Source organism: Malus domestica, chromosome 03 (genome assembly GCF_042453785.1).
Source record: "Malus domestica chromosome 03, GDT2T_hap1".
Classification (NCBI taxonomy): Eukaryota; Viridiplantae; Streptophyta; class Magnoliopsida; order Rosales; family Rosaceae; genus Malus; species Malus domestica.
This window is the reverse complement of record NC_091663.1, coordinates 29,711,791-29,855,969: the sequence shown is the minus strand read 5'-3', so window position 1 is coordinate 29,855,969 and position 144,179 is coordinate 29,711,791. Positions and strand designations below refer to the sequence as shown.

General features: G+C 38.5%; 7 protein-coding genes, 3 long non-coding RNA genes and 1 other non-coding gene across 18 annotated transcripts in view; 5 read left to right on the top strand and 6 right to left on the bottom strand.

Annotated features, from left to right (window-relative positions):
- LOC103430315 (trafficking protein particle complex II-specific subunit 130 homolog) overlaps positions 1-9,145 on the top strand; it is a 12,059-nt gene extending 2,914 nt beyond the window's left edge. For both annotated transcript variants that reach the window (XM_017331434.3, XM_008368456.4), the window contains 18 exons: positions 315-498; positions 788-878; positions 1,833-1,993; positions 2,460-2,549; positions 2,690-2,851; positions 3,061-3,122; positions 3,272-3,362; positions 4,303-4,466; positions 4,627-4,840; positions 4,969-5,514; positions 5,612-5,824; positions 6,005-6,398; positions 6,485-6,575; positions 6,686-6,770; positions 7,131-7,320; positions 7,506-7,804; positions 8,420-8,510; positions 8,634-9,145. In XM_017331434.3, the coding sequence (XP_017186923.1) occupies positions 315-498; positions 788-878; positions 1,833-1,993; positions 2,460-2,549; positions 2,690-2,851; positions 3,061-3,122; positions 3,272-3,362; positions 4,303-4,466; positions 4,627-4,840; positions 4,969-5,514; positions 5,612-5,824; positions 6,005-6,398; positions 6,485-6,575; positions 6,686-6,770; positions 7,131-7,320; positions 7,506-7,804; positions 8,420-8,510; positions 8,634-8,809 (3,304 nt within the window). In that variant the 3' untranslated portion in view covers positions 8,810-9,145. The remainder of the gene's footprint in view (positions 1-314; positions 499-787; positions 879-1,832; positions 1,994-2,459; positions 2,550-2,689; positions 2,852-3,060; positions 3,123-3,271; positions 3,363-4,302; positions 4,467-4,626; positions 4,841-4,968; positions 5,515-5,611; positions 5,825-6,004; positions 6,399-6,484; positions 6,576-6,685; positions 6,771-7,130; positions 7,321-7,505; positions 7,805-8,419; positions 8,511-8,633) is intronic.
- Positions 9,146-23,946: 14,801 nt separating this feature from the next.
- On the bottom strand, positions 23,947-25,270 carry LOC103430289 (uncharacterized). Of its 2 annotated transcripts, none has more exons than XR_011579453.1 (4): positions 25,013-25,270; positions 24,732-24,845; positions 24,451-24,560; positions 23,947-24,117 (listed from the first exon to the last, which is right to left on the bottom strand). It is a non-coding gene; the product is annotated as an uncharacterized lncRNA (long non-coding RNA). The 2 variants fall into 2 exon arrangements; XR_011579454.1 differs by having other exon boundaries at positions 24,467-24,560; positions 25,013-25,239.
- Positions 25,271-55,969: 30,699 nt separating this feature from the next.
- On the top strand, positions 55,970-57,812 carry LOC103430275 (uncharacterized). Its single transcript, XM_008368410.4, has 7 exons — positions 55,970-56,121; positions 56,260-56,341; positions 56,544-56,618; positions 56,741-56,957; positions 57,289-57,401; positions 57,506-57,612; positions 57,695-57,812. The coding sequence occupies exons 1-7, from the start codon at positions 56,092-56,094 to the stop codon at positions 57,785-57,787; spliced, it is 717 nt and encodes a 238-aa protein (XP_008366632.3). The 5' UTR covers positions 55,970-56,091; the 3' UTR covers positions 57,788-57,812.
- Positions 57,813-62,566: 4,754 nt separating this feature from the next.
- TRNAQ-CUG (transfer RNA glutamine (anticodon CUG)) lies at positions 62,567-62,638 on the bottom strand. Its single transcript has one exon. It is a non-coding gene; the product is annotated as a tRNA-Gln (tRNA).
- Positions 62,639-69,120: 6,482 nt separating this feature from the next.
- On the bottom strand, positions 69,121-70,697 carry LOC103430251 (uncharacterized). Its single transcript, XM_008368387.4, has one exon. It carries the CDS (start codon positions 70,347-70,349, stop codon positions 69,432-69,434), a length of 918 nt encoding a protein of 305 aa, XP_008366609.1. The 5' UTR covers positions 70,350-70,697; the 3' UTR covers positions 69,121-69,431.
- Positions 70,698-79,064: 8,367 nt separating this feature from the next.
- Positions 79,065-83,467, bottom strand: LOC103430260 (3',5'-bisphosphate nucleotidase AHL). 2 transcript variants are annotated; one of them, XM_008368398.4, is made up of 4 exons: positions 83,005-83,467; positions 81,182-81,869; positions 80,094-80,455; positions 79,065-79,435 (listed from the first exon to the last, which is right to left on the bottom strand). In XM_008368398.4, the coding sequence occupies exons 1-3, from the start codon at positions 83,156-83,158 to the stop codon at positions 80,152-80,154; spliced, it is 1,146 nt and encodes a 381-aa protein (XP_008366620.1). In that variant the 5' UTR covers positions 83,159-83,467; the 3' UTR covers positions 79,065-79,435; positions 80,094-80,151. The 2 variants fall into 2 exon arrangements, with proteins under 2 accessions (XP_008366620.1, XP_008366626.1); XM_008368404.4 differs by having other exon boundaries at positions 80,099-80,455; positions 83,005-83,441.
- An 8,001-nt stretch (positions 83,468-91,468) lies between these two features.
- LOC114824216 (uncharacterized) lies at positions 91,469-94,123 on the bottom strand. The gene is made up of 3 exons (XM_029100650.2): positions 92,956-94,123; positions 92,394-92,869; positions 91,469-92,313 (listed from the first exon to the last, which is right to left on the bottom strand). Exons 1-3 carry the CDS (start codon positions 93,944-93,946, stop codon positions 91,660-91,662), a joined length of 2,121 nt encoding a protein of 706 aa, XP_028956483.2. The 5' UTR covers positions 93,947-94,123; the 3' UTR covers positions 91,469-91,659.
- Positions 94,124-94,858: 735 nt separating this feature from the next.
- Positions 94,859-95,978, bottom strand: LOC139194517 (uncharacterized). Of its 2 annotated transcripts, none has more exons than XR_011579450.1 (4): positions 95,779-95,978; positions 95,597-95,694; positions 95,416-95,513; positions 94,859-95,240 (listed from the first exon to the last, which is right to left on the bottom strand). It is a non-coding gene; the product is annotated as an uncharacterized lncRNA (long non-coding RNA). The 2 variants fall into 2 exon arrangements; XR_011579451.1 differs by lacking the exon at positions 94,859-95,240 and adding an exon at positions 95,299-95,332 and having other exon boundaries at positions 95,779-95,918.
- Positions 95,979-106,350: 10,372 nt separating this feature from the next.
- Positions 106,351-108,316, top strand: LOC139194516 (uncharacterized). 2 transcript variants are annotated; one of them, XR_011579449.1, is made up of 3 exons: positions 106,351-107,374; positions 107,458-107,555; positions 107,639-108,316. It is a non-coding gene; the product is annotated as an uncharacterized lncRNA (long non-coding RNA). The 2 variants fall into 2 exon arrangements; XR_011579448.1 differs by having other exon boundaries at positions 107,458-108,316.
- Positions 108,317-115,956: 7,640 nt separating this feature from the next.
- LOC114824029 (uncharacterized) lies at positions 115,957-119,657 on the top strand. 3 transcript variants are annotated; one of them, XM_029100217.2, is made up of 6 exons: positions 115,957-116,316; positions 116,410-116,460; positions 117,222-117,273; positions 117,373-117,431; positions 117,578-117,623; positions 119,352-119,657. In XM_029100217.2, the coding sequence occupies exons 1-6, from the start codon at positions 116,191-116,193 to the stop codon at positions 119,492-119,494; spliced, it is 477 nt and encodes a 158-aa protein (XP_028956050.1). In that variant the 5' UTR covers positions 115,957-116,190; the 3' UTR covers positions 119,495-119,657. The 3 variants fall into 3 exon arrangements, with proteins under 3 accessions (XP_028956050.1, XP_028956049.1, XP_028956048.1); XM_029100216.2 differs by having other exon boundaries at positions 116,038-116,316; positions 117,357-117,431; XM_029100215.2 differs by having other exon boundaries at positions 116,038-116,316; positions 117,348-117,431.
- A 5,152-nt stretch (positions 119,658-124,809) lies between these two features.
- LOC114824028 (uncharacterized) lies at positions 124,810-125,424 on the top strand. The gene is made up of 2 exons (XM_029100214.2): positions 124,810-125,152; positions 125,244-125,424. The coding sequence occupies exon 1, from the start codon at positions 124,903-124,905 to the stop codon at positions 125,107-125,109; it is 207 nt and encodes a 68-aa protein (XP_028956047.1). The 5' UTR covers positions 124,810-124,902; the 3' UTR covers positions 125,110-125,152; positions 125,244-125,424.
- Positions 125,425-144,179: the final 18,755 nt, after the last annotated feature.

Below are 144,179 nucleotides of genomic sequence, written 5' to 3'. Positions count from 1 at the left end.
TTGTCGATTTCATCTGTTTCCTTCATGGTTGTTAAGATGGACTTGGCAAGCATCTTGTTTTCTTTCAGTATTGTAGACTGATCACATCACCAGCATATTTATAATTGGGTCTTTAAAAATACCTATAAGTATAATATTTTCTGTCATTTCTTTTCAGTAAGTTGCATCTGGTATCATGTCTACCATAAAACATGAGTTGACTATCAAATATAAGTGTCAGGTTATAATATAAAGTTGAATGATATTTTGATGTATTTGTTTAAAGTTTAGTTCACCTAATATCATGTTACTTTGTCAACATGTGCTTTGCTCAGGTGCTGCAAGTTCGATCTATATTCACCTGAAGCAAACTTTTGGGAAGACTTGGAATCCAAGATAATGGAGTGCATCAGAAATACATTAGATAGGCGTGTACAATTTTATGAGGACGAGATACGCAAGCTTAGTGAACAACGCTTCATGCCAGTTTGGAACTTCTGCAATTTTTTTATTCTGAAGGTAGTTCCATTTTTCTCAATTTTTGGATTTGAAGAATTTGATTTAAGGCTGCTTTGGGCAAAGAGGATTTAAAAGATTGTTGATTCAAATGTAGATTTCTTGCATACATCAATTGTATTCAAAGGCTTACTGAATAGTGAATACTTTTTGGTCTTATAAAAGTACATTTCAAATCCTACTTTTGGCAATTATGTGGCACAAGAACCGCAAACTTTTGTGTTTTTAGATCCATATAATTTATTTTACTAATCATCTTCTGGCGTCTTACCATAATTGATTCTCTTTTCAGGAAAGCTTGGCTTTTATGTTTGAGATGGCTCATCTTCATGAAGATTCTTTACGTGAATATGATGAACTAGAAATTTGTTATTTGGAAACAGGTGCGTTACACATATATCTGATTTCTCACTTTTGGTGTTGACATACATGTTATGGCTTCTACATATGTTTTCTAATGAGAATCCTATTTTGACGTGGAACTGCTTATGCCACCTTCAAGTACATGCATGGGGGATTTTTCAACTTTTATTTGTCTACATTTTTATAAGTCCTTAATACTTGATCAGCAAGTATAGTTAGTGTTACACACTCACTTTATTTTGAAACTTACTTTGTGAAGGTATAGCGATCCTCATGAATTGGGGGCCTTGTATCGTAGATATGAGTAACCATTGACTGCTGTACTAGTCAATGTACTTGTGATATTGAGGCAATTCATTATTTTCATTCTATGACTGCCAGATGTTCATAAAATATTTGTTTCCTGTAAAAGAAGAATTCCTTAACGAGTCTATCCTCTTTACACTAAACCTGTTTTTTTTTTTTTTTTTTTTTTTTTTTAATCTTCTCTTCATGTCTTAATTCTTGTGCAGTCAAATCGGGTAGAAATGATTCATTGAATTGCTTATTGCAATCCGGTAGTTGTTCATATCTCCTCAAAGGAAACAAGAATCTACATCATTAACGCACACACAAACATGCACGCTATTTTGATCCATATTCTATGGGAGCCATGCTCATAATTCATTTTTTAAAATTCCATCGCCTAATATACAAATCTCAATAAAGACCTTTTCTTCTTGAATAAGTGCCATCATTTTGATTTTGATCCAATGATTGGTGAGGATGATTGTCTGCTGAGCAGTGAGCGGGAGATCATGAATGTGAGCTTTTAAGTTCTCCCGCCACTTAATGAAACTAAAAATTGGAAAATCGTCATTCCATTATAAGCTTAGTGCTTTTAAATTATAAGATTTCGATCAATAATGGACATTTTCTCTTTGTTTTTTGCCCTAGATACAAGACCAATAATGAATCATTTTCATGTGATGCAGTTGAAATGAATGGAACACGGAAGGACTTCGGAGGAGTTGACCATGGTGATGATCAGGCAGCATTGCTCAATTCTGGAAACAAATCATTGACACAAATTGTTCAAGATGACTCATTTAGAGAATTTGAATTTAGACAGTATCTGTTTGCCTGCCAATCAAAGGTATGTGAGACATTCGTTCAATTCAAGCCTATGACTTTAAATCAGTTAAAAAAATGAATTAAAATTATCCTGTTATGTCACTAAAATGATTTCCATCTGTGTTTTTTTTTTTCAACATCAACAGCCTAATGTTGTACTTCATGGAATACTGTGGCTTTACTTTCATAAGATGTAAATTACTCCATGCTCAAACTTGTGCCTATTATATTGATAAAAATGAAGAATGAGAATTTAAGTATACAATTACATTGACTGCACGGTGGTTTAAGAGATGAATACAAGTTTACCGTGGACATAAAAGAAGGTTCCGTGACCATTTACTTAATATAGAAAAATAATATGACCATTCAGAAAAACAACTTTGAGAGAGAGGTCATGCCTTCTGATTCTAGTTTATGCAGAAATTGACGTCCTAATTTGCTGAAACAAAATTTGAACTGCATATCTAATAGATGGTTAACTGTAGCTTTTATTCAAGCTGAATCGCCCGTTTGAAGTAGCATCAAGGGGATACTCATTCATTATAAGCTTCTCAAAGTCTCTGGCTGTACATGAGGTATCTGGTATTCATTTTGTTTAAAGGTGTTTTTCATATCTTGAAGTTTGTATGATTCTGAATGATCATATCTGACTTTTCTAGTTTCTTTTTTTTTTATCCTCACCTTTCCTGTTTTCTCCTTTTGGAGTTGTTCTCAGAGTATTCTACCTTTTTGTATGCGTGAAGTTTGGGTGATAACGGCGTGCATGTCCTTAGTCAATGAAACTGATTCACATTATAAGGAAGGACTTGCAGCACCTGATATAGAAAAGGAATTCTACCGCCTTCAAGGTGACCTTTATTCACTATGCAGGGTTAAGGTAAAAGTACTTTGTGTTTCATATGCAATAGAGGAACTTAAAATATCATTTTGTTTTGTTCTTTAATCCATTGATATACCTTTATTGGAGTGCATCCATACAAGTGAATGTTATCCGTTGTTCAACCGGCAGTCAACATTGACTAGAAAATTCATTTTTAATATGCTTGCACTTTACTAATAAAAAGGCTGTAATGTATGTTTATGCAGTTCATGAGGCTTGCATATTTAATCGGATATGGGACGAATATAGAAAGGAGTCCTGGAAATAGGTACCAAATGAATCTTTGAAGATGAAAACAACTTATAGCATTCTAGATACAAGCTTGAACATGTAATCATTGCAATTAGCTTTAAAGTACCCAAAAGTTGCAGATGTTTTTCTAAACTAGTTGTCCTTTACTTTTAACTCAATTAACAGTGCTTCACTCAGCATGCTTCCCTGGCCCAAGCCTGCAGTTTGGCCCTCTGTTCCACCAGATGCTTCATCTGAGGTGCTGGCAAAAGAAAAGGTAAGTTCTTAATACAGTAAATGTTGGCATCGGACCAGCTGAAGTTTTTATTTTTGAATAGGACTAGCTATTGTTGAGAATAAATCCCACATTGATGAGAGGAGAGACCTTTCATGTGCTTATAAGTAGTTGGGCTACTCCACATATTGCCAATTGATTTTATGGTGGAACCCCAACTTCTTCAGTTAATGTTAAGCTAATATTTTAATTCAATTCCGGATAACATATGTAGATGTAAACTTATTAAATTGAGACTACATCAATTTATGTCCGTCTAGCGTACATTAGTATAAATCAGCATAAACTTTTAATCTTGGAAGGTTTATTTTGTATTGTTCTTTCATTTCCTCTTCCTATTTGACGTGTCTTGTGGTTGGAAGTTTTGGTCATGTTAAAAGGCTTTATGCAACCACTCCTTGTTACAGATTTGTGACATTCTTACTCCCTTATATTTTCCAGTAGGTTGATGTGCTTTTATACCAAAAAACGTCAGAGTTAACTTTCAAGTGATGATTATCTTTTTACACCTTCAAAAGAAGAAGATTTGACCCATTTTATGAAAATTTCATAATTGATCATGTAATCCCTCAAATTTCTCAATTTTGACATGGTTTAGGGTTTAGGGTTTAGTATATGTTTGTAATTGTGAGGTTATATAAATAGTTAGTGGATTTCATTATTTAGCACCTTTATCAAACTAATACAAGGGGGTATTAGTGTTGTCCCATCCTTATTACATGGGGTAAACGAAGGTGGTGTATAGGAAATTAGACCTTTAATTATTGATTAATGATGATTTTCTTCTAAAGTTGCCATTAGTATTGTTATTACTGTTCAGTTGGCTTTTGATTTTCATGCAAAAGCATTTTCCGCCACCTAAGTTATTCATTTCTTTTGCTTCTCTTTTTGATGAAAAAAGTTATTCGTTTATCTTTTGCAGATAATTCTACAGTCAACTCCATCAGTAAAGCACTTTGGTATTCAGAGAAAACCATTGCCTCTTGAACCTTCTCTACTATTACGCGAGGCTAATCGGAGGAGAGCTTCCCTTTCTGCTGGGAATATGGTTGAAATGTTTGATGGCCGCCAAAATTTTAGTGACGGGTAATGCAAATTCAAGAATTTTAGCAAATGTAGTGCCATCTGTTTCTAATCGTTCTTTGTTTTTTAATATTCTTACTAAATATTCTCATTTCATTTATTGTTTTTATGTATTAAAAATGGCATGTTTGAGTGGTAACGGAGTCACAATGTATGATGGCAGTTCAGGTTCAGATGCATCATTTAAGATGCCATCATTACAAAAAGTGCAAGCAAGTGTTATGTCACGTACTAACTCTTCACCAGGAATTTCTGAGAGCTCAATTGATCGACCCATGAGGCTTGCTGAAATTTATGTTGCTGCTGAATATGCTCTGCACAATACAGTTTCTAATCCTAATCTGTTGAAGTCTTTGTCATCTACAGAGGAGTTTGAGGTATGAACACTTGCTCATTTTTAGTTTACTATCCATGCAGGATTGTTCAAATTAGTAGTTCCTCTATACATGCTATATAATTTTTTGTTGATCTTTTTGTCTTGTTCACAAATGTCTTGTTTTGACAGCAAAAATATCTTGGACTAACTAAAGGCGCTGCCGACAATTATCATCGATCCTGGTGGAAAAGACATGGAGTTGTTCTTGATGGAGAAATAGCATCTGTCTTTTTTAAGCATGGAAACTTTGATCTGGCAGCAAAGTCATATGAAAAGGTTTGTGCACTTTACGCTGGTGAAGGATGGCAGGATTTATTGGCAGAAGTCCTCCCCAATTTAGCAGAGTGTCAGAAAATACTCAATGATCAAGCTGGCTATCTATCGTCTTGTGTGAGATTGCTTTCATTGGATAAAGGCTTGTTTTTGACAAAGGAACGCCAGGCTTTTCAGTCAGAGGTGGTTCGTCTTGCACATGGCGAAATGGAGCAACCGGTGCCCCTAGACGTGTCATCTTTAATTACATTTTCTGGCAATCCTGGGCCTCCATTAGAATTATGTGATGGAGATTCCGGTACTCTATCAGTAACATTTTGGAGTGGCTTTCCTGATGATATCACTCTTGATTCACTAAGTCTCACTTTGAATGCAATATTTAATACGGATGAGGTTGCTAAGGTAAGCTTTCTTGGACTTACAATGCATTTTCATCTCACTGTTTCAGGTCTAAATGTTGTATGAACATTATACATGATTATTTCATCTGATATTTCAGGCATTAATGAGCTCGACTGCAATTGTATTAAAGCCTGGTCGGAATACCATTACCCTGGATTTACCCCCACAGAAACCAGGTTCATATGTTTTTGGGGTTCTTACTGGGCAAATTGGGCAATTAAGATTCAGATCTCATAGCTTTTCCAAGGGTGGCCCTGAAGACAGCGTGGATTTCATGAGCTATGAAAAGCCTCCTAGACCTATCTTGAAGGTGCAACTTATGAACTTATAGCTTTTCATTATCCATCATATCCCAAATTATTAGTTTATCCCTGTTATTTTAATTCTATTGTAAATAAAAGCGGTACATAACTTCGAGATGAATTTTTTCAGTTGATTTCTAAGATTGAGTTATGGTATTGTACCTTCTAAATGACCTTTTCTTTTTCAGGTATACAAACCAAGACCTCTGGTTGATCTTGGTGCAGCTGTTTCCTCTGGTTTGCTGATAAATGAACCTCAGTGGGTAGGCATTATTGTAAGACCCATTAACTACTCTCTCAAAGGTGCTGTCTTGTATGTTGATACTGGACCTGGTCTTAAAATTGAAGATTCACATTTCATTGAGATGGAGAGCTATGCTGATGCATCAAAGAGTTCAGTTGGTGTGACTTACTGTAATGATGCTCTAAAGGATGGTTCTTTGGCTGTCGATAAAAGTTTTGAGAAGTTGACTCTGTGTGATGATGGAGTAGAGTTTCCACATTGGGCAAGCAATTCAACGTCTATTTTATGGATTCCAGTTCGTGCTATCAGTGAAAAGCTTACAGTAGGATCATCTTCAGGTTGTGGATATATGTGTTATACGTGTAAATACTCTTTATTGAGTCCAACTGCTTACCTGTACATAATGCATCATGTCTTACTGCAGTGGTTCCCCAGAGACAGAGCATTGTGGATGGAATGAGGATGATAGCACTCAAACTTGAATTTGGTGTATCTCACAATCAGATATTTGAGAGGTATTTCTTGTTGTACATCATCCTTGCTAATATTTCTTTGATTTTGGTCTACTTTTTGTTCTTAGCTTTCAAATTTGTAGATGTCTTTTATTGATTATTAATTTGTGCAGGACCCTAGCTGTGCATTTTACTGATCCTTTCCATTTGAGCACGCGAGTAACAGATAAATGCAATGATGGCACTTTGCTTCTGCAGGTATGTAAGTTTACTTATGCATCCCTGGCTAGGTGATTATATAATATGACGTGTCATGTGTGATATCCTATGTGTTGAAACATGTGTCTGTTTCCACAAACAGTTATTGTAACCACTATCTTAGCATGAATGATGCTTTTGTGCATTGGCTGGATATGATTTCACATTGCATTCTACCATGTTAGACAAAGATATTTCTTGCAATTACCAAAATAAATGCTTAAAAATAAACAGGAGAGTTTATTTGTATGAAATATCTGCAGAGTCCTTGGGGGTTCGCCGTTCATATTCTGGTGTGCTTGTGATAAATATCAATTCCTTCATGAGTATTTAGTTCCTCTTTGACTTGATTACTTCCAGGTCATTCTACACTCCGAAGTGAAAGCCACAGTGACCATCTTTGATGCTTGGCTTGATCTTCAAGATGGGTTTGTTAATACTGGACAAGGTGATGGGAGACCAACTTCAGCCTACTTTCCACTAGTAGTTTCTCCAAATTCTAAAGCAGGAATGCTATTTAGTATATGCTTAGGGAAGCCTAATGTTGAAGGTATTGTTCCTTTCTGTTATGCATATTTGCATGTTTCGAAGCTCCTATCTTTAAGTTAACAAGCGCTAATAAGTCACTGTCATGTCTTCATTGCTGCAAATATGGATTTGGTTGTGAATCTTTTCATACTTAAGATTTTCGTACATCTGACAGAACTGATGATGCGAATTTCATTTTTCCTGCAGATGAAGCTAAGGCTCTTCAGTCGGATAGTATACTAAATATTAGATATGGAATTTCTGGTGATAGAACCAGTGGAGCACACCCACCTGTGTCTGCAGAATCTTCTGGGTCTGAGGGTGCTAGACAGGACTTAATTTTCAGAAGCACTCTTGCTTTACAAAGGCCTGTGCTTGATCCAGTCCTGGCTGTTGGTTTTCTTACTCTCTCTTCTGGTGGCCTTAGGGTTGGCCAGCTAGTTACCATGAAATGGAGGGTTGAAAGATTGAAGGATTTTGAGGGAAATGAAGTTTCTCCTAACAATGTAAGTCACAGCCTGATCCTCTTGGACAAGTTGGATTGCCGTTGGCAAATCTTAGAAGGGGTGTGCTATCCACACACCCCTTTTCACTTCTCACACACCCCTTGTTAATTTATATCCGTCGATCTTCTTCAATTCATTTGATCCAACGGCCGAAAACTAAAAAAGTGTGGGAGAAGTAAAAAGGGGTGTGTGGATATCACACCCCATCTTAGAATGCTGATAATTTACGACTTTTCTGGTTCACTTTTATTTCTGAATGAGTAGTAATGTCAGTGTTCAACCGTTTGTAAGTGTACAAGAATTTCATGTAATTGCAGCGTACTTGGTTGTTTCACTCAAAACCTGACGTGGTAAGGTGTATGTCGTTGAGTTTCACTTGAAAGGAAATAATAAAATTTGTGTAGAGACTTATGAATCACCATCAGAATTGCTCATCACTGCATGAACCGACGTCTGTCTGTATCTTCAAGTGTAATTTTTAGTTTATCCCACTAACTTTGGTAGATGTGGAATTAGGGTTGTGTTTCAAGTTTCAACTGTCATTTGTTAAGGCGTTATATGAATTTGGTGATTACAACTTGAGCATATTAATAATTTTTAGTGATTGTGCACCAGGATGAAGTGTTATACGAAGTCGGTGCAAATGCTGAGAATTGGATGATTGCTGGGAGGAAAAGAGGGCATGTTTCTCTCTCCGCAAAGCAAGGTTTTGTGAACTAATTAAACTCCGCGTATTTGTTTTTATGTAGGAAAATATCTTCTGGCTCATGGCCATTGCCTCTTTGTTATTTGCAATTTTCATTTGAACAAATAATTCTTGTAATGGCAGGTTCAAGGATAGAAATCTCAATATTATGTGTGCCTCTAGTGGCGGGATACGTTCGCCCCCCTCAACTTGGTCTGCCAGATGTTGGTGAATCGAATATAAGTTGCAGTCCGGCTGGGCCTCATCTGGTTTGTATCTTGCCTCCGGTTCTGAGCTCCTCCTTTTGTATTCCGGCATGATTGTTGTCAACCCAATTTCCTCTCCTGGATTCAAGTCGTCTAGATCATTATAATTTCCGCTCTAATGGTTGGACATGCTTATAGAGAAAATTTTAGGTTTCCCCCTTCCATTTCCATGGAATTTGTAAATCTGTATTTGGTTTTTCCTTTTCTTTTTTATCTGATGGTTAAAAAATCAGCTTAGTTGGGATTAGTATGCAATAGGTAGGTTTTTCAAGTGTTCATGGTGTCCAATGTGTACAATTCGGCTTAGAGATCCACCGAGGACGTCCAATTTTTGCTTCATTGTCGTAAAATTCATTGTTTGTTGGAGTGGATAAAGTTTGTTTGGTTGAAGCCTGTCTTGTGCTGGCGTCTGATGATTCCTGAGTTGTAAACTTTTTCCGATCGGTTTCCATCATTTTGCTCTAATCATCAAAAGGCCATTACTTCCCGCCCCCAACTTCTCGTCGAAAAAATGCTGGCAATCCTCAAACTACGCACCAGTCTCGCCAGTCTCGTCTCTCTTTCTCAACCATTTTCTAAAAGCATCAGCTGCTCCCAATCAGAGGAGAAATTTATCCAGGAAACCTGGATATAAGCTGGTACTTTACGCGTTATAATACGAGTGGAAGGAGAGGGAAAATTTTCCAATAACAGAAACAGATATCATGGAGGAACAGACATCACCAGCAAGAGTTCCAACATCTAGAGAGTTTTGAAGTGATTCGGCCAGAAGAAGATATGACAATGAAACCTACAATAGTGTAATTGTGAGACCTGCCCATTGTTTGCTGAGAGATCCCAATCCCTCCCCAAGTATCAGTTTAGTACAGCTAAGCTGGAGTCTTTTAGTGCAACCAAATTACCCAACCAATTACCGTTCAGGAGATTAAGCTAAAGCAATTACTGCCTTAGTGAACAGTAATTTTCAGGTATATCTATACTTACAAACTGAAGGGAAATTTTATTTGAACTCATCTAGTCTCTTTGTACACTTAACTTACTCTCTTCACCCATATTTTTTTAATTAAAGAATTAATATCTCTTTAAATCCAAATTTATTACATAAACTACCCTCTCAAAACCAATTCAAAATGTAAAGTTATCATTACGCTCATTCTCTTTATAAAATAACATCTCTAACTGATTGTTTTTTACTTCAAAGAGGTGTCATTTGCCCCTGTATAATTGCATATGACTAGCATTTCCATGGCTTTTTTTTTTTTTTTTTTTTTTCTGCTACCATACCCATCCATAGACTTGAGGTCCAAGAGATCCTTCCATAGATTTGAATTTTCCAGAGAATGCAATGCAAGCTCTAGTTCAGTCCATCACTTTGCCAGAAAAAACATTTGACCTTGATGCTTTGGATTTGGATGGAGACATGCCACCCGCTAGTGAGTGGTCAAGGTTTATGAGGTTGGGCAATCGTTATTTGCACCAAGAATCAAGTTATATGTCTTTGCACTACTAATCAAAAGTCATTGCAATGGTGTTTTGGGGGCAGACATACGGCATAGAAAAACAAATACAATATAATATAATAAGTATGAAATTTAATCCAAAGAAGAAGCAAACAAACCAAATATCCATAAATCGAGTCATACTTTAGTTGGAGGATTCAAAACTTCAAAATCACTATCCATCAATAAAAAAAACTTGTTTTTCTCTATCAGAACCATTAGGGTTTTAGCCGGAATGGATGTAGGATAAACAAAGGGTGATGCTAAGGTTTAATTATAGTGTCTGGGTTTATTGAGAAATTTGAGTTTTATTATTAATTTCATTTTGTACTTAATAGTAATTATATAATAGGGTAAAATAGACAATTAACATTTAAAATTTAAGTTGGGTGTAGAAAGATGTTACATGGATTTAAATAAAATTTCCCTAAACTAAATTACCCATGCTCTTGGTATTAACATATATTTTTTTTATATAAAATAATAAATATACTTTTATGTTAATTTCGGATATGATTTTTAACCAATCTAGTCACGCCACTTGTCATTATCGGAAAGTACAATTTTTGTGAATAGATTTCGAGTATATTTTTAACTAACCCTGAAGCGCCACATGTCATGATTATGTAAGAACTTTGTGGATATATTTTTAACCAATCATGTCGAGCGCACGTGTCACTATTTGATTAGAATCATTTTGGATAGATTTCAATAAGATTTTTAACCAATCTTGTCGCGCCACGTGTCACTATATGTTCAGAATCCATGTGGATATATTTCGATAAGATTTTTAATTAATCACGGCGTGCTAATTGGCAATATCTACAACCTCATTCTTTTTTTTTTCCTCCATATAAACCCAACATGCATCATAAGGTCACACACCAAAATCAAAATCTCTCATAATCATTGTTCATAGTTTGTAAATATTGAATTCTTACACTGTCTTCTTCAAGAAGATTGTTAGAAGTCGATAAGATTGTTAGAATCAATAAGCCAGAGAAAAAATTATTCGATCTCGAGGAGCGACAAAATGATTCTCTGAGATGAGTTTCTCCTTATAAAATCGCGCCATGTTTATTATCATGTCTTCTGGGTTTACAACTTTTTCTCCGGCTTTTTATCTTTTTCACAAAAATGTCAAACTTTCTTAGGAAAACATTGCCGCATTTGAGGATTCCATCATTTCCGATATAGGTACGAATTTGCCCGACCTTTTGGCAAACCAGATTGCCAAAGTAGTTCAAAAACAAAACCCAAAAGCTGAAAGGTCGATCAAGTTCGTACCTATGTTGGAAATGATGGAATCTTCTGCAGCAATGTTTTGCCTGAGAAAGTTTGACATTTTTGTGAAAAAAAGGTAAAGAGCTTGAGAAAAAGTTGTAAACCCACAAGGGCATGATAGTAATCGTGGGCAGGTTTTCGGAAGGAGAGCCATCTTAGAGACTCATTTTCTCGCTCCTCGAGATCTAACAATTTTTTCCCTTGCTTATCGACTTCTAACAATCTCCGGGTGTAAGAAAGAAACGTACAAGCAAGTTACATGTTAGTGTGTTGGATACGGAGAAGTGAAATCAATGGTCTGCTAGCCTTGGAGAATATGGTGAAACAAGCGCTTCAGGAATTCACTGATTATGCTCTTCCGAAATTCTCCATACTCTCCAAGGCCGGCAATCCACTGATTTCGCCCTTCCGGAATTCAGATAGTAACACTTTGTCCGAGTTACACTTGCAAGTCTTTCATAGACTCGAAGATATTGTGCACCACTCCTATCCAACACAACTCGGCTCAATCCACTGCACGCTACTTCCCGAGGCAGGTTCAAATTTCCCACACCAATATTCTCTTCGAGTGCTCTATAGCATGTCCAATCGACGAATTAGCGCATATGTTTCAACTGTCATTTGTTAAGGTGTTATATGAATTCGATGACTACAACTTGAGCATATTAATAATTTTTAGTGATTGTGCACCAGGATGAGGAGTTATATGAAGTCGGTGCAAATACTGAGAATTGGATGATAACTGGGAGGGAAAGAGGGCATGAATCTCTTCTGCAAAACAAGGTTTAGTGTACTACTTAAACTCCAAGTATTTGTTTTTGTCGAGGAAAAATATCTTCGGTCTCATAGCTATTGCCTCTTTGTTATTTGCAAACATCAGTGAACCAAAAATCTTGCAATGGCAGGTACAAGGATAGAAATCTCAATATTATGTGTGCCCTCTAGTCGCAGGATACGTTTGGCCCCCTCAACTTGGTCTGCCGGATGTTGGTGAATCGAATATAAGTTGCAGTCCTGCAGGGCCTCATCTGGTTTGTATTCTGGCATGATTGTTTTCAAACCAATTTCCTCTCCTGGATTCAAGTCGTCTCAGATCATTATAATTTCCACTCTAGATGGTTGGACATGCTTACAGAGAAAAATTTACGTTTCCTTTTTTTATAAGGAAAACTAATGAAAAGGGCTTGAAAACTTTGAGTTTTAATGATAAGGACAAAATAAAGGGTAAAGTGAATAGTACCAGGATTGACTTTTTAGTGTAAAAATGTGGTTTTTCGTTAAAGTGAACAGTACCAGGTGCTTTTCGTTAAAGTTCCCTTTTTTTATATCCAGGGAATTTGTAAATCTGTATCTCGTTTTTCCTTTTCTTTTTTATCTGATGCTCAATATCGTCCAGTGTTAATAAATTGGCTGCTGGTGAGACTCCGTTGCCACTACCGCCTGCTGAAGGGACTCTGTCACCACCACCGTCACCCTTGGAAGAGGAAGAGGAGATGAGAATCTTGGCCTTGCCCTTGGAGTTGGAGCCCGGAATACCATTGGCCATCAAAATCTGACATACAAACCACATTCCAGGAAAATCAATGTACCCATGCCAATAATATAAGGCAATATGTTGAAACATCATACACATCAGAACAAGGTCGAAATAATATATGGCAGCATAAGGACGCATCAAGTATAAACATCAAACAAGGAAAAGCAAGTATGATTTGCACAATTTGCAGGAAAAAGTATACCTTTGAGGAGGAGGAGGTGGTGGGTACAAGTACAACCATGGCTCTCTCTCTTTCTTTCTCTCTATCTCTCTATCTCTCTCTCCCTAACTTCACCTCTAAGGAGAAGTGACATTTTAAAAATGATTTCCAAATGGCTTTTAGAATGACAGAGAAAATTGGAAAATACACAGAAGATAATGTTTTTAGATCATAATTTTTAAACAATGAGTTAATGATTAAATTATTTTTAATGATTAAAAAATTATAAAATGCCACTGCTTCACAAAATAGTATATAATTAATTATTATTATTATTGGCATATTGCAGCAGGCTCACTGCAACCTTTTGGAGCTTAACAATCTTCGAGCATGTCTCATTTGTGTGCTACAATTGGTATCTGAATTTCCAATCATAGCAACAAAACCTAAAGGAGTTGTTGTGCATTAGTTTTATTATTTTTTAGCACACAAATGAGGCATGCTCGAAGATTTTTAAGCTCAAAAATGCTGCACTGAGCCTGCTGCAATATGCCAAAAATAATAATTAATTATATAATATTTTGTGATGCAGTGACATTTAATAATTTAATTTTTTTTAAATCATTAAAAAAATTAATTTAATCATTAACTCATTGTTTAAAAATTATGATCTAAAAACATTGTCTTCACTGTATTTTCCAATTTTCTCTATCTTTCTAAAAGCCATTTGGAAATAATTTTTAAAATGTCACTTCTCCTCAGAGGTGAAGCCAGAGAAAGAAAAAGAGAGAAAGAAACAGAGAGACCCACGGTTGTACTTGTACCCACCACCTCCTCCTCCTCCTCAAAGGTATACTTCTTTCTTGCAAATTGTGCAAATCGTACTCGATTTTCCTTGTCTGATGTTTATGCTTGATGTGTCCTTATACTGCCATATATTATTTCAACTTTGTTCTGATGTGTATGATGTTTCACCATGTTGCCATATATTATTGGCCTGGGTATATTGATTTTCCTGGAATGTGGTTTGTATGTCAGATTTTGATGTCAGCTTTTGATGGCCAATGGTATTCTTGTGCTCCACCTTCAAGGGCAAGGCCAAGATTCCCATTTCCTCTTCCTCTTCCAAGGGTGACAGTGGTGGCGACGGAATCCCTCCAGCAGGCAGTGGTGGTGACGGAGTCTCTCCAGCAGGCAGTGGTGGCGATGGAATCCCACCAAGAAGAAGTGGTGGTGGCGGTGTTGAAGGCTGAGAACGAAGGATGGTCGACATTCTTCGAAGAGTGATGTTGACTTGTATAATATTTCCCATTAATTATAGGATTCTTATTATTGGGTTTCCTAGTTTAGGTTGTAGATTGATTGTAATTATTCTTTCCTTATTGTAGTAGGGTTGTACATGATTATATATACCTTAGAATGAGAAGAATAGAATTAACACATTCAAAGCATTCTCTTCTTGGCACCAGAGCCAGGTTTAAAAAAGGAAAGAAAGTTTCGAACGCTACTAGGGTTTGTTACTGTGTCGTGCCCAGCACCACCGTCGTGTCTCCGACGAACAGCGAACAACGTGAAGTTGTTGTTGTGTCCCAATCTTCTACCCCAAATTATGGTGAGCAACATGTGTTGTTGTTGCCCTGAGTACCTTTGTCGTTGCACATGTTTCCTATTCTTCGTGAAAGATGTTTGCCGAGTACAACCAAATCGTCTCTGCTACTGGTCCGGTCATGATTCAGCCGAATAATTCAAGCTTCAACATTGGGATGGTTTTGGATAAGAAGAACAATGATTTATGGGTTCCTCTGATTCAAATTCATATTGTTGGAAGGAAGAAGATGGGATATCTTCGTGGGTCTATTAAGGCCCCTGCAAAGGATGATCCCAAATATGATGATTGGTTCTCTGGAGATTAGAGAATTAAGAGTTGGCTCTTGTCGACAATGAAGTCAGAGATCATGAAACGTTATATTCGATTGTCAACTTCTAAAGAGATCTGGGATGCTCTTATGACTGCTTATTTTGATGAGAATGATGAGGCTAGAATTTATTCATTAAATCGGAAAGCTTCACATCTTAGGCAGAATGGGTGGCCTTTGGCTAGCTATTTTGGAGAATTGATAGAGATTTTTCAGGAATTAGACCACTTTAACAAATTGGCCATTTTTTTAACTATTGTGGATGATTTTTCCCGGTTTACGTGGGTCTTTCTCATGAAACATAAATATGATACTCAACAACTAATCAAAGATTTTTTTGCCTATGTCAATACCCAATTTCATACTAAAATCCAATGCATTCGTATTGATAATGGAGGAGAATTTTTATCTCTTCGCAATTTTTTTTTCTAACAAAGGGGTACTTTTTCAAACTTCATGTGTTTACACCCCTCAACAAAATGGCATTGCTGAACGAAAACATAGGCACCTTCTTGAAAATGCTTGCGCCCTTCGATTCCAATCACACCTTCCTCTAAAATGTTGGGGTGAATGTGTTCTTACAACTGCTTATACAATCAACCGTCTCCCTACATGCCTTCTCCATAATAAATCACCTTTTGAGGTTCTCGATAATAAAACCCCATCCTATGATCAATTTCGATGGTTACATTGAGCGTTACAAAGCTCACTTGGTTGTTAAGGGTTTCACACAGGCTAAAAGTATTGATTACCATGACACTTTTTCCCCTACTGCTAAGATGATTACAGTGTGTTGTCTTCTTTCCCTTACTGCTAGTCAGTCTTGGTCTCTTTTTCAGCTCAATGTTAATAATGTTTTCTTGCATGGTGACTTGAATGAGGAAATTTATATGTCTCCTCCTCTTGGTCTTCAGCGACAGGGGGAAAATCTTATGGGTCGCCTTCACAAGTCCCTTTACGGTCTCAAGCAAGCTTCTCGCCAATGGTTTTTGAAGTTCACTAGTGCCATTCTTTCTACTGGGTTTCAACAATCCAAAGCTGACTATTCACCGTTTACCAAAAAGTCAGGTACTTATTTCACAGCCTTGCTCATTTATGTGAATGATATTGTGATTACAGGCAAGTAAAATCTTTTCTCCGTGATTATTTTTGGATTAAAGACCTTGGTGATTTAAAATATTTTTTGGGTATTGAAGCTTCTCGATCCAAACGTGGGATTTACATTTCTCAGTGTAAGTATGCATTAGAGATTCTCAAGGATTATGGTTTTTTGGGAGCACGGCCAATTGCATTTCTTATGGACAATACAAAATTATCTAATAAAGGAGAACTTCTCAAGGATTCTGAAAAGTATTGGCGTTTAATAGGACGGTTATTCTACCTCACTGTAACCTAGCCGGATATTACCTATCTTGTACATGTTCTAAGTCGTTTCATGCACGAGCCACGAATACCTCATATGGATGATGCGCTTCGAGTTGTTCGTTATTTGAAGTCTACTCCATGTCAAGGCTTATTATTCCATTCTGACAACCAGATCAAGTTAACTGCATTTTGAAACTTTGATTGGGCGGGTTATCCTATCACTCGCCGTTCGACTACTGGGTATTGTGTATTCTTGGGAAATTCTTTGATTTCGTGGCAGATGAATCGACAGAAAACTGTTTCACTCTCTTCAGCTGAAGCGGAATATAGGGTTATGGCAAGTGCTTGTTGTGAGGTAATTTGGCTTCGGTTTTTGTTGAAGGATTTGAAAATTCCCTTAGTTGGCCCTTCCGTTTATTTTGTGATAATCAAGCGGCGTTGCATATAGCCGCTAATCTTGTTTTTCATGGGCAAACTCGTCACATTGAGATGGATTGTCACTTTATACGAGATAAGATTGTAGATGGCACTATAATGACCAAGTATGTCGGTACAACGCACCAATTGGTGGACTTGTTCACCAAACCTCTCGGAAAGGAAAAGTTTTCGACTATGTTACGCAAGTTGGGAGTTCTTGACATCCACTCTCCAACTTGAGTTAGACAAGTAGGAAAATAGTTAGAACTAAATTATGATTGTATTCCTAACTTGTAGGAATGGTCTATATATAAGGGACAAATACTTTTACACTCGTTTTAAGCCTTTTGATTACATGACATCTAATGGTTCTTATTTAATCATTAAATGACATGTATGCTTATGTAGATTTTAACTAATATTAAAGATAAAATAAAACTGAAAAATAAATAAATTTTGAAAAATTAAAAATATAATTAAAAGGGGAAGAAACCCTAGATTGATACGAAATTCCAATGGTTCTGCATGAATCCGTGAAAGGGAAAGGGAACTGTGGCTCTGTATTCTCAACATATGCCTTCTCGGTTTCAAACTTCCGGGGCACATGACACCCCTCGCAGGACTTTTGCTCTAGGCCCCCTGCACTTGTACACTCCTAGATACACACTCCCACTGAATTCCAACAATTAGTGTAGGTCAGGTGGCAGGGAAATTCAAACTCGAGAACTTAGACATAATGTGAAATGACATGACATATGATTATCTTACTTGTAAACAAGAAAATAGTTAGGCTTTTTTCTAACGTTTTGTTGAGTGGTATCAAAACCATTGGGGAGACGGAGGTTGCAGAACAATTGAGGTGGGTACAAGTACAACCATGGCTCTCTCTGTTTCTTCTCTCTCTCTCTCTTTCTTTCTCTCTTTCTCTATAAAGCTGGCTTCAGGCGCCAGTTGTTTAGGACACTGTAGAGAGTCTTACCACACCCTAGTTATGGTGTGGCAAAGTTAAGTTACCATGGTTAATATTTTTTTGTCCTACCGTCTAGAGAAATGCATATATTATTACCGTGGTTAATTTATTCCTTCTGGGGAAATCTTGTAAGTTACCCTGCACATGTAAAAAGTCTGGTACGTATGATATGCAATTATAAATGCATGGATCGTTTTTTTTTTTCTCTCTTTCTTTTGCATGTAAGGGATGTCTGCACTTCCTACTATTTCTGTATTTGTTTTTTAGATCATACTTTGTGAGTTGGTGATTAAATTATATTTTTAATGATTTAAAAAAAAATCAATTATTAAATGCCACAACTATGATCTACGATATATATAAGATAGACTAATTATTATCTTTGGCATCTTGAAGCTGGCTCATTGCAGGCTTTAAAGATTTTGGAACTTGAAAATCTTTGAGCATGCCTCATTTGTGTGCTAAAAATAGTAAAAACTGATACGCATCATAAAGCCGTTGCCAGTTTTCGTCAAAACCCACATGCATAAAGTCGAAACACCAGTTTTCGCTTGTACACATGCACTAAATGCTCTTTTCGCTCGTACACAAGCACGAAATTCTCTCTCTCTCTCTCAAGTGCCGTTCTGGGGCGGTTCAAAGCTTTCACTGTTCTTTCCTGCAACCCCCCAGCCAAGCTTTGCCTTGTCCTTCCAATCTGAATATCTATACGTACATTCACGTGTTCATTATTATTATTGTTTTTTTTAATAAAACTATGTTTATTATTATATCTTGAACCAAAATCCCCCTATTAAAAATCTTAAATTAGAGTTTATTCTTTCCTTTTCTAATTATTTGCCACATCGACACTGTTTTACTAATATTTTTTTTAATAAAAACTCATATGTTTGTGGAGTCTTTTAATAGATACTCAGACTTGAGAATCTACATCTGGAAATATAATCCTAATATATTGGAAAAAAAAATCCAGCTAAGCACTTAACCAAATTACACAAAATGCATTGATCGAAGTCGATTTAAGGTTGGTAAGTGTAATGCTAGGGAGATCCTCTATTTAAATTATATTTTGTAAACAATATGATGTGGTTGTTGAAGATCGGATTATTAATTAAGTGTTGCCACATCACCTTGTTCGGTTTGTAAAAATTCTCACACAACTCCCCCTGTGTGAATGGTGAACTCCTATATTAATTTTGAAAGGTGCCTAACTAAAGTCTTTAAAAGGCTCTTAGACTCTCTTCCAAAGTTACTAGAGTGTCTGGCATGCACTGTTAGCCAAGATCAACATATTGTAGATCATTTTAAGTGTTTGATTGACATTTACTTGCGCCACAAGTTATCTGAGCTTCTTAAGTGAAGGATTGTTTATGGAGGGGTTAAATCCATAATAATTATTCTCTATGCCTTGGAGACAAGGACTTTTAATTCATGTTGAATGCCAAGATAGTATTACGAACCATCCAGCAATGGTGCCAAATAATTCATTACTGTGAGTGGAAGAAGTATGATAGAAAGTAAAGGGAAGCAAGTATTAAACAGATATTGAAAATAAAAAGCTTGCAGGAATCCATAAAGTGTTAGGAAAATGACATTGAACTGTATGAGAAGACAATTGTGGAGCCAAAAATAATCATAAGGCGACACGTGTATTGTTGGACAAAAAGGACCAAAATACCCCTGAGGTGCACCGGGATCTTTACGGGCAAGCAGTCGACAATCTTTTTTCAACAAAGTCAAAGATGCTCCAAAAGAGTTAAACAATTCAAAGTCTATCTAATCAAATACCTTTTTTGCAAGGTAACCTCCAAAATAATGTTAATTGGTTAATTAATGGATTAATTACCCAATTAATCAATTAAATCATCCAATTAACCACCAAAATATATCCCATTCAACCCTAAAAATAGGCAATGGCCGGCCACCTCCCTTTCTTCCTAACCTTTTTCATTTTTCTCCATTTTATTACCCCATTTATACAAATAATCAATTTTGTAACCACCAATTTATTCTTTAGGGTTTAATTAGCCAATAAATTGACTAATTAAACCAAGATCATAACCACAAAATCCCTTCAAGGCCAGCCACACCTTGAGGGAAAAGAGACAAGCCTAATCCTATAAATAGGCTCCAATTTTCACCAAAAATTCATTCCAACACTCTTGCTAAAATTCTCTAGAATTCTCAAACACTTTTTCTCTCTAAATTCTAATTTTTGCATTGGAGGTTCTTCGGCCAAAGCCCCCCCATTCATCGTGAGCGCGCAAAGCTCTTGGCCTTGACCTAAGGTGTTAATTGTTTTGTAGGTGCAATTTTGCCCAAGAAGAAAGCGGCGGAAATTTACATCCACAACAATAACTAGAACATTAAATAACTAATATAAGTATTTGAACAAAGTTTCAACCTATTCGGGCAAAATCAAGCAAACTCTTTGCGGTCACAAGGTACAAACTTAGGAAAGGAAAATGAAAGTAAGGAAATCGATAACACAAAGGGAATGTAGCATGCTAAAACCATAAATCTAGTGCATGAACTACAAAAGGAATGTACGAACGTGCCAGAGTGTTTAGAATTCTTTTTAGGAAACTTTAATGAAAAGTTTCCGGTACTGTTTATTTTAACGAAAAACCATATTTTTACACTAAAAAATCAATCATGGTACTATTCACTTTATCCTTTATTTTGTCCTTATCGTTAAAACTCAGAGTTTTCAAATCATTTTCATTAGTTTTCCTTTCTTTTTATAAATGTTGAGTGTTTTTTTTCTTCTTATTCTCTTATTTGCTTTTATAGAGATTTCTTCGTTGCGAATTAAGCTTTCTGGCTTGATACATTCCCTTTCAACCAAGTGGCTGATGTGAATGTTGGCAGAGGATGAGTTTCCACTTGGGTAATCGATCTTTGATTCCTTTAATTTACGGTTTTGCCACAAAAAGTGTTTTTCCTTGTAAAACCTGCTTGCAAAACTCATTCAGTGTGAACAAGGGTAGATTTGCCGCCAAAAACTGCCACATCACAAGTACTTCTCATTCTCAACTACCGGGCCGGTTATTGTTCAAAATGTGTTAAAATTAAGGGTAAATTACATTTTACCCCAGCAAGTTTATGGTCGATTGATAACTCATATATTTCATGCATTTATACCATTAATTTCTAGTATCTTTGTGATGTTTTTTAGTTAAATTGGTTGCATTTTACCTTATTTTGTGTTAGTGTGCAGTTACTTGTACTTTAGAATCAATTTGAAGGCAAAAGAAATGAAAACATGCCATTTTTGGGGCTAACCCTTATTCAAATGTGGAAAGAAGTTTAGTGGCATGTTTTGAAGCCCAAATAAAGAATCTAAGACAAATCTGGCTTGTTAGAATACAGGAACAGAATGGGAAAGGAATTGGGAAATCTAGCCTAATTTGGAGGTGCCAATAACGCAAAAACGTGCAAAATAAAGGCTAAGATGATGGGATCACTTTGGAATATCTTGCAGCCCCATTTAGCATATAAATACTAGGGTTTTAGATCACTTTTACACAAGCCCTCCTTTGAGGTCGCCTAGAGCTCTCTCTCTTCTCTTTCTTTAGCCTTTCTTCTAGAAACAAAACCCTATTTCCCTTCACCATCCGCTGCCACCGAAGAAACCACGCAACCTTGCTGTTCTTGGAGAAGTTCAACATCAGAATTGCTTTAAGGGGGTTTCTTCTATGAACTTTAATTTCACTCATGTTGTTCTTGATATTTATATATTATGTAATCATGTTGTGTAATTAAGTTCATAGCTGGGGATTTCGATGTAGCCTTGCAAAACTATTCTGTGTTATTAAGTTAAAGTATTCGATTCATCAATTTGTTTTCTTGTTTCATTCACTGATTTTATAGTTTAATTTGTTTGTTTATCTTAATGTTTGATCACCATTAGGTTTCTTATAGATTATTTGATCAAGGTTATAGTACAAATCATGCTTAATCTTGGTAGACATGTGAATCAATGAAGAAACTGCTATTCATACATCCTGCCATGTGATTTCTTTGGTTCTTGGAACTTTTCTTGTTCTTAATGGATTCTTTTTTGGTAATCTAAGTTGAACATCACAACTAGGTTGCAGATTAGGAGTACTTGATCACAACCACACATCAAATGGATGATCATAAATGAGTAAAATGAACCCTAGTTGCATATTGGAAAGTTGAATGCGTTTTGACTTAATTTTTATGGAATTGGCTTGTAATGGTGAAATTGGTATCCCTAGTTCCATTCCCATAGTTTCTGAATCATTCTATTATTCATATTTACATTCTCTTGCATTTTAAGTTACTTTACTTCTCAAGTCAAAATCCAACCTCAATTTGTTAGTTTCATTGTTTAGTTAGGGTTCACATAAAGCTAGTAATTTGTAGAAGTCTAATCGTCCCTGTGGTTCAACATCCTTACTTGTGCCACTATACTATTCTTATTTTTGCACTTGAAAGGAACACAACATCGATTGCAACTTCTTATAACATCTTTAAAACATTTCAATTTCATACATTTACTTATCATTTTATTTCAATTTCATACATCTGTTAGAAAATTCGTTAAGTGATGACATGGCAAATATGGGATCCACATTTGTGCTGACGTGGCCGCCAAATTTGTGCCACATGGCAAAAAAACAATTTTTAATGCATTTAAAATATAATAATTTACCCTATTTAATAAAAAACCCTAGAAACCCAGCTTCCCCCCAACCTACCTTCTCTCTCTTCACCTCCCCTCCCATCCAAAAAACCCACCCCACCCCCACCTCCATTGCAATCCCCCCTCCCACCCCACCCCTACCCCACCCCACCCAAAACCCATAAAAACCCAGAGTTTTTACAGGAAGAACAACACTCATTCAGTTGTCAAATACCAAAATCGCCTTTCGATGTCATTGCTGGATGCATCTCGTGTGTCCGATCGACTCTAATTCGAGGTTAGAATGAGATAAGGAGGAAGAGAAATAGATGGAGGAGGTCGCCGTAAATAGGTGGGTGGGGTAGGGTAGGGTGGGGGGTTGCGGTGGAGGCAAGGGTGGGGTGCCGGGGGGGGGGGGGTTGCGAGGGAGGTGGGGGTGGGTGGGATGGGATGGGTTTTTTGGATGGGAGCGGAGGTGAAGAGAGTGGAGGAGAGGGAGAAGGTGGGTCAGAGGGAAAGATGGGTTTCTAGGTTTTTTTTTTTAAAAAAAAAAGGGTAAATCATTATATTTTAAATACATAAAAAATTATTTTTTAACAGATGTATGAAATTGAAATGTTTTAAAAATGTTGTAAGAAGTTGCAATCGACCTTAAAACTGAGAGGGTAAAATGTAATTTACCCTAAAATTAAATACCCACTAAGAAGTGAGCTAACTTTGATGGAAATGGGCTGTGGCTGGGCCCAATGTTTATTTTTTATCGAAACCCACGTGAGTTGTAAATTTAATTAAAAAATTGGTCGACTTAGCATTCGATTGGTAATATCTCAAACTTTCGATTGCCGTTTTAGTTCGTTTAGGTAGCGTTTGGTACGCAGACGGGACGGGACGGAACGGGACGGAACGGATGTTCCGTTCTGCGTTTGGTACGCGCAGGACGGAACAGGACGGTTGTTCCGTTCTGCGTTTGGTAGCGCATGGACGGAACGGAACCAAAATATTAAAATGACTAAAATACCCATGTTTCGTTCTGCGTTTGGTAGCGCATGGATGGAACGGAACCACAAGGCTTTTTTTTTTTTTTTTTTCTAAGTTGTTCAAATTTGAACACTATTATCCATTATTTGTTTTTCTTGGTCCAAATTTTAATAGGTATATGTTGTGTTCCACATGCAAACCCCTTTAAAATTTGTAATTTTGGGTAATTACTTGTAGTTAACCCTTTTATTGTTTTTTTAAATTAAATATAATTATCAAATAAGTAATCAGTTTAAAAAAAAAAATATTGATTGAGCTTTCAAATTATGGGACAAATATGTATAGTACATGTTTAACAAAAAAAAAAAAAAAAAAAAAAAATATATATATATATATATATATATATATATATAGTTTATAACTCGCAACGCTCACTTAAAACGAAAAGAAAATAAAACCAATCATGTTCCATATCCATGTCCTCTCTTTGTCCAACTTATTTTTCTTTGAACATAGATTGTCCTTAAGCCTCTCAATTTGTAGCAAATTCAAATTTGAAAGCAAAATCTGCATATTTTTGTGTACCTGTAGACAAAAATTAACAGAATCAAAGTTAAAGATGAATTGATGACTGGAATGAGATACTTTCTATCAACGCTTAAATCCAAATGCTATCAAACCAAGGGCACATGAATTATCAAAATGAGAAGTCTTAAACCAATTCGGACATTTCGACCAAAAAAAAAAGGGAATGCAAAGAGCAGGATTTCTCAATGACAGACATCTTTTGCTTAGGATTTCGTTTGTCAAACATTTTTTTAGTACAAATTGTTTACCAAGCATCATGATCATGATGGTTTTTCTCAGGCATTTCATTAAACTATACACATTAAACAAAAGATAAAATGTCAAACAAACCAAATATTGGACTTGCCGCTTCCAGTTGCCATGGAAATCAAGTAGTCACTTCCCTTCTCTATGTTTATCTGGATAACTTTCTTTCTGTATAGAGGACCCATAGTCACTATCTGAAACATAAAAAAAAAGAAAGAAAGAAAGGAGACAATAAAAACATGAAAATATAGAGCAGGGGACGAAGAGAAAAGGTTATCCCCGAAAAATCTGACCATACGAATTTGATTTCAATCGTAAGTGGGTAGTGTGCCAAAGAAAAATGAAACACAGAGGAATTGAATTACATTCCAATAAACTCCCAAACAATTATATGGCATAGATGATAAATCAGTAAAAACTAGAGAAAGGAAACCGACTTCACCCACAGAATCACCAGAGAGAAATCCTTGTTCATAAATCTGCAAGATAAGAAAATATAGTGGAAAATTTAATGTGGAAAATTTACTCTACAATCGAAACAATCCAAGCATGCAGTGATAGAAATCAACCCAACTCAAAATTTCCAATTCTCACCAAGAAAAAAAGCCAATGAAATACAGTGGATTTAGAAAGACGAAGTCTTTACCTCGGAAGAAACAGTAACGGAAAGCTGAAAATCAGCAGAAAGGTGAAGCTTCAGCGGAGAAGTGCTTTGGTGGACTGCAGAGAAATGGGTTTTTCTCTGACAAGAATTTGCCTTCAATTGCTCTCTCTCTCTCTCTCTCTCTCTTCAAAGGTGCAGACGTTTCTCCATTGATTATCGCATCAGCGGAGACTGCCAACGAGGAACCCAGTGCAAGAAAGTCAGCGGCTGAGAAGAAGATGAGGAGGAAGGTTGCGAAGGGGAGAGATGGGGAGGGTCAGCGGCTGAGAAGAAGAGAAATAGTTTTTAGGGTTTGTTGTATGATTTTGATGCTGTAAATTTTGAAAAATACAAGGGGCATTTTTGTCCTAAAATGTTAAAATTTTCTGTCCCACGGACGTGGAACAACCCGTTCCAGGGGGGGAGGTGGAACCAAAAATCATCAAAAACTTGTCCCGTGGAACGCCTCGTCCCACTCATTTTAGGCGTACCAAACGCGGGACGGAACGCCTCGTTCCACCCTGTTCCGTCCCGTCCCGCGTACCAAACGCGCCCTTATTGAATTTTAGGGGATTTGAAATCTTTCGTGGCTACACAACTTTTGAACTCAAAAAAAAAAATCATACAATTTAATGGTATGAAATCCTTTTTATAAAACCCAGGTTTTTCAAGGTTGGGAGCATTTGAAATACTGGTTGCGTATATTGGCGCCTGCAATCTTTTACCTTCAAAAAATGGTAGTGGGGTTTTGTAGGTTTGAGAAATTATGTGGGTTATAACTTATAAGGAAAAAAAAAAATTGATGAGACTTTAACTTAGGGAAATTTTATTTGAACTCATATAACTTCTTTTTATACCTAACTTAAACTTTAAATGTGAATTGTCTTTTTTACCTTATTGCATGATTACCATTAAATACAAGATGAAATTAACAATAAAATGAAATTTATCAATAAACCCACACACAAATTAAACCTTACCATCATGTAATGTTTATCCTACGTTGGCTAAAACCCTACATTGAAATGCTTTTTTTTTTCCATTTGATTTCTATTTTTTATAGAGTTGAGAATATGAGTTTTTGAGCTTCAATTTACGGCCATCAACACTGAAAGTTGAGAAGATGAGTTTGGGGGGTTTGGGTTTCGCTGTTTAGGTGGTGGCGAAGCCTCGCCTTGGACTTAAGACTATGTTCTTGGTTGAATATTTCAACGGAAAAGAAGTGGTTCCCAGCTTGAGAAGGTGAGTGTTCCCGACGATAATTCACCTCTAAGTATAACTCATCATCTCCACGGTAGAGCTTGGCAAGCTCATCCTCCACTGCTATGGGCCACACAAATTGCCCATCACCATTCTCTACACCTATGGTAGCTTCGTCGATAACCCTAGCATTCCCGCCTAACTGCCTCATGTCACAATATCTGCATAGAAAGAAAAGTTATTATTAGTTTATTTTCTATGGTGTTTTAAGTAGACATATGGAAGCATGTACTGCTTATGCAAATACAATCACGGAGAGATGGATATCAAGAAAGTATATGGAAGATTCATAAACAAGTAGAAACTTCACCAAATTATTCAATTGGGATTTTATTTTTTAAATGGGTGTAAAGATAAATTCACATTTTGAATTGGGTTTGTGAGTGTAATTTAGGTATAAAATTGGGTTTAAAGAGATATTAATTCTTTCATTAAAAATAATATGGGTGTAAAGGGTAAGTTGGGTGTAGAAGAGGTTATATGGGTTCGAATAAAATTTTCCTTCAAATGATCACCTATTGTAAAAGATAAGGTCTTGTTTGAAAATATTTTTAAAATGACTTAAAGCGTTTTAGAGAAAATATTTTTTGCAAGTAGCACCAATTATGTGCACATTGTAGGTTAGGATTCATTTGTATTTTTACTAAAGATTGATTCCATAAACATTTTTACAAAAAATGCTTTTAGTCATTTTAAAACAAATTCCAAATGAGCCCTAAAAAAAAAAGAGGAGCGAGAATGTGGCAAAAGATGTGTAAATATCAAATGAAAAAAGAAAAGGCATTTATGTTTATGAGCATGCATCAATGTTTTTTAGGAGAAGCAATCTCAAAACTAATGTTGGACCTCGCTATTTTGCATTAAAATTTTACAACTTTTAGGTTTAATCCTTGTGAATGGATAGTTTAATATTAGTTTATTTGTCCCAAGTTAGACGTGTATTCAATGTTTAAGACCCATATGAATGTGGGTATTACTATTACTTAAGATGCCATAAAGCATGAAAATTGCTAGTTCATGTATTTGTACCGAAACTCAAGCAATGATCTCACTATTGCGGTCGTGCGGTCGTCCCATGCTCTGCTTTCGCTGCTGCTGGTGCGTCCTGCGCGAAGCAAATGCAAATAATGTTGAGGTAGAAAAGGAGAAATAATTGAGACTTTCTCTGCTACTGTAGTGAGTGAAAATATAGCATTAATTCTTCCAGTGTTTCGTTCTATTTCTAGTGTTGTATAATTTGAGATTTTGTATGATATTTGTTTCGTTTGTGCAGATGAAAACGTAAGAGCATCAGCAAGTTGATCTTCAGATCTCACAAACGGAAACATAATAATTCCAACATCCAATTTGTCCTTAATGAAATGTCGATCAATCTTCACATGTTTTGTTCGATCATGTTGCACTAGATTATGAGCAATCTCAATAGCAGCCTTGTTATCACAATGAAGTTTCATAGCACCTTTGGGGTTAAACCCAAGATCTTTCAACAATTTTTTCAACCACAACAACTCACATACACCATGCGACATACCACGAAACTCAGCTTCTGCACTTGACCTAGCCACCACTTTTTGTTTCTTGCTTCTCCAAGTAACTAAATTACCACTCACAAACGTAAAGTATCCAGATGTAGATCGCCGATCAGTGATAGAACCTGCCCAATCTGCATCTGTATACCCTTCGACATTCAAATGACCATTCTTAGAGAAAAACAGGCCTCTGCCAGGAGCCATCTTCAAGTACCTCAAAATATGGGTTACTGCATTCATATAAGCTTCACTAGGTGAGTGCATAAACCGACTTACCACACTAACTGCATAAGCAATGTCAGGGCGAGTGTGAGACAAATAAATTAATCTCCCCACAAGCCTCTGATACCATTCCTTATTAGTATGAACTTGATCTGGAAATAAGCCCAGATGATGATTCTGCTCAATCGGAGTATCAACAGGTTTGCAATCTAACATACCTATTTCAGCTAATAAATCAAGAACATATGTCCGTTGAGACAGAAAAATACCATGCTTGGATCGTGCAACCTCGATTCCAAGAAAATACTTCAATTCACCCAATTCTTTCATCTCAAACTCAATAGCTAGGTACTTTTGAAGACGTTGTATCTTCTTTTGATCATCACCAGTCACTATCATGTCATCAACATAAATAATCAACGCAGTTAGCTTACCATTTTGTCGTTTTAGAAACAAAGTATGATCTGAATGACTCTGGATATACCCAAACTTCTTCATTAAACTTGTAAACCTCCTAAACCACGCTTTAGGAGATTGTTTCAAACCATACAAGGCCTTTCGTAACCTGCATACAACACCTTTTCCAGGAGATGTTCCAATACCAGGTGGGAGATCCATATACACTTCCTCCTTAAGATCACTATGAAGGAAAGCATTCTTAACATCAAACTGCAACATAGGCCAATCCTGGTTTGCTGCTAAGGACAGAAGACCACGCACAATATTAAGTTTGGCAACAGGAGCAAAGGTCTCCTGATAGTCCACCTCATAGGTTTGAGTATAACCCTTAGCAACTAATCTAGCTTTATACTGGTCAATAGAACCATCTGCTTTGTGCTTAATAGTAAACACCCATCTACATCCAACGACTTTTTTTCCATTTGGTAAAGGAACCAAATCCCAGGTAGAATTCTTTTCCAAAGCTTCCATCTCAACTTGCATGGCATTAACCCACTTAAGGTCAAACAAAGCATTTTGCAATTTTTTTGGAATTGATACACTAGATAGCTGACATATGTAAGATGCATATGGTTTGGATAAACGATGAGTAGACACATAATTGTTGATAGGATATTTGGCTTTGGCATGCATATCAAGCTCATATTGTACTTTAGGTTTTCCACGATTAGCTCGTGGAGGCAACTGATAAGTAGAAGAATCGTCAGAATTTACCTCATGTATGCCACCATCTTGTACCAAACTGTTAGGAGAATCATCACTGGACGAACCATCATTAGGCAACTCGTTAGACATATCAGCAGCAAGCAACCAATCATCAGAAGGTAATTTGTCAGACATACTAACATGCAACTCGCTAGGCACATCTGATCTATCGCCATTAGAAATAGTTCCGGGAATAACAGATGACCGATCACTATCTGTAGTCGACTGATCAGTATCACGCAACATAATAGGTTATGTTCCCAACTCTACATGTAACACATCATCCATACCATCTCTTCGATTCTGCACTTCACTCCCATTCTCCCCCTGAAGTAGAGAGTCGGAAGAGGGCTTCACAAAATACGAAACTTCCTCATGGAAGGTGACATCCATGGTAATATAAGTTTTTTGAGTCGGAGGATGATAACACTTATAGCCTTTCTGATTGTTAGCATACCCAATAAAGACACACCAGAGAGCACATGCATTAAATTTACTCCGCTGATGAGAGTAGACATGCACATACGCAATACAGCCAAACACTTTCGGAGGAAGTTTTGATACAAAAACAAGAGAAACATGTTTTTGTAGCACATCGAATGGTGTTTGAAAATCAAGAACCCTACTTGGAACAAGATTGATCAAATACACAACAGCCAAAACAGCACCCACAAATGATTAGGAACACATTTATCCAACATCAAGGAGCGAGCAACTTCCATTATTTGACGATTCTTCTGTTCGGACACACCATTTTGTTGGGGTGTAAACGGAGTAGTCGTCTGGTGAATAATACCATGATCACAAAAAAAACATGCCAAAGTGTGATTCATATATTCTCCCCCGTTATCAGACCTGAAGGCCTTAACTTTGTTCTGAAACTGAGTAGACACCATTGTACAAAATTCTTGAAGAAGTAACGGAACATCACTCTTATTCTTCATCAAGAACACCCAAGTTAGCCGAGTACAATCATCAATAAAAGTAACAAACCAATGGAATCCATTAGAAGTAACTTTCGCCGAACCCCACACATCAGAATGTATCAAACCAAATGGCAAAGTAGCTTTAGAATCACTTACGGGAAAGGAAGCACGATGACTCTTAGCCATGACACATGTTTCACACTTGAACTCCGAATCACTACAAATGCGAAACAAAGAAGGAAATAAATGTTTCATATAACTAAATGATGGATGTCCCAATCATTGATGCCACAACCAAATTTGATGTCTGTCATCCACTTTAGCACTTAAAACTTGATGATTATTTGAACCAGAAACAACAGTATCCTCCATAGTCAAGATGTACAAACCCCCTATTCTTTTACCATGATCAATTATCTTCTGAGTTTGAATATCTTGAAAATAACAATATGTAAAGTAGAAGTGAGCAGAACAATATAAGGTATCAAGAAGTTTTCCTACCGACAAAAGATTGCACTTAACATCAGGAACAAGTAAAGCACGAACCAATGATAAGGTTGGAGTCAAAGAGATAGTGCCTTCACCCTTCACAGGGGAATGTGCTCCATTTGCACTAGTAATATACGGATCACGAACATAGTCACATAACTCATCAAACACTCTAGGGTCACTAGTCACATGATCAGTGGCCCCAATATCAATTATCCATTTATTTGTTCCACCAAGATGCATAACAACACTATGATTATATTGAGCCATTGAACAAAATCACGAACAATAAAAGCAACAAAAGATACGCAGCGGAATGAAAATAATTTACCAGAACACTGTAGCAGCAGACTGTTCATGGCACTGTAGCAGAGCACTATTCACGACACTGTAGCAATCACTGTTTACAGCACTCTAGAGGACCACTATTCACGCATTGTACTGTTGCGCGACACTATTCACTTTTTTTTTTTCATGAAGGAAATCACGAAAAATGTGGGCACAAAATTAAAGCACACAGGTCACCAAGAGTGAACTGCTCTGATGCCATATTGAACTAAACATGGTAAATACCAAAAATATATATATGACAATATTTGGGAATTTCTTATATATTCATTAATCTCCAAAGTGACGTATATATAGGAGTTACAATTGGTATTACATATGTATTTCACCAATGTGGGACAATAAACTACTATTTACACTTTAACTAATATATAACTCGCAACACGAACAACTCGAAGCGCATCATCCATATGAGGTATCTATGGCTCGTGCATGAAACGACCCAGAACATATATATGATAGGTAATATCCGGCAGGGTTATAGTGAGGTAGAATAACCGTCCTATTAAATGCAGATACTTTTCAAGATCCTTGATCAGATAATTTTGTATCGTCCATAGGAAATGCAATTGGCCGTGGTCCCAAAAAACCATAATCCTTGAGAATCTCCAATGCATACTTATGTTGAGAAATGTAAATCCCACGTTTGGATCGAGAAACCTCAATACCCAAAAAATATTTTTAATACCAAGGTCTTTAATTTGAAAATGATCACGAAGAAAAGATTTCAGTTGACTGTAATCACAATATCATACACATAACTGGGCAAGGTTGTGAAAGAAGTACTTGACTTTTTGGTAAACAGTGAATAGTCAACTTTGGATTGTTAAAACCTTGCAGAAAGAATGGTACTAGTGAACTTGGCAAACTATTGACGAAAAGCCTGCTTGAGACCGTAAGGGGACTTGTGAAAACGACACACAAGATTCTCCCCCTGTCACTGAAGACCAAGAGGAGGAGACATGTCAATTTCCTCATTCAAGTCACCATGCAAGAAAGCATTATTAACATCGACCTGATAAAGAGACCAAGGCTGGCTAGCAACAAGGGCAAGAAGACAATGCACCGTAATCATCTTAGCAATAGGGGAAAAAGTGTCATAGTAATCAATACCTTCAGCTTGCGTGAAACCCTTAGCAACCAAGCGAGCTTTGTAACGCTCAATGGAACCATCATAATTGATCATAGGATGGGGTTATATTATGGTGAGCCTCAAAAGGAGATTTGTTATGGAGAAGGCAAGTTGGGAGATGGTTGATTGTATAAGCAGTTGTAAGAACACATTCACCCCAAAATTTTAAAGGAAGGTGTGACTGGAATCAAAGGGCACAAGCAGTTTCAAGAAGGTGCCTATGTTTTCGTTCAACAAGGCCATTTTGTTAAGGGATGTAAACACATGAAGTTAGAAAAAGTACCCCATTGTTAGAAAAAAAAATTGCGAAGAGAAATATTCTCCTCCATTATCAGTACGAATGCATTGGATTTTAGTATGAAATTGGGTATTGACATAGGCAAAAAAATCTTTGATTAGTTGTTGAGTATCATATTTATGTTTCATGAGAAAGACCCACGTATAACGGAAAAAAATCATCCACAATAGTGAAATAATAATGAGCTCCAGTACAAGGGTGGAGCCAAGAATATTTTTTTTTCTTCAGATGGGCTAATATTTTTATTTATTTTTACTGCATAAGTTAACTTCTATAAGGAGACTAATGAATGATCAAATGAGATGTTATTGATGTCCAATTAATGAGAAAAACAACTAGGAAGCAATTTAAAAACAATAACAGTATTGAACCAACTTATGATAATAAAAACCAAAAAAATATAACATTGGACTCATTTGGATCAAGGAAGTTTGTTGTATGATCAATGGCATTGAGCTTTTCAATGTGAATATGGGCGGGCTAGAGGTTGCTAAACTGGAAAAAAATGAAAAATTACATGAGGTAAAATGAATTAGAGCATAAAACTCCCCTAGGCTGGAGCCCAGTGTAGCCCTCTACCTATCTCTGCCGTTGCTCCAGTAAGGGAAGATTGACAATTCGGGCCCCAAATATCACAATGAATTAAAGCAAAAGGAGAAGTCATTGAAATTGAACTTAAACCAAAAGGTTGGCAAGTTTGTTTCGCCAAAGGACAAACATCACAAATATGACTAGAATCAAATGAACAATTAAAAAAAATTAGATGCTAAAACTTGCAAACGGGTAGAAGAAGGGTGACCAAGACGCCTATGCCATAAAGAGGATGGTATGGTGATGATGTTGCATAAAGGTTGACAGGTGGGGATAAAGGAGGCAAGGGCCATAAGGTAATATAGATCGCCATGTCACTTACCCGCACCAATCATTGCCTTCGAAACCAAGTCCTGCAAAACACACCAAGAAGGAAAAAAAGGTTACGGAACACGATAATCCATCTATAAGCTTACCAACCGATAAAAGGTCCACTTTAAAATTAGGGACATATAAAACATCTTTCAAATCAATTGAGGAATTTAAATGAAGAGTGCTAGTTAAGGTAATGGGAGCTGAGGCATCACTAGGTAAAGAAACAGGTGGCAAATGTGAAGCAAAAGTATTAACCAAAAGCGGAAGAAGTGATATGATTTGTAGCGCCGTTGTCAATAATCCATTGACCATGACGAGAGGTGATGGGTAACAAACCTTTGGCAAAGTCATCACTGAAAACGGCATGGGCCTAAGAAGACGAAGAAGATTCTGCATTGTCATTTAAGGCAACAAAAACACTTGAATCCTACTCGGCTAAAAAGTGAGGCATCACAATCTGCAGGTCATGTAAAATAGGTTGGCCTTGCACGTGATGGGCTGATAGAGGGACAGAGGTAGTGGTGCGAGCCTGGTGGCTATTGGACTAGCAGCCATGTTGTTGCGTGAGTAACTAGCATAAGCATTAGAAGCAACGGAAGTTGAGGAACGACGGGGTGGCCGTCACAGTTGTTCATGAAGGGGATGGCCAACAGGGTAATCGTGAAGTTTGTGACAAGTTGTAATTGCAATAAGTACAGTAGAGAGAAGGACAATCGAATGAAGTACGGGAAAAACCACGAACCGCCATGGCTGTAGGTTGGTCTGCGGAACTAAGTGAGCCCAATGAGCGCTGTTTTCAGCCTAAGAAACCGAGGAGCAAGCTTGGCGAACAGTGAGTAGAGGTTTCATCAAGAAAATTTGATCTCGAATGGCGGAGAAAGACTCATTAAGCCCTATGAGAAATTGCATGAGCTGCTACCATTCATGCTTTGTGCCACAAGAACAATTGCAATGCTCGTTATCCGAGGCAAGTTCGTCCCAAAGGCCTTTGAGCTGAGTGAAATAGGTAGAGACAGATGAAGTACCTTGAGAGATGGTGGCAAGTTCATGATCGAGTTGGAAGATACCGGGGGGGGGGGGAGGGCTTGCTTTGGAAGAACCGTTCGCGAAAGTCGTCCCATAAGGCCTTGGCAGTGGTGGAAAAGAGTATACACTCGGCAAGATCGAGCTCCAAAGAGTGAAGAAGCCAAGAAATGATCATGTCGTTGCAGCATTAGGATCCTCAGAGGATAAAGGCTTCTCAACATCGCCAATAATAAAACCTAGCTTGTTCTTGGCACTCAAGGAAATTTGCAAACCTCGCGCCCAAGTTGTATAATTATCTCCATTCAATTTTTTGGAAACAAGAACAAGGTTAGGGTGATTAGAATGGTGAAGATAAAAGCGGGTATTGCTATCAGAGTCTCCCATGGTGGAAGAAAAGAAAAGTCAAAGAAGGTTGCTGAGAAAAAAATAGAAAAAAAAAAGCTAGGGTTTGAAACTTACTATGTATACCATGTAGAAAAAGATATATGGGCTGCAAAGTATGTTTCATTGATACATGAATAAGTATATATACAATTGCATTCCTTGCATAGCAAGGACTATTCCTACAAGTTAGGAATACAATCATAATTTAATTCTAACTATTTTCCTACTTGTCTAACATAATTGCCCCCTAAATTTCTGATAGAGCGTCCATAGCCTTCGGTAGTTGATCCCTGTCACCTGAAGTTTGATTACTTACTGTCACTCTTTGAGTTAGTAGCAAGTTCTATTAAAAAAGAATGGAAAGTGATATCTTTTCTACCATGTTTCTTTCTAAGTGTGTTCATCTGCCCTCCTATGGCTGGTCTTGCATTAAAGATTTGATAGTTGTGTGTGAATGTAACGTGGAAAGTCTGCTTAGAAATTCTGGCTTTGGATTGTAGTCGTTTCTGTGTGAACCAGTGCATTCAAAGAGTCTGATTAATAGAGGGGATGATTATCACTTTCCACTACTTCAACGTTCTTTATATGTCTCTCTTGATCAAAACGCATTTTTTATATGCTGAACTGCTTTCATTTTGCAAGTTTTCAGCATGGATCAATCCAATAGGTACTTAATACCGGAATTTCTCTCTTTTAATCCTTTGAAACTTGATAGCGATTCAGCTTTCATCTCCATCGTCAGCTATTGACTGTTGCGGTGGTAAGCATGTATGTGTTTACAACTCTGTCTAGTGTTAACCGGCTTCCTAATTAGAACTCAGTCATTCTATGGCCATCACAAGGCAACTAGGATGTCTTATGAGCAATTTGCTCGGTTCTGAAATACTTGACATTTCGTTGTATGGCTTTGCAATAACATCTTTGAATTGTATCGTCTTAGCAGCGGTGCAGTTCCGTTACGAGGGGTTATTTTCATAATCTTTTCAATGAAGGACATGAAATGAGTGCTTCTTTAGGGGAGTTAAGTAACTCAGAAGAGTGTAGAAACTACTCCTTTTATCGTCGAATCCGGAAGGAATAAGTGGTTGTAGCTTTGAAGAAGATGAAGCATAGAAAAGCAGTGGGCCCAAACGATATACCGATCGAAGTGTGGAAAGTTTTGGGAGAGACAGGTATAACATGGCTCACTTACCTTTTCAATAGGATTTTGAAAACGAAGAAGATGCCAAATGAGTGGCGAACGAGCACTTTGGTGCATATCTACAAGAATAAGGGCGACGTACAAAATTGCATGAACTATAGGGGTATTAAGCTAATGAGTCATACAATGAAGCTCTGGGAGAGAGTCATTAAGCATAGATTGAGGCAAGAGACACGGGTTTCGGACAACCAATTCGGGTTCATGCCAGGGCGCTCAACCATGGAGGCAATCTATCTCTTATGAAGATTGATGGAAAGATATAGAGATGGGAAAAAGGATTTACACATGGTCTTTATAGATTTGGAAAAAGTGTATGATAGGGTCCCAAGAGACATTCTTTGGAGGATTTTAGAGAAAAAATGAGTACGAGTAGCATATATCCAAGCTATAAAGGATATGTATGAAGGAGCAAAGACTACCGTAAGAACTCATGAAGCACAAACCGAAAGTTTTCCCATAACTGTAGGATTACATCAAGGCTCATCCTTAAGTCCTTACCTTTTTGCGTTGGTAATTGATGAGTTAACAGGACATATTCAAGATGATATTCCTTGGTGTATGCTTTTCGCAGACGATATAGTGTTGATAGATGAAACTCAGGAAGGGGTAAATGCAAAGCTTAACCTTTGGAGAGAAATGTTGGAATCTAAAGGTCTTTGCCTAAGCCGATCAAAGACAGAATATATGGAGTGTAAGTTCAGTGCAAATGGAGGCCAAAACGAGTTAGGGGTGAGGATCGGAGATCAAGAAATACCAAAGAGCCACCGTTTTCGTTACTTAGGATCTATCTTGCAAAAGAACGGAGAATTAGATGGAGATCTCAACCATAGAATACAAGCTGGATGGATAAAGTGGAAGAGTGCATCCGGCGTGTTGTGTGACCGCCGTATGCCACTGAAGCTCAAGAGAAAATTTTATAGGTCGGCAATAAGGTCGACGATGCTGTATGGCACAGAATGTTGGGCGGTGAAGCTTCAACACGTACACAAAATGGGTGTAGTGGAGATGAGGATGCTTCGTTGGATGTGTGGGCACACGAGAAAGGATAAGATTAGGAATGAGGATATCCGAGGTAAAGTAGGAGTAGCCGAAATTGAAGGAAAGATGAGAGAAAATCGGTTACGGTGGTTTGGACATGTGCAAAGAAGGCCTACTGACGCTCCGATTAGAAGATGCAACTATGGGACAGAGGTTCAGGGCTGAAGGGGTAGAGGAAGACCTAGGAAAACTTTGGAAGAGACTCTAAGAAAAGACTTAGAGTACTTGGATCTAACGGAGGACATGACACAGGACCGAGCACAATGGCGTTCTAAGATTCATATAGCCGACCCCACTTAGTGAATTGGATTTTCCAAGTCTCCAACCGAGAAGTTTTCCTCACTCGAGAAATTAAGGGAACACTACCTCAACCTACATGCTCCACTCACAAAGCTTCAACAAAAGAAAAATTCAAAGAACCTAGCGAATAAGGCTTTGGTGTATTTAACACAATACGTTGAAATGAAGCAAAGCTTATTTATTGATATCCCCGATAAGTTACAAATATGTACATATACATGAGTCAAAATAAACAAACAAGATGGAGCATTCACAAAGGTTGCTTAGGAGAAGTCTCAGCAGTCGGTAGAGCTCCAGAAAGAGAAGGCACCGGAGGGGGATCATTCGGAGCCTCAATACTGGACAGAACCCTAGAAGGATGAGGCATCAGAGGTTGATCATTTGGAGCTTCATTACGCTGTACAGCCCTAGAAGACGAAGGCAATAAATGCCTTTGGAACAAACCCACAAACCTCTGATGATCAAGTAAAACCTGACCATCAGATTCCTTCATCTGGTCAAGCTTCATCTTCATGTTTGTAGCATAGTCATGTGCGAGCCGGTGCAACTGTTTATTCTCATGCTTGAGCCCTCTAATCTCCTGTTTGAGACTCATCACTTCAGCCGCCAATGATTCAACTTGACGGGTTCAAGCAAATAGGCGTTGGGCCATATTAGACACAGAACCTGCACACTGAACACTGAGAGCCAAAGAATCCTTAACAGCCAACTCATCAGACCGTTTGGAAAGTAGTTTGTTATCTTTGGGAGTGAGAAGGTTCTTGGCCACCACCGTAGCGGTCATATCATTCTTCATCACGGAATCCCCAACGGTAAGAGGATCAGTAGGGGAGACGAATGATGGGCGCCATATGTTTTCTGGAGAAGGCGTGGCTGCCTCTTCAACAAGGTTCAAGTCAAAATGACGGTTGGAGGGGCCAGACATTTTCAAAGGTGTTGAAGAGAGAAGAGGTCGGACAAATCAAAATCTTAGAAGTGCAAGAATGGAGCTTCTACTGGTGGAGATTCAAGTGTGCTTTGGAACTTAATGCCAGCCTCTATAAAAATCTGCACTCGACGGAGCTTCAGAAATCGAAGAGGCGTCTGCTCAAAAATCGAAGAGGCGTTTGCTTTCTCAAAAGCTGGGCTGCTCAGAGACCACGAGGGTCGATCTCAGAAATCAAAGAGGCGTTTGCTTTCTCAAAAGCTGGGCTGCTCAAAGACCACGAAGGCCGATCTCAGAAATCGAAGAGGCACTTGCTTTTTCAAAAGCTGGGCTGCTCAGAGACCACGAGGGCCGATCTTAGAAATCGAGGAGGCACCTACTTTTTCCGCCTTGTCAGCACCTGTCACACGCACACTCAGCTTTGCAGAAATTACGGGCATTCTGTCGCAGATTTCTAGTGAAGTAGAAAGCATATGAATCTTACTGTTCAATCACCCACTTTCCACACGCAACATTAGCTCATGGGTACCACAGATAACTTTGCCAAAGTTCTCTGACAAAGTTGAGACACGTGAAGTTTGCAGCTCCCACTACATCGCTCTGACCAAGAAGGGTAAAATAATAGCAAAGAAACAGCACTAACAAAATTTAGACACATAAATTTTGAAGGTCTAGCTACCATATTATTACCCACAAGGGTAAAGGAACAGTACCACTGCTGGATAATTGGAAAGTCCCTGTGTGTCAACCTCTGTGCTCCGTGGCAAGGTAGACTAGCAAACATGCCCAACCTTTACTCACATTCGAGAAAACACTCCCAACAAGATTGCTTGCTCCAAAATCGAAGAGGCACTGCCCTCTGAATCTCAAAAGCCAGACTCCTAACATGATTACTTTCTCAAAAATCGAAGAGACACCGTTATCCGAATCTCGAGAGCCAGACCCCCAGCAGGATTGCTTTCTCAAAAATCGAAGAGGCATCGTTCTCCAAATCTCGAGAGCTAGATCCCCGACATGATTGCTTGTTCGAAAATCGAAGAGGCACCAATTTCTCAACTTCGAGAGCCAGACCTCATTGGATAAAGCTTGTCTATAATCTTCACACGCAACATCAGCTTTCCAGATACCACAGACCATTTTTTCAAAGTGCTTTGACAGAGTTAAAACATGTGAAGCTGGCAGCTCCCACTACCGTGCTATGACCAAGTAGGGTAAAGGAATAGCATTACTACTTGTTGTTAGGGAGACTCCTATATATGTCGACCTCCATCCACAACGGACAGGCAGACCTGTAAAAATGCTCAACCCTTCCTCATATCTGAGAGGGCACTCCCAACGAAGCCTTTCGAAATATTCAGCTTTCTTTCCCCCCGATAATACCTCTGCAAACAAGCTATACTAGAGCAAGAATATCTCATATCATCAGGGTTAAAAGCAAGAGTATCCTATATCATGCTTTTTCCCTATCTTTTCCTTTGGCCTTGTTCTTACCTACAAGACAAGGAGAAAGAGAGCAATCAGTCAGCACTTGGAATCAAGCTTCCAGTCAGGAACTAACTGCCTGGAACCCCTTACCTGATTACTTACCTGGCATTGCTCTCGAGTACTCATCCTCAACATCTTATGCTTCCAAGGAAGATACCGCATCTGCCTGAGGAACAGATAGGGCAAGTGAGAATGATACAAGGAAGCATGTGGAGACAAGCGTAATAGCACACGTGCCGATACATCCACTACTTTGTCAAAAGCAAAAGTATCTCATATCAGCAGGGTCGAACGTACTCTAGATTTAATGGACTTGTTTTGACCCTCAAATTCTTTAGTCGGCCTTATACTCTGGAGGAAACCAGAAAACCCTCAAGCCCAGTTCAAGAATAAGCCTGTGGAAAGTTACTTCTTCAAAAGCAAAAGTATCTCATATCATCTCTTCTCATTTTTCTTCTCTTTATCCTTCATGTTGCCTGCAAGATAGGGAGAATGAGAACAATCAGCCGGAACTCGAAATCAAACTTCTGATCTGGGACTGATTGCTTGGAGCTCTGATTGCTTACCTTGTCTGTCACCTCTTTCAGCAGATCCCCTAGCTCGGCGACTTGGGGGACTCCTACTACATGGTTTGTATCGTGTTTGACCAAGCCTGAAACTACAAGTAAGTTTCAAGTGAAATTGATACATTACCTTATGCATCTCCACCAGTTAAAGATACCACCCCTGGATGGAGGAAGAGTACTTCTAGAGAAGATGTCACATCTACCTATGAGACAGATAAGGCAAGTGAAGACGATACCACACTTCGGTACTTAGAAGTTTCGTGATTACGAGATCATTCTCCCACAATATTTCCTAATGTCATTTATACTAAATCATTCGCTTGTACTCACTAAAGGAGAGCTTGAACCTATGTACTTGTGTAAACCCTTCACAATTAATGAGAACTCCTATATTCCGTGGACGTAGCCAATCTAGGTGAACCACGTACATCTTGTGTTTGCTTTCCTGTCTCTATCCATTTATATACTTATCCACACTAATGACCGGAGCAATCTAGCAAAGATCACAAAAAGCGACCGTTTTCGCTACCTAGGATCTATCTTGCAAAAGAACGGAGAATTAGATGGAGATCTCAATCATAGAATACAAGCTGGATAGAAGAAGTGGAAGAGTGCATCCGGCGTGTTGTGGGACCGTCGTAGGTCACTGAAGCTCAAGGGAAAATTTTATAGGACGGCAATAAGGCCAGCGATGCTGTATGGCACAGAATGTTGGGCGGTGAAGCATCAACACATACATAAAATGGGTGTAGCGGAGATGAGGATGCTTCGTGGGATGTGTGGGCACACGAGAAAGGATAAGATTGGGAATGAGGATATCCGAGGTAAAGTAGGAGTAGCCGAAATTGAAGGAAAGATGAGAGAAAATCGGTTATGGTGGTTTGGACATGTGCAAATAAGGCCTACTGACGCTCCGGTTCGAAGATGTGACTACGTGACAGAGGTTCAGGGCCGAAGGGGTAGAGGAAGACCTAGGAAAACTTCGGAAGTGACCCTAAGGAAAGACTTAGAGTACATGGATCTAACGGAGGACATGACACAAAACTGAGCGCAATGGCGTTCTAGGATTCATATAGCCGACCCCACTTAGTGGGAAAATGCTTTGTTGTTGTTGTTGTTGTTGTAGGCTTTTTCCATTTCCAATGGCAATGTAGAGGCTTGGCCAATGAAATAAGGAGCCAAACGCTTCAAGAGTGGAGCGGCAGCACTACATACAGTCTTGTTTGAATTATGTTGATGGCTAAAAGTTGGCCAGAATTACTTGAAATCATTGACAAGAGTGTTTTATAATATGGGTAAATAATATCGTTTGTTCAAAAAAAATATAAGTGACCAGAAGAAAGGCTGGGTAATGTATTTTTATTTTCAAATATGATCATTGAGATGTCATCTTGTGCGGTTAACAACTTATTCAATACTTTCTTTTTTTTCTTTTGCAGACGCCAAATACTTGTTCTTTTTGTTTATTTATTTCATCGTTAATACTGTAATCGTCATTCTTTCTAAATCACGTATTATCTCACCACATAATTTTACATGAGCAAAACTCTATAGTCCATCAAACTTGATATACAGTACCCGGATGATCTCTCATTCAATCACTCTACTTCCATCTCTATGAAGCAACTCCCTAAGTCTTCAAGAATAAAAACCAAGAAATAGGTTGCTTGAAACATCGTTGCTTCTGCCTTTTGCCAAGAAATTGTTTTGCGACTCTCAATAAAAACACAAATTGTTGAAACCAAAATTCCATAAACAGTGGAAGGACTGGGCGAAAACCTGCAAAAAAAAAAAATGCTGACAAAGTCTTTAGTATTAATGAATGAGAGGAATTTTTTTTTACCCCCCAAAACCATCTCCAACCATTAGGCTAAAATAAACCATGGGAAAAAAAATCTCTAGGTTAAATTCCCCCCAGAATTTAAGCCGGCTAAAATTATTTTAGATCCACCAAACTGTCATATTTCAAACTTTTTTATTTATTTATAATATAACAGCTATGATCAAATGAAATCAAATCTAATAGTAAAAAAGAGATTTGATGACCCAAAATTAAATCTAACGTCTAAAATAATATAAGAAAATTATTTAAATCAAATTTAACTTAAGACTTTATAAATACTCAGTGTTTGTATGATTTTTAATTATTTATCAGAATTTAAATATTTTTAGATTAAAATGTTCATAAAATAAATTAAGATAATCTACATAAATTTTATTTTTAAAAAAGTTACTGAGAAAAAAAAATAGGATAAAATCGGGCAAAAATTTTAATCCGTAACGGTTATGCTCACCATACGCCTAATCATCTGCCACGTGTCCTCTCATTTAACCTTAGTTAAATTTTTTCAAAAATGAAAAGTAACATTTAATGTGAAAATTAACTGTAGTTAGGTAAAATGACAAGTGACAAATGATTAGATATATAGTGACTATACACAATAGTTATGATGGTAGGTAAAAATATTCCCATTAATTAATAGTACTATGTAAATAGATAAAGAATGATTTAGTTGACACCTAAACCTCGTGAAGACCTTGTCACTACGTTAAGACGTACATAGTACGGAAGACCAACTAGTTCAGTATCAACTATCAAAGTATTATAATAAATTTACATAGTACTTTTGATGAAGTTGTTATGTAATGATATTTTTGATGACTTTTGGTGATCTTTGGCACACTTGGTTGTTTTAGTACTGATTTATTATTATTATTACTATTATTATTATTATTGTGGTATTCTTCTGTACTTGTAATTAAGAAATTTTAGGTTCGACTCTTGCCAAACGCGAATTTGAATCACATTATTGTTAGTCTATTGTGAGGTTAAGCTCACCCTCTCTCCTTTAGTATAGATAATATCATTTGTTAAAAAAAAAATTATACATCAATAAAAGGCAAGAGTCTTAATTAGAAGGCAACACTAGATCGCTTAACTCATGTGATAAACAGCCACAAACTCTGCCCGCTGACCTCTCATCACAACCCCAATAAAACCTTGCCTATTTAAAGCAGACCAGCAAGCATCCACTTTCACTTTGAGGAAGGGAAATGAAGGAGAAGACCAGCGAGCCGTCGGTACTGCCACCGGAGCTCGATCCAGCCGAGAAGACGAGGGAACACCATTGACGCCAAGGTACACAGCAGCTGAAAGAGAAATGGCATGACGAACCTGGGAATGATTAATAGGAGAGTGATTGTACATAAACTGGCATCTCGCTTTCCAGATATGCCAACATGTAAATGCAACATGCGAAAGCTAAATAGCATGCTCTTCGTTGGTGTATGTTCTCAACAAAGATGGCTTACCTTGTACTTAATGATTTTGGATTGGTAGTTGTAGGGGCGACATTCGAACTTGGTTCGACTATCTTTACTCTTATCCCCACACTACTTCGCGTTTTGTTGCTGTCTAGCATGTTAGTCTCTTTGTAGGCTTTCTTTGTACTTTCTTTGGCTTGTTGGTCCTGGTAATTCATTTTCAGTTTCCAAAAAAAAAAACTCATGTGATAAACAATTGAATTATACAGGAATATTATATTAGATATTACTGTTGGACTTTTTTTTTTTGGGGGCCCTATTTTGGCAGGAAAGATGACATATTTGACGAATGGTCAGTTGTGCAACATAGAGTAAAGTTGGATTGTGGAAAAAACTAATATAAACATTCAAAAATGAAAATTAAGCATGGAATAAAATATAGGGACCTTTGTTACTGTAGACATCGAAATTTCGGTAAATAAATGTTGACCGATAAATCAAAGTGTCAACGCTCATGTATTACATAAATTTTACATGTAGCGTGTGACTAAACGAAAATTGAAATGAGTTGGAAAAGTCATCAAATAGGACACGTGTCAACACCTGGCAGAAACGACTTATTTCATCTGGGATATTATATTCAAAATTAGGCATTGGAAAATTCTATAAATACAAGCCCATTTCATTCATTTGGGGGGAACCAAAATCATTAGGCAAAACTCTTGAAGCTCTGAAGCTCTGAAACTCCGAAGCTCTCAAGCATCCAGGTTCCCGAAGAATCAAGAAAGCGTTCTTCGTTCATCGTTCATCCTAAGATCAAGCCCCAACGGCCCTTTGGATCAACAATCATCCACCAATTCAAGATCAAGCCCCGACGGCCCTTGAAGAAAGTGTTCTTCGTTCTTCGTTCTTCGTTCATTGTTCTTCCAAGATCAAGCCCCGACGGCCCTTGGATCAACCATCCACCAATTCAAGATCAAGCCCCGACGGCCCTTGAAGAAAGCACCATCGTTCATCATCCGTTCATCCAAGATCAAGCCCAAAAGCCCTTTGGATCAACAACGTCGACAAATCCACACATCCAACCGTTCTTCAAGATCAAGCCCAAAAGCCCTTGAAGATCCGTTCATCACTGTTCTTCAAGATCAAGCCCAAAAGCCCTTGGAGATCCGTTCATCACTGTTCTTCAAAGATCAAGCCCAAAAGCCCCTTTGAAGATCCGCTCAAATCCACCTTCAAGATCAAGTCCACGGCCTTTGAAGAACGTTCATCCTTAGATCAAGCCCAACGGCCCTTTGGATCAATCATACATCCACAAATACACACTTTACGGAGATCGAATCAGAGGATCAAAATAGAGAGAGATTGTAACCCAAAATCATCAAAAATACAAATATTTGTTTGTGCACGTTATTCTTGTCTCTTTCGTTTCAGGAATTTTCCGTGTTCACAAATTGGCACGCCCAGTGGGACAATCTCTGCCTCTCATCTCTTTCTCCGTTCAAGAAATTCAAGCGCACTTCCAAAATTAATGGCATCAAGGAAGGCTCAAACTGTTCCCGCAACCGGCGCAAAGAACAAAAGCGTCCTCGTCGCAACTGGTGTCACTTTGGGCATCACGACTCGAAGCATGGCAAGAGCTACTTCTGCCGCCTCTTTCACCTCTGCATCAACTCTGCCAAGGGAACAAAAGCACCCAAGGCACGAGCCTTTGATCACCTTAGCCTCACTAAGGGCACCAAGGGGGGAAAGCCCAAGGAAATACTCTGAATCCATGCTCTCCGATGCCGATTCAAGCGACAGTTCAGCCATGCAAGTCATGACCATTGGAGCAACTTCAATCGATGAGCAGCTGGCTCAAATGAATGAAGCAATCGCAAGGCTAACCCGAACTGTGGAAGAAAAAGACTTGCAAATTGCAGCACTAGTCAACCGATTGGAGGCGCAGGACGGCGATAAACCCAACCCAGAGGATGATCCACTAAAGGGAGGAGCTGGCGGAGACGAAGAACCCCCGGTGAAGAAAATCGATGGGAAGCCGGAGCCAGACCAAGCAGCAGCACTCATGGGATCTCTTTCTATCCAGCAGCTGCAGGAGATGATCACCAACACCATCAAGGCACAGTACGAAGGGAGCTCACATACCTCCTTGTTCTACTCGAAGCCCTATTCCAAGAAGATTGATGCCCTAAAGATGCCGATGGGATATCAACCACCAAAGTTCATGCAGTTTGATGGAAAAGGAAACCCAAAGCAGCAAGTTGCACATTTCGTCGAAACTTGCAACAACGCGGGGACGGAGGGAGACTACCTCGCCAAGCAGTTTGTGCGCTCGCTGAAAGGAAACGCTTTTGAGTGGTACACGGACCTAGAGCCTGAGTCCATCAACAGCTGGGAACAGTTGGAAAGGGAATTCCTCAACCGCTTCTACAGCACCCGCCGCACTGTGAGCATGCTAGAGCTAACGAGCACAAAGCAGTGGAAGGACGAGCCAGTCATTGACTACATCAACAGGTGGCGCACTCTAAGCCTCGACTGTAAAGACAGGCTATCGGAAACCTCTTCAATCGAGATGTGCATCCAAGGCATGCAATGGGGTTTGCAATACATCCTTCAAGGCATTAAACCACGGACCTTCGAAGAGCTAGCCACTCGCGCCCATGACATGGAGTTGAGCATCGCCCATCATGGGAAGAAAGAACCGATCGCCGACTACAAGAACGACAAAGTTCTTGGGCCAAAGTTGGAGAAGACTGCATGGAAATCCACCAAAGAAGCAATGACAGTCAACACAGCTCCCGTCAAAATCCCTACACGAGGCAAGGCGATTCAAGCCGAAGGCTTTCGTGATCAAGAGATGCGTAGACGCACTTTGAAGGAGCTTGAGGAGAAAACTTATCCATTCCCCGACTCTGATGTGGTTGCCATGTTAGAAGACTTGCTGGAAAAGAAGGTGATTAGTTTGCCTGAGTGCAAACGGCCAGAAGAGATGAATCGCACTGATAGTCCAAGGTACTGTAAATTCCACCGCTTCATCAGTCATCCGACAGAAAAATGTTTCGTGCTGAAAGATCTCATCATGAAGCTGGCTCAGAAAGGAATCATCGAGCTAGATCTTGACGATGTGGTGAACACAAACTATACCACCTTCGCTTCTGGCTCTTCCGACTCGAAGTTTTCACCTCAACCGCTGGGGGCATCCTCCAAGACAAGCAAAATTAAAGGATGGACTCAAGTCACTCCTAAGAAATTGCACAAGAAGCATATGTCTTCTCCACAAGCTCATCAATGGGAAAGGGGGCAAAACAACTCCTGTTCACCTCTAGAACAATGTGAAAGTGTTGGAGATAATGAAACTTTGACACGAAGATCATCCATCCCCATCACGATGCGTGACATCTTCCCAGAAGACTTCTTCAACTACTCAGTCAAGGCTCCTTGCTACGAAGATTGCGAGGAACGACTCTCTCAGATCGCTTGACGAACAAATGCTCCTTGTTCGCACGAGCCTAAACTGCACACCAATGCTCCTTGTTCGCACGAGCCTAAACTGCATGGCACAACGCTCCTGGTCTGCACGAGCATAAAAGGCAACACCAACAGCTCCTTGTCCGCACGAGCCTAAACTGCAAGACACAATGCTCCTGGTCTGCACGAGCATAAAAGGCAACACCAACACTCCTTGCATGCACGAGCTGAAACTGCAACACGGCACCAAATGCTCCTTGCCTGCATGAGTTAAAAATGCAAACGGCACAAAAAAGAAAATACCAAAAAAAAAATGTATGTATTTGAACTACGTTACGACTTGATCTCTTCTTTGGAGGGGTACGTAGGCAGCTCGAATGTTCAATTTTTCGAGTTTAGTCACATCAAAATATAAATAAATGTTTTATTAAAGAAAGTCAATTTTATTTATAAAAAAAATGATGAATACATATGTTTATGTATTTACAAAAAAAAAAAAAAAAAAAAAAAAAGGTTTGTACAATATATATATGTATATATGTATACATATATATAATCTGCAATTGCTTCGGCCCAGCACGGTTCACACCATCAACAAGGCCACCAAATGTTGGGCCCAACTCCTGTGGCCCAGTTCTTCACATCCGGCTTGTCTTCTTCCCCTACGCCTCTCCAAAATGCGGAATCTGCTTACAGAGTGTGAAAAAGTGGTCAGGGCACCGCCATTTTTACAGCGGAGTGCTCCCATTCCTTCCACTTCGCCTGCATCTCCGCCCACGTCAAGAAGAACAGCCTCCTCCTGTGCCCCGTCTGCAGTACTGCCTGGAAGGAGCTGCCGTTAATCTCCGTCCAGATCTCCACAGAAAACCCAAAACTGAACCAACTCACTCTCTCTAGAAATTCGATTCTCCTTCTCCATAGCTCTCTGCAAGTGCAATGCAAAACCAATTCAAGCTTAAGCTCTCAAATATTTTTTTGATCCGCATCCAGCTCCTGCAAGACTCGAAACTTATCAGACGAGATCGAGAAAGCCGCTCCGGAGATTCGTCAGGTCGAGAGTACTTTGGTTCGAAGAATTGCAGAGCATATCCAATTGAGGGAAGAAACTGTGGAGGAGTTCACAGATACTGGTATTGATACGAACAGTCGGGTTTCTGCCGGACCCTCGAACCCGATTCCCTATCCATCCTCTCATCATCAAAATCCTAATCGTCTTCGTCAATCTCTTTCTCTGCCGGATCCGAACTCGAGCCCGTTTGGCATAATCGTCTACAGCTCCACGCCCGACTCGAACACCAAGTCGGACCCGCCATTTTCTTCCTCTCTGTCTTCGAATCTCGCGACCAGGCTGCCAAACCGGACCGAGAAAATACACCTGGCTTTTTCCAGAAGTATGAGCTTGCCTTTGACCATGGCGGACTCCGGGTTCTCACCAAGTCAAGGGGAATGCAGAAGGAAGGAAAACCGAGACTTCTAGTTCAAGTAGCAGCAGTGGAAGTAGCAGCGGAAGTGAGAGCAGCAGTAGCGGAAATGGTGGTGTTAATAATGCGGGCAGCGATAACGATTCAGTCAACCCCATCTGAGACATCGAGCAACTATAATCTTTCGGGCAAGTTTGTCGAAGGCAGTAAACAGTCCCAAAGATGTTTACGCAGAGTTTGATGAGGATGATGGGAATTCATGGACTCACTTTGTACCACCTTAAGAGCCACCGCCAGCCCGACTAACTCCTCATTTTCCAAAGCCTCGACAGCCTCAGGTTCGACAGCAGCAGCGGGACTCCATGAGCCATGCTTCCTGGGCCATCATCTCCTCCATCGAGCAGGAAAGCCGCAACGACGACCACCGCTTCCTTGATCCACAACTACCGATCCAAAGTTCGAGACCGAGCTCTCCAACATCTGTGACGCCAGTCTCCTTCGTCCTTACTCCACCCAAACCCCAACTGCTACACATGGTGCGCACACCCGGAGCAAGTGGACCTCCAAGCCAGTCACATCACCGTCGATCAACTTCCGGAGCTTAGAATTCAGACTTTTCAGGGGAAAGAAGCACCAGAATCGAACAATTAGGGCTTTCAGCTTCGAAACCGTCCGGGATTACGATCACCGCCGAGGTTCGACGGAGGACTCGATCTCAGTGGATTGCAGACTCAAGTGAGGCACTTTGGGCAAAAGAAAGGTACTTCTAAAGAAGTCTTCAGAACCTCCCTCCGCAGCAGCGAGCAAAGGACAGCCACGTCACTCTCTCTCCCACAGCGCCATGAGCAACTTCACCTCCTGGAATCTGCTTGCAAGCTTGCCGTCGCAAAAAAAAAGCAGGCTGACTTCCTCTACGACCAGACAGCTTCTATCCCCCTTGCCATGCTCCATCTCCTTCGTCTTTAGTTCACCCACGGTAACATCAAGACCACCCAACAGCCGCGCCACCTTCCTCCACACCTACCTCCTCCGGGCCCCTCCTCCTTCGTCATCTCTCGAGCTGGGACTGGGTTTTCACCCACAAACCCAGGCTTGCATAGCACCGTATATAAAGAAAAAAAAATAATATAATAATAATAATAAAATAATATCTATGTATATATATCATGGTGCGGTGTGAGTATAAGGGCCATCATTTCATTAGTGATGGTGGGTGTAAGCACCACGAAAGGAACAGAAAGAAAAGGGAAAAGCAAAGGTGGTGCTTCAGGCACCATGTGCAAAGAAAATTAAAATAAATAAATAAAATAAAAATATATATATATACATATATATAATAAATAAATAAATTTAAAAAAAAAAAAAAAGACCATGTGCAGAAAAAGAAAGAATATATATATATATAAAGAAGTAAGTGAATCCTTGGTGGCTAGCACCATGCAAAAAAAAAAAAAAAAAGAACGGGAAAAGGTTTTGGAATGGTGAATCAGTCCATGTGAAAAAATTAACATGTATGTATGTGTGTGTGTACATAATATATATGATTACAGCAAAAAAAAAAAAAAATACAAAAAAACAAAACAAATGCATTAAGAGAAATAAAAGTCTATTTTATTTATTTTTTCTGGAAATTTTACATAAAATTGCATTCTACATACCCAAAAAAAAAAAAAAATTTTACAAATGTGCAAACAAAAGGGACGGAGTCTTTATTGCTCAGGTGGTGTCTCAGTACTCGGTGGAGCTTTAGGAAAAAGAGACGTCGGAGGTTGACTGTTTGAAGTCACACCACTCGGTGGAACTTCAGGAAGAAGAGGAGCCGGAGGTTGACTATTTGAAGTCACACCACTCAGTGGAACTCCAGGAAGAAGAGGAGCTGGAGGTTGATCATGAGGAGCTTCATTACGCGGTACAGCCCCAGAAGACGAAGGCAAATGCTGCTGGAACAAACCCACAAACCTCTGATGATCAAGTAAAATCTGACCATCAGATTCTTGCATCTGGTCAATCTTCCTCTTCATGTTTATCGCATAGCTATGTGCGAGCTTATGCAACTGTTTATTCTCCTGCTTGAGCCCTCTAATCTCCTGTTTGAGACTCATCACTTCCGCCGCCAATGATTCAACTTGACGGGTTCGAGCAAATAGGCGTTGGGCCATATTAGATACAGAACCCGCACACTGCACACTGAGAGCCAGAGAATCCTTAACAGCCAACTCATCAGACCGTTTGGAAAGTAGTCTGTTATCTCTGGGAGTGACAAGGTTTCGGGCCACCACCGCAGCGGTCATATCATTCTTCACCACTGAATCCCCAACGGTAAGAGGACCAGTAGGGGATATGAAGGATGGGCGCCATATGTTGTCTGGAGAAGAAGGGACTGCCTCTTCACCAAGATTCAAGTCAAAACGACGGTCGGAGGGTCCAGACATTTTCAAAGTATTGAAGGAAGAAGAAAACGGACAAATCAAGATCTTAGAAGTGCAAGAAGGGAGTTTTCACAAGCAAAAAATTCAAGTGTGCTTTGAAACGAACTGCATGCCTTTATAAAAAAATCAGCACTCGACGGGATTTCAAAGATCGAAGAGGCGAGCTCAGAATTCGAAGAGGCTATTCAAAAATCGAAAAGGCAAGCTCGGAAATCGGAGAAGCATCTTGCTTTTCCAGACGCGTCGGCACCCATCACACGCAAACTCAGCTTTGCGGAAATCACGGGTAATTTGTCGAAGCGCCGATCCCAGATATCGAAGAGGCACCAGTCTTTTTCAGCCGCGTCATCACCTATCATATGCACACTCAACTTTGCACAAATCACGGGCAATTTGTCGAAGATTTTCGGTGAAGGAGAAAGCACGTGAAAGTTTACTGTTCAATCACGCGTTAGTTGTCGACACAAGTGAAAGAATACTACCTCTACAGGTATTAAGGGACCTCCTATAACTGTCCACCTTCACCTTCCATAGCAAGGCAGACATACAGAGCCTTTCTTCATCTCCAAAAAAATGATTTCCCAACGAAACCTCTCGAGTCATTCAGTGTTCCTTATTCCTTGGGGTACCTCTGCAAGCTAATGACTCCAAAGCAAAAGTATCTCATATCACCAGGGTAGAAAGCAAGAGTATCTCATATCATGCGTTCTCCCTGTCTTTTCCTTTGTCCTTGTTCCTACCTACAAAGACAAGGATAAAGAAAACAATATGCCGGAACTTCCACTCAAACTCGGGTAAGGAACTGATTGCTTGGAACCCTTCCCTGATTGCCTACCTAGCACTGCTCTCGCGTACTCGTCTCCCACTGATGCTGTACTTCCAAAGAAGCTACCACATCTGCCTGAAGAACAGATAAGGCAAGTGAAAATGATACATTGCAGCATGTGGAGACAACGTGCAGAAGGAACAAGCAGAGAAGAATGCGGTCTGCACAGTCAACTCAGCAGAAGGAGTCCGAACTGAGGAACTCGAGAAGCTGCCACATCTGCCTGAAGAAACAAGCAGAGAAGAATGCAGCATGCACAGTCAACTCAGCAGAAGGAGTCTGAGATGAAGAACTCGAGAAGATGCCACATCTGCCTGAGGAACAGATAAAGGAAATGAAAATGATACCTTGAAGCATGTGGAGACAAATGCAACAAGGCACGTGCTGAGTCATCCGTTAATTCTTCAAAATCAAAAGTATCTCATATCTTCAGGGTTGCAATCATTCTGGACGGTGAATTTGTTTTGACCCTCAAATTATTGGGTCGGCTTACTAGGCGTTATGAGCTGCACGTGTCGATTCACCACCCTTGAATCAAATCCTTAAAGATCAAGTCACCAACTGGAAGAAGAGCCCATCAATCTTGAAGATCATACCGCTGACCAAACTGCTCAGGTGTGAATTAGAAAGATTGAACAAAGCAACAAGTCGTCACCTTCACCTCGTGCCTGCTTGCAATATGTTCGAGTCAGCCTTCAAGAATCAAGCCCCAACGGCCCTTGAAGAAGCTTCCAGCCAAATTCAAAATCAAGCCTCGACGGCCCTGGAAGAAATCACAAGTCCGATTCAAGATTAAGTGTCTACCACCCTTGAATCAAAACCTAGTTCAAGAATAAGCTGTGGAAAATCAACAATTGGAGGAATCCAGAAAATCCTTCAACCCGGTTCAAGATCAAAGCTGTGGAAAGTCAACAAGCGCAACAAAATACGTGTCGATTCACCCACTACCAAAGCCAAAGATCATCTACCACATGAAGCTCCTTGTGGTCCAATTTCAACCTTCAAGATCAAGCCTCGACGGCCCTTGAAGAAATTTCAAACAACAATTCAAGATCAAGCCTCAACGACCCTTGAAGAAATCTCAAGCCCAATTCAAGATCAAGCCTCAACGGCCCTTGAAGAAATCTCCAGCCCAATTCAAGATCAAGCCTCGACGGCCCTTGGATCGACATCTACAGTAAGGGACTTCAAAACGCATCTCCTACACGTGACAAGCACATGTATACGACGTGCCTTGAAGTGGGGGCATTTGTAGACATCGAAATTTCGGTAAATAAATGTTGACCGATAAATCAAAGTGTCAACGCTCATGTATTACATAAATTTTACATGTAGCGTGTGACTAAACGAAAATTGAAATGAGTTGGAAAAGTCATCAAATAGGACACGTGTCAACACCTGGCAGAAACGACTTATTTCATCTGGGATATTATATTCAAAATTAGGCATTGGAAAATTCTATAAATACAAGCCCATTTCATTCATTTGGGGGGAACCAAAATCATTAGGCAAAACTCTTGAAGCTCTGAAGCTCTGAAACTCCGAAGCTCTCAAGCATCCAGGTTCCCGAAGAATCAAGAAAGCGTTCTTCGTTCATCGTTCATCCTAAGATCAAGCCCCAACGGCCCTTTGGATCAACAATCATCCACCAATTCAAGATCAAGCCCCGACGGCCCTTGAAGAAAGTGTTCTTCGTTCTTCGTTCTTCGTTCATTGTTCTTCCAAGATCAAGCCCCGACGGCCCTTGGATCAACCATCCACCAATTCAAGATCAAGCCCCGACGGCCCTTGAAGAAAGCACCATCGTTCATCATCCGTTCATCCAAGATCAAGCCCCAACGGCCCTTTGGATCAACAACGTCGACAAATCCACACATCCAACCGTTCTTCAAGATCAAGCCCAAAAGCCCTTGAAGATCCGTTCATCACTGTTCTTCAAGATCAAGCCCAAAAGCCCTTGGAGATCCGTTCATCACTGTTCTTCAAAGATCAAGCCCAAAAGCCCCTTTGAAGATCCGCTCAAATCCACCTTCAAGATCAAGTCCACGGCCCTTGAAGAACGTTCATCCTTAGATCAAGCCCAACGGCCCTTTGGATCAATCATACATCCACAAATACACACTTTACGGAGATCGAATCAGAGGATCAAAATAGAGAGAGATTGTAACCCAAAATCATCAAAAATACAAATATTTGTTTGTGCACGTTATTCTTGTCTCTTTCGTTTCAGGAATTTTCCGTGTTCACAGTTACAATGCACCCACAAATAATTAAGAAAAATTAGTTGATAGCACCTTTTTATAGCTGGTTCTTGTGGCGTGGCAGAACTAAAATATTTTTGAACAAGATTTTACTCTCTCAAATGATCCCAAATTTGTGATCATTATCTGCTTCAAAGATTGGCTTCAGGGCAATAGATGGTTTCCTCCATAAAACCCTTTCAAACACAAGCTTTTTGTCATTGGGAACCTCCTCCTGAGAGTTGGATAAGGCTTATTGTGAATGGGTGTCCCAAGGGGGAGGCTATTTCAGTGGTGCTGGCGGTGTCCTCAAAAACTCATCAATGACATGAGTTTCTTGTTTTTGTGCCAATCTTGGAAGAGGTGAGATTTTATGTGCTAAAGTTTGTGGTGTTTTTATTGGGCTGCAATTTAGATAGAATAATGGAATTAAAAAGATTATGGTAGAATCGGATTATGATCTAAGGGGACGTTTGTTGCGCCGGACTATCTCGGACTGGACTAGCTTCAAGGACTAAGCTGGACTAGCTTAGACTAGACTAAGCTGGACTAACTTAGTGAAGCGTTTGGTGCAGTGTTGGACTAAGAAGCTGGATAAAAACAAATTCTAATATTATATTATTTAATATATAAATTATTAATATTTTATTATGATCTAGGTGACCGGAGATGACGAGGAGTCTATCAGGAGTGGTTGTTGAGCATGACGAGGACGAGAAATGATAGTCTTAGCTAGTCCCATGGTTATTGGGGGGTCTCGTTAAGACCTCTTAGTGAAGGGTTTTGTCCATGCTAGTCCCCTTTAGTCTCATTAATGTTAGTCCCAGCATGGAACAAACACAGTATTGGACTAACAGCTAGTCCAGTCCAGTCCAGTCTCACTTAGTGAGGGCAAACAAACGCCCCCCTTAAGGTTCAATTAATTTCAAATGCAAAAGTGGATCTTCACCATCTGGGAAATTTAGTAGTGAATTGTCGTGCCCTTATACACCAAAACTGGTCTTGTGAAATTCATCATATCTATCGTAAAAAGAATTTTGTTCATGATGATTTAGCTCGTTTGGATTTGTCATGCAGTTTGGGTCCAGTCTTTTATTAGCAAACTCTTACTTCTTGTCATCGGTTACTATTGCAAATATAACTGAAGTCTCGTAGTTTTGTAATATTCTTATGTAATTTCCTTTTCCTTTTGTTTTGTCAATTAAGGTAAGATTAAAATAAGGAAATTTGAAAAAATAACCAAAATTTTGGACACAAATAGAAATATAGCCACTATTTTAAATTTATGATAATTATAACAAAAAGTTGACATGAAAGTACTAATATACCCTCATATAAAATGTGGTTTTCCAAAAAAAAAAAAAAAAAAAAAAACTAAAAAGCAATCTGCTGAAGATGTTCCCGCATCTCCGATTGCTCCAAAGCCTCCTATCCATCCCTTCCTCCCTAGTTAGTCGTCACCCCGCACCTTCCCCTCCGTCCTCTTCCGTTATTTACCTTGCCACGATTGTTGATTGATATATCAGTTTTCATTTTCATAACTAATTTTAATTTAAGAAAACGAATGAAAATAGTTTGAAAACTTTGAGTTTTAACGATAAGGACAAAATAAATGGTAAAATGAATGGTACCAGGTTCGACTTTTTAGTGTAAAAATGTGTTTTTTCGTTAAAGTGAACAGTACCGTGAGATTTTCGTTAAAACTCTCTTTAATTTAATTGCTTAGGTCCTCTGGACCCAATGTCTCAAGGAAATAATGGAGACGACGCCGGTTGGGTCTGACTTCAACAACTCTGATGAGGTCTGAAATCAATACCGTTGAAATGATCTAATACCACCGTCACACTCAACCTCAACTCCAAATCATGACGTTCGAAGTGAGAACTACCAATACACTCCCAACCATGCCTTAGCGAATCTACATTCAAACCCAGGACACCCATTTTACTATGATCTGAAGGCAGTCTTAGTACAACGGCAGCTATTTAAGTGTATAAGGGTATACCAGTATTTTCATATCAATTATTTGTTATAATTATGATAAATTTACAAGTGTGGCTATAATTTTATATTGGATACAAAATTTTGGTTATTTTTTCAAATATCCCATTAATATATTTGATTGTGACTCCACCTAAACCCTACCTGCCGCCGAGCAGCGTCTAGCCTTTTAGAACCTTGGTAAATAGAGAGAAGACTAAAACGAAGATAGACGACGAACTTCGTGCTGGAATCATGCAATCGGAAAGAATTCTAAAACGTCAGGTGTGTTAACGATATGTAATCTGTTTGATTAAATTCATTGATCGTTTGATGTTTGCGGCCTCCCTGATTGATTGATCTCAGCCAATGAATTCTTGAATTACCAACATGTAAATTTATTCATTGTTTGAAATTTTGCAGACCAAGAGAAAGAGCCCTATCGGGAGTATTTCCATGGTAGAAAGCTTCGACGCATGCCCTCATGAAGAATCCGAGGCTCATGGTCAGTTTGTTTGTGTTTGTGTTTATCTTTTTATTTCTTTGCGAGGCTGCTTTCTGCTTAATTGTTTAGTTTTGAGCAAATATTTTGGATGTTTGATTCTTCAACCCTTTTGAGAATTGAGGGCTGCTTTCTGCATAAAAATTCTTTTTGGTTGATTGTTTTCTTTTCTGAACTCGGGGATTCTGTCTGATGTGAATTTCAGAAGAGGATGACATCGATTCGGGGAGGAGGAGGAGGACATTGCTTCTGCAACTCATGGCACGGTCACCTTTAGCGAGTTAGTTGCCGATCGATACCCTTTTCTTTCAGTGCTTTTAATTATTATCTTGGTTTTCTTTCCTACAACCGAACCAGTTCCCTTTTCAATGTTATTTTTGCTTTTCATATGTGTTCGTTCAGACTTTCTCCCGAAAGACGAGCAAAAAGACCACGATCTGATCCCCGATTTCACTGAAGTTCCTGATTTCTATGCTCCCCCCGCACTCCCCCCCCCCCCCCCCCCCGGGGACTTATATGCATTTAGTGTATGCAAATTCCATGTTCTAATTTTAGCCTCCGTGTGGGTGAGCCTCGAGATGGATGCAAGGAGTTGCATTCCGGACATTGAAACCAAGAAGTTAGTCTTCAATTGCCTTTTTCTTTAGTTATCTTGATTTATATTGCTACAATTGAATAGGATTGACTCCTTTTCATTTATAGCTTTTGGTATACGTCCTCAAATACACCAGTAAATAAATAAATAAGAAAGAAAAGAAAAGCAAAGAGAAAGAATGAAGATATATATATGTTCCTACTCCCATTGTCCCGTATCATTACATAAAACTTGCATACAGAAAGGAAAACGTACTATGAAGGGCTAAGTCTAAGCTAATTAGTTTCCATATCTTGTCTTTAAAGAAGGATGTTTCACATATTTCTGTCTCCTATCCTTTGTTTCTTGACTGCAGATACTGTGTCGACAGCAGTATGCGTTTTGGAGATTTTGTGGATTTTATTCGGAAGCAGATCAAGCACCGTGGAAGTCTGTTTGTCTATGTCAATGACAGAGAACCTGAAACTGGTGAGCTAAAATGCAACTAATGTTTTGTTTTCTGCATAATGATCTCCATCTTGTTCCCCAATTTGTTGTGGCAGTAATAAACTATAATTCTTCTACTTTTCCAGATTTCCTCATGTATCAGGTTTATGCTAACAATATTGATAAGTATGGATTTCTTCGCATGACCTACAGTGGAGAATGTAGGGTCTGTGGATTAGGAAATATGTCCCCGGTAAGAATTACGGTCAGTTCAATACGCTTGCTTCCCAGTGGTTCAGTAGACGTATTCTCTTCTAATTTGCGCCGTCATGCAGAGGACTGTGGACAATGTTGCTGCAAGGAGTGACATAATTCCTGACATGGTCAAGGAGGGAAGGAAGCAAAATAGTACCCTAATTCACTCATAATACAGACTTGCCTCTTCCTGCACCATCTCTATTTCTGCCACTCTCTCGTTTCTCTATAGTTTATACTTATGTTTCCTTGTCTAATATTTATACTTGGTTTTCCATTGTCTGTAATGTGGTTCTAATATTTATACTTGGTTTTCCATTGTCTGTAATGTGGTTTATCTCAGATTTTGATGGCCAGTGGTATTCTGGGCTCCACCTCCAAGGGCAAGGCCAAGATTCTCATCTCCTCTTCCTCTTCCAAGGGCGACGGTGGTGGCAACGGAGTCCCACCAGGAGGCGGTGGTGGCAACGGAGTCACACCAGGCGGTGGCGACGGAGTCCCAACAGGAGGAGGTGGTGGTGATGTTGGAGGCCGAGAACGAAGGATGGTCGACATTGTTCGAAGAGTGAGACGGACCGACCAAATAGAAGAGGAAGAACTTCTGATGTCAATTAATATCATGTCTACCTCCTTCGGTCATTTTGAAGGCATTCTGCGTGATTTTATTCGTGTACTGAACATGTCGGAGGACACTTGGCGGGAATACTAGTGTGATCATGAGTTATACTCTTAAGCTTGGATTTCGACTTACATGACTATTGGAGAAGCGCGTGATAGGTTAAGTCGGATTGTGCTTGACAGAGCTAGTGCACGCTATCTCCGAGTGTTTGATGTAACTACAGGAGAGTTTGTTTTACTGTTTGAATTACGAAGAAGTGAACTCAGTGGAATGATAGCGCTGGAGAATACGCTTCAGGCAAGGATTGGTGAATTATACCTCGGTCTCTTAAATGTCGATGATTATGAACTCTACTTTGTTAATGTCGCTCACACTTGATCGCTTGTTTGTGGATCAAATGCGTGTTCGAGGTTGGCAACCAGCACTCCACGATCTAGAGAGACACACGCATGGTGCTGGTTGCCAACCTCGAACACGCATTTGATCCACAAACAAGCTCATAAACTAGGTGTGAGCGCCATTAACAAAGTAGAGTTCATAGTTGTCAACATCTACGAGACCGAGGTATAATTCACCAATCCTTGCTTGAAGCGTATTTTCCAGCGTTGTCATTCCACCGAGTTCATTTCTTTGTAATTCAAACAGTAAAACAAACTCTCCTGTAGTTTCATCAAACACTCGGAGATAGCATGCACCAGCTCTGTCAAGCACAATCCGACTCAACCTATCACGCGCTTCACCAATAGCCATGTAAGTCGAAATCCAAGCTTAAGAGTATAACTCATGATCACACCAGTATTCCCGCCAAGTGTCCTCCTGCATGTTAAAGTACACGAATAAAATCATGCAGAATACCTTGAAACTGGCCTAATGAGGTAGACATGATATTAATTGACATCATAAGTTCTTCCTCTTCCATTTGGCCGGTCCGTCTCACTCTTCAAACAATGTTGACCATCCTTCGTTCTCAGCCTCCAACATCACCACCACCTTCTCCTAGTGGCACTCTGTCGCCTCCGACTGGTGTGACTCGGTCACCACCACCGCCTCCTGGTAGGACTTCATCACCACCACCTCCTGGTGGGACTCCGTTGCCACCACCATCGCCCTTGGAAGAGGAGATGGGAATCTTGCCCTTGGAGGTGGAGCCCGGAATACCATTGGCCATCAAAATCTGAGATAAACCACATTCCAAAAGGAAAACCAAGTATAAATATCAGACAAGGAAACATCAAGTATAATTTGCAAGAAAGAAGTATACCTTTGAGGAGAAGTACAACCATGGCTCTCTCTGGCTTCACCTCTAATAAGGAGAAGTGACATTTAAGAAATTATTTCCAAATGGAAAATACAAGGAAGACAATGTTAATGCCACTGCTTTACAAAATATTTATAATTAATTATTGGATAAAGTACAAAAAATTACTTTAATTATTGGTATCACGACACTTTCATACCTTATATTTTAAAATTGACAATGTCATATCTCATCTTTAGAATTTGGTACAATGTTATACCTTTCGTTACTTGGCCATTTATTTTTCAGTTAAATGCTGACGTGGTTTGATCCAGATCCCACTTTCTATTAATAAATATTATTAAAAAAAATCATTTAATAATTTCTAAATAATAAAAAAAAGTTATAAAAAAGAAAAAAAAACACTTATTTACGTTCCCCCGGACGGTTTCTCTCTCTTCTCCCTTATCTTCATTTTTTTTTGGGTTGCAAGAAGGGAACGAGAAGGGAGAAGAAGATGGGGAGGAGAGAGAGAAGAAGGGGAAAGGGAACGAACATAAGTTTTTTTTCTTTTTTTTTAATTTTAATATTTAGAAATTATTAAATGATTGTTTTTAGTTTTTAATAATATTTATTAACTTTTTAATAGAAAGTGGAATCTGGATCAAGCCACGTCAGCATTTAACTGAAAAATAAACGGCTAAGTAACGGAAGGTATAACATTTGACCAAATTCTAAAGATGGGGTATGACATTGTCAATTTTAAAAGATGAAGTATGAAAGTGTCATGACATCAATAGTTGAGGTAGTTTTTTGTACTTTACCGATAATTATTATTTTTCACATATTGCAGCAGGCTCATTGCAACCTTTGAGATTTTGGAGCTTATATATCTTCAAGCATGCCTCATTTGTGTGCTAAAAATAGTAAAACTGATGCACAACAACTCCTTTAGGTTTTGTTGCTGTGCTTGTACACTTGCATTAAATGCTCTCTCTCTCTCAAGGGCCCTTCTGGATTCAAAGCTTGCACTTTTCTTTGTTGCAACCCCCAAGCCAACGTTAGCCTTATCATTCCAATCTGAATATCTATACTTTCATGTCTTCTTTATTATATTGTTATTTAAAAAAAATATGTTTATTTGAAAATAAACAAACGAAATACAACGGCAAACATTATTTTATTAAAATAGATTGTCGAAACGGCTACATAACTTTAAAGAATACATTGTGAATCGCATGTTGAAATAAACTAATACAAGCACTACTATGTATTATTATATAGTGAAAATTAAAGCAAAATCCTAATCTTTAACTGGTGAGAAACTCTAATATCCTTGACCTACAAGAAAACCATAAATAATAACTAATTTTTCAACACTATTGAACTAAAATATCCCTATTAACTTGGTACTACGGTCTAGTGGTATTCCTTTTCGCTTGTAAGTTAGAGGTCTTAGGTTCGATTCTCGCCAAATGTGAATTTAAACCATATTATTGCTAGCTCATCGTGAAGCTAATCTACCCCATTCTCTTTAGTGTAAATAATACCGTTTGTTAAAAATAAAATAAAAATTACATTAGAGTTTTCTTTTTCCTTTTTATTTTTTTATTAGTTAACGTATTTGTTTACACCATATGCCACATGCATTTGTTGTCGTTGTAAAAAACTCCTTCAATCACGACAAGTGGCCTAGTGGAAAAGTGTAAACAACAGTTCCCTAAAAATAAAAGGAGGTCATGTGTTCGATACTTTGTAAACTATGAATCAGCTGATTGTGGCCACGGGTAGGGTGCAATTCCAACTCGCCTCTTTCGAGCCCGAAAGAGTAGATAATTGTGCATGGTTCGTCTTCAGTTGTCCTCGTTTAAAAAAAAAAAAAAAAAAAAAAAACCTCAAGTCTTCTATAAGTCAATAATAATATGATCTCTGTAGCATTTTATGTATAAAAACTATATGTTCAGTGATCACCTATACAGCCTTTTGGTTTCTCACATAGTTTTATTTAATTTTGTTATCAGCAAATAAATCAAACAAAAATAATAGAAAAAAATAAATATAAGTATGTTTGGGGCTAAAAATCTGCCTATTTATCATCTTTTTATGTGCAAAATTACACTTAAATTGCATGACGGTGGTCAGAAGAAGGCTGAAATGCCTATGTAAGTCTTACCGACCCCAAGAAAGGGGACTGTCAAGGCGAAACCACCTACTGGTCTGGTTTTTTTATAAAAAGTTATTAGAAAAACTTTAAGGAATATATCAAGTTAATAAAAATCTGTCTATTTATCATACAATTAAAAAAAGTTTAAGGAGTATATCAAGTTATTAAAAAAAAAATTAACTGAATTAAAAAGGAGAGAAGGTTTGGTTAAATTGGAGCCTTCACCTTCTCCTTCCATTCCATGACAATGGCGGCAGGCTGCAGGCTGCAGGCTGCAGGCATAATATATTATGGGACGTGCTATCCACACACCTCATTTTACTTTTCACATACCCCTTGATAATTTATATCCGTTGATCTTCTTCAATTCATTATGTGTGAGAAGTAAAATGGGATGTATGGATATTACACCCCTATATCATATCCCATCACAAATGTGTGGCATACCAGAACGGTCTTTGGCACGTCAAAAGCCGTGCAACGAATCACGCGCTCCAAAGCGCGCGTCCACTGCATGTTCACTGCCCACAAACATATAAAGGGTTAAAAAGAATGTAAAAATATTTGTTAAAATGTTTGTCTCTTGTTCTTATCCTTAAATATATATGTGTGTGTGTGTGTGAGTGTGTTATCACGTTAAAAAATACAGTCCTTCAAAATCAAGGGCCTTGTGCGTGTGCACCTCATGCGCTCTCTCATGACCATTGACCGGCTTTGCACAAATCCAATCATGTAGTGACATGTGGATTACTATAAAAAAAATTATATTTAAAAATAAAGTGATAAAAATTAATAAAGAAATAAAACTATAAGAAATAAAAAGAAACTGTCATCGTCTAGGACAGATTTTGCAGAGAAGCTTTCTCTGGGGTTTTACCAATTCCAGCAATCCTCGATTGTTAAGCAAAAAAGCAACAAGAAGAGGGCAAAAAAGGTCCCACCGAGATTTGAACTCGGGTTACTGGATTCAGAGTCCAATGTCCTAACCACTAGACCATGGGACCAGTTTGTGAACAAGTTGGGTTCGTTTTGGTTTAATTTCACATACAAGGCCCCACAGTTCAACACCTCTCCACCAGCGAAAATTAGGTTACGGAACCCACCATTTCTTGCTACTAAAGATGAGTAACAAAATCACGGGGTATAAGTTTTGCATAAATGCATCGCCATAATAGAATAACCCGATTAAAGCGTACTGATTATAAGCATGTAAAGCATTGTACGTCTCATAATAATTCTCATTCTTCTATCATTTTTCAAGAGTCGATGACTATTCATAGTTATTATTGAAATCGTGCCTCAGGTAGAGTAAACAGATAACCGGAATATGATTGAACAAGGATTTCAATCTCAAATCAAACTAATAAAATCTTGCAACAGAAGTAAATTAATACAAGGATTTTTGTACCCAATGGTACGAGGAAAAAACCCAACTGGGAACAACCTCTAGAAATCCACTAAGAATGGATTATTACAAGACTCAAGAAGATAAACTCTACACAAGAATCTACCCAATACTTTTGTCTTGCCTTACTCTGTCTTTGCTTGAACTCTCTCGAATCGATAATCCTCACAAACAAGCATGTTAGCACACAGCTTCCAATATGGAATATGAAATATGAAGATGCAAACTAGAAATAAAAAGCTTCATAAAGTTGCTTTATCATTCTAATTTTTCATGAACTCACCTTTTCTTCTCTCAATGTAAATCTCTCAAATCAGTTTTTGCAGAAGTGAGTAACAAAGGTCTTCAAGTTGTGTTTTTTAATCACGAGAAATCACTTTCCAAAAAGAGTAGGAAAAAGTAGAATTGGTTTTAACATGAAAAAATAGGAAAAAAATTATGCTAATTGATTTTATTATGAATTTCATTCCTAATAAAATTTAATCACAAAGATATAGTTTTCCTAATATGATATGCAAATGCAAATTACCTTGTAGACATAGTCAACCCTTGATCTGCTCAATTTGGATAAGTCTTGTACCCCAAATTAATTTGCCTAAAAACTGTGCCTAATTCTATGAAACGAGGACACAATTACAAGTATAGGAAATTAGCCAATTCCTAAGTAAATTCACATTTACAATTATTTTGAAACTAAAGAAGACCTAATGCTTTATTTTTGTCATGTATCTTTACATCTTTAAAACAGAAACAAGATTAGGAAGGAGGTAAATTTAACACATCACCAAGAATGTATGAACAAACACATCACTTGAGTTACAAGTCACCTGCGATAGCAGATCAAATAGAATATTTGTTCAATGCTCTTTGCTTAATAAATCACCACAAAAGGGATAAAGTTTGGGGATAATACACGTTTGAGTATTTGCAAGTGCATGGGCTGTATGCTTCAATTTTTTTCTTTTTTTAATTGAGAACCCATGATTTTGTATTTTTATTAAATTACGATGCCAAAACAAGATTTTTTTTTTTTTTGGGGGCAGATATTTGTGGGGAAAAAATGCTAATCATTTTAACAAATATTCTAGTTGTGGCCCAATCGGAAGCCTACAAGGCCTTCAATTTGGGCCCTCTTTTGAAGAAAGACCCCACGTTTTAGGACCATCCGAAAACTCAACATATTAAAAATTAAAATTCCAAATAGAACGAAGAACCGTCGGCCTCATCCAGCAAATGACCTTCCACAAGATCTTTGCTTCATCTAGCTCAAGAACTTGATCACATCTTCAGCGACGCCTCAAGTAACAAACTACTTTTCATGTTTTAAATTTAAGGAGTGGAACTGCAATCACGATACATTGTTGTGATTTGTGATTTTACGGTCAAATTTAAATTAATTTAACTTTTGACATGAACTGAGAAATATAATTAAGTGATATATGTATTCAAAGCCTAATATAGTGTGCAAAGAATGAAAGTATACATAGTACAATCTTATTATTAAGCAAATGCTAACTTAAGTAATGAAGATGGTGTCTTACTTCTCAAAAATTATTTTTGAAGGACCCGAAAATAGCTATTCTCACATCAAGTTTTCTCTTGAGTAACTATGTTTTACTCTGCATTCTTGAACACTCAACCAATATTTAGTTTTGATTGTAAATTTTTAAAATGAAATTTATATATCATTATTTATCGATGAGGGAAGAGTATTTGAAGTTAGGACATCTAATATTGAGAAGTTAGCTCGTAATTTTCTACAAATTTGTGAGGCCATCTTCTCCAAGGATAGAATTGCGTAGTTTGAGGTGAAAATTTATATAAATGCGCACTCACTTAAACTTTGTTTCGTGCCTAAGTTACCAATAACAACGGGGTGGAGCGTGATAAAAATTAGATTTTTCATCACCCTTCACCCCCAACCAAAAAACTATGTTTTAAACGAGATCAAATATCCTTGTGCACTTCAAAAATGCATATAATAAAGTTAGAAATTACTTTTGAAATGCAGATATATATCGTTGTCACCTACTAAAGCACCACAATTATTTTTCATAGACCTCACATACCAGAGAAAGTTGATTTAATCTTATTCAAGAACTGTGCCCAACTCACTCAATTAGTTTACACTCTCACTCACTTCCCAGTTTGTTTCTCCGTCATTTGCTCTAGGATTGTGACTTGACAACAACATAAGTAGTTATCTACTTTATCAACTTGACAAACACCAATATTCTTAACAAACTTACGTCTTATTAAGAAATTATTAGTTTTTAACTAAAAGGAATCTGTAAATTATCAAGAAGATGCCAATGGCAGATCTATAGGGAGAGTTTCTTTCTTTGTAAGCTGTTGAGGGTCCAAGCTAACCCCCACCTTCAATACATACCGTCATCCCAACCATCCCATCACTATAAGTTTAGGTGTTGAATATCTTTTTCTATACAAGCGACAATGGAAAGACATAATCAAACCTAAAGTCTCGAAAGCAGAAATAATTGTTCTTAATCATTTGAGTTTAAGTTCATTGCGAACCTACAAAAAGAGTGAAGAAAAAACAGGTATCATCCTAGCTAAAGTCCTAGAGTGAAAATAATTGAACAGGACATGAAAATCGAGAATAAATACTCTTAACTACTTCAATTACTAAAATAGATAATGAAATATTTTACTCAATATTCTCATCGTAATCAAATCACAATCGTTAATCATAAATTCTACAAGTCCCCACCAAGCATGAGTATTAAAAATGTAGTTCATATGCCAATCTTGTCAAGTTTTCTTGTACCTGGAAACAAATTAATACTTGGCCATGCACGTACCAGTCCAAGGAGCTCAACTCATGCAACTGCAAAACACTGAGGGTGGATGGATGGAGGCATTAATGTCATGGTCCCAAACGAACAAAAGGGATGATGCTATTGAAGATGGATGCCCAGAAATAATTGAACAGTGCCACATGCTGCATTATATGCTTTGTAGGGAAGGCAACAAGCCCAACGACAGACACATGTCGCAATTAACATGTTTGAGAAATTTCTATTATTTGTAAGGTGAAATAGTCAAAAGCTTATAATTCAATTGGTTAACAACATTTACTATTACAGTCAGGGTTTAGAGTTACGTTTCTTTCTCTCAAGTATTATTTCTATGAAAAAAAGAAATAATAACATTCACTATTACTGTCGGAGTCTAGAGTTACATTTCTTCCTCTCCAATATCGCTTCTATCAACAGGAAAAATAAAAAGTGAAGAAGGTACTATGGACTCAAAAGGAAAGATAAAAGGTGAAGAAGGTAGTATAAAGTACATCCAAATTAAAATTGTGATCTCAATAGTAGACTAGACCGTAGCTAAGTTGGTTAAAATAATGTGTCTTATTCTCAATATCTTTGTATGAATTCTCGTCTTTAGAATCTGAATTATATTAGAATGTAACTTGAATAAGAAAATATTGTTATTTCAACTTAAGAAATAAGAAGATTTGAAAAACGAAAGCCACAAGCTTACTAAAAATGATGACGCTGCATATTCCTCCTATGCACCCGATATCGCCTGTTTAGAAAATTCTTGGGAACCTGCATGTAAAATTATTTTTGCGGATAACCAAAAGATGAGTGCAAAAATTGTCACTTATGATTGGGGAGAATGAGACTCAAACACAATAGAGTTTGACCGTAATTCTACGTTTTATAGAAGTGAAACTGTCAAACACATAATATACAATATATTGCATCTCACCTTATTCAGCACAATGCATGTGGTACAATATCTTCGTAGATAGGGTTGGGGTTTTTCTCCATGCATTCTGAATTCGAATTCCCTCTTAAATTATTATAATAGATTTCAAACTCTCCGCCTCCTCTTAGTAATAGTAATATTAAAAAAATAAAAATAAAAAAAATAAAAAAAGCCCTTATTGAGCAAAGTGTGGCAAGACATAAATTTATAAAGTAAATGCGATGCATAATTAATAAACATTACCACCATAGTTGAAGTTGGAGGATGGAAGGTCGTTTGCTATTTTTAACCTTCATAGACATCAGGAGATTCTATATGAAGAAAATATGACGGACTCGTACGGACTCATACATACTTAAGAAGTGCTAGCAAATTTTACACTAACTTTTGCATTTGGATCTTTTTACTTCTTCAGATAGTGCTTGTTATATTTTACACAGATAAAAACATTTTCTATGTTTCATCATTAATTCTTAACCAAAAGCATTAAAAGTTAAAAAAGTGACACGTCTCAACTGAAGAAGTGAAAAAATCCAAATGCAAAAGTTAGTATAAAAGTTATTAGCATTCTCCTTTATAGTTTTAGAGAAATATATGGATATGCCAAAATCAGTTAGGGTTTTTGATTCTCAAATCAACAACATTTGCATGCTTTCACGATCAGAAGATGTCCGATTGATGTACGATTGCGACTTCACAGCAGCACCAAAACCCTACAATCACTTACTCACACAACCCTCCACAAAAAAATATCAACGTCTTTTTTGAGGCTTACAAGAGCATTTCAGCCTCTCTTTGGGCACCATCGTACGATTCAATAGCCCTAGAATCGAACCCAGAATGTATCGTGTGAAATACGTGCCTAAAATTCATCCCACTAGGCCACCCCATGATGGTTGTTAGTTTAATGAAGTTGAATAAACTTTGTTGTTTTTGTGACCCATAACAACACCAGTAAAACTAAAAACCCTAAACCCCACCACTTAGACTTAGACAACAGGTCGTGTTTGTGGTGTTCGTCTAGTTATCGTGTCATATCCGTTATTTTAACGAATCGTATTGTGTTAAATTCATTATCTTAACGGATTCTTAACAAGTTATCCGATAGCAACCCAACTCGTTAACGAGTCGACTTGTGTCATTTCGTGTCAAGTTAATGGGTCATGCAAGAAGTTGTCATGTTTAATGTCTAAACATTGCAAACGGGTCGTGACCATGTCGTTTGCTTGTCACACCTGTTAAGTTACCGGTGACCTGATAACGACCTGATTCGTTGACATGTTCTTAACAAGTAACTCGAATCATTAATGGTTTAACTCGAACCTTATAAGTTTCATGTCAAACTTTTTGCCAAATTGAACGGATGTTTATTTGCTAAAATAAAATAGGCTTTTTAGCCAAAATAGTTCATGAGATTTGCATAACTCCTCACTTTGGTCTTTGACATTTAAAATCAATAGAACTTGAGTTTGTCCACCTTCAATCATTTTGGTTATTCCATGAAAAATCTCCATTGAATAAGGTTAAAATGATAAAAATACCCTCAATAATTGTCAAATCATTTGGCCTATTGTTTAATAAATTGAGAGTATTTTTGTCATTTTGGTCTTTATTTGATATAATTTTTCATGGAATGACCAAAATGGTTGATGGTGGACAAACTCAGAGACCACTTATATGGATTTCAAATCTCAAGATCAAATTGATAAGTTATGCAAATCTCAATGATCATTTCGACTAAAAAGCCAATAAAATATGGGAGAAGACATTGGACATAACAATTAACAAGCCAAACCCGGAATTGGATCCTCTCCGAGGCAAATCCTAGGGATCCTCCTGACCCAATAACACGGGCCGTTGGATTTTGATCCAACGACTGCATACAGGGAGTCCCTCTAAAAGTTATAATAATTGTAGCCATTGAATCAAAATCTAACCATCCGTGTTAGTGGGTTAGGAGGATCTTAAGGCTTTGCCTCGGAGAGGATCCAATTCCCATTGTCTTGTCTTATTACTGTTTACTCGGATGTCAGCATTCTCATTCCAGTGGGAGAAGAGAAAATAAGACGCAAAGAAGATGTGACTGATAATATCACACATTAGAGTAGGTCTCAGTTTGTCATATGTAAAAGTTCAAACATATAACAATGCGTCTTTATATGAAATTACGGTGCAAATGAGTCTTCCATCATAATGTCTTTATGTGGCAACTTACTCACGGTTAATGGATAAAAAACGGTCCTCTGTAGAAATTAAAGAAGATAGATTCAATTGAAATTTTGATAAATTTATATATTTATGAATTTTGATAGGTAATGCTGCGTGTAAACACAGAGGGAGTTAGGCGCATACAGATCCAGTATGAGTCTAATTTCATTAACATATTACAAAATATAGATAACAAAATATGACAGATAATTAAAGTAAGATTATTACATGTATAATCATCTCTCTCCCCATCTGATCTGGGTCAGCTTCGCTTCTCCAGATCACAAAACTCCATACAAACACAGAAAGAAATCCATTCATTTCTTGATTTTTGATTAATTAATTAATTATCATTACTGCAAAGTCTTCAGTGTCGTTATGTATTTATACTATTTTCGCTGACTATTTATTTCGTCTGTATGTGGGTCGGGTCGGACTGCTATTCAGCATCTCCAGTCGAGTCGGACCTCACCGGGCCCAATAACGTGCTGACTGGGCTTGCGAAACGACACGATCTGGCTGCTCGCCATAAACGCCGTCACCCGCTCCGACACCCGAATGTCCTCCATCTTCAGCTCCTGCAGCCGCCGCACGTACTCCGGCACGTGCAGTAGGTCCCACACCACCCCCACCCCACCGGGCTTCAGAACCCTCACCATCTCGCCGACAACCCTCATCCGCTCCGCCGACGCCTCCACCGTCCGATGGCCGTACTCTTTTCCGACGGTGTGGACGAACACAGCAGACACCACGACGTCGAAGTACCCGTCCCCGAACGGCAATCTCCTGGGGTCGCCCTCGCGGCAAGTCACGTACTCCCCCACACCTTCAATCTTCGCCGTCCGCAGCGTCGACGAGAGGCTCGTCATCTTGGACCGGTCCAGGCCCACAACCCGACCCGAACTCCCCTCTTTCTTCATCTGGGTCGCCACCGCGTTTAAGAGTATGCCGCGGCCGCAGCCGAGGTCGAGGGCGTGCTTGACGGTCGACCATTCGTTGACTGAGCCGACCATGCGCTGGGCGACGTCGTAGTGGAGGGGGAGTGAGGAGTATAGGAAGTGTCCGGATGCAAAGAAGAGGCAGAGGGCGGAAAGGGCGGTGACGGAGCCAGTGAACCCGGCGGCAAAACGGGCGGTGTCGATGGGGAGGAGGCGGTGGAAAAAGAGGGTGATGGGGTTGAAATAAGTGAGGTAGAGGAGTGACAGAACGGTAAATAGGACAGCGTTGAAGAGAAAGAAGAGAATGGTGTGCAACTGGTCGAGACCGTAGATTGCGTAGATCTGAGTCCAGTCTCTGCTGCCTGGCGCCGCGCCTGATGGTTTCCCCATCTTCCTCTCTCTGAACATGTTTCCAGAAGGCATCAAATCTCCAAGACCTCGAAACAGTTGAGAAATCTCAGGGCGTTTGCCTACTGAGAAAGTAGTAGATCGCAAGTAAAGATGGTGAACAAATAATCAGGAAGTCATTCGTAGGGAGAAATCATGGGGAAGTGAGGGTCGGGGAAGTTGGAGAAAGAACAAAGAGGATCATAAATGGAGGATGACCATGGCGGCAAGATGTAACGCGCTTTTCATTTCGTCGGCTTCTCTGTATTTTTTTTTCAAATTTTAAAGGAAAAGAAAGGGGAAAAAAAGGAAGAGAGATTGAGTGGGTCGTGTAGTACGGATTATATAGAGAGAGAGGTGTGTGAGGAGTTTGGGAAGATTTTGAAAGTGGGAAAAAGTAGATATAGGATAATTTGTTGCCGGCAAACCGGCTTAGCAGGTCACTTGATGGAAGTAGGGGAATACAAATCTAGCTTTTTTTTTTTTCTTTTTTTTTTTTTTGTAAATTGGATATTTCACTTTAAGTGATGATTATATCCTGTGCTTATAAAACAAAACAACATTGTAATTGGATTTACATACTTTATAGTTTATATAAGTTATAGAACCCTTCTTGGGAAAGAGATCCACTTCGAATCTCTTCTACCGAAATTACTGGATCAAGTGATTCGAATCCTTGAAATTATCCAACAGCTAAAGTTATTATAACTTTTAAAAGAACCCTTATTTTTAGCCATTTGACCAAATTTCAAGGGCCCGGATCACTTGATCCTCTGGCCTTGGTGGAAGATATCTGGAGATGATCTCTTTCTCCATTTTTCTACTAAGAATTAGAATTTAGAAATTTAAATTGACAAAGGAAATGCAATTTTTTTCTTAGCAAATAATATTATTACACAAAGAGGGATGGAGGGCGGGCTTAACCTTACAAGTGACTAGCAATAATGAGGTTTAAATTCACCTTTGTTGATAATCAAACCTAAGACCTCTCACTTACCAGTAAGAGGAATATCACTAGATTGCAATATTAAGTAGCAGGAAATGCAATTAATTAACTAGGAGTCAAAACCAAATTCTTATGGTAAAAAGGAAGCACCAATTACCCCAAAAAAAAAAAAACGACGTCTACTTTTCAAAAAACTTCAAATTCAAAACATCTCTTACGTGCATGAACCAACCACAATATGCACGTAGATGTAGTTATCTAAGAACATCTATTTTATTTCTTATTATTTGAGTTTGCTGGTCATGTAATTCATAGATTCATCTCAAGTAATTGTTGTTGAGTAACTGTCTAAATGTTTATCGTTGATGTAATGTGAGACGCATTTGAATCAACCACACACACAAGTGATGAGTATACCCTTACCATCTCTAAAACCGCTAACTTCATGTTTAGTTAAGTCCGTGTTAGAACTTTGAGTTTAAGTGTTTAACCCTAGTTAAGAGCTCCAATTATCAACGGTAAGTTTTATACATGAGAGCCAAGACGTCCTGTATGTATTTATGAGTCCTCACATATATATGAGAGATTTTTCAGTGTGTCCGTAGAGAAATGAGCAGTACGCCATATGTAATATATAGCATACCGCCTTAAGTTCTGAACATAATAAAAAAAATCTCTCCCTATATATCTAGGAAATTGGCTTGTTTGGATGTGCTTTTAAAAAGATTGAAAACACTTTCAAATAAAATGTTTTTGGGTTTCAAAAGCACTTAAAGTGCTTTCTGCAAGAAGCACCAATTATGTACTTCTTTCAGGATTTACTTACATTTTTACTAATGATTGGTTCTAAAAATATTTTTACCAAAAGTGTTTTCAATCATTTTAAAAACATATTCAAACGAACTCATAGTCTTTGGTATCGGCAACTTGTTTCTTTAAACTCCGGCAAGTTCAAATGATGACGGATTCCGCCAATAATATTCCTTGCCTTGGAACCGTTGAAGCCAAAACCAATGCCTAAAAGTTGGCTAATCGAAAATTTAAAAACAAAACAATTAGGAGGCAAAAGCAAATTAATTAGTGCCTTGTCCTATTACACAAACAAGAATTTTGCAGCCGTTAAAAGGTTCGACAAGTTTGATTATTACTACTTAATTAGGATCCGCAAATCATGGGGAAACCGACGGATGATATTTGAAATTTGATCCAAAACTCACTTTCACCAGCCAGCCAGAGATGAGAGAGTGACAAACCGCAGGCCACAGCCATCACCAATTCAATTATGGATGTGGCCGGTTGGTTACTCTAAACGTTAAATGATTCTTAAAGGGTTATTTAATAACGACTCGACTCGATAATAAATTGATTCAAATTCGTTATTTTCGTATCATTTTGTATCGGGTTAACGAAACGTGGTATAAATTGACAAGCTTACTGCCACAGCAACCACCAATACAATCCTCCTTCTGTCCCTTCCATCCATGGACAGCACGCCATACCGCAAAGTCTCATGGGATATCTTCTTGCTTCTCCATTCGTCATTGCGTGGACATAATTGTCACATTGGTCCCCTCCCTTTTCTTTATCTTATTATGGTTTATTTTCTTTCCTCTTTTTTTCTTTATTGATTCTTCATATTATAATAACGTCTTGTTTTATTATTTTACATGTTATAATATGATTTCTATAGATTTACACTAGTACATCGTAAGACGAGTGGGTTGCTATTATCATATAATAGTGTTACAATCATATTAAAAACTTTTTAATTTTGGGTAAATGTTGGCGCTCCTTTTTGTTTACTTTTTCAAAAGCTCCACCAAGAACAATTCTCAGTTAAATGCATTACTTTGAAAGATGAGCACTAAATTGTATTTCTATTTGCTACTCCAATTTAAAATTCACGGACTTTTGCTCTTCGGATTAGAGAGTATTGTTCATTCGTTGTATATAATTACACCTATAAATGCAAATCATACCAATTAGTTAGGGCAGTGTGCTCGCCTTGGCACTCAAATTTCAATCATCCTCCCGTACGTAAATAATAATAGTGTAAAGATCACTTTATAAGAAAAATGGATACATCCATACTCGTTTGAAGGATTTTGGGAAGAAACACAAGGGACAAATGACAGAATTGCCAAAAGATGACACTAGTCTACTCATACCATTGTCATTTTCCTCCAAAGATTCAAAGGCAGTTGTAAAGAAAGAGCTTCAAGACATACTTATTAAAGACATACTTATTAAAGTCATTGCAAATAGTTGAAAAAACAATACGGAAAAAGAAGAAAGTCATTGCAAATTAAATACTAGAGAGGGAGTTGCTGGCCCCTGAAAACGCTGGAAACGCGGGAATCACAGAAAGCGACTACGTAAGCATATGTAACGTAGGATCAAGTAGACCTTTGTACTCGTATTATTTTTGTGTTAAATTTGTTATCTTAACTGTATTATCGTGTCAAATCGATTATTTAATGGGTTCTTAACAGGTAATATGATAACAAACCGATTTATTTACAGTTTGTTTTGTTTCGTTTCAAGTTAACAAGAAAGAAATTGTCATGTTTAATGTCTAAATCTGACAAATGATATCTTATGGAGTTTATAACCAGTGATTCGGTAGCAATCCACCTTGGTAATGGTTTGACACAAAACTTATGATTTTCGTATCATTTTGTGTTGAGTATACAAATTGTGTAAAAAATTGTCAGACATGCGATAAAAGAATGCACGCACTCCGTCGGTCACACCCCGTCAACGACTTTTATAACGAAATATGGTAGTGCACTAGGCAAATTTGGTTACACCGTCAAAACTTAATATTGGTCTTATTAGGTTGATCTTGATTTGGTCTACGTAGATATGGCTAGCTAGCTAGCTTCTTCTTCATCTTATCCATTTGATTTAGTAATTCTATGATTAATCATATGTTGGTTTACTAGGTAGGAATCTTGAAATAAAAGGAAGACATTTATCAATTAGTATTTTGAAAATATGTCTTTTATTTTTTTTAACAAACGATATTATCTATATTAAGAGGGTGGGAGAGTGAGTTAAACCTCACAATGGACTAGCAATAATATGGTTCAAGCTCACCTTTAGCGAAAATCGAAGCTGAAACCTCTCAATTACCAGTGAAGAGATTACTAGACCGTAATACTAAGTGACTGTTTTATTTAATTAATTGAATGAAAATTCAACAATTAATTAACTAAAACTTAAAGCTAAGAGCTTTGATAACAAGAAAATTAAAAGTTTAGAGCATATATAACGAGGTTCAGTTAAGCTTAGCTTTCCTCTTATACCCTATAACTTTTATTAAGTATAACTAGACATTTATTTATATTCATAAATAATTTATTTAGAATTAAAAAACACCACTTAAGCTTCTGTCTAATTCTCGTCTAAGCGCTTGACCATGTCTGCCGCTTAACACCTTTTAGAATCTTGCCTTCAACTATTTTGTAATCCTTCTACTCTTAATACAACATTATATCTTCTCAGGTTCTCTGAATTGAGGTTATCCCAACGAAGGTGGATTGTCTGCCCTCCCATTTCCGTACTCTTCTCATCCATTCATGTTTGTGTGGTCACGATTAAACCACGTCAACATTTTATATTGATTTTTTTATAAAAATAATAAAACAAAAAGTAATAAAAATATAAAATATTAGCATGATTTAACCGTGATCACACAAAATATGAAAGAATTAAAAAAATATGAAAATGAGAAGGCAGACAATCCACCTTCTATCCCAACTCCATGGATTAATTAATTGAATTGGAAATGAATATCTTTATATATAGTCAGTGCAGATAGGCCTTCTAATCGGCCAACCCATAAGAGTTACGCTCTTCCCTAGATTGGAGTGCATCTCTCAAATCCATAAAGATTCGACTGTATTTGCATCGGGCAAAACCACCGTTATGTTCCTTTCTTTTGTCTCAAAGCCGTACTATGTATTATATTCTCAAGCGTAAATCACTAGATAGAATAAAATTCTCTTTACGCGTTTTAAGGATTGTTTTTTTAGTACAACGATAATGTTAATATGTTAGATAATTAGTTGTTAGGAAAAAGAAAAATTGGTGGAAGTCAAACCCATCAGAATGCATAGACATGATTGTGTTATTACAATATAATTTACATACATACATAAAATATAAATTATGAATTGCTAATTAAAAAATTATTTAAAATGTAGAGCATATTAACATGCAAGAAATGAAAATTGAAATTTTTTTGGTCAAACAATAGATTAAATTAGGGAACAAGGTTCGATCTCACTCCATGATGTAAGAGTAATATTTTTCTACCATTATTATAGAGGGCTACTTGCAAATTAAAATTACTTTGATTATTGAGTTTTTAGCAGAGGGGATTAAGCTAGGTGGGTAGGTAGTGTTTCCACCGTCTTATATTCAAATTAAAAAAACAGTAATTATAAGTTAGTGTAATTAAAAAAAAAACATATTTGAGTTAAAAGAAAAAAAAAATAGCAAATGGTGGGTTACTCTAATTAAATAAGACATTTATCTTTAATTCCTTGCGTTTCGAATTCAAATTCAAATTTTCTTTTCTGTACGAAATAGACAAAATCAGATTATGATCGACATGTTTGCTTTACTTTTTAACTAATTTATTGTATTTTGTTTTGTTTTAACAAATGATAGTATCTACATTAAGAAGGTGTGAGAGTAAATTAAGCTTTACAATAGACGAGTCATAATAATGTAACAATATCATTCGACTGTAGTACAATTAATTTATTGTACTTATATTCGCAACAATGGAAGAATACCAAATTGTACTTAACAAGATGAAGACGATGATGAGGCTCTTAGTGTGATTGTTTTGTCCACAAGCAATAGTAATAAACTTCAGATTAATAAGGAAAACTTGGACCGCGACCGTCATGTACTAGTTTCTTTGTTAAGAGCTACGGCTGCCTAACACATTAGACTCATGAGATCTGACCTAACATTGACTTGTGTTCACTAATTTCTTTATATCCTTTAATCCAAGTTTCATATTTCAATTTTTAAGTTAGCCATTAATTTAAAACTTGTTTAGATGTATTTTAAAATGATTGAAAGAGTTTTTGGTGAAAATATTTTTAGAACTAATCTTTAGTAAAGATGTAAGTAAATCTTGGAAAAACACTTAAAGTGCTTCCTGGAAGAAGTACATAACTGATGTTTCTTGCAGAAAACACTATAAGTGCTTTTGGATCCAAAATTTTTTTTCCTCTAAAAGTGCTTTCAGTCATTTTAAAATCACATCCAAATGAGTCCTAAATCTGTCAATGAATATACATATATAGGATTCGGTAAAAAAAATATACATATATTGGAGGCCTTTAAGGGAAGGGATTTTCATTAGTTGTGGAGCCCACACCGCATCGAACTTCAAAGATTAGAGTCGTCTATTTTTTCAAGTTTCACCTCTTAGTCATCCTTGCAAAATATTAGCCAACTTGAAAATATTTGAGGCATATAATTGAGTTCAAAGAACTTGACGAAAACTTTGTTCTATAAAAAACAATGAAATTTCATTGTCATAATTAAATAGGCAAATGGTTCAATTGAATTGAATTTTTGCATGGACGATCATGAATCGAGACTTATAAAATAAACGATTTGGATCGTTGAAGTTTGTTATAGGATGGATCTCACAACTAATCTCCAGTTTTTCAAAAAAAAAAAAGAAACGAGGATATATGTATATTTTGTGAACATATATATGAACTATGCAGGCGCGCAAAGAATAAAAAGGTTAATGAAAACATATATATGGATTCCAGCCAAACATTGAATGAATTACAAGTATCTCTCAGTCTCGGTGGATTTGGAATGGAAAGTAAAGTCAATTCCGGCAAACTGATGCATCCCATGCCATGGAGTTTGGGTGCCAACTGCACTCGCAGCCGGCAGCCCACTGGTAATCTGGTAAGGCTATTTCTTTCTTCCCTCTTTCTGTGGATTTAGAGTTGAAAATTTTCTCTCATGTTGAAATCTTCAAACAAATTGTATTTTCTTTGGTTTCTGATGTTTGAATACTGACAATCACTTAGAAATTACATGTGGCATGTTAATTCAAAGTGCTTTTTTTTTTTATATTAGCTTTAATGGAAATTTAAACTTACGTGATTAGTTTGTGAATACGGAACAAGGTCACGTCACATTACTATTTAACCAGAATTATAAAACTTACATTTGTTTTCATTAAACACCCTAGAAGTGGGACCCTTAATATAATCATATCTAGAATGAGGATTCTCTCCGGATCCTCTTTGTGAGGATCTCAGGAATCTTCAAATCGTGTCCGTTCATCGTACATCGTGCAGTCATAAATCATTTTAAATATTTTTATTTAAAATCAAACTTGAATAATATCTAATGAAAAATGACCATAAGATATACGATCAACGGATACAATTTAAGAATCCGCGGAATCCTCACAAATAGGATCCGGAGAGGATCCTCATTCTCATATCCAAACCAATCATTTGTAAAAAAAAAGAGACCCAACTGCGTATACAAGGTATATTAGTGGTTTTCAAAAGCTAATCAATCAGTAAGATAATAAGACAGATCACTCGTTTGGTTTTTTTTTTCTTTTTTTTTTAATTTTAAATTTTTATAAAAATAGGACTAGCTGATAGCTTTGTTACGTTAATCCACTATTTCGAGGGCCTAGAAGACTCACAGAGGCATTTCAGCATTCCTTGACCACTATCGTGCATTCACAAGCGTAAAAAATTGAACACAAGACATGCCGCGCGGTATACAAACCTGCAGTTCGTCCCCAACCACTGAACCACCCGTGATGGTTGCTCACTCATTTGGTTTCACGCAACACTAGTTCACAAGATAACCATTGATAATTCTTTGAGGTCATCCTTCAAATATATCTCTACAAAAATTCACTCCAATTGAAAAAGTGTATCTAATTGTAACTGACATGCACAATATTGTGGATAAACAATAAAATGTTCATGACAATAATCAAATGACAAAACAACTTCAATTTGGATGAGAATTTGTAAAATTAATCTTTGAATGAAGACTGTTTACACACGAGATTAAATTATAAAAACTTCCCATAAACATTTTTTTTTTGTCAAACGATATATTTGTTAGATTAGAGAGTTGATGAGGTTTGAACTCACGCTGTGATCCAAGGACAACACTTCTCTCCACCACTGTGCTAAAGGCCACTTGCTTTCATAAACAAATGCATAACGCCTTATTAACAAGTTAGTTCTTCCAGCACTGTATCTAACACCTGATCTTTCCAATCAAACTTGAATTTTCCATTAATATTCTGATAAGGGTAACAAAACAAACTGAAACAGAAAAGGAAAAACAGTTCCGTGATAGTGTTTTGAACTAATATATTTACTTCCAATGTGAGGAGCGGAAAATGACACTAACAAACAAAACTAGGAAGGCCTCCACTCCGGAGGACTATGCCTAAGCTCTTTAGCAAGACCATCAAGCTACAGCCACCCAGCACTCCCTGGCTTTTGGAGGAAACAACAGGTGCTAGATCAATTTAACAACTGAGGCTAACTGATACTCTATCCTGTAGCGAAAATTACGAAAAAAAAACCAGCGCATAATATACAGCTAAATTACCAGTTTAGGCGCCAATCAGCTCGCAGACATCACAGTTTGGGTAAACCGAAACAACTAAGTTGACTAAATATGAACAGCGATCTCATGGGTTCACCGGATAAGCAAAATCGTAGCTTAAAACATCAATAGAAGGTAATGCCATAAAAAAAAAAATAGGAGTATTTCGGTAAAAATTGTTTCTATTTCTTTTTTGGCTCAACAAAATGGTCATCAACTGATTTCTGTAGACTGATTGCTAGACAAAACTGTGAACCCAAATTGCTACACCCCTAGCAGCCATCAACTGGGTGCAGCTATGCAGTGAAAGTGATTTATATGCACTGACATTTTATTGAAATGACACTGCTGTTGCAAAAAAATTTACTTTGAAGATCTTACTGATAAATATTTGACTATTGAGCGGCAGTATAACAGTGCCATTTTCCTGAACTCAGTTGAACACGTCACCAGACGAAATACTTCCTTCTATAAACTTGACCTTGGCGTTAGCATATGAACGTCGTCAAGAATCCTTCTCAGCAAACTGCTTGCCCTGAAAGATTTCAAAGAGGCGTAAATATTTCTTTGCACAAAGCTCAGTAAAGGATACAAATGAGCAACCAGGTTAGTGAATGTGTGCAATGCAACCAAGTTTACCATACGGAACCTTCTTCAAATTTACAAGGAATTCTCTTCGGTATCCAAACTGTTGGGACTTTTGAGTTCCAGCATTTACAAATAACTACTTATTAAGTCAGCCCTGTCAAACAATTGTCCAACTGGGGAGATAAAGGTAGATGACATCGGAAGCAGGAGATTTGAGTCTCAAATTTATTATGAAAAGAGAAATATTGGGAAATCTGAGGGTGTTGAAATACGTGAGAGATGGAAATGAGATGTACAATGAACCTAATTTGGCAAGATTCACTTATGTGATGCATAAGTAGAAACAAAGAGGATTTCTCGCTTCCATAAGTTTGAATAGCTCCCACTAAATTTGTTAAAAGAGGTCTGGAATTATTCACTTCCCTTCTGTTTCCATCCATGAAGCAAACAGGGTAGAAATACTACATCAGACAATCCCAAAAAAACACCGAGTCATACAACTAGCTCACTCATAAGCCACTGACTCAGTAAGTTATATTGGAAAGCGGATCAAACCGTGATGAAGATCTTTTGTAATGTAAAACAAATACTACTAATGACCTTACCTTACCAAAATTGCAAAATTTACTGCCACTGTGGTCCGTTGGCATGGAACAGAAAGCCTCATAAATTAGAAGAGTTCCAGCTGGCATACACGGCATCAATGATTTTCTCATGCAGTGTTGCCCCAGAACAAACAACTATGCCCCTGTCAAGTCCTTCTAAGTAAGGTCCTTTTGAAAAGTCCAGGGGACGCCCTCCAGCATCAGTTACGACACCTCCGGCCTCTTCTACAATGACAACACCAGCAGCGTGATCCCATATCTTCTCCTTGTATCCAGTCCTTGCAAACTTCATGAATAGCTCAGCATCTCCTCGAGCTATGGCTGCATATTTCACCATGCTATAGACACGGAGGGGTTGATTTCTACCAATATGATATGAAAGGAAAATATCAATTAGAGCACAAGTAAAACTATAGTTGCCAATATCTTCCTACCCCAGTAAAAAAGACATGCGAGGTGGCAAGGTGGCTTTGAGATTCACATCATTTGCCAACCAGAGAAAGATAAGAAACTCATTGGAGAAGGTACAATTGATTACAACAAAAAGAAAAAAATTAGGATACTTTCTGGTAAACTCATTTTTAACCTTAATTGACCATCAATCACATTGCCTTGTACTTGAAAAAAAAAAAACATATCATTAAGCAATTGCCTTGAAGAAAAGCAGGGTAACTGTTAAAAAATTCCAAATAACAGACAATAGACATACTTGTTAATATAATCTCTTCTCTCTATCTAATTTCTCAGAACTTGAAACAGAGGACCAAGAGACAGAAGAAACAAACAACAGCAGGACAACAACCTAGGCAATACTTGTGACGGAAAATCACTCATATCATTAAACACTGTGCTAGGTTTTTATAAAGCATTGTCGTCAAACTGGAAATATCTTTTTATTTCACCTCTTATATGTAATAAAAAAGAAACTAGAAAAGGGAAGTGCTCCTCTACTTAATAACTCATTTCACTCTTCTATTTGCAGTTTTCTCCTCCCATTACTCTTTGCCTTGTTCATTATGTGCCGGTTTCATTTGTTAGACTGACAACCATGCACGCTGATGTATAGAAATAATTAAGTAACTATGTACCTAAGCCCTACGCTGTGAGCAAGTCCTGCTGTGAAGGAGTGGTCTGAATTTGCTTTCTCGACAGGTTCACAACTAGTGGCCAGTGAGGGGTCATCGATGGAAGAAACCCGAACAAGTCTTGCAGAATTCGGCCACACAAACTTCTTATCCCCACGGATTGGTGGCTGCATCCATGCCTCACCACTGCCTCTCCTCGCATACATCACACAACCTCTTTCCCACATATCGTCAGAAGGTGGAGACAACCTTGACATGTTTTCATGGTACTGATAATGATAACTGAGCAATTCCTTCTTCATTGGGTAATTAGGGCACCCAAGTACTCCAATAACAACCTTCCCATCCTCAATCAATGCTAAAGCTACAGCATATTGATCCCCACGCACAAACCCTAATGTTCCGTCAATAGGATCAAGTACCCAATGTCTACCTTTGGGGCCTCCCTCTGAGTTGCATCGGCTGATAGCCTCAAGAACTTGAGCAGTGTTGAGGGATTTTGGTGGACTTTTAAGACCATACTTGGGTGCTCCAGCTAAGCACTCATTAACAGTGTTTACAACAGCTTCCAGCAAACCCGCTGAGTCAGCCTGAGAGAGCGTTTGTACATCTTCTTCAGCAATAACGGATACATTTTGACTCCCAAAGAACTCAGACAGTATCCAGCTAACGGTTGCTTGCACACTCCAATCTGTTCACTCACAATGTCAATGGAATTAGCCAAAGTTTATATGATATACAAAGAGGAATCAATATGAGTTGGAGAGCCTGATCTTTTCAGTTGCTATAAACATAAAAACTAGATTCTCCAGAAACTGGCTCTTTCCTCTCCAGCTCCAATTGCTTTCATTTTCTGAAAATTTATAATTGAAGAAGAGCACCAAGCAATTTCTAGCATATGAAAGTTCTGGTAAGGATATTAAACCAACTTACGGTAAACAAAGAAAACCCTCATAAAAAAAGGTAAGATAAAACGAAATCCCTTGTTGAAAGCTTACAAATTCTCTAACTAAGATCATAAAATGATGGACATAGACTTCTGTGGCTCATACGTGTAGGTACTGTTTTTTTATTAAGCTTCACAACAATGAAACAGTATTTCAAATTTAATGCAAGACACAAAAGCCACTAAAAGGTGTGCCCCTCCATTTCTATAAAACGATGATATTTGTGTTTTCACATAATGCTCTCACAGGTTCTATAACTTCTACTTGAAAAATGCTCCACTCCCACCCCCATATTCACTTTTAAGACAAATCTCAATGAACCTTTGCATGGATAATTAGCCGACGGAACTCAGGCTCCGTGTATAAAATGTTCTCCATAAAGATCATTCAACAAGAATGGCATACCATCAGACAATACCCCAACAATGTTCATCTGCTGGTCAGTCCCTTTTACTTAAAAAGCACTTACAAAAGAAGATTCTGGTCCCATACGAAGCGAAAAACCTACTCCATAGTGACGAAAGAAAACCTCTGAAGACAATGCACCTAATATCAAGTACCTAAATTCATAAACGGCGTATATTTGTTATCATTTTCAAAAATTAAACTTACATTGTCCATCATAATTTGTTAAGAGTATCCCCTTATCACCTTAACTAAAAGGCAAATCAATTCAAGAACTACTAAGCATACGACCCTGTATTGAGGAACCCAAAGCGATGTATTCATCTAAAAACTATCTATCGAAGGTACTACATTGCACAAGTTTGCCAAAATTAAGGAAACCACAAACAGAAAAACAGCAGAACATTTCTCAAATATAAAACCTCCGATATCAAAGAAAACACAACCAGAGAGCAATGTTTCAATTCATAGTACCTGCGACAGTCACAGGAGAATCATCGTCCTTGGACTTAACGAGGCCACTGCCACCTGACACCAACCCCTCCTGCAGCCTCTGACACAGAGCACACGCCATGTGAACCACTCTCACCGCCACATCCAGCTCCTCACCGTATCTCCCGCCCTCCATACCTCAATCTCAACAACTTCCGACGACACCCAGATGGATTGAATTCACAAACGAGGAGAAAGCATCAATCTTTGAGGTAGTCACCTCGGGATTCGTGCAGATTAAGGTTCCTACATTCTTGGGTTGCTGATTTTTGAGGGGTTTTTATGCAGTGCTTTCTGCTTTGCAATGGCAATGGCGTTCAGCGATGCAGTAACTTTTTGTGCGACTAAAACATTTGGGGATTTTTTATTGGGTTGTGGAATTTCCTCTGGTGGCATTTGTATTTTGTGGGATTTTATGTGTTTGGGTGGAAGGAAAGTTTGGAAGAAAAGCACATGTGGTCAAAACATGTGGTCAAAAAGTTCGTTTTTCAGTGTCCACACTCTGCCGGGTTTAATGTGACCACAGGTGTCCCTGTCGCTAGCTTTATTTCTTTTTCTTTCTTTTGAGTATACGTGGAGAATAGTGTTTGGACAGGCGAGTAACTTGTACAAAATGAGTTAGGTGTTGAAAATATTAACAGTTGAAAATATTAGTAGTTCAAAATATTGACATTGTTATGAATGCCCACACACAGATTTTCAATGTCCACAAATGTAATGTAGACTTTGGAAACAACGTATTGTATTTTCAAAGTTATGTGATGTAAATTTCAAAATGTAATAATGCGAGTTACTCTATAAATATAGCATTCGACTGCAATCAAAACACACAGAAAGAAAGAAAGATCAATAACATCATCTATTCCTCCCTCTTTTATTTGTCATCCCTTACTGCTATAGTTACAGTGTGAAATTTTATCTCTGCTTCGCTCTTGTTACTAGTAAAGGTTATTTCTTTAACTTTTACATATTTATAACACGTTATCAGCACGAGTCTCTAAAACCTAACAATTTTCTCATTTCTCTTCGCCGAACGAAAGAAAGGAAAAAATGTTTCCTCTAAGGTTTTTACTATTCATCTTCTTCCTCTGCCTTAACTGCGCGATATACCCTTGCGACGAACTGTTTGCTCCATACCTGCTTCTAGCTCTTAACCTAACAGTTACATATATCTTTGATTTCTTGTTTGGTGTAAATCTTGATTACTAACCCAGTATTTATTTATGTTGATTTACTTGCAATCCAAGATGGTGCGGTATAATTGCCCATCTTGAACTGCAAATTTAATCTTACTGCGATCCAAGATGGTGCGGTATCATCGCCTATCTTGGACTATAGATCTAATTTTACTGCAATTTTAGATGGTACGGTATAATCGCCTACCCTATCCTACAGATTTAAATTTGCCTACTGTTTAATTTCATTACAATTTTAGGTGGTGCGGTATAATCGCCCACCCTGCTATGCGTATTTAAATTTTTCCTGCTACTGGAATGGTGCGGAATAATCGTCCATCCTATGTTATATTATTTCAATGAGAATGGTGCGATACAATCACCCTCCTCATTCATCTTGAAAATCTCGAGCCTGAAGTTTCGAGTGCTTATTGTTTGTACCATACTTGACCAATCCCGAAACTACCGAGCACCGGCCAACGCTATACTGTCAAGGACCCAGAAGAGTTCCCCTCCGACCAGGAGGCCAATCACTACTCGACACGTGTCAAGATTAGAAGCCAATCAGAGCGCAGCACGTGTCAACATCAAGAACCAATCATAACATGACACATGTCAATGTGACAAAGCTACAAGTTTTTCTATAAATAGGGGTCATTCCCCCACAATATTGCCTAATGCCATTTTGTGTTAAATCATTCACAAGAACTTACTAAATTGAGAGCTTGATCCTTTGTACTTGTGTAAGCCCTTCACTACTAATAAGAACTCCTCTACTCCGTGGACGTAGCCAATCTGGGTGAACCACGTACATCCTGTGTTTGCTTCTCTGTCTCTATTCATTTACGTACTTATCCTCACTAGTGACCGAAGCAACCAAGCGAAGGTCACAAAACCTGACACTTTCTGTTGTACCAAAGTCTTCGCTGATTTTGTGCATCAACATTTGGCGCCGTCTGTGGGAAACGACACTTATTCCTACTCTCTTCAGCTGTGTCAAGCTGGTTTCTATCATTCGTACACTTTCTTTTGACCAGGCATCCCTCTCCAACATGGGAAGCGAAGGAAGCCACAGCACACAGAATGACACCCCCCTTGCACATAGTGCGAAACAACGAAAGAAGGAAGGAAAACGAGTTCTTCTTCAAGCTAAAGTCGATGAGTTGGAAGCTCAGAACAACAAGATAGCAATAAGGAATGAGGTCCTCCAGGAGCAATATGAGAAGCTCTTCGAGACACTCCACGAAGCTAGGCAAGCTCAGACACGCGAGCTTGTTGCCCCCGTGGAAGTCAACCATCAACTGGGTGCCCTCCAACATGGAGGGTCACATGCATTCGACATAGATATCCCTGATAGGGAACAGATTACCCCTCGACTTGATAATCAACATGAGGCTTCTCTTAACCCAGTTGCTTCGACCCGAACCATGAGAAGTGGAGGGAGACACCTCTTTACTGAAGGGGCAGAAGGATCGAAAGCCGTCTTTCGCGATTGTCGGGATTTCCTGAAGCAACGTCGAGAGAATTCCATCCATATAAGCTCAAAGATTAATGACCCAAGGATTTCTGAGAGACTCGGTCCCCTGCCACGGCCCAAGCCGGCCACCAATTTGGGGAAGGGGCAACAAGTCCCAGAGAGACATGAGGGTACAGGGGACTCAGAGGTGTTCCGACAGACATACCCTGGAAGCCAGTACAGCGAGTCCAGGGAAAAATCACATGCCCTCGATCAAACCTTCCTAATTCCAAGAGGAGATGGAGATTTACGAAAGAAAGCTCCAGTGACACATAACTCCGCTCAGGACCCCCTTGTCCTACAACTTCTTGAGGAAGTAAACAAGTTGAAGGCTGAACGTCAGGCTGAAATACCTGACTGGAACCAACCCAGGCCTGGCCCTCTTACAAGGAGGATCCTCAACACCCCCCTTCAAGCAAAGACAAAGCAAAAGCTTGGCTTGCAACTTTATACTGGAAAAGAGGACCCGATTGAGCACCTTAACCTCTTTGAGTCCACCATGGCATACCGGATGCACACCGACGAAGAGCGATGTCTTCTCTTCCCCTCCACCCTCTCTGGTGGAGCTCTAAATTGGTATTGTCGTCTTACACCTGAGACGGTAGACTCATTTGAGGAATTGAGGAAACTATTTGTTTCCCAACACATTTTCCAAACCGATCGCTTGCACTCTGCAGATGACTTGTACACTATCCGCCAGAAGCCAGACGAGTCATTACGTATGTATGCTGGCCGCTTCAGCCATGAATACTCCCGGTGTGCCGAGGCAGATGACAAGACTGCCCTCAAAGCCTTCACGGCAGGCCTACGTGATTGTTTCTTTAAATACATGATCAATGCCAATACTTGGAAGACTTACTCTGAGGTGATGGCGCAGGCTTATAACCATGCCTCCGCCGAGGCAAAGACATATCAGGGGAAACCTCCTACAACCATCCTTTATCAACAAGTGGGAGGTGGAAGCCAGACTCACCTAAATGAGAAGACCTCGACTTCCCAAACAGCAGTGGCACCTCCCCATGCCTTGCATAATGCTTCACCGAATCAACAGACATATCAATTTCAAGGCAAGAGGAAGGATTTCCATCCTCACCACTCTCCTTTCAGTAAAAAGAGTAAGGGACACTATCCCGATAACCAAGGGTATCGCCACAATAACGCTCGCCCCCAGGCAGTCAATGCAGTGGGTCAAACCCGCGTCAAGATACCCCCTACCCCAAGGTATGAGACATACACGCCCTTGAATGCCACATGCGCGGCCATTTACCCCAGCATAGCTCACCTGATACCAAAACCAAAGCCGAGGCACCCAGATTACACGCCCCCGAATAAAGCGGGCACGTTTTGTTGCTACCATGAGCATAACGGCCATGATAGCGAGAAATGTATCATCCTCCGTGATCGTATTGAAGCTTTGGCACGAGAAGGAAAAATTGATCAATTCCTTCTTCACCCTCAAAGGGATAACCGTAACCAACGCCAGGTGAATGTCATATATTCCATAAGCGGCGGCACACCCATATCTGAATCTTCCAATAGGGCCATGAAAAACAGTGAACGAAGTCTGAGGACTGGTCACCAAGTGTTTCACGTGGAAGACATCAGGGGAGGGAAGTATCAAAAACCTAACTGGGATCCGATATGTTTCTACCCTGAGGAAGAAAGAGGCATCATCTACCCTCATAACGACCCATTGATCGTGGAGGCTCACATAGCCAACTTTGATGTTCGACGAATCCTCGTAGACACAGGGGCTTCGGTCAATATCATGTTTGCCGAAGCTTTCAGGGCGCTCAGTGTAGCTGAACACTTGCTTGATCGCTCGATTTCTCCTCTGATAAGCTTCTCCGGTGATATCGTGCAACCCTTAGGGAGCATACATTTACCCTTTACTATTGGTACAGGCCCTTACACGGCTACCATTACCACTAACTTCCTAGTGGTTGACTGCCCAACGGCATACAATGTCATCTTTGGGCGCACAGGCATCAATGATCTCAAGGCTATGGTATCCACGCATATGCTGTTGATGAAATTTCCAACCCCCCATGGCAACGGCTACATCAGAGGAGATCAGCTTAGTGCACGATCATGTTACAACACTTCAGTTAAGCAACAACACTTGCCCGGACCCAAGGAAACCCTGTCTGTACATGACCAAGTCACAAAGACCAGCCTAGATGAAGCGAACTTGGATCTTCCTGATAGCAACAATCAACCCGATGATCCTCGAGATGACTCTTTCACCCAGCAAGCCCAACCTGCTGAAGAGTTGGAGAAGGTACCTATCTCAAGAGATTATCCAGATCGCATGGTGAAGATTGGCACCACATTGTCACCACCCCTTCGGTTAGCATTGATATCTTTTTTGAAAGAGAACACTGAAGTCTTCGCCTGGTCATACGAGGACATGCCAGACATCTCTCCCGATGTCATCTGTCATCGTTTGAGTATTGACCCCAAGATCAAGCCGGTGAGACAGAAGCGAAGATCTTATGACGCTGAACGATACGAGGCAATGAAAGCAGAAGTTGAAAAACTCAAAGGCATAGGCTTTGTCCGCGAAGTCAATTACCCGACATGGGTAGCAAATGTGGTCCTTGTTAAGAAAAATCCAACCAAAGAAAGTCTTTTGCTTCAAAAGGTCTTGTGGAGAATGTGTGTTGACTACACCGACCTAAACAAAGGGTGTCCGAAAGATAGCTTCCCTCTTCCTCTTATTGACAGACTTATAGACTCTACGGCCGGGTGTGAACTCCTGAGCTTCATGGATGCTTACTCAGGATACAACCAAATCCTCATGAACCCTTCGGATCAAGAACACACAGCCTTCACTACCGACAGAGGACTATACTGCTATAAAGTCATGCCTTTCGGCCTAAAGAATGCAGGAGCGACTTATCAGAGACTAGTCAACTCAATGTTCGCCGAGCAGATTGGGAAGAGCATGGAAGTTTACGTTGATGATATGTTAGTCAAGAGCAAACATGCTGACCAACACATCACCAACCTATCTGAAACTTTCACTATTTTGAAGAGGTATCGAATGAGGTTAAACCCCAACAAATGTGCCTTCGGCGTAGGCTCTGGCAAATTCTTAGGTTTCATGATTAGCCAACGAGGCATTGAAGCTAATCCCGAGAAGATCAAAGCAATCCTCGACATGAAGGAACCGGTAACTTCAAAGGACATCCAGAGCCTTACTGGCAAGGTGGCAGCCTTAACCAGGTTCATTTCTAAGGCCACAGACAAATGTGCTCCCTTTTTTAAAGCACTTAAGGGAAGTAGGAAGTACATTACATGGACTGATGAATGTGCCGAGGCATTCAAAAACCTCAAGGAGTACATGAGTAAAGCCCCTCTACTCTCCAAGCCCGAGGTAGGAGACATTCTCATTATCTACCTATCGGTATCAGCTTCAGCCGTAAGTTCCGTTCTCATTCGAAAGGATGGGAATATTGAGCGACCTGTCTACTACGCTAGCAAAGCCCTACAAGATGCGGAGACACGATACTCCAACATTGAGAAATTAGCTCTAGCATTGGTCATGTCTGCTCGGAAACTTCGCCCTTATTTCCAAGCACACGCCATCATCGTGCTTACCAATCACCCTCTTCGACAGATACTCCAGAGTCCTGACACGTCTGGGCGAATGATCAAATGGGCGATAGCATTGGGTGAGTTTGACATCTCCTACCAACCAAAACCAGCCGAAAAAGGTCAAGCAGTAGCAGATTTCATTGCCGACTTCACATATCCGGTTGACATTGCTTCTACACCTGAAGCAGTGGCTTCATTACCCCCGGAAGCTCAGAAGGTAGAATCAACGACCTCAGCTTGGAGTCTGTATGTTGATGGCTCATCCAACCAATAGGGCTGTGGAGCGGGATTAGTCTTGACTACGCCCGACAAGGTAGCAATGGAGTATGCTCTTCGTTTCAAATTCAAGGCATCAAACAATGAGGCCGAGTATGAAGCCCTTCTGGCAGGATTACGTTTGGCCAAACACCTCGGGGTTAAACAAATTGATATTTTCAGTGACTCCCAATTAGTGGTCAACCAGGTTACCAACAACTTTGATGCTAAGGACAGCTCCATGGCAGCATATCTTGCGCAAACACAACTTTTGCTCAAGCACTTCCACTACCAGATCACCCAAGTTCCTCGAGCGGCAAACAGTCATGCAGACGCCCTGGCTCGCCTCGCCTCAGCTGTGGAAGACAAGATTGGAAGAAAAATTCATGTCGAACTGTTAGCAACACCAAGCACCATGGCCGCAGAAGTATGCAACTTACAACAGGGGGATAGTTGGATCACCCCGATCTATAATTTCCTTGCTCATGGCACCCTCCCAAATGATAAAGTCCAGGCTAAGCAAATTCGATACAAGTCTACCCGCTACCTGATCATCAATGATCAACTCTATAAGCGAGGTTTTAGCCTGCCATACTTAAGGTGTCTTACGCCTGCCGAGGCGGAAATCGTCCTTCGGGAAATACATGAGGGAGTCTGTGGAGATCATGCTGGATCTCGGTCCCTAGCACACAAGACTTTTCGCCAAGGATATTACTGGCCAACACTCCACCAGGATGCCATCAAAGTATCCCGCTCATGTGACAAATGTCAACGATATGCAACTATTCCTCATTCCCCTCCAGAGCCTCTTACTCCTATGATCAGCCCTTGGCCCTTCGCCCAGTGGGGACTTGATTTGATCGGCCCAATGCCGGCAGGGAAGGGCAAAGTCTGTTACGCAGTCGTTGCAGTGGACTACTTCACAAAGTGGGCCGAAGTAGAACCCTTGGCAACCATTACTGAGGCAAAGATAGAAGACTTTGTGTGGAAGAACATCCTTTGTAGATTCGGCATTCCCAATGCGATAGTCACTGACAATGGGCGACAGTTTGACAACAAGAAGTTCAGGTTGTTCTGCTCTAAGTTCAACATCAACTTATGCTTTGCCTCTCCAGCTCATCCCCAGTCTAATGGACAAGTTGAAGCCATCAACAAAATAATCAAGCGCACTTTGAAAACCAGCTTGGACAAAGCTAAAGGCTGTTGGCCAGAATTTGTACCCCAAGTTCTTTGGTCATATCGCACTTCATATCGGACTTCAACAGGAGAAACTCCATTCTCACTTGCCTTTGGCACAGAGGCGGTTGTCCCTGTTGAGCTCGAGCAAGCAACATTCCGAGTCCAGAACTACATTCAAAGTGAAAATGACAAACAACTCACCCTCAACTTGGATTTAGTCGAGGAACACAGAAACCAAGCTCACTTGAGGAATGTCGCCTACAAGCAGCGCATCTCCAACTATTATGACTCTAGGGTCAAGCTTCGTTCTTTCAAAATAGGAGACTGGGTCTTAAAGAAAAGATTACTCTGCGACAGAGTCCCGAGTGAAGGCACACTTAGTCCAAACTGGGATGGACCGTATGAAGTCATTGGCATCAGTCGCCCTGGCTCTTACACACTTAGAAGCTCCGATGGCAAGACCCTTGGCCATCCATGGAACGCTGATCACTTGAAGTACTACTACAAATAGACTCACGATGTACAAGTGTTGAGCTATAGCCGTTCGGCATCCTATGTAATGAAGGCTATTTGGCAATGAATTCAATAAAGAGGTAATTTAGCCAACTCAGCCCTCACTCTTTTACATTCCTAGCAAGGGAACACTCAAGTGTTGAAACCTCAAAGCAGATATATCCAACACGAAACAAAATCCAAGTATGTGTCGACAAGACTATACAAAGAAAGGAACAACCAAACAATGGCTTATATCCAAACAATAGATCTATTCATACATAGCCAAACATGCATTAATAATAGTGCAAACACTCATAAACACCTTAAATCCAAAACTCTCAAGCTTATAACATGGGCACATGTTATACACACATCAGACTACTACATCCAGAATACATGCAGATAGTAAAGACACTGCTATTCATTCTCATCTGAAGCCGAACCCCTGGCAGTATCATTCCGCGTCCTACCATCATCCTCTGCATCCCCAAGATCCTCTTCACCATGCTGAGTCTGTGCATCAGCACTACCTTCATTATCAGACTCATCTTCGCTGCTAGGATCAACAGCAAGGACAAATGTCTCGCCCTTTCGATGATGCTCATCTATATCTTCGTGGTATTTTCGAAGAATGCTCCCATCATCATAACGATCAAGGACGGCCATCCATTTCCTTTTTTCAAAGCGAGCTTCTTGAGCACAGTAGGGTTTAATAGCAAGATGAAAGGTCGAAGAACTTAAGTATTCTTGCACAGCAGCCTCCCTTTCAGTTGGAATGCTCTTCTCCAGTTCAGAAATCTCAACTAAGGCACCATCCAATTCTCCCTTAACCTTGGATACTTCCAAGGTAGCCACCTCCAACTGTTTTTTAGTTGCCTCAAACAATTTCTTAAGCCTTAGGTTCTCACCATTTCGCCTTTTCAAGCTCTCCATGGTTTCATCCTTCAGTTGGAGAGCCTGAGTCAAAAGTCCCTTATTCCTTCGGGCCTCGTCCACAAGCTGCTTATTCTCCTTCAGTTTTGCCTTGTACCGCTCAACCTCTTGCAGTCTGTCGTGATACTCGGCCATGACCTGCATGGCAAGACGATCATCACTACCTAAATAATGATAATAAAGAGGAAAAAGTAAGGAAATGACAAAGTAACACTCACATATGAAGACAGCTTCAACATCCGGTCGCAATCCGATTCATCCTTAGCTAAGGGCTCTCCGAGCTCATCGAAGGCGAATCGACGCCCTGCCAAGCAATTGTTGATATCCCCAAAATCCTTTGGCCGCGTGGCAACCCTCAAGTCCTTCCACGGGACACTGCCAGCTCTTTCCTTGCCTTTCCCCTCATGGCGGGAACCAGGATCACTTTCCTGGACAGTGTGCTCCATAGTAAGAGGATGAGGCAACAGTCGGCTCCCTTCTCCTACAACTACGGCAGTAGCATCATCAACGGTCTTGACTCCAGTCTTCCTAAAGGCAGGCCCCTTAAGGACCCCATCTTGGGACTTAGGTCTAACGGATGGTTCCCCTCGGAACTTATGAATTTTCTTATGCGGTAGGATGTCTTCCGAAGGAACTAACACTGGTGCTTTCCTTTTATGGGTGCTAGTCCCTGTTTTCTTGCTTACCTTCTCCACTGCATAAGGAAAATCAAAATAAGAAATACAACTTTCCAAATAAAGTAAGGAATTGAGCTAAGTTTACATGAAGGATACAACTTACTCGATCGTCCCTGGCTCTCGGAAACTAAGGGTTGAAAACCGTACCGACGAAATAAGGGTCGTAGCTTGCTTAAGTGTCTATCCTCTTTGGGCACCCTCAACACCTTCTCTATGTCAGATAGCTCTTGCCCAAACAGTTGGATGGTGCCCCGCGTCACTACATGAAGCAAAGTGTTAGAAGCAAGAAAAGACCACAACAAATAGCAAATAGTACGAACGGTTGATACGTTACAACCTACAGTCTGGAAGTGAGTAAGCACACGTCGCTCAGGCGTGACACCCTTATCATACTCCCAATCATTATACAGAAAGCACCAACGGTTTTTCCATGTGTAGTATGCCTTTTTCTTACCATACACAATACGCTCTCTCTCACTCCGACATGCACACTCGGCATAACCAGTGCATGATTTTGCTGGGCGCATCTTGTAACAGTAACGCCACTGATGGAAGGAAGGCTCACACAACCCACACTCCATCCAAATGATATAAAATCCAATCAAAGTATCCCAGAAACCAGGATTGAGTTGCCCAGGTGCATATCCGATCAAAGATAACATCTTTTGCAACCACGGATGTAAAGGTAGTCTCACCCCTAAAGTCAGTAATATCTGGGTGTAGAACATAACATGACCCTGGGGAGGCTCAGAAGGCCATTCTTCATCATGTACCAAACGTATCCCTACACTACGAGGGATATTACATGACTGCCTTAGCGCCTCAACCTGCTTCTCATTATCTAACAAGTTATTCTTTAGATGGTCTGCTGTGAACTCAGAGCGAACTATGGGTATGGCATCAAAAACAACCCCTTCACCCAACGCCATGGAGGAAGAACTAGCAATAGCTAAAGTTTGACGGTTGGGAAGATCATCCAATGTTTCTCTAGTACCGGACTCTAACAAAGACCCTGAAGACTCCGACATTGCAGACTCAGACTTAGAGCTAAAGCTAGAAGAGCCCTCATCACTAGAACTTCCAGGCTCTGACATCTACAATAAGAAGAAACAAATTCTATCACTACATGCATGATCAAAACATAAGGAAGTTCCTATATTACCCACATGAAGATGGTGCAAAGCGATGCCGGAACCCTTCTCAATCAGAAAGCAATCCGTCTTCCACAGTCACTACAAAACAAGCAAATGAAGACCGTGTCAAGCGCCAAAAAAAAAAAAAAAAAAAAAAAAAAAAAAAAAAAAAACAGCTTCATCCAAAAAAAGCTTCACCCAAAAAAGCTTCACCCACAAAGCTTCACCCAAAAAAAGCTTCACCCGAAAAGCTTCACCTCCAAAGCTTCACCCACAAAGCTTCACCTCAAAAGCTTCACCCACAAAGTTTCACCCAAAAAAGCTTCACCCACAAAGCTTCACCCAAAAAAAGCTTCACCCGAAAAGCTTCACCTCCAAAGCTTCACCCACAAAGCTTCACCCAAAAAAGCTTCACCCACAAAGCTTCACCCAAAAAAAGCTTCACCCGAAAAGCTTCACCTCAAAAGCTTCACCCACAAAGCTTCACCCAAAAAAGCTTCACCCACAAAGCTTCACCCAAAAAAAGCTTCACCCGAAAAGCTTCACCTCAAAAGCTTCACCCACAAAGCTTCACCCAAAAAAGCTTCACCCACAAAGCTTCACCCAAAAAAAGCTTCACCCGAAAAGCTTCACCTCCAAAGCTTCACCCACAAAGCTTCACCTAAAAAGCTTCACCTACAAAGCTTCACCTAAAAAAGCTTCACCTAGAAAGCTTCATCTACAAAGCTTCATCTACAAAGCTTCACCATCAAAGCTTCACCTAGAAAGCTTCAACACCAAAGCTTCACCTACAAAGCTTCAACACAAAACCTTGCTCCAAATAAACAAATTTTGTTCACACAACCTAAACATTTTTTGTTTTACACCCACAAGGGCCCAAAATCTTCCTTCTTATTTATTCACTTATATATGTTCCCAAACATATTATGATAGATCAAATAATAATTCAAAGTCCAAAATTTAGTTATGGACAAAAATACAAGCAATTCACCAGTACTGAAGTTGCTACAAAAACTGGAATCTTCCCCAGCCTAGAAATCCAACAAAGCTTCGCCTCCTTTTCCCTATCAAATTTTTGCAGCTGCTGCTTCTCTCCAATGGAGCTGAATTTTGGACACCCTCTAGTTCTTGAGCAGATGAACAACTTTCAAGAAGGAACCATTTCTGTTTGAGCCACGGAAATTAAAGTGTTGAAGCTCCAAGCATGACAGTCGGATTCTTGCAGATTTCGAAGCTGCTGTGATGTTTCGAAGATCTGGAAATATTTAACCATTAGTTCATTCTGAATTTTTGATATGTTATGAAAGAGACGATGAGGAACAACTTCAATGAAGAAAGCATGCTGATCTGAACAATAGAAAATAGAGTTTCAAAGCTCACAACAAATCTGACGGGTTGACAGAAAAATAATAACCAGTCATTCATCATACCTGAATTTCTTGAGTTATACAGCTCCGAGGGATCTCAAATTTGGATATGTTGTAGTTCACAAGCTGAGGAACAACTTCAATGAAGAAAGCATGCTGATCTGAGCAAGAGCAAATAGAGTTTCAAAGCTCACAACAAATCTGACGGGTTGACAGAAAAATAATAACCAGTCACTCATCATACCTGGATTTCTGGAGTTATACTGCTCCGAGGGACCTCAAATTTGGATATGTTGTAGTTCACAAGTTAAGGAACAACTTCGATGAAGAAAGTATGTTGATCTGAGCAAGAGAAAATGGAGTTTTTGAAGCTCACAACAAGTCTGACGCGTTGATATACAAATGACGAACAATCACTCATCATACCTGAATTTCTGGAGTTGTACTGCTCCGATGGATCTCCAATTCGGATATGTTGTAGTTCACGAGCTAAGGAACAACTTTCATGAAGATGGTTTTGCGATCTGAGCCACAGAAAATGATGTTATATTGAAGAAAAGCTAAAGGAAGACTAAAGCAAAGCAAAAGAGAAGCTAAAGGAAGACAAAATCATGGCACATGATAATGAGTCATACCCTACCCCTCATTCAGCTCCATTCGAATACACCCATGTAAATGACACAAGAAAAAGGGAGGGAGTAAAAAATAAAAAATAAAAAAAAAATAAAATAAAATTAAAAAAAAAAAAAAAAAAGTTCCTAGGCCTCCACTTCTTTGGGCCTAACACATCTTCATAACAAAAAACAATATATGAAGAAAGAGCCCTGGGTTACCACTTCGAAAAGAAACAAGTGAAGTTTTCCTACTCATGACATTGACTACTAGCTAGACACCTCATTCGGCAACTCTCTTCGCCTGAAGACTTGGGGGACTCCCACCATATGCTACTGCACCTTGATACTCGGCAGTCTCACAACCACTCAGTGACTTGGATTTTTCAAGTCTCCAACCGAGAAGTTTTCCTCACTCGGGAAATTAAGGGAACACTACCTCAAACTACATGCTCCACTCACAAAGCTTCAACAATACAGGTTTCAACAAAAGCAAAAAATTCAAAGAACTTTATGAAAAAGGCTTTGGTGTATTTAACACAATATGTTGAAATGAAGCAAAGCTTATTTATTAATATTTTCGATAAGCCACAAATATGTACATATACATGAGTCAAAATAAACAAACAAAAGGGAGCCTTCACAAAGGTTGCTTAGGGGAAGTCTCAGCAGTCGGTAGAGCCCCAGAAAGAGAAAGCACCGGAGGGTGGTTATCCGGAGCCTCGGTACTTGACAAAACCCCAGAAGGAGGAGGCATTGGAGGTTCATCATTTGAAGCTTCATTACCAGGTACAGCCCCAGAGGACGAAGGCAATAAATGCCTTTGGAACAAACCCACAAACCGCTGATGATCAAGTAAAACCTTACCATCAGATTCCTTCATCTGGTCAAGCTTCCTCTTCATGTTTGTAGCATAGTCATGGGCGAGCCGGTGCAACTGCTTATTCTCATGCTTGAGCCCTCTAATCTCCTGTTTGAGACTTATCACTTCAGCAGCCAATGATTCAACTTGGCGGGTTCTAGCAAATAGGCGTTGGGCCATATTAGACACAGAACCTGCACACTGAACACTAAGAGCCAGAGAGTCCTTAACAGCCAACTCATCAGACCGTTTGGAAAGTAGTCTGTTATCTTTGGGAGTGAGAAGGTTCCTGGCCACCACTGCAGCGGTCATATCATTCTTCATCACAGAATCCCCAACGGTAAGAGGACCAGTAGGGGATATGAAGGATGGGCGCCATATGTTGTCTGGAGAAGGCGTGGCTGTCTCTTCTCCAAGGTTCAAGTCAAAACGACGGTCGGAGGGTCCAGACATTTTCAAATGTGTTGAAGAAGGAAGAGGTCAGACAAATCAAGATCTTAGAAGTGCAAGAAATGAGCTTCTACTGGTAGAGATTCAAGTGTGCTGTGGAACTTAATGCCAGCCTCTATAAAAATCTGCACTCGACGGAGCTTCAGAAATCGAAGAGGCGTTTGCTTTCTCAAAAGCTGGGCTGCTCAGAGACCACGAGGGCCGATCTCAGAAATCGAAGAAGCACCTGCTTTTGCAGCCTCGTCAGCACCTGTCACATGCACAATCAGCTTTGCGGAAATTACGGGCAATCTGTCGAAGATTTCTGGTGAAGCAGAAAGCACGTGAATCTTACTGATCAATCACCGCTCTCCATATGCACCATCAACTCCTCGGGTACCACATATAACTTTGTCAAAGATCTCTGACAAAGTTTAGGCACGAGAATTTCGAAGTGCCAGCTACCCTACTATTACCCATAAGGGTAAAGGAACAGCACCACTGCTTGACAACTGGAAAGTCCCTATGTGTGTCGACCTCCGTGTTTTGTGGCAAGACAGGTTGGCAAGAACGACCAACCTTTACTCACATTCGAGAAAAGACTCCCAACATAATTACTTTCTCAAAAACCGGAGTAGCACCGCTTTCCGAATCTCGAGAGTCAGATCCTCGACGGGATTGCTTGTTCGAAAACCGAAGAGGCACAACTCTCAGAACTTCGAGAGCCAGATTTCCTTAGATAAAGCTTGTCTGTAATCTCCACACGTAATATCAGCTTTCCAGATACCACATACCACTTTTTCAAAGTGCTCTGACAAAATTAAAACACGTGAAGCTGGCAGCTCCCACTACATTGCTGTGACCAAGAAGGGTAAAGGAATAGCATTACTACTTGTTATTGGGAAATCCCTATATACATTGACCTCCCTCCTCAACGGACAGGCAAACCTGCAAAAATGCTCAACCCTTTCTCACATTCGAAAAGGCACCCTCAACATAACCTCTCGAAATACTCAGCTTTATTTCCCCCCGATAATACCTCAGCAAATAAGCCACACCAAGAACAAGAGTATCTCATATCATCAGGGTCGAAAGCAAGAGTATCCCATATCATGCTTTCTCCCTGTCTTTGTCTTTGTCCTTATCCACACCTGCAGGACAAGGAGAAAGAGAGCAGTCAGTCGGAACCTGAAATCAAACCTCCAATTTGGAACTGACTGCATGGAGCCTTTGCCTGGTTGCTTACTTAGCATTGCTCTCGAGTACTCATCCTCAACTGCTGTCAAGGTCACGAATTCCACCGGCAAATACCTCATGACAGTTGATCAGATATTGGCTCTTTACACTGAAGCTGCCAAGCGTGGATGAGTCACTATGAAGGAATGTTCTGAAGGACCATTTAAATGCAAAGGTTGCACACCACTTCTGCCATGCAAAAGATTGAAGCAGAAGGTTCAACGGTGAGCTGAAACAGATTACTACAGCACGACACCTTTCCATACCACATTCATTATTCCGTCAACAGCAAAAGTATCCCATATCATCAAGGTCGAACGTACTCTAGATTTGATGGACTTGTTTTGACCCTCAAATTTTTGAGTCGGCCTTATACTCTGAAGGGCACCAGAAAACCCTCCAGCACAGTTCAAGAATAAGCCTGTGGAAAGTTACTTCTTCAAAAGCAAAAGTATCTCATATCATCTCTTATCCATTTGCTTCTCCTTATCCTGGCAGTTGAATGAGAGACAAGGAGAATGAGAACAATCAACCGGAAGCCGACGTCAAACCTCTGATCCTGGGTTGCTTACTTGGAAGTTTGACTGCTTACCTTGTCTGTCACCTCTTTCGGCAGATCTCCTAGCTCGGCGACTTGGGGGACTCCTACTATAGGGTTTGTATCACACTTGACTAAGCCCGAAACTACAACTAAGCTTCAAGTGAAATTGATACATTACCTTGTGCGTCAACATCAGCTAAGGACACCATTCCCGGATGGAGGAAAGGTATTTCCAGAGAAGGGCAGATGAAGATCAGACCACACTTCGGTACTTAGAAGTTTCGTGATTACTCAAGGGATTGGATCTTGCAAGTCCCCAACCGAGGAGTTTCCCTCACTCGGGAACTTAGGGGAGCACTGTTTGTACCATACTTGACCAATCCCGAAACTACCGAGCACCGGCCAACGCTATACTGTCAAGGACCCAGAAGAGTTCCCCTCCGACCAGGAGGCCAATCACTACTCGACACGTGTCAAGATTAGAAGCCAATCAGAGCGCAGCACGTGTCAACATCAAGAACCAATCATAACATGACACATGTCAATGTGACAAAGCTACAAGTTTTTCTATAAATAGGGGTCATTCCCCCACAATATTGCCTAATGCCATTTTGTGTTAAATCATTCACAAGAACTCACTAAATTGAGAGCTTGATCCTTTGTACTTGTGTAAGCCCTTCACTACTAATAAGAACTCCTCTACTCCGTGGACGTAGCCAATCTGGGTGAACCACGTACATCCTGTGTTTGCTTCTCTGTCTCTATTCATTTACGTACTTATCCTCACTAGTGACCGAAGCAACCAAGCGAAGGTCACAAAACCTGACACTTTCTGTTGTACCAAAGTCTTCGCTGATTTTGTGCATCAACACTTATCATTTTGACCTGAAGATCAAAATGAAAAATTTGTAAGAACCAGAAGTTCTAACACTATATTCCTTCAGGAATACATATTATTGCAAGCTCTTACACATCTCATTTTCTTTCAGAAAAGAAAATGGCGAACTTGGCAAAGCTTGATTTTGCTGCCCTGGACATTACTGAGAAGAATTACCTTACCTGGGTACTGGATACCAAGATCCATCTGGAAGCAGGGAATCTTGGAGATACCATCAGGGAAGAGAACAGCTCATCCTTTTAAGATCAGGCGAAGACCATGATTTTTATTCGTTGTCATCTTGATAAGGGACTAAAGAGCGAGTACTTAACTGTTAAAGATCCGTTAGCCCTATGGAAGGTATTGAGAAACAGATACAATCATCAAACAACGGTGATTATTCCAAGGGCTCGCTATAAGTGGACTCACCTAAGGATCCAGGATTTCAAGTCAATGGCAGAGTACAATTCTGCATTATTCAGAATTACATCTCAGATGAAGCTATGTGATGATACTATTACGAGGAAGATTTGCTGGAAAAGACTTTCAGCACATTTCATGCCTCTAACGTGCTCATGCCGTTGCAGTATAAAGCACGAGGCTTCACTGAATACAACTAACTGATATATGTGCTCTTGGTAACTGAACAAAACAATGAGCTTGTGATGAAAAATCATCAATCCTAAACTACTGGATCTGCACCATTCTCAGAAGTGAATGCTGCTTCCTTCGAAGTGAACGCCACATCATCTGGTGGCGATAATCATAAACGAGAACGTGGCCACAAGCGAGGTCAGTGGAACAGGAAATGCAAGAGCCATGGTGGTCAGTTTCACAATCAGGTTCTAATGCATAATTCAGGCTAGAGTTTTAAAAATGTGAATCGCCACAAAGGCAAAGCTCACATGAACAATGCTCCCAGGAACTTTGAATGAGTCTGCCATATGTTTGGTGGCAATAGGCATTGAGTGCGTACTTGTCGTACCCCAAAACATTTAGTGGATCTATATCAAGTCTCCCTCAAGGAGAAGAGTGTCGAGATTAATTTTCTCGACCAGGCTAAACCAATGGATATACCTGATCCAGCGTGCGACTTATCAGGGCAGTTAAACACAACTCACCTAGATGTTTCGGACTTCATTGTGGAAAGGGGGAATGAAGTGTATCGGTCCGACTGAATCATTTATGTTTGATGTATTTTTATTATGCTGAACTTGTAGTCTGAAACTAGCATTTCAGATTCAATAAAAATGGCATGTAAATTTCCTGTTACAACCTGCTTCTAACTTTGATTCCCTTACTCAGAAAGCATTGATAAAAACTATGGTCATTCTCAAAACATGAGAAATGGCGAAGATATTTTTCTTGCAGATTGCGCAACTACGCATACAATACTTCGAGATCGAAAGTATTTCTCAAGATTGATACTTACAAAAGTAAGGGTAACAACAATATCAAGACCTTCAGATGTAATTGAAGGCTCAGGAAAAGCCCAGATTATGTTACCAAATGGAACAATATTGTCCATACAGAATGCGTTGTATGCTACTAGATCTACTCGAAATTTGTTGAGTTTCAAATACATACGTTTAAATGGATACCACATTGAAACGAAAAGTGCAGAAAATGTGGAGTATCTATGCATTACCTCTAATGATACCCAAAAGCGTATATTAGAGAAGTCGCATGGTTTGTCGAGTGGATTGTATTATACATACATAAAGACAGTTGAATCACATACTGTCATGAACCAGAAGTTCATTGATTCAAAAGTTTACATGTTTTGGCATGACCGTCTGGGTCAACCAGGATCTACCATGATGCGTAGGATCATTACCAACTTTAATGGACATCCATTATTGAGCAGACACATTGCTATCTCAAATGATAACCCTTGCAAGGCTTGTTCTCAAAGGAAGTTGGTAATTAGATCATCACAACTAAAGGCTGATGCTGAATCCCCATTATTTCTGCAAAGAATTCAAAAGGATATTGTGGGTCTATTCAACCATCATATGGACCATTTCGATATTTTATGGTTTTGGTTGATGCATCTACCAGATGGTCAAATGTTTGTCTATTGTCTACTCGAAATGTAGCTTTTGCGAGACTTCTTGCTTAGATAATTAAGTTACGAGCACAGTTCCCAAATTACCCCATTAAGTTAATTCGACTTGATAATGCTGGTGAATTTACGTCTCAAACCTTTGATGATTACTGCATGACATTGGGTATTGATGTTGAACACCCTATTCCTCATATCCATACTCAAAATTGTCTAGCAGAAGTATTGATCAAACAGCTTCAGTTAATAGCTTGCACTCTACTCATGAAAACAAAATTGCCAATTTCTGCATGAGGACATGTCATCTTACATGCTGTATCATTGGTTTGATTAAGACCTATAGCCAACCACCAATACTCTTCAGTACAACTCGTGTTTGGTCATCAGCCAAACATTTCACATTTACGAGTTTTTTGTTGTGCTGCTTATGTGCCTATTGCACCCCCGCAACGCACTAAAATGAGACATCAACATATATTGGGAATTTATGTGGGTTTTGATTCACCATCTATCATTAGATATTTGAAACCCTTAACAGGTAATATGTTTACAACTCGTTTTGATGATTGTCACCTTGATGAGATAGTATTCCCGTCGTTATGGGGAGAAAAGACCGTTCCAGAAGAACGGAAAGAGCTGACATGGGTTGTTCCCACATTGTCTCATTTTGATCCACGTAGTACTCAATGTGAAAATGAAGTGAAAATGATCGTTCATCTTAAAAGCATTGTCAATCAAATTCCAGATGCATTTAATGATGCTATGAAAGTGACAAAATCACATATACCAACTACAAATGCACATGCAAGAATTGATGTCCTTGTTAGACAAAATAAAGTGGCAGTGAATGATTCATCTGGTGCACGCCTGAAGCGTGGTAGACCCCCAGGTTCAAAAGATTCAGCTCCTCGAAAGAGAAAGATAAGTGCACAGCTGAATCTAAATGAAATCATTCAGGAAGAGATAATGAATGACAAATCTACAGTTCATGATTCTGGACTTCCAGAAAAAGAAAATGTCCTTAATGAGACACATGTTCCTTAAGACACAGCAGTACATGAGGGCAAAAAAATCTCCATAAATTATGCATGTTGTTGATGCACAAAATCAGCGAGGACTTTGGTACAACAGAAAGTGTCAGGTTTTATGACCTTCGCTTGGTTGCTTCGGTCACTAGTGAGGATAAGTATGTAAATGAATAGAGACAGAGAAGTAAACACAGGATGTACGTGGTTCACCCAGATTGGCTACGTCCACGGAGTAGAGGAGTTCTTATTAGTAGTGAAGGGCTTACACAAGTACAAAGGATCAAGCTCTCAATTTAGTGAGTTCTTGTGAATGATTTAACACAAATGGCATTAGGCAATATTGTGGGGGGATGACCCCTATTTATAGAAAAACTTGTAGCTTTGTCACATTGACATGTGTCATGTTATGATTGGTTCTTGATGTTGACACGTGCTGCGCTCTGATTGGCTTCTAATCTTGACACGTATCGAGTAGTGATTGGCCTCCTGGTCGGAGGGGAACTCTTCTGGGTCCTTGACAGTATAGCGTTGGCCGGTGCTCGGTAGTTTCGGGATTGGTCAAGTATGGTACAAACAGTGCTCCCCTAAGTTCCCGAGTGAGGGAAACTCCTCGGTTGGGGACTTGCAAGATCCAATCCCTTGAGTAATCACGAAACTTCTAAGTACCGAAGTGTGGTCTGATCTTCATCTGCCCTTCTCTGGAAGTACCTTTCCTCCATCCAGGAATGGTGTATTTAGCTGATGTTGACGCACAAGGTAATGTATCAATTTCACTTGAAGCTTAGTTGTAGTTTCGGGCTTAGTCAAGTGTGATACAAACCCTATAGTAGGAGTCCCCCAAGTCGCCGAGCTAGGAGATCTGCCGAAAGAGGTGACAGACAAGGTAAGCAGTCAAACTTCCAAGTAAGCAACCCAGGATCAGAGGTTTGACTTCGGCTTCCGGTTGATTGTTCTCATTCTCCTTGTCTCTCATTCAACTGCCAGGATAAGGAGAAGCAAATGGATAAGAGATGATATGAGATACTTTTGCTTTTGAAGAAGTAACTTTCCACAGGCTTATTCTTGAACTGTGCTGGAGGGTTTTCTGGTGCCCTTCAGAGTATAAGGCCGACTCAAAAATTTGAGGGTCAAAACAAGTCCATCAAATCTAGAGTACGTTCGACCTTGATGATATGGGATACTTTTGCTGTTGACGGAATAATGAATGTGGTATGGAAAGGTGTCGTGCTGTAGTGATCTGTTTCAGCTCACCGTTGAACCTTCTGCTTCAATCTTTTGCATGGCAGAAGTGGTGTGCAACCTTTGCATTTAAATGGTCATTCAGAACATTCCTTCATAGTGACTCATCCACGCTTGGCAGCTTCAGTGTAAAGAGCCAATATCTGATCAACTGTCATGAGGTATTTGCCGGTGGAATTCGTGACCTTGACAGCAGTTGAGGATGAGTACTCGAGAGCAATGCTAAGTAAGCAACCAGGCAAAGGCTCCAGGCAGTCAGTTCCAAATTGGAGGTTTGATTTCAGGTTCCGACTGACTGCTCTCTTTCTCCTTGTCCTGCAGGTGTGGACAAGGACAAAGACAAAGACAGGGAGAAAGCATGATATGGGATACTCTTGCTTTCGACCCTGATGATATGAGATACTCTTGTTCTTGGTGTGGCTTATTTGCTGAGGTATTATCGGGGGGAAATAAAGCTGAGTATTTCGAGAGGTTATGTTGAGGGTGCCTTTTCGAATGCGAGAAAGGGTTGAGCATTTTTGCAGGTTTGCCTGTCCGTTGAGGAGGGAGGTCAATGTATATAGGGATTTCCCAATAACAAGTAGTAATGCTATTCCTTTACCCTTCTTGGTCACAGCAATGCAGTGGGAGCTGCCAGCTTCACGTGTTTTAATTTTGTCAGAGCACTTTGAAAAAGTGGTATGTGGTATCTGGAAAGCTGATATTACGTGTGAAGATTACAGACAAGCTTTATCTAAGGAAATCTGGCTCTCGAAGTTCTGAGAGTTGTGCCTCTTCGGTTTTCGAACAAGCAATCCCGTCGAGGATCTGACTCTCGAGATTCGGAAAGCGGTGCTACTCCGGTTTTTGAGAAAGTAATTATGTTGGGAGTCTTTTCTCGAATGTGAGTAAAGGTTGGACGTTCTTGCCAACCTGTCTTGCCGCAAAACACGGAGGTCGACACACATAGGGACTTTCTAGTTGTCAAGCAGTGGTGCTGTTCCTTTACCCTTATGGGTAATAGTAGGGTAGCTGGAACTTCGAAATTCTCGTGCCTAAACTTTGTCAGAGATCTTTGACAAAGTTATATGTGGTACCCGAGGAGTTGATGGTGCATATGGAGAGCGGTGATTGAACAGTAAGATTCACGTGCTTTCTACTTCACCAGAAATCTTCGACAGATTGCCCGTAATTTCCGCAAAGCTGAGTGTGCATGTGACAGGTGCTGACGAGGCTGAAAAAGCAGGTGCTTCTTCGATTTCTGAGATCGGCCCTCGTGGTCTCTGAGCAGCCCAGCTTTTGAGAAAGCAAACGCCTCTTCGATTTCTGAGATCGGCCATCGTGGTCTCTGAGCAGCCCAGCTTTTGAGAAAGCAAACGCCTCTTCGATTTCTGAGATCGGCCCTCGTGGTCTCTGAGCAGCCCAGCTTTTGAGAAAGCAAACGCCTCTTCGATTTCTGAAGCTCCGTCGAGTGCAGATTTTTATAGAGGCTGGCATTAAGTTCCACAGCACACTTGAATCTCTACCAGTAGAAGCTCATTTCTTGCACTTCTAAGATCTTGATTTGTCTGACCTCTTCCTTCTTCAACACATTTGAAAATGTCTGGACCCTCCGACCGTCGTTTTGACTTGAACCTTGGAGAAGAGACAGCCACGCCTTCTCCAGACAACATATGGCGCCCATCATTCATATCCCCTACTGGTCCTCTTACCGTTGGGGATTCTGTGATGAAGAATGATATGACCGCTGCAGTGGTGGCCAGGAACCTTCTCACTCCCAAAGATAATAGACTACTTTCCAAACGGTCTGATGAGTTGGCTGTTAAGGACTCTCTGGCTCTTAGTGTTCAGTGTGCAGGTTCTGTGTCTAATATGGCCCAACGCCTATTTGCTAGAACCCGCCAAGTTGAATCATTGGCTGCTGAAGTGATGAGTCTCAAACAGGAGATTAGAGGGCTCAAGCATGAGAATAAGCAGTTGCACCGGCTCGCCCATGACTATGCTACAAACATGAAGAGGAAGCTTGACCAGATGAAGGAATCTGATGGTAAGGTTTTACTTGATCATCAGCGGTTTATGGGTTTGTTCCAAAGGCATTTATTGCCTTCGTCCTCTAGGGTTGTACCTGGTAATGAAGCTTCAAATGATGAACCTCCAATGCCTCCTCCTTCTGGGGTTTTGTCAAGTACTGAGGCTCTGGATAACCACCCTCCGGTGCTTTCTCTTTCTGGGGCTCTACCGACTGCTGAGACTTCCCCTAAGCAACCTTTGTGAAGGCTCCCTTTTGTTTGTTTATTTTGACTCATGTATATGTACATATTTGTGGCTTATCGAAAATATTAATAAATAAGCTTTGCTTCATTTCAACATATTGTGTTAAATACACCAAAGCCTTCTTCATAAAGTTCTTTGAATTTTTGCTTTTGTTGAAACCTGTATTGTTGAAGCTTTGTGAGTGAAGCATGTAGTTTGAGGTAGTGTTCCCTTAATTTCCCGAGTGAGGAAAACTTCTCGGTTGGAGACTTGAAAAATCCAAGTCACTGAGTGGTTGTGAGACTGCCGAGTATCAAGGTGCAGTAGCATATGGTGGGAGTCCCCCAAGTCTTCAGGCGAAGAGAGTTGCCGAATGAGGTGTCTCGCGTGTTACTAATTTGTCAAAGTAACGAATCCTTGTTTCGATGTCACACATTCGTATATGCTTTATCTAAAAATATTTCCAACTTTTGTGTGTTTGATGCTGCATGCTATTGACTAGACAAGATCAAGTGCAATTAGTAGCTTTTCTCTCTTTTTCATCTTTTCTTTGGTGGAATTGCTTTTCGTTTCCACTAATCAGCCTGAGTGGATGCAAGATAACACCTTTCTCTATAGCTCAGATTGCAAAGTCGTCTTCATGAAAGTTTTTCCTTATCTTGTGAACTACAACATATCCAAATTTGAGATCCATCGGAGTAGTACAACTTCAGAAATTCAAGTATGATGAGTAACTGTTCATCAATGTTCTGTTAATCCGTCAGACTTGTTGTGAGCTTCGAAACTCCATTTTCTCTTGTTCAGATCAACATACTTTCTTCATCGAAGTTGTTCCCTAACTTGTGAACTACAACATATCCAAATTGGAGGTCCCTCGGAGCAGTATAACTCCAGAAATCCAGGTATGATGAGTGACTGTTTATCATTTGTCTGTCAACCCGTCAGATTTGTTGTGAGCTTTGAAACTCTATTTTCTCTTGCTCAGATCAGCATGCTTTCTTCATTGAAGTTGTGCCTCAGCTTGTGAACTACAACATATCCAAATTTGAGATCCCTCGGAGCAGTATGACTCCAGAAATCCAGGTATGATGAATGACTGGTTATTATTTTTCTGTCAACCCGTCAGATTTGTTGTGAGCTTCGAAACTCCATTTTCTCTTGTTCAGATCGGTATGCTTTCTTCATTGAAGTTGTTCCTCAGCTCGTGAACTACAACATATCCAAATTTGAGATCCCTCGGAGCAGTATAACTCCAGAAATCCAGGTATGATGAATGACTGGTTATTATTTTTCTGTCAACCCGTCAGATGTGTTGTGAGCTTCGAAACTCCATTTTCTCTTGTTCAGATCGGTATGCTTTCTTTATTGAAGTTGTTCCTCATCGACTCTTGCATAACATATAAAAAATTCAGGATGAACTAACGGTTAAATATTTCCAGATCTTCGAAACATCACAACAGCTTTGAAATCTGCAAGAAGCCGACTATCATGTTTGGAGCTTCAACACTTTAATTTCCGTCGCTCAAACAGAAATGGTTCCTTCTTGAAAGTTGTTCATATGCTCAAGAACTATAGGGTGTCCAAAATTCAGCTCCATTGGAGAAGAGCAGAGGTTGCAGAAATTTGATAGATGAAAGGAGGCGGAAGAGGGAGAGAGAGAAAAAGTCTCTTGGGTTGGATTTCTATTTTGGGGCAGATTCCAATTTTTGTAGCACCTTCATTATTGATGAATTGCTTGTACTTTTGTCCATTATGAAACTTGGGACTTTGGCTTGTTGTTGGATCTATTATAATATGTTTGGAAACATATATAAGTGAATAAATAAGAAGGAAAATTTTGGGCCCTTGTGGGTGTAAAACAAAAAATGTTTATGTTTACCCAAGTGTTTTTGTACAAGTTCAAGGGCATCTTGGGTTTTGTGAACAAAATTTGTTTATTTGGAGCAAGGTTTTGTGTTGAAGCTTTATAGGTGAAGCTTTGGTGTTGAAGCTTTCTAGGTGAAGCTTTGATGGTGAAGCTTTGATGGTGAAAGTATGTAGAGGGAGCTTTCTAGGTGAAGATTTTTTAGGTGAAGCTTTGTAGGTGAAGCTTTTTTAAGTGAAGCTTTTCGGGTGAAGTTTTTTTTTTTGGGTGAAGCTTTGTGGGTGAAGCTTTGTGGGTGAAGCTTTGGAGGTGAAGCTTTTCGGGTGAAGCTTGTTGGGTGAAGCTTTTTAGGTGAAGCTTTGTGGGTGAAGCTTTTTAGGTGAAGCTTTGTGGGTGAAGCTTTGGAGGTGAAGCTTTTCGGGTGAAGCTTTTTGGGTGAAGCTTTTTAGGTGAAGCTTTGTGGGTGAAGCTTTGGAGGTGAAGCTTTTCGGGTGAAGCTTTTTGGATGAAGCTGTTTTTTTTTTTTTTTTTTTTTTTTTTTTTGGCGCTTGACACGGTCTTCATTTGCTTGTTTTGTAGTGACTGTGGAAGACGGATTGCTTTCTGATTGAGAAGGGTTCTGGCATCGCTTGCTATGAATGTAAAAGAGTGAGGGCTGAGTTGGCTAAATTACCTCTTTATTGAATTCATTGCCAAATGGCCTTCATTACATAGGATGCCGAACGGCTATAGCTCAACACTTGTACATCGTGAGTCTATTTGTAGTAGTACTTCAAGTGATCAGCGTTCCATGGATGGCCAAGGGTCTTGCCATCAGAGCTTCTAAGTGTGTAAGAGCCAGGGCGACTGATGCCAATGACTTCATACGGTCCATCCCAGTTTGGACTAAGTGTGCCTTCACTCGGGACTCTGTCGCAGAGTAATCTTTTCTTTAAGACCCAGTCTCCTATTTTGAAAGAACGAGGCTTGACCCTAGAGTCATAATAGTTGGAGATGCGCTGCTTGTAGGCGACATTCCTCAAGTGAGCTTGGTTTCTGTGTTCCTCGACTAAATCCAAGTTGAGGGTGAGTTGTTTGTCATTTTCACTTTGAATGTAGTTCTGGACTCGGAATGTTGCTTGCTCGAGCTCAACAGGGACAACCGCCTCTGTGCCAAAGGCAAGTGAGAATGGAGTTTCTCCTGTTGAAGTCCGATATGAAGTGCGATATGACCAAAGAACTTGGGGTACAAATTCTGGCCAACAGCCTTTAGCTTTGTCCAAGCTGGTTTTCAAAGTGCGCTTGATTATTTTGTTGATGGCCTCAACTTGTCCATTAGACTGGGGATGAGCTGGAGAGGCAAAGCATAAGTTGATGTTGAACTTAGAGCAGAACAACCTGAACTTCTTGTTGTCAAACTGTCGCCCATTGTCAGTGACTATCGCATTGGGAATGCCGAATCTACAAAGGATGTTCTTCCACACGAAGTCTTCTATCTTTGCCTCAGTAATGGTTGCCAAGGGTTCTACTTCGGCCCACTTTGTGAAGTAGTCCACTGCAACGACTGCGTAACAGACTTTGCCCTTCCCTGCCGGCATTGGGCCGATCAAATCAAGTCCCCACTGGGCGAAGGGCCAAGGGCTGATCATAGGAGTAAGAGGCTCTGGAGGGGAATGAGGAATAGTTGCATATCGTTGACATTTGTCACATGAGCGGGATACTTTGATGGCATCCTGGTGGAGTGTTGGCCAGTAATATCCTTGGCGAAAAGTCTTGTGTGCTAGGGACCAAGATCCAGCATGATCTCCACAAACTCCCTCATGTATTTCCCGAAGGACGATTTCCGACTCGGCAGGCGTAAGACACCTTAAGTATGGCAGGCTAAAACCTCGCTATTGTGGCGATACCCTTGACGCGGGTTTGACCCACTGCATTGACTGCCTGGGGGCGAGCGTTATTGTGGCGATACCCTTGGTTATCGGGATAGTGTCCCTTACTCTTTTTACTGAAATGAGAGTGGTGAGGATGGAAATCCTTCCTCTTGCCTTGAAATTGATATGTCTGTTGATTCGGTGAAGCATTATGCAAGGCATGGGGAGGTGCCACTGCTGTTTGGAAAGTCGAGGTCTTCTCATTTAGGTGAGTCTGGCTTCCACCTCCCACTTGTTGATAAAGGATGGTTGTAGGGGGTTTCTCCTGATATGTCTTTACCTCGGCGGAGGCATGGTTATAAGCCTGCGCCATCACCTCAGAGTAAGTCTTCCAAGTATTGGCATTGATCATGTATTTAAAGAAACAATCACGTAGGCCTGCCGTGAAGGCTTTGAGGGCAGTCTTGTCGTCTGCCTCGGCACACCGGGAGTATTCATGGCTGAAGCGGCCAGCATACATACGTAATGACTCGTCTGGCTTCTGGCGGATAGTGTACAAGTCATCTGCAGAGCGCAAGCGATCGGTTTGGAAAATGTGTTGGGAAACAAATAGTTTCCTCAATTCCTCAAATGAGTCTACCGTCTCAGGTGTAAGACGACAATACCAATTTAGAGCTCCACCAGAGAGGGTGGAGGGGAAGAGAAGACATTGCTCTTCGTCGGTGTGCATCCGGTATGCCATGGTGGACTCAAAGAGGTTAAGGTGCTCAATCGGGTCCTCTTTTCCAGTATAAAGTTGCAAGCCAAGCTTTTGCTTTGTCTTTGCTTGAAGGGGGGTGTTGAGGATCCTCCTTGTAAGAGGGCCAGGCCTGGGTTGGTTCCAGTCAGGTATTTCAGCCTGACGTTCAGCCTTCAACTTGTTTACTTCCTCAAGAAGTTGTAGGACAAGAGGGTCCTGAGCGGAGTTATGTGTCACTGGAGCTTTCTTTCGTAAATCTCCATCTCCTCTTGGAATTAGGAAGGTTTGATCAAGGGCATGTGATTTTTCCCTGGACTCGCTGTACTGGCTTCTAGGGTATGTCTGTCGGAACACCTCTAAGTCCCCTGTACCCTCATGTCTCTCTAGGACTTGTTGCCCCTTCCCCAAATTGGTGGCCGGCTTGGGCTGTGGCAGGGGACCGAGTCTCTCAGAAATCCTTGGGTCATTAATCTTTGAGCTTATATGGATGGAATTCTCTCGACGTTGCTTCAGGAAATCCCGACAATCGCGAAAGACGGCTTTCGATCCTTCTGCCCCTTCAGCAAAGAGGTGTCTCCCTCCACTTCTCATGGTTCGGGTCGAAGCAACTGGGTTAAGAGAAGCCTCATGTTGATTATCAAGTCGAGGGGTAATCTGTTCCCTATCAGGGATATCTATGTCGAATGCATGTGACCCTCCATGTTGGAGGGCACCCAGTTGATGGTTGACTTCCACGGGGGCAACAAGCTCGCGTGTCTGAGCTTGCCTAGCTTCGTGGAGTGTCTCGAAGAGCTTCTCATATTGCTCCTGGAGGACCTCATTCCTCATTGCTATCTTGTTGTTCTGAGCTTCCAACTCATCGACTTTAGCTTGAAGAAGAACTCGTTTTCCTTCCTTCTTTCGTTGTTTCGCACTATGTGCAAGGGGGGTGTCATTCTGTGTGCTGTGGCTTCCTTCGCTTCCCATGTTGGAGAGGGATGCCTGGTCAAAAGAAAGTGTACGAATGATAGAAACCAGCTTGACACAGCTGAAGAGAGTAGGAATAAGTGTCGTTTCCAACAGACGGCGCCAAATGTTGATGCACAAAATCAGCGAGGACTTTGGTACAACAGAAAGTGTCAGGTTTTATGACCTTCGCTTGGTTGCTTCGGTCACTAGTGAGGATAAGTACGTAAATGAATAGAGACAGAGAAGCAAACACAGGATGTACGTGGTTCACCCAGATTGGCTACGTCCACGGAGTAGAGGAGTTCTTATTAGTAGTGAAGGGCTTACACAAGTACAAAGGATCAAGCTCTCAATTTAGTGAGTTCTTGTGAATGATTTAACACAAATGGCATTAGGCAATATTGTGGGGGGATGACCCCTATTTATAGAAAAACTTGTAGCTTTGTCACATTGACATGTGTCATGTTATGATTGGTTCTTGATGTTGACACGTGCTGCGCTCTGATTGGCTTCTAATCTTGACACGTGTCGAGTAGTGATTGGCCTCCTGGTCGGAGGGGAACTCTTCTGGGTCCTTGACAGTATAGCGTTGGCCGGTGCTCGGTAGTTTCGGGATTGGTCAAGTATGGTACAAACACATGTAATAATGAATTGTGGGGTCGAAATGAAATAATCATCGACGATATGTTCGCATTCGCAATAGCCACTGAAATCATATTAAGTGATGATATTGAACCTCGCTTTATATATAAATGTAAACAGAGATAAGATTGGCCTAAGTGGAAATATGAAATCCAGGCAGAATTAAATTTCTTGGAAAGACAAAATGTTTTTGGACCAGTAGTCCAAACCCCGCCTGGTGTAAACCCCGTGGGTTACAAATGAGTATTCACAAGGAAACGTAATGAGAAAAACTAGATTGAAAGATATAAAGCACGACTCGTTAGCACAAGGTTTTTCGCAAAGACCTGAAATTGATTATGAGGAGACATACTCTCCTGTAATGGACGCAATTATGTTCCGTTACTTAATAAGTTTAGTGATTTAAGAAAAACTTGACATGCGACTTATGGATGTCATCACCGCGTATCTATATGGAGAATTAGATACTGACATATATATCAAAGTCCTAGAAGGACTTAAGTCGCCTGAAATAACTAACAAATCACGAGGTACGCTTTTGATCAAATTAAGGCGATCATTGTATATGCTGAAACAATCTGGACGAATGTGGTGTAATCGTCTTAATGAGTATTTGATCAAAGAATGGTATATCAATAATGTCATTTGCCCTTGTGTGTTCATTAAGAAATCCAACTCTGGATTTTCTATAGTGGCAATATATGTCGATGATATGAACCTAGTTGGAACTCCTGAATAGCTCAATAAAACTGCTGAATATCTGAAAAGTGAATTTGAAATGAAAGACCTTGAAAAAACGAATTTTTGTCTCGACCTGCAGATCGAACATTATGCTTTGGTCCACCAATCAGCTTACATTGAAAAAATCCTAAAGCAATTTGGTATGGACAAGGCTTATCCACTCAGCACGCCAATGATTGTTCGTTCTCTGGATATTAAGAAAGATCCATTCCGTCTAAAAGAAGATGATGAACTGGTCATTGGTCTAGAAGTACCATATCTGAGTGCAATAAGTGCTTTGTTATATTTGGCACAATGTACTAGACCAGATATAGTTTTTTTCAGTCAACTTGTTAGCAAGGTATAACTTTGCTCCAACAATTCGTCATTGGAAGGGTGTCAAAGATGTATTGCGATACCTTCATGGGACAACAAACATGGGCCTCTTATACTTAGAGAAATCCACAAATGACCAAGTTCTTGTTGGATCTGCAGATGCTGGTTTTCTCTCTGATCCGCATAAAGCCCATTCACAAACTGGATATGTGTTCAAGAATTGAGATACAGCAATCTCATGGCGCTCAACAAAGCAAACACTAGTTGCTACATCTTCAAATCATTCAGAAATACTTGTTTTACATGAAGCAAGTCGTGAATGTTCTTGGTTAAGATCAATGATCCATCATATCCGGAATTCATGTGGTCTAACTTCGAAGACAGAGAATCCAACTGTCATTCATGAAGATAGTGCAGCCTGTATTGCCCAAATGAAGGAAGGATTCATCAAGGGTGATAAAACTAAACACATATCTCCAAAAATTTTCAATGCACATGAGTTTTAGAAGGCTAAAGTTATTGAAGTCAGACAAATCCGTTCCAATGAAAATCTGGCAGACTTGTTCACCAAGTCCCTAGCAAAATGCTCATTTCAAATGTTAGTGCAAAATATTGGATTACGTCGACTTACCAAACAGCTAAATTTGGAGAATGCGGAATCAGGGGGAGATATATATCAGGGGGAGCATCCATGATACATGCATGTTGTACTCTTTTTCCTTCGACTAGGATATTTCCTACTGGGTTTTTCCTATCAAGGTTTTAACAAGGCAACATAAACATATTTAACACTATATCAACAATCCAGGAAAAGTTGTACTCTTTTTCCTTCGCTATGGTTTTTTCCCACTCGGTTTTTTCAAGCAAGGTTTTAACGAGGCGACTCATGTTGATATGTGGCCATCCAAGGGGGAGAGTTGAAAACATTGACATTGTTATGAATGCCCACACACAGATTTTCAATGGCCACAAATGTGACGTAGACTTTGGAAACAATAGGATCGTATTTTCAAAGTCATGTGATGTAAATTTCAAAATGTAATAATGCAAGTTGCTCTATAAATAGAGCACTCGACTGCAATCAAAACACATAGAAAAAAAGAAAGATCAATATCATTATCTATTCCTCCCTTTTTTATTTGTCATCTCCTAGTGCTATAGTTACAGTGGAATATTTTATCTCTACTTTGCTTCTATCATTAGTAAAAGTTATCTCTAACTTTTACATATTTATAACAATAGAAATATTATAACGCTTTCGGTTTATCGAGGTAATATAATGTGTAGAGAATTTTCCACATAATAGGATGGCACACGTATATCCTTCTGGGCTCATCTCCAGCCACTCTTAGGGCTGGTTTGGTATTGCTGTGCTTTGAAAAAAAGCTGCTGTGAGAATAAACGGCTGTGCTGTGAGAATAAGCGGCTGTGAAATAAAGCAGCAGAGTGTTTGGTAAACTTTTTTGTAAAAGTGCTTTTGAAAAAAAAAGCAGTCTGATAGTGAGTCTTTTCATTAAAGGAGCACTGTAGCTCCATGTGCTTTGAAAAAAAACCAGTTTTCCAAAGCTGCAAATAGCAGCTTCAGCTTTTTCCTTTGATTTCAGCTTATTCTCACAGCAGCTTCCAAAATAAGCCATTTTTTTTTAGTTTACCAAACACCTAAAACCCTCACAGCTTTTTTTCATGGGTGCTTTTTTTTTAAGCACCTCACTCCCAAACCACCCCTTAATTTGCCACGTAGTTGATCTCTCAGGTGGTATTTTCTCTTCTTTGCCTTTTTGGATTTGACTCAGGTTTTGTGATTGTGGTCCATCAAAGCTACCTTAAGAAATCTCACATGTTTCCTCAAGAGGAGGTGTTGGGCTTCTGGCCTTAAGGACGAAAAATAAATTTAAATAAATATGCGTTAAGTTAGTTGGTTTAACTAGTGTACTTGTAGATCTAAATTTCCCGCATTGTTGTTTAAAAATAAATTATCGCATCTGTTAAAAAAAGTATTTCCAAAAGCAAAGATGTAGAGCGAGGTGTCATCATGTTGAGCCTTTTATTATTATAGTAAAAAGTTTAAATATAAACTTTTTGTAAAATTATTTACTTTGTAAATATATTTAATATTAAAAATTAAAATTAAAATACTAAAAACACATTCATTTAATAAAAAAATTTAGTGTAAAAAATGTGATTTTTCGTTAAAAGTAAATAGTACCAGAAGTGTTTCGTTAAAACTATTTAAGAAAACTAACGAAATGTCCAAAAATAATTTAATTTTAATGAAAAATGACAAATAAAGATATACGGAATTATACTATGAAAAAGTAAAAATATAATTTTTCATTAAAAATAAACAGTACTATAAATATTTCGTTAAGACTCCTTCAACTTTTTGTGACAAAACTAGAACACAGCCCAACCCGCGGTATTGCCCACTTTACGTCCTCGATGCCAACCGAGCCCATAGCTTAAAACGCTGTCGTTTAACCCAAAATTTTTCCACCCCTTCCCTCCCCGGTGGTTCCATATCCACCATGACTGTCGTCGTCTCCGCCAATTGAGTCACCATTGCCTTGCCACTGTCAACTGATTTCTCAGAGTTGTTAGCATTTACATTAGAAGCCGGCGATGGGGACTCGAGAGGTCTACGAACAGAAGCTGAGGAGTGGGAATCTGCACCACGATCCCACCATGAATCCCGGCCTCGGAACTCCTCGCTGCCCTCGCTGCCTCTCTCTCCTCGCCCACGATTCCGTACTAACACCCATGACCCTACTTTTTTGATGATTTGATTCCGTGGGTTTACAGTCGGAAACTGATTGAAATTTTGTTTTGTTTTTTGTTCAGGACAAAGGTGAATGGACCATCACTCCTGTTCTTCACGACGCCACCGCTGTTGTAAGTTTCTCTCTTTTCTTTTCAGCTCTACCCATTTGCGCAAAATTTTGTTTTTGTGTAGCAGTTGTGTTTTAGATGTGAATTTTCATGGTTTTGATCTGGGAATTTGGAGTAGAATGCTTTTTCTAAAGATATTTCTTCGTGGTAGATGAATTCTGAGCATGTAAGATTTACATGTATTGAACTCTTAGATCTTAAGTATGATCCTTTGTTAGTTAATGTGTACTTGGTTGTTATTACCTCAGAAATCGTATAATAATCTGCATTACTGTTATTTTGGATAATGATTTAATTTCTCTGCATGCGAGGGGCCAAATTTTTTAAGAATTGGGCATAAATCCCTTGCTAATAGTTGGTTCATCTGGTTGAAGTAGAACCCAACATCAGTTGCGTTGGTAGGGTTATTGATTCATTGGTCTAGGTGTATGTATGGGGATCATGTTTGAGTGTATGTTTACGTCATTTGTAGATTGAACTCTTATATCTTAAGTATGATCCTTTATTAGTTATTATGTAATTGGTAGCTTCGAATTCGGATAATAACATCTGCATCACAAAATGTTGTTGATCATGAAGTATTGGGCATAAATCCCCTGTTAATTGTTGATTCATAGGATAGAAGTAAAACCCGATATCAGTTGTGTTGTTAGGGTCTAGGTGTATTTACAAAGGTCATGTTCGAGTGTATGTTTATGATAATGATATGGATGTGGCTTGTTATGCGAGTGATTAAACCTCTCCGCTATTGTTTGTATGAATAGGCTGGCTCAGGTATTGGAGGAATGCTTAGTGCAATTCATAGCTTCAATACAGGTATACATGTTTCCTTTGTCTTTACAATGAACATGCTTTCATATGCTTTACAATGAACATGCTTTCATATGCAGATTGCTTAGTGTTACTTGGTTGCAGGGATCCCATACCTTCAGAAGCGGTTGAAGGGACCAAAGTGGTTGCCTTTCTTAGTTGGGGTACATCTCTTATGCTTGATGCTTGCTTTCCGATTTTGTTTACCCTGCAATGCACTTCCAGTTATTTCAGCATTATCATGATTCATGAGAAAGTTATATTTATATGCACCTCAATTTGGCTCACTTTTGTATTTTTTTAATCGTAGCTTACTCCACTGCTTCTGTTTTCGGGTGCCAGTGCTACATTTGGAGGTAAATATCCTGCTTTTCTCCACCGGGTTAAAATAAGCCTATTTTAAAACATGATAAGTTCTTTGCATTGCTCTTTGCTGTTACTCTTCTGTTTTCTATTTTTATTAAACAGATCATTTGTTTAGTAGCCGTAGAATGACTAGTTTACTTAAAAATAGATGTGATTCTTGATTTGTCTGGTTGTTGATGCAGGACAACCTAAAACTTAATTTAGTTGCATAAAATTACTAACAAGGCAGATTATTAGACTTATGGAAAATAAAGTAAACAATACTGAATGTGTTAGGTACTCAAGCCCAAGGGAAGAGCCCAACCCAAAAGACTAGTCCAATAGGTGGGAGGACCCCAAGGACTTAAGAACCCCTACATTCCCATAAGTGTAGTCGATGTGGGATCATAACATTACACCACCCTTCAGAAGACCTGAAGCCCACGGCGGTAATCACGTCGCCCAGTCCCTCGTCACCAAGTCCCTTGGAGCCCATACTCCCAAGGCGGTAATCACGAGGCGGGATATCACGTCACCAAGACCCGCAGTGTCGGGCAACCTGGCTCTGATACCAATGTTAGGTACTCAAGCCCAAGGGAAGAGCCCAACCCAAAAGACTAGTCCAATAGGTGGGATGACCCCAAGGACTTAAGAACCCCTACACTCCCATAAGTGTAGTCGATGTGGGATCATAACAGAATGGATGTATTATAATGCAACAACAAAGAAAATTAGAAAACTTAACAATGTAGCACACAATTCTGGAAATTCAGAAAAGATTTACTGGCAAGGTGTCTTTAACCGTAAGATTCTGCTTCATTCCTTAAGGAATGTTCCAGGCCTAGAACTGGGTTCTCGTGCAGTCGTTTGGATCCACAACAATAGATTAAAATGGGTACTTAGGCAAGGCTGATTGGTGGAAGGAAGGTTGTAGTTTGCGGCGGTAGGGAGGAGGGGAAACTGGAACCGCTCCAGCAAGGGTTCTTGGAATCACCAAGAATTCTCAAGAATCACTCAATGTAATATAATATTATTCATTGACTGAATTGCAAAAGTACGTCAAAGCTCTTATATAGAGCTACATAAACCATACAAGACTAGAATGAATGACCCAGTTAAAGATTTATAGGATTCCTAAAAGTCTAATTTTTATTGACTGAGAAGAACAAGGACAGATGATCTAGAAAAACTAAAAGACAGCCCAGCACAACGTAAGTTATAAACCCATCTAGAAGACTCCAGGTATCTTCATTTCCTTGCATGGGTGTTGAACTGATTTGTATCAGCTGTACTAAGTGTATGTAGACTAAGGCCTTGTTGGTAAGAAGGATTGGATTGGAATGGATAACTTTCAAATTTCAACGCAAATTGAAGGTAGAAATGAATGAGTTTTCATTTCGAGGGTATTAGAAGAGGATTGCTCATGAAGAATACTCATCCATTCTATTCTTACCATTTTGGAGAGCATTAGATTAGATAAGTTTCCTTAATGAATAATCCATCTTCTACCCTCTAGTTGGTCATTATTGTTTCATTTCTCCCCTCGACAACGTGCCTTGCAATTAGAGATATATCCATTCCAATCCAATCCCACGTACCAAACAAGCCCTAAGCCATGTTCCGTCTACGTATATAATACATTCTTGCTCAAAACCTGAGATTCAGCTGGAATTTCTTTCCCGGTGTTCCAAGTTTTGGATACATATTTTTCAATTCCCCGTTGATATGGGGTTTTGCAGGTTATTCACTTCCCAAGTTTGCTCAACTCACCGTGGCATCCTATTATGCTACCTCAAGTGCCTCACATTACGGGATTTCACTTCTTACTCGATACATCGAAGAGGCTCACACTTCCCGCTCTCGGAAAGAAGGGGTCAGATGATTTCTTGCAGGTGCACATATCAAAGAATCTGCTACAATTTTGTAATTGATGTTATATACATGTACCTGTAGATGCACAAACCTGTATATGGTTAAGACGTTTTACATCATTGATCACAATTTTGGTAATTTTATTTTAGTAATGTGAAAAATGATTGGAGAAATTGTCAACATATCGCATAATCTCATATGAAGGATTATGCTAACCACCTTTGAAGTAGTTGCTTTGAGCAGTAAGCATCATCATAAACATAAAGCCAGTAGAGTTAGAACCTTATGGAGAGGCCCTTATGTTCTCTCATTCCAAAATAATGTTGTTGATATTTCAAGAATATTTGATAGAACAATGATCATGTTGAAACCACTTAGAAAATCAAGTGGAATATGTTTGCATCACCTCCAATGAATATGCACGAAGCATATTTTTGAAACCATAGTTCGCTGGCCTGAATGGAGCGCACTATGTGGCCGGCCGAAGGCCGCATGATTTGAGCATTTCCTTGTTTTGGCACGACCATTTGGAACACTCTTATCGAGATATGATGCTCTACTGGCATCATCTTACTCATAGGAAAATTGTTCATTCAAACGTACATGCCAAACTTGCTCCTTGGGAAAGTTGATTCTTAGATCATCCCCCATAAAGATATCAAAAACCCTCTTCTCTATAGTAGACTCAAAGGGAATATGTGTGGACTTATTCAGGGGATCATATAAAGGTTTATTGGTTTTGGTTGATGTATCAACACAAATGGTCACATGTCCATCCACATGCCAATACTGCTAGTCTTCTGACACCAATTATTAGGTTACAGACTCGCCACTCTGATTATCTAATAATGTCTTACATCGAATAATTTTCGATTCCCTCATCTCTCTGCCGTCCCTCTCTCCTCTCTCAAATATTATTTACTACAACATAGATAAAAGTCACCAATGTTTTCTCTCACTACATTTTCCTCTATTCTCCAACAATAACTGCATCCTCTTGCATAACCTTTACTAATTTACAGTGAAATATTGACCAAAAAAAAAAAAACAATTTACTAGTGAAATACTATTACCCTAAATCTGGGTTGCCCTCCCTATACTACCCTTTCCACGCTATATATCAAATCTATCTCAATCAACATTTACAACCACGCCACTTGAAAACCAATTGCATTTATAGGTGCTTCCATGTTATAAATATGTATCACCTATAACCTATAAAGAGGAAATTGTAGCAATAGTTCTTCAAATTTAACATAATTGGAGCAATGGTTCCTCAATTAAAACTCTATGACTAATAGTCCCTTAACTCTTCAAAATGTGTAACTATGGTTCTTTTCGTCAACTCCGTCAGAATGAGTCATGTTGGAAGAATCGTTGCTCCAATTGGGCTAAAATTGAGGGACCATTACTCAATTGGGTGAAAGTTGAGGAATCATTTCTCCAATTGGGTTAAAGCTGACAGACCATTTCTACAATTTTCTCATTTAGTTTTCCATATTTTCCCTTTGATTATGACCTCACGTGCATGACACATGATTCATTTTGACAGAAGTTTTAACGGAGTTAACGAAAAGGACCATAGTTACACATTTTGATGAGTTAGGGACCAATAGTCATGGATTTTTAGTTGAGGGACCATTGCTCAAATTGGATTAAAGTTGAGGGGTTATTGCTACAATATTCTCACTTATAAATTATAGGTCATGCTTTCGGGTCCGGTTAGAATAATACTTAATTACCACTCAGTGATATGTGTTTTAAGCAAGATCTAATTGTTGTAAATATTTACTGGTTCTTTATATGCAATATATATCGAACTGTTAATTATTCGAAACAGCACACACCATAAAAAAAAAATGGCATGCTTTCTTGTTTCACATCTATCCCATATACAAGTTGTCCCTCTACACAGTGGCCATATTTATGTGCATAACGAATACTCCCAGCAACAAAATCACATAGGGTTAAAACATTTGGAGAGGGTAGATTGATAGACAATAACTTCCAACTTATAAATATGAAACAATTAGGACCGCCAACTTTTATGGCAATTGGCAAAAAGACAATATATACTCATTGCCTTATTATTTCACCTGGAAACAAATGTAATCGTTCTGCATGTCATGTGCATGCATTGTGCTGCCACCTAAGCAGACTAGCAGTCATCAGATGTACTATCCAGACACTTTGTAGTTCAAGTTGAAAGTATATATCAACTTATACAGTTCATACAGATTTGTTGTAGTTGAAACATACTTAAGATCGAAGGTCGAATACTGTTAGTAGCTATATCGATCGAGAAGCAAGTATGACAATTGATGGATCCGTTAATATTGACTATTTTTATAATCAATCTTGTATCTGATTTAATAATTTTTCTAAAGTTCAATTGTATTTAGATTAGAATTTGAAGTGTATGATAACAACAGGTCCATTTTGATTAAAGACTGAACATGTATGGTAACAAAAGAAAGAGAAAAGAAGACAAATGAGAGACATGTACAGCAGGAATTGCCGACTACTTAATTTCCATTCGGGGAAGAGTGTTCAAGTAGAACTCGTATTCAATTTCAATCTCTCATTGAATGGCAAAGAAGGTGCGATTAGTAAAAGCGTACTCACTAGCTCTCTACGTTTACACCCTTGTTGAGAGATGAGTGACGTGAATACATAACTACAGTGGTGTCTCATGTTAATAATATAAGGACATATAGAGGGAATTGGCATATGATTTTGTATAATGAGCTACCATAATGACGTACGATTATCATACAAGTCGAGTTCAAATCTTCTACATCTATTTTGGTGTTGCCTGTCTATGGCTACTATCATTGATTGACACGTGTCAATAAACTTAACATTTCTTAACTTTGTTGTCATAACTTAACACGTACCAATTATTAATAAGTGCTGAAGATTTGTTCATTTCTATTTTCGACAGTAGTGGTGTGAAGTCAATTGCTGATGGCGGGCATGCATGTGTATGGGTCTTTAACTCGCCGACGTATGAATACCATCAGTTCAACAAAATATGGGGCACAACGAAACATACTTCGGATCTTATGCTTATACCTAATTTTGTGTATCGAGATTACATTTACAATATTTTGTTTTAAAATTTTTATTTACAATAACAAAATGATTCTTTTTGCAAATTTAGTGTATTTAATTATTTGGTATAAAAGATTGGATTTAAATAGACAAGACATTATTTTTGAGGTATGTGGAGGAAGAAATAAGGAAATTATGATCAACTAGAAAGTAAGAGATAGCTAGAATAATTAAGAATAAAACTTATGCATTCCAATCTTCTCCAAAATATAAATAATAGGATTAGAGAAAAAAACTTAGGCATTCCATGTCCTCTATGACGTCTATTTGTGATATTTTATAATCATTTATAATATAGACGAGGACATAATAGTGAACAGTGGCAAAGTCAGAACAGCGCACGTAGGTCATGAAGAGTGAGGAATCTGACCCTCTGAACCTGCACGGCAAGTTCGACGAAACGCTTGAATGAAGACATGCTGGTGCTGCAATGCCGTTGTGGGAATAACCCTAATATTACTGCAACGTCAACGTCAAACACATTGGCAACTAAGCTCTCCATGAAACGTCTACTATTTCAAAAGATTTGGTTATTTAAATTTGTTTAGGACCTTTAATTCTTTTAAATTTCGCTTATTTCCCGATAATTTCTGTCTTAGCTAAGAACCAACATTTTATGTAAGAATGTAATTCGTTAAATATTTTGATCTGGTTAGTTATAATAATCGATTTGGTAATAATTGGTTGGTAGTCGAAGAATATCAAAACTCTCGGTGTATACCAAGACTGAACCATTTTGTTGTGATGATTTTTTCGGAATCTTTCGATTTTTAGATGAGTGTTGTTAGAGAAAATACATTTTGTAAATTATATTGAAACCGTCTTTTTAATAGAAATAAGATCTATACAAATAGTTTTCATCTTTATTAAAGATATAATTTGGATGTGATATCTTTAACATTTTTTTTCGGATTGTAAAAGTCGGTTACCAAACCTATAAAATTCACAATTATTAGTTCGGATTTTAAGAAAGAAAGTGGCAGCCCTTGTTTGACCGGTTCAATGCCTAGCCCTAATTTGGACAACCATATTTATGGGATGATGGATGACCATATATATCATAGAGTTGAAAATTGAAATGAAGTTGCAGAGTTCAATGATATTTTTCACCTTATGATTTAAAGGAGTACTTGAAATAATAATAATAATAATAATGAAAATAATTTGAAAATTTTAAATTTTAACGATAAAAATAAAATAAAAGATAAAATGAATATTATCGTGATTGATATTTTAATGTACAAATATAATTTTTTATTAAAATAATCAATACCTAAAGCTTTTGTTTAAGTTCCAAAAAAAAAAAAAAAACATGAAACATCAATATGACCATTAATTATGCAACTGAATGGACAAACGCAAAAGTACAATTTGACAGTTGAAAAGTTTTACTCCACAATTAAGGAACCATAACTATCACAATTAAACACCCCAACTGCCCTTCCTCACGTGGCAGTCGTTGGTCATCCACACGATTATACGTGATTCCTTAGCTACTAAGCTGGTTTTCAATTCCAATTACATGGACGACGAGAATCCTCTCCATATCATTTTTGTGAGGAGTTTAGGGATCATTACATTTTAGTCCTTCATCATATATTATATAATTAATTTTTTATAGGTATTGTTTGTGTTTCATTTTAAATAAAAAATTTAAATGATTTATGATCGTAAAATAACTGATGAACGGATAAAATGAACTAATCATTAGGATCCTCACAAAGAGATTTTGAATAGAATCCTATTCCCAATTACATGACCAAAAATCTCCAGCTATTGCATGTAAGAGGTTTTTGGTATGGTAGTCGTGTTATTACTTTGTTTACATATATTTATTCGAAAAGAATCCTCTTCGAATTCTTTTTGTAAGGATTCCGAGGATCCTCCAATTACGTTCATTTATCGTACATCGTGTGCATGAAAGCTGACAGTGGGATTTACGATAAATGGATAGTATTTGAGATTCTCTAGAATTATCAAAAACAGAATCTAGAGAGGATCCTCATTCTATTTATTCATACTATATTCTAAATATAATATATTAAATTAGTATTTATTAATGCATATTATAATAAATAAATTAATATCGTCATTTGATCGTGCGACTGTCGTACTAAAAACTTATCAAACTAATGCTAATGTTCGTGTACACAGCTCATCAAACTTCTATAAATAATCTGACATGCTCTCTTATTTATTGATACAATATATATATATATATATATATATATATATATATATATATATATATATATATACAACCTAGGATTAAATACATTGAAAGCAAAGTCTCAAGTTCCTAAAATGGTTTGCTTTTGTTTCCTGGTAGACCAGAGGAGGAAGGTGTGGCGGAGCAAGCCGGTGGCTGGGACATGTTCAAGATGTGGGTGTGGAGCAAGCGTCGCTGATATAAAGACTTCGACTAGGTTTTGCTATATTCCAGTTTACTGGAAATCTTGGAAAGCAATCATGTGTACTTTTTGTGGAGCCATTCTCAAATATTATAGATAAAATTTCTGCAGATATATGTGTGTGTATATAGTTAGCTCCACAGGTTGGTTCTTGCTTCTTTATTATCTTTGTTTTTCTGGCCTTTCTGGATTAGTTTGAGCTTTCGACTGTTTTTTTGTATTTAAATTTTGCAGAATATTTTGGTGTGATGAGTAAAGGTGTATGGAACTGTAACTATAGGCGGCTTTCTGTTGGTTAGTCATGGAGTGGAATATGGAGACGAGGATTTTACTCTAAGTTTATAAATTTTACTCTGTTGAGAAAGTATTGAAAAGAAGTGGATAATTAATTATAATTAACTCCAATTACTATGAACTGGTTGTTAAGTTTTAGTTTGTATTTTAACAACTATTATTTTAATATTTTCCTTCTTCCTCTCCCTCGCCTGCTACTCACCTTCTCCATCCAGTTCTCCTTTTATAATTAGAAAGAAACAAAAGAAAACAGATGAAAATATTACCAATCTGATCTCTTTTCTTTCAGTATTTTTATCTGTATAAAAGATTTTTAGCTTCAAAATTAACTTAAATATTACAAAATACAAAGAATATGTTAAGAAGTTAGAATATGTTTAGACCGATCTTAGAGTTGTCTCATTAATCGTCCACATCTCCAGGATTAATGTGCTGCGCGCTTTCTCATGGAGTTTTAGGTTTGTATGAATATTGTATCCATAATCAACCATAAGAAAGGGTGACCCAAGCCAACAAGGCTCCGCTTTGCGACGGTTGAAAGAACGTCTATTGTACACAGCTTTATTCTTGTTTTGTAAAAAAATTGTTTCCACAATTTGATATTGTGACCTTTTGATCACAAAAGAGTAACTTTCTGTTGAGCTAAGGCTCACCCTCCATAATCAACCATGTATAATGTATTATTTGCTATGCTACTCCTTCAGCAATGAATGATCAACAACGACTGCCAACATTGTAGTTAGCTAGCTAGCACTAGTATAGATTGCCATCCATCCCATGATTTATTTATTTTTAATGTTTACTAGTATTATGGGGAAATGAAAGAGTTCGAATGCATTACAATACTCTAGGGATGGAGGAGCTTTGAACTCATAATGCACGAAAAGAAAGCCAAGACCTTACCCACCAAGATATTAGAGAAAATATACTTCCAAGAGAAAGTTAATTTATCTCATAAGTATGTTAAGAAAATTCACCTTGTAATTAAATAATCATAGCTACTGTTCAAGGTATTGTTTTGGAAGTACTTTCAGAGCTACAAACCTCTTTTTAGATCACCAAAAGAATCTCTGATTTGGCAAAAATTTTGGACAATAAAAGTAATAGCTAAATTGTGGGTGAGAGTTTGCATTCTGCAGCTTATGAGAGTCCGCATTTACGTGACCGGTTTTAAGTATAGTGACACCCGATCAGCAGCCTGCAGGGCGGGTTGGCATCCATGACCTCCACCAATCAACCCAACCCTATCACAGGATCACTAAACTCCACTTTTATCTATGAACATGTACCTAACGCACTTCTAAGTGTTTTTTAAGCATTTGATGATCTTTTAATAAAGATTTCGACATGCTTCTAAACACTCAGAAAATCGTATTATGAGTCCTTCCTACATAACTGCTCTAAAATTGGTCCTTGGTACTCCTAAATACAGGTCCTTACTATATTTATTAGGGCTTGTTCAATGACCAATTCATTTTCAGATTTTAGTTCTCATTTTTCTGTTTGGAAGGAGTAGATGTAAGGGAGGGAAAATTAGAAATAAGGAATATAAAAGAGTATGAGGAATGATGGTCGAATAGAATATAGATATAGAAGAAATGAATAAAGAATAGTGCACAAATAAAATTAAAAAAAAAAAAATCTATTTTGAGTGATTTTCACTTTCAAGATTCTGTTCTCACTCATTCTTTGTTTATTCCCCTCCTCTTTCGCACTTATCTTATCATCCCTCATTTCATTTCACCCAATAAAGTCTTATCTCAACCACAAAATATAAAAACTAAAGATTTAAAAACGAAATCGGGCCCTTAATTTCTAATTTCTCTTTCTTATCTCTTTACAAATTGGCCGGGACTTGAGTTTGTAAGGTTTTTTTTGCCTTTCCTAAAGAACCCTCCAAATATGAAACTGCGACTCCACCGCGCTGTAGATGGTCATGCTTTGATATCACCTAATAATTCAGGTTTAAGAATTCAGCAAGGAGCTGTAGGCATCTATGTTATCCTGCTCATCCTGCATTAACTCATAAAATCTTGAAATTTTCTGAATGTTGACTCGATCACACCAGTATATGGCATCGTTCCATGAAAATCGGTTGCATTTTCTACGTAGAATCTAGATGGCCGTTGATAATTAAATGTCGATGGGCGTGTTTACAAACTGTATATTTTTAGGAAATCAGGATATTGTCAACAACACAACATGGCAAACGCCTCGTGCTGTCTTGACAAAACAATCTGCTGCTGCTAAATTATTAGACACCCAATTATATAGGGTTTGGCATGTCTCTGAGGCATATGATGTTGCCACTTAATTATCACCCCAATAATTTCGAAAATTTATATGAAAGACTACTTCTGGATTTGGATTGTTTTATTTTTTGTTACTTATATACTTATTATAAACCTAGCTTAATACTACTTTATTAGTCGTATTTGTGTTTTTTAAGGTAATTAACCTTTATTGAATTAAAACTAAAATATGATGTCTATTATTTGAAAACCCTAGCCTACAGAGAGAACCAAGAGCAAAGGTCATCATAGCGGCAGGAGGAGGGAGAAGCATGCACCTTTGCTCTTCCTCCTCTCCTCCCGTCCACTTCCTTTTTTTCATTTTCTAATCTATTTGGTGTGAATAATAGTCATTTATATGGTGATTTAGTCCTTGTCTAAATTAACCATGCTTAGATCTAAGTTTCCATCACTTCTTTTGTGTTCCTTTTCTATCCAATAATTCTCCCAAAAATTTCCTCTAAATTTTATCCTTTCCTCTCAATTGAACGTCTCCCCACTTATAAAGTTGGATCACTAGAGGTCGAGCCTTCTCAAGATCCACCCCTTGTTCTACAATTGATTCTTAACTAGATGTGTGTGGTTTGATGATGACATTCATTTAAATGGTGGAGGTGATACTCATGATTTATGGTGTTCGTTGAGGGTTTAATTAGGTTGTTTAGAATTAGGATAGTATGGGCTTGGCAAGAGATTGGACTGTTGAGATGCTGGTTTTTTAGATGTTTGTGTGCCTCTTATCCGTATTAGATTTGCCCTTTTGGACTTGTGTCTTTTGTTTACGTCTTATGGTAAAGTTGGCATTGTCTATTATGATACAACTAGTAGCTTCATGGGTGATTTGTGCACAAATTTCCTCTTCAGAGTTGGCACTGCTTGTGTTCAAAGAGTTCCTAGTTATATTGGCGGTTTGTGCGAAAACTCTCCCATGTGGCGGGTTATGAAGTGATTAAATTTCTAGTTTGTCAAGATGTTTTTTAGGGTTTGGGTTGCTGGTTGCATTCCTTTGTTGCTTCTTGTGCTTGTCACGGCCACACATCTGCCAATATAATGGGTATTAGATTGGGCAAGTTGACCTTGTGTGTGTGTTTGTTTTTTTTTTATAGGTTTTTTAGTCATTTTGATTTCTCTTAAAAATATAAATAGTTCTCAAGTTAGATTTTTTTTCACCTCATTTATGATAGAAAAAAAAAATCCAACTTTATTAGAACAAAAAGTGAAATCAAATTAATCAATTTAATCAATTTATATACATTGTGCAATTTTTACAATTTATGTAACAAATAAAATGAGACTATAGAAATGACATTAAAGTTGTCGGACCAAACACGTTCACAGAGTGTCATTATATAGAAGAGTTTGGCTCCTCAAAGTTAAGGAGGAGCTCCTTCTCAAAATATTTATCGCCTTATTCATAAAATTTCGTGATTATGATCCATTTATATTATAAATAACTTTAACAAGATCATCTTTGAAAAAAATAACTAAAATTAAGATCGTTTAGTAAATCAATTTTAGCAAATAAATAGATGGTTCATAATGTTTTCACCAAATATGTCCATCTGTTTTTATACATTTTGATCACTAAACGATCTTATTTTAATTAATTTTTTGATCTTATTTTAATTAATTTTTTGTAAAAATGATATGTACAGAGTGAGTTATTACAATATGAATGTTTCCGATCATAACTAAGAAATTCTATAAATATACCACGAAGTATTTTAAAAAGGAGTTCCTCCTTAATCTTTGAAGAACCATGTCTTTCTGATCAATATAATGGTGCTACAATGCAAAGAATGGTACTGCAAATGCACAATTACCCGCTATATAATAGGTAATAGGATGGCTTCCTTTCAAATGCACACTACTAAAAACTGATTGATACTACTTTACATTTTACATACTAACTTCTTGTATCGTTTGTCCAACTTAATTTCACTTTTCAATTTCAGCTGGGGCTGGAGACTGGAGGGTACAAGGGTGGTCTTAGCTTAAAGTAATGTGTTCAGGTCGAGTGAGGAATGGAAACCCTAACCAAACTTGAAGAGAGATAAGCTTGTATATTAGCCCACTTGCCACTTGGCAGCACTTGTTCTGCGTCGGGAGAGAATTATAAGGAAGGAGCCCACGCAATAGAAACCCTAATTGGAAATGTGTTTTTTTCGTTTGTTTTGACGATAGTTCATGTAGGTTAAATTATTAAATATTAAAGAAAGGGTTTGATGGGAATCGAATCCTTACCAGAGTGATATAGTACTTAAAATGTTTTTTTTTGTGCCCGTAAATACAAATGATATATCACGTACCACGTGTTATTATATGGTAGAATTTTTTATTTATGTTGTTAATTTTTTAACACTAGAATCTCATCATTGTATAAAGATACATAATGTATCATCCGTGTTCCAGGCACATTGAAAAATCTGTGATAGATGTGGATGCATGAGAAAGATGAATGGTGACGTCAGCCACGTGGCTTTTGCATGACGGTGGAGACTGGAGATCGGAGAGGAGAGTCATGCAGCCCACAAACCTTGTGTCGTTTTGTTGCTGCTGCATCTGCATGCCTGATGCACCCTCAAACAAAAGTGGGCTTGTAGGCCCTGTTTTCCAGGCGCCTCAACAGCTAGTTTGATCCGACGGTCGTGAGGCTGCTGGTTGATCCAACGACATAGATTTAATTTTTTTTATTATATTTATATATTATTGAATTTAGCTGCTGAGATCAAATATAATCAAATCTAATAGTAAAAAAAAAATCTAACGGTCCAAATTTAAATCTAACGGCTAAAATAATTTAAAAAAAATATTTAAGTCAAATTCACCCAAAAACTCTATAAATACCTATGTATTTGTTCAAACATTCACACAAAACTCACTTTTCTCCTACAATTCTTCCAAATTTTCTTCCTACCATTTTTTCCCATTTCCAAAATTTTCAAGATGGCAAGAGAGCATATTAAAGGTTGTGATTGGACCTGTGAGGATGATGTTGCTTTATGCTTGGCATGAGTTTCTGTTAACGAAGATTGTGCAGTTGACACAAATCAAAATAAAAAAAAATTGTGGGATAAAATCATTGAAAAGTTCCATGAAAACTGCAACAACGGCGGTAGGGAAGGTGATGGTGTTTACGATCAGTGAAAGACTATCAACAAAGCATGCACTTTATGGAAGGGATGCTTGGAGAGAGCCATGGTTGGCATGGCTAGTGGAAGGAGCGCCGCAGAGAGTTTTTTTGTTGATATTTTATTTGTCATGTACATAATATTATTTTGCAACTAATTGTTTTTATATATTTTTTGCATAGGGTGACAAAGCAATGGAAATTTACAAGACAAGAGTAACACCAAAAAATCAACCTTTTAAGTTGCATCATGCTTGGGACATCCTCAAGGATTGTCCGAGGTGGGCAACCTATGTGGACCAACAATGGGGAAGATTATTTCAACGTGAAGCCGCATCGACAAATGATGGAGATGAGGTGTCAATGAAGGTGTCGATGAAATGACCCTAACTCCTTCTTTTCCAAGGCCCCCGGGAAGAGATAAGCAAAAGGAAGCAAAGAGAAAAGGGAAGTCCCAAGATCTGATGAGTGCACACATTGCTACCGGATTTGCAAGATTGAGCGAAACCCATAGTGCTCGCCAAGAAGCCCGAATGCGTTTGCAAATGAAGGAAGAAGGGGATAGGGAGCAAGATAGGTTCGAAATTAATTTCATGAGGGATGACCTCAATAAATACACTCCAGAGAGGAAGAAGTTCTTACGTAGAAAACAAAAGGAAATTTTGCGAAAGTATGCCACAAGGAGTATATTTGAAGATGATGAATCATCTCAACCCTATATCCCAAGTCCACCACGAAGTCCACCACCAAGTCAAGATGGTGGATATCATTATTAAGTTTATGTAGTGTATGAATTATCGATTGTATTAAGTTTATGTGTTTTATGAATTGTAGTTTGTATTAAGTTTATGTAGTTTATTAATTGTCGTGTGTATTAAATTTATGGCTTATTAATTATTGTTAATTATTGTTTCTATTAATCTAGATGCCTTCAATAATTATTGTACTTAGTATTGCACACTTTGATGTACAATAGGTGTCTTCAATATATAATTCAAACGACATTCAATAATTTTGACAACGTATTAGACAAAAGATTTTGCAGAAGAAGACACTTCAATTTATTATTAGACAATACCAACATAGTACACTTAAAATTATTACATAAAATAATAACATAGCACACTTAAATTTAACACAAGAACACATTAATACACCAACATCATCAATTTAGTGATTTTTCAATATTTATCGAAATTTAAATATTTTTAGATTAAAATGTTCATAAAATTAATTTACGATAGTCTACATAATTTTTTTTAAAGTTAATTTAAGAAAAAAAATTAGCCTAAGTTAATTCTTTAATAATCTATGGCTAAAATTTTAGGCTAGAAGAGTTGGAACAGAAAAACTGTTTATGGGCTAAAAGATAAATTTTCTGGGCTAAAAATTTTGGCTTTTAGCCCAAGGGTTAAAGATGGTCTCAGACATGGAAGAAAATGCCGATAATATCGGCGAAATATCGCCGATATTATCGGTTTTTCGCGCAATGGATATTTAAATAGGTATCTTAATGGTTTTCATCAAAATATCGCGATATTTTTTTAACGGTGCAATCGGAGAAGAACGCCAGAGATGGTGTGCCTGTTCCCGAGCCGATTTTGTCCCAAAAACCTTGCAAAAACACGATTTTGAACTTAAATTTCACATATAAGGTTCAAATTTCACGCATGCAAGAGGTAATCAACATATGTGATGTCGGTCAAAGTGATGAATTTCAATGGAATCTCACCTGAAAACTTGTTATCTTCGAGTCGAAGACGAACCAGAGAGTCACGAACAGTTTGACAGAGAAGTGGAGAGATCGCCGGAGAAGTCGTGATCGAAATCTGTCAACAACCTCCTTGCTCAGCGGCGCACCGCCACAGACGAGAAGTCGAAGCGAGCTGAGATCGTACTTCTGAGCCAACTCCGACTTCGCCAGAGCCACGATCAACGGCGGCGACACTGGCATTTACGATATTTTGTGCCTCTCCACGGCCCTCAGCATAGCTTCGAATTCGAACCTCTCCATGAAAACCAAGGAAGAAAATGCTGATAATGGAGAAGGGGGATTTGAGATTGTCAGACTGAGGAGCAGAAGGATCGAGATAGTGGGAGAAGGATCGAGAGACCTTGGGTCTCTGTGCGTGTGTGTGGGAGAAAGATCGAGAGAGTGGGAGATCTGTGTGTGTGTGGGAGAATGGAGAAGGGGGAGAAGAGAGCTCAGAGAAGAAGAGAGAAGGATCGAGAATTCGAGATTCGAGAAAGAGAGACGTATGCGTGTGAGATCTGTGTACGTGTGTTGTGTGCGTGTGTGATGGCATGTCTGTGTGTGTGTGTGGTTGGTCATCTCATCTGACTCACTTGACTGATTTTACAATCATTTTTTACAATTTCAGACAATGGACAACAAATAATAGAGCTTTAATAATGAAACCGTGTGCTACTGTGAGTCCGTGATATTCTTTCACATGCAAAACCATGTGCCACTGTCTGTTATATACTTATATTCTTTCACCTTATCAGAGGTGGAGTATCAGAGGCATTCAGAGCATTTTCGTTTCTTCTTCTTCCCTTACCATTTTCAAAGCCATTCCAGATCCATTCCAAAGCTTGAACACAAAGGGTTCCATATTTAAGGTAAGTTTACAAACTTATATTTATAGTATTGTAATTTATACAACAACAAATAAATTTGTATGGACTCGTATGTTAATTTTTTTAAGTAATTAATACTTGCATGTTAATTTTTGTAAGTAATTAAGTAATGTTAGCAATTACATGTTAATTTTTTTAAGTAATTAAGTAATGTTGTATAATTATTCCCTAGGATAATTTTAATATGTTTAATGTTATTTATTATTTTATTTCCCTTACCATTTTCAAAGCCATTCCAGATCCATTCCAAAGCTTGAACACAAAGGGTTCCATATTTAAGGTAAGTTTACAAACTTATATTTATATTATTGTAATTTATACAACAACAAATAAATTTGTATGGACTCGTATGTTAATTTTTTTAAGTAATTAATACTTGCATGTTAATTTTTGTAAGTAATTAAGTAATGTTAGCAATTACATGTTAATTTTTTTAAGTAATTAAGTAATGTTGTATAATTATTCCCTAGGATAATTTTAATATGTTTAATGTTATTTATTATTTTATTTCCCTTACCATTTTCAAAGCCATTCCAAATCCATTCCAAAGCTTGAACACAAAGGGTTCCATATTTAAGGTAAGTTTACAAACTTATATTTATATTATTGTAATTTATACAACAACAAATAAATTTGTGTGGACTCGTATGTTAATTTTTTTAAGTAATTAATACTTGCATGGTAATTTTTGTAAGTAATTAAGTAATGTTAACAATTACATGTTAATTTTTTTAAGTAATTAAGTAATGTTGTATAATTATTCCCTAGGATAATTTTAATATGTTTAATGTTATTTATTATTGTATTAATATTAGGTTTTATTATCAAATTGGATTATTATTCATTAATATTAGGTTTTTTTTATTATCAAATTGGATTATTATTCATTAAATTAGATTATTATCAAATTGGATTATTATTCATTAAATTGGATTATTCATTAAATTGGCTTATTATCAAATTGGACTATTCATTAAATTGGATTATTATTAAATTGGATTATTATCAAATTGGATTATTATTCATCACTATGTTTTATATTAGGATTATTTTTTTATCAAATTGGATTATTATTCATTAATATTAGGTTTTTTTTATTATCAAATTGGATTATTCATTAAATTGGATTATTATTAAACTGGATTATTATTAAATTGGATTATTATCAAATTGGATTATTATTCATCACTATGTTTTATATTAGGATTATTTTTTTTTATCAAATTGGATTATTATTCATTAATATTAGGTTTTTTTATTATCAAATTGGATTATTCATTAAATTGGATTATTATTAAATTGGATTATTATCAAATTGGGTTATTATTCATCACTATGTTTTATATTAGAATTATTTTTTTATCAAATTGGATTATTATTCATTAATATTAGGTTTTATTATTCCATATTATTTTTTTAATTAGTTAAATTTTTACAATCATTTTCTTTACTTCGTATGTAATTCTTCTGTAGAATAACTTTATTATTTAGGTTCTCTTATATAACCATCATCACTACTATAATTTTTGGCCAAAAAATATTTGTCTAATTTTCATGAAAAATAAATGTAGGGACGTTTAAGATTTCCAGTGGAGCTACTAAACGTGATCCAGCTTGGGAACATGGAGACCCAATAGACGGAAACAAACATGGCACAATTTGCAAATATTGTGGTCGGGTAATGAAGAGTGGCAGAGTGACACGACTTAAGTACCATCTTAGTGGATTAGATACAGCAAAAAATGTCCAACGATGCGATAATGTCCCCCCAGAAGTGAAGGCATTCATCAGCACATTATTAAAAAATAAAAAACAGCAGAAGGAAAAGATAACACATGGAATGGAAAATATTCGAGCTGGGCTACGGGGAGAAGTCTATGGCCAAGCGGTTGACAGTAATGATGATGACGATGAGGACGAATGTGATGATGACATGGGACCTGAAGAACGACGCAGTTTGAAACAAGCATTACGTGCCTCCAAACAGTCAGCATGGGAAAGAGAACACCTTCATAAAATTCCTAATAGAGCACAAGGTTCCGGGACAAGTGGTAGTGCACAAATGAGACGAGGAGGCAGTCTTAGAGAATCACAACCAACACCACCAATAGCCCCAAGTTTATATAAGTCATCCAAAGCACGTCAAAAGAGTGTTTGGAGTTATTTCACTAGAGGTAATGTGAAGGGGGAATGGAGCGTCTAATTAGCAAGTTCTTTATCTATGAAAATGTCCTTGCTGCGAAGGCATCATCACATCATTTCAAAAATATGGTAGTGGGATGTCAACAGGTCGGTGTTGGAGTACAACCTCCCACTCCCTATGAGATAAGAAACAAATATTTGGATATGGAGTATAAAGACATTGGCGAGTATGTTAACAAGTTGAGGTCAAAGTGGGAAACTAATGGTTGCACAATCATGTGTGACGGATGAACCGGCCCAACCAGATTGTCTATCATAAACTTCATGGTATACTCCAAGGGAAAGACAATTTTTTTGAAGTCTGTTGATGCTTCAGACCATATAAAGAACTACAAGTATATTTACAAATTATTGAGGGATGTAATCATGGAGGTGAGAGAGCATAATGTTGTCCAAGTCGTGATCGACAACGGTTCTGCATTTGTCAAAGCTGGAAAAAAGTTAATGAAGCATCATAATGTGTTTTGGACATCATGTGCAGCACATTGTATTGATCTCATGTTTGAGGCAATGGGGAAGAGAGAGAATGTTGCTATTGTGGTCAAAAGAGCTAGAACGATCACAAATTATATTTACAATCACGGTTGGTTGTTGGCAAAGATGCGTGAATTTTGCAAAGGAGAAATTATTCGTCCAGCTACCACTCGATTCGCCACCAACTATATTGCATTAGACAGCCTACTTAAGAAGAAAGTAGGGTTGAAGCAACTATTCACTAGTGACGATTGGGCCAACCACAATTTGAGCCGCTCAAATGCAGGTCGTATGGTGGAAAGTATAGTGCTTGATCATGCTTTTTGGACTCAATCAGAACATGTGTGCCAAGTGTTTGAACCTCTTTACAAAGTTTTACGGATCGTTGACACGTAAATGTATCCTACTATGGGGGCAGTATATGAGTTGATTCGTGTAGTGAAGGATGAATTGGAAAGAAAACATGGTGCAAGGTGGGTCATAAAGATAATTGAAGACCGATGGTATAAAACATTATACCACGATTTGCATGCAGCAGGTATAAATTATGTCATAATTTGCAATTCATTTCTTTAGTTGCATAAGTATTATTTCTCTTATTAGAGTATGTGTTTTTTTGAACAACATATTATTTGAATCCCCGATACCAATACAGACCCGGTGTTGGAGATGATGGTAACCTTATACGTGCTGTACATAATGTATACTCTAAATTAGACCCTGCATCACCAGCAGTTGGCCAATTTGGAAATGAGGTACACAATTACTTAAATTATAATAATTACTTTGTTGGATTAAACTAACACGATTTATTGAATTCAGCTAACATGGTTTAAAGATGCAAGAAGAACTTTTGGAAACCAACATCAGTTGCTGCTCGAACAAATATGTCTCCTAGTGAGTATAAACATATTTCACTATAAGTTTATGATAGAATTTGTTAGAGTTATTAGGCTTATCAACATTGTTTTTCATTGTAGCTTAATGGTGGATCATGTATGGGACCGATGCACAAACTGTGAGAAAGTTAGCAATCAAAGTATTATCACAAACAGCTTCCTCATCTGCTTGTGAAAGAAATTGGAGCACATTTGCACTCATACACACAAAGCAAAGAAATAAGTTGGCTCATAGTAGCTTGGAAAAATTAGTTTATTGCTACTACAACATGAAGCTTCAAATTCGAGATAAGGAAGCAGAAATAGATCATGTTGACCGTGGTGACTCACTAGATGTGTTTGATATTGTTGGTGAAGATGATGATACAGAGGGTAACCAACTTTTTCAATGGATTAGACCTCTTCATTTAGATGATGATGAAGGCAACCCAGCTCCCAGAGTTGCTGAAGAAGCACGTAATGAAGGGATAAATGTAGAAAGAGTATTAGAGGAGAAGGTGGGATCTAGCAGCGCTGACTATTTGGAAGAACTTTTGCGCCCAAGACCAAGAAACACTGGAATTCCACATTCTTCCAATCCTACACAACCACAACATCGTGCTGATACTAATGATAGCTCTAGTACAAGATCAGGAGACTCACCTACCACCGGAGGTGGGAATGATGAAGGACATAGTGGAGCTGGAGGTAGTGGTGGTGGATATAGAAACTATTATGGACCACCTCCTGGATTTATGAGCCCCTTCACTGGTGAGGCAAACTTCACGCATGCAACACAGGATGATGACCATGGCAATAGGCGGGCAGGACCAGGAATTGGTGCCATAGGGAAGGACTATACTCGTAGAGAAAGAGGCAAGGGGATTTTGTCAAGTCAAGAAGATGACTCATTATCTAGAACTTCGGACTTTGTTGGAGTGGGAAGTAGTAACTATGGTAATACTAATAACCAACCATTTCCCTACCCTTCATATCCCATTCATGTTGGGATGGAATCGAGCGACTCATGGAAACAATTCGAGACTCAATCTTCAAATGATTTTGCTTATGGACAACGTCAACCAATCTCGGATCCATATGGGTGGCATGTTAACAATTACATGCAAAACTGTTTTGGGGATTTATCATTTGATAACTACTCTTCACAATACACTCACTCTACACATAGAGATGATGAAGATAGTGAAAATTTTGAACCTCATAGGAACTCTATGTGGTACTAAGTCACTCATGTATCTTACCATGCAATGTATAAAGTGTAAAATATTGTACTAATTCATTATATATAAATGATTATGGTGTGTTTAGACTTCTTTAATTAATTACTACATATTTTCTACACTCACAATGTTTGTCAGCTCGCTATATAATCAACTTGATAATGTTAAATCCATCATGCAATGCATTTCCTTCCAATTTTTTGTGATAAACTAATAGATAATTGACTAAATAAACATCCTGCAAAGTTTCAATAAAAATTTCCAAGTTTTTCTTACAATTTCCGTGGTTTCCATGTAATTTTTATCGATATCGATATTATCCTGATATTTCCATCGATATTTCCGTGTTTTCGGACTACCGATATTTCCGATATTACCGATATTTTCTTCCTTGGTCTCAGAGTTGTTAAAGGGCAAGAATTTGCCAAAATAAAAGGGTCTGACGCGTGAGTCATTCCCTTTCATATATCTACGAAATCTAGGACCATGTTTGATGAGAGAGCATCCTCACCGAATCCTCTTTGTGAGGATCCTGAAGATCCTCCAATCACATCCGTTCATCATACATCGTGCAGTTAGTTTTCGTCTGGTACTGTTTATATTCAATTTTAAATAAAAAAAATTACAATGATTTCTAATCACACGAGGTACAATAAATGAATGTGATTTAAGGATCTCTGGGATCCTCGCCGGATCCTCTCTCATGTTTGATGACTGGAACTGAATATATTACATTAGGGTTGGAGAAGACAACACTAATAATACAGGGATGTGCCTAGTGCTTAGTAGAATTATTGAAATATGCTAAGCCCTGTCCACATAGAGATTTTTTAGTATGGCCAGGATACGAAATGATACACTATGTGTCATTATACAAATAGTGGGATATGTGTGTTAAAAAGTTAATAACTTAAAAAATAAAATTTTCCACCACTTATATAAAAATAAGCGGCGTGTTCCAATCACAATAAAAAATTTCTCCTGTCCACGTGTCGAGGTCCTCAGGCTAAGCCCTTACGTTGCGTCCGTGGGCTACGTCTTATGTCCTATGCATGTTCGTGTCTTTGAATCGAAGAAGTGAGACTAAGTATCTAAACTTTGTGGTATTATAAATTGAAACCAAAGGATACAAGATTCGTCAGCTCATATTTTAGTTATACAGCCAGACAGTATTAGTTAGGAGTAAAAAAAAATTGTATTAGTTAGGAGTAAACAAAATCTGCCTTGATTAGTGGAGATTAGTCGGTTATACAATAGCTTAGTTGTCTTACATTAAGCATTGAAATGTGAATCAATAAAAGCAATGATTTAGTTTTCATTGAAGATCATTTAGTCATCCAAATATATCAAATCAACGTCATGAACATGTTATTTGGTACTCACACCATTGATTTTTTTTCATATATTTGAATGACTAAATGATTTTCCATTAGAATGATTTTTTGTGAAGATGATCTTTAAATGAAGATTGAGAAGTTGAATTGTTCTAATTATGAAATGGAGCGTACCAATCTCAATGTCAAAAGAAAAAATGCTGAGAGTACCTATAAAATATACACATGCTGATATTGGTATATTATACGATAGGAGCAAAAGAAACATATATGCATATATTCAACTATGGCATATGATTAGTATGCAAATGCAACAAGCAAATGATATTGTACCATATGAATATGTGATATTTATTCACAATAAGAAGAGTGGAAAAAAATGTCTACCTCTTTGAATATGTAGTACCCACAAGGAGTTACAAATTAAAAAAAAAAACACAAAATATATAAACTAAACATAAAAGAGAGTTAGGAAGGAAACGTTGGGCGTTGAACATGGATGAGTGAATAACCAAGAAACAAATATATTTCATAATTTTGGCAAGAATTCGTTGCTTAAATTTAGGAAGGGATGAGATCTCCACGAAGGTAACAGAATAATAGAAAAAGTTGTTCGAAGTTAAATTGTTGACGTAGACAAAAGTCAAAGGACTTCGATCAAAACTTGAAAATCAATAAAGTTTCAACCAATGTTCATTAGTTGCTAGGGCCGCATCTTAATTTTTTCATTACGAAATTTGTACGATGAATATACGTTATTTGAAAAAAGTAAGATATGTACATTCCTCATGAGAGAACACAAGTATTATAGTATAAGTAATCCTACAAAAATCCACATGGTGATGAGCATATATAAGTTATTGAATACCAAACTTAACTTGAGCAGCTTATATAATCTCATATTACTACTTAACCATTAAACGTGGCCTGAGTTGTTGGCTTGACATTGACATTGACAAATTTAGAAGGCAGACAGAGTGTCGTTTGATTGTTTGATAATTGATCAATGTCTTTTCAATGAAATTGAAAAGAAAGTGGATTCCAACACGCACCGTTCGCCTCTACTCACGGACAACCCGGTAACATGAATGCCGGTGTCTCGAAATCTTCGTATCTTTTCAACTGAAAACACGTTTAGGACTACTGTTTATTAATCATTAAATCGTCTTTAACTCATTTTAAAATCACTTCCACTAATTTAGAATTGTTTTTAAATAATTGAAAGTGTTTTTTATGAAAATATTTTTAAAATAAATTCTTAATAAAAACACAAGTACATCATAAAAATAAACACTTCAAGTACTTTTAAAATTCAAAAATATTTTCTCCAAAAGTACTTTTAGTTATTTTAAAACTACTTCCAAACCAGCTCTTAAGCTCCCACCAAGTTATGAACAAGTTTTGACTTTAAACAGTACATGCACGAAAATTACACTTGAACTACTTTTGGGATTGAGCTTAGTGATCATAACTTGCAAGCACTCTTTCTGTTAATTTTTCATTAGTCAAACATTTTATAGCGATATAATATGAAAAATATTTGTTGGATCGAGCTTTACCTCGACATTCATAATTGGAGTTTTATCTTCCTGAAGCTTAATCCTTGAATTTAAAAGACAAGAAAAAGAAAATTGCAAACCAAAAAGACGTGGGTGGGTGGTTCATGCGTTGGAGATGTGGTGTTTAAAGTTAAGTATACATGCCAAGTGATGAATTGTTTTGGTGCTTAGGATCTTCTTCAATCTACTGTGTCAAACTCTCCCTCTTGATGAAATGGTTAAGTTTTCTCTTGAAATATATTAAGAAAACTCCATTTTCAATTGGATAATACTTGGGTCACTACCCATTATATTGACCTTGTTATTTGGTCCAAATATATTTTAACACGTGTTTTATTGTTTAAAAAACAAGAAACACATGACAATTTTTTTTTGAACCACATCAAGCAGTCGGTATATTTATAACAATGTCGTCATTTTGATGTTAAATGAATTCAAAAACAAATTGTAAAATTTTTTAGGGTAATATGATGATTGTTCACGTTCACGTCTATATGTCGTCCAATGAAACTGCACTACTCGCTAGACTATTAACTGAAGAGGTCGTTAATCAGGAGAGGTTTTTTATGTATTCAGAGCACAAGCAGATATATTGAGTGTCATAATATAAGTAGAGGGATGATATATTTTTTAATGTCCTTCCACTTATATATTATAACACGTGATATACTGACTTATATTCTGAATATATTGAAAAGCTTATACTAAATATTTGAGACAGTGTTTCTTTTTCTTTTTAATTTTCCCATAGCTAAGAAAAAGATTCAAAAAGTTTATGCCATGACTATGTTCTTTTCTTGAGTGAGGGCCAAGAGGGATCCAGCTTAATAGGACTTGGATTGTCTGCCCTCCAATTTTGGTACCCTCCCCGTGCCCTCCTGTTTTTGTGGTCACGGTTAAGCCACGTCAATATTTTATATTAATATTTCTTTTTGTTTTATTATTTTTATAAAAAAATAATATAAAATATTAACGTGGCTTAACCGTTACCACAAAAAACAGGAGGGCACGGGGAGGGCACCGAAATGGGAGGGCAGAGAATCCAAGTCCAGCTTAATATCATACGTACTAAGTTGCTAATCCCTTCATCTATTCTAAAAGAGTAAGAAGTTTAATAATATTAACTATATATCCAGATAAATAAATGGTAAAGTTGCTACAAAAGTCCAGTCAAAAAGTTGCTTATAAAGATAAAAGAGCAAGGGACGTGGTGAACACCAATCATGGCCATGTGCTTGAATGCGGCGGATTATAATTTAAGAGATGTACTATCTATATACTTTATTTTACTTTTCACATACCTCTTGATAATTTTTATCCGTTGATCTTCTTCAATTCATCTGATCTGACGGTTGAAAATTAAAAAAATGTATGAGAAGTAAAATAAGATGTGTGAATAACACATCCCTAATTTAATTAGAGCTTAAAAGAAGGGGTTGTTCCCGTCAACTCTGGACTCGATTCTTCACTACCTACACTACTTAATCACTAGAGGTGTCGTTTACCAATTACCACCACTATATCTGTATGTGAAATATGTGACCATCTCACACACATATATATAACACTCAGATGATGTCGTCCACAATATTTAAAAAATGGATTCATAGGTGCCCTTGTTTCCCTCCTTGCTTTGGATCTTAATCATATAGTAGCTGAATATTTCCAATCTGACATTTTTGCATCAGTATTGTTTTACTAGATATTTGGTAGTTTTTTAACAAATTCTAAATTATACCCTTGATTTTTATTTTTTAAGAGGCTAATATGAGGTAAATGACGTCACTTAGTATTGCGGTCTAATCATATTACTCTTCACTTATAAGTGAGAGGTATTAAGTTCCATTATCGCCAAATGCAAATTTGAACCACATTATTACTAGCTCATTGTGAAGCTAAGCCCACCCTCTTCTTTTAGTGTCGATAATATTATTTGTTCAGAAAAAAAAAGAAGGTAGATGACTATTTCTTTAAATCAGATCACTCTTGTATTTAGTTTAATAATTTTCATTTCTAATCTTGCGTAGGTTAAAGTTTAATTAGTATGGTTATAGTATCCAACGAGGATCCTTTCCTGTAATATTATTTCAGTTTGAAAATAATAATTTAGATTTATTAAAAGAAGTGATAGGTATTCCCAATCATATATTCACATACTTAAAAATCCCCAACTTTTTGGTGTCAACCCTTTGGATTATGTTTGGGTAAGAGCCTTCCAGTTCTCAAGGAGTTTAGGCTAAATTAGTATGGAACTGATCAGAACAAGCAGATATGAGAAATTAGAAATGCATCACATGTGTACTACAAATGCATGTGAGGATTTTGTAAAGGGACAAGGATTGTCTGCCCTCCAATTTCTGGTGCCCTCTCGTATCCTCTTATTTTGTGTGGTCAAGGTTAAGTCACGTCAACATTTTATATTGTTATTTTATAGATATAATAAGACAAAAATAAATAGTAATATAAAATGTTGAAGTGGCTTAACCATAACCACATAAACAGGAGGGCACGGGAGGACACCGGAAGTGGGAGGGCAGACAATTCTTGTCCTTTGCAAAGGGTAGTGCTATCTACCACGCATTTTTACTTTTCGCACATCATTTTAACTTTCGATCGTCGAATTGAATAAGCTAAAGCAATGGCAAAAAATTAATAAGAGTATCTGAGAGGTAAAAATTAGTGTATGAATAACACTATCATTTTATAAATCCGTAATTTTACATGTATATACCTTTATTCTAAAAGGTGGCCGCCTAGGCACTAGGAGGTGAGTTGTCACCGCAGCTAATCCCTAACCATGGAAGAAAATGCCGATAATATCGGCGAAATATCGCCGATATTATCGGTTTTTCGCGCAATGGATATTTAAATAGGTATCCAAATGGTTTTCATCAAAATATCGTGATATTATCGAAACAATCTCGTCGGAAAGGCAGCTGAGGTTGCGTCGTCGCACTACCCAGATCTTTTGCAGACTCAGACCTAAGATCTGCGCCTCAACGACGCCGATTCCGCCGCCGTTGTCGAAGTCGCGGCGAAAGAGCTCGCGGAACGAATCGGCCACAAGTAGATCCGGAACCCGTGGTCTGTCCCCATGGCGAAGCAGGCGTGGTCTTGGTTGAAGTAG

Coding starts and splice junctions, on each gene's coding strand:
- LOC103430260 (XM_008368398.4), bottom strand. CDS start 83,158: ATGGAGGGCGGGAGATACGGTGAGGAGCTGGATGTGGCGGTGAGAGTG. Junction 81,870..83,004: donor TTCTCCTGTGACTGTCGCAG/GTACTATGAATT, acceptor GTGAGTGAACAG/ATTGGAGTGTGCAAGCAACC. Junction 80,456..81,181: donor GCTCACAGCGTAGGGCTTAG/GTACATAGTTAC, acceptor TCATATTGGTAG/AAATCAACCCCTCCGTGTCT.
- LOC103430251 (XM_008368387.4), bottom strand. CDS start 70,349: ATGCCTTCTGGAAACATGTTCAGAGAGAGGAAGATGGGGAAACCATCA.
- LOC103430275 (XM_008368410.4), top strand. CDS start 56,092: ATGCAATCGGAAAGAATTCTAAAACGTCAG. Junction 56,342..56,543: donor TGAAGAATCCGAGGCTCATG/GTCAGTTTGTTT, acceptor TGTGAATTTCAG/AAGAGGATGACATCGATTCG. Junction 57,402..57,505: donor TGACAGAGAACCTGAAACTG/GTGAGCTAAAAT, acceptor CTACTTTTCCAG/ATTTCCTCATGTATCAGGTT.
- LOC114824029 (XM_029100215.2), top strand. CDS start 116,191: ATGGGGACTCGAGAGGTCTACGAACAGAAGCTGAGGAGTGGGAATCTG. Junction 116,317..116,409: donor CTCTCCTCGCCCACGATTCC/GTACTAACACCC, acceptor TTTTTTGTTCAG/GACAAAGGTGAATGGACCAT. Junction 116,461..117,221: donor TTCACGACGCCACCGCTGTT/GTAAGTTTCTCT, acceptor TTGTATGAATAG/GCTGGCTCAGGTATTGGAGG.
- LOC114824028 (XM_029100214.2), top strand. CDS start 124,903: ATGGTTTGCTTTTGTTTCCTGGTAGACCAGAGGAGGAAGGTGTGGCGG.
- LOC114824216 (XM_029100650.2), bottom strand. CDS start 93,946: ATGTCAGAGCCTGGAAGTTCTAGTGATGAGGGCTCTTCTAGCTTTAGC. Junction 92,870..92,955: donor CGAGAGCCAGGGACGATCGA/GTAAGTTGTATC, acceptor TTCCTTATGCAG/TGGAGAAGGTAAGCAAGAAA. Junction 92,314..92,393: donor TGTTGAAGCTGTCTTCATAT/GTGAGTGTTACT, acceptor CTTGCCATGCAG/GTCATGGCCGAGTATCACGA.